This window comes from Corvus moneduloides, chromosome 1 (assembly GCF_009650955.1).
Source record: "Corvus moneduloides isolate bCorMon1 chromosome 1, bCorMon1.pri, whole genome shotgun sequence".
NCBI classification, from domain to species: Eukaryota; Metazoa; Chordata; class Aves; order Passeriformes; family Corvidae; genus Corvus; species Corvus moneduloides.
This window is the reverse complement of record NC_045476.1, coordinates 55458623-55602801: the sequence shown is the minus strand read 5'-3', so window position 1 is coordinate 55602801 and position 144179 is coordinate 55458623. Positions and strand designations below refer to the sequence as shown.

General features: G+C 37.7%; 1 protein-coding gene across 2 annotated transcripts; it reads left to right on the top strand.

The window, feature by feature from the left end:
* The first annotated feature begins 40312 nt into the window (after positions 1-40312).
* AHR (aryl hydrocarbon receptor) lies at positions 40313-102957 on the top strand. Of its 2 annotated transcripts, XM_032110433.1 has the most exons (11): positions 40313-40487; positions 48098-48285; positions 79060-79175; positions 82596-82685; positions 84477-84600; positions 88904-89034; positions 89902-90104; positions 91770-91879; positions 94495-94636; positions 95399-96689; positions 99853-102957. In XM_032110433.1, exons 1-11 carry the CDS (start codon positions 40432-40434, stop codon positions 100006-100008), a joined length of 2607 nt encoding a protein of 868 aa, XP_031966324.1. In that variant the 5' UTR covers positions 40313-40431; the 3' UTR covers positions 100009-102957. The 2 variants fall into 2 exon arrangements, with proteins under 2 accessions (XP_031966324.1, XP_031966335.1); XM_032110444.1 differs by lacking the exons at positions 40313-40487; positions 48098-48285 and adding an exon at positions 66427-66511.
* The last annotated feature ends 41222 nt before the right edge of the window (positions 102958-144179 follow it).

Genomic DNA, 144179 nt, shown 5'->3' with positions numbered 1-144179 from the left:
CTTCAAGTCGCTGAAAGAATAAGATTTAAGTCTTTGTTTAGAGTTAAGAATGTAAGTGCTTTTCTGGACCAAGGCCACCATGCTTAACACTAAATCAGGTTTGCCAAGACTTCCTTCTGCCAAAACACAGCATGGTAAAAACCAAAAACTTTTGGTTTGGCAAAGAGAAATTTAAAAAGTTATTGAGAAGAAGATGAATTTCTAGTAAAAGTATGCCACAGGGCATAGATTAGCCTGGGGAGTAGGTTTTACTCTGTTGCTCGAAAATGCAGGTTTTGATTAGTTTTCTCATAGGCTTGAAACAAATATTTTGTCTCAGGTCATTCTGAATTACAGAAATATGGGCTTTCAGTGTAGAATTTCTAAACTCTTAGTTTGAAATAAGTACCCTTCCTAGTAGGGTGTGGAGCTTTCTCCACTTCCATGCTTTTCTTGGATTCATTCTATGTTGATACCAAAAGAGATGAATTTTCTGTGTGAGACATGGAAATAATCTCAGTGCAGATCTATCCAGCAATTTGTAAAGCTTAGGCCTCAGTGAGAATAGGAATTCTGATAGACAAACTTCCAATGAAACCTTGCAATACTATCATAAGTTAAATACTATGATACTTAAAATTATTTTATTTTTAAATTTTTGTTGCTCATTTTATTATTTAATATCATTATTTTATTGTTTATTAAGAAACTGATTTTCTTCAGCCTTTTTTCTTTGTTTACAGTGATAGAAAGAGAGCTGTCTGAAGAAGGAAAAGGAGATCACTGAGTGATTTCACAGGTGGGTCTAAAGTATATGTGGGACTTTGTAAAGCATTTGGAAACAATTTCAGATAAACTGATTTAAAGTCAGAAAATATAGGACAAGTACAAATTATCTTTAGCATATCAGGACATAAAATCTTCTGCAAGTTGTTTTCTTTGGAGGTCTATTGCTCAAGCCTGAAAAATTTCAGTTAAAATGTATTGGATATCACTTCATTTCCCTATCCTCAGAGCAGGCATATCTGGTGACAAGAATGCCAGTCTCACTGGCAGTGAATAGGATAAGGGAAGTTTGCTGTTCATCAAAAATTTTGGAAAAGATCGATTTAATCTATTTTGAATTTAAAACACATTAAAAATACAAAGGAAAAAAAAACCAAACCAAAACCACAAAAAATCAAAAACCAAACCAACCAAACCAAACTAAGAACATTTTTTACAAACCAGAAAAACACTTTCAAGTATCTCCAATTTTAGCTTATTTCTTGCTGAGATGGTTTCAGAAGTCAAGAAAATATTTCAGTAAAAACCTATCAACCTCCTTACACAATTCAAGATTCAGAGTGTAGTAAGGTTCAAATGACTTAGCTGAACCAATTTAAAAGTTTCACAGAAGACAGACTGGAAGCTGCATATCTGCAGATCTTATCTTTCTCATCCAGTGTGATTTCTAGCTGGCCACTGATAGCTCTAAGCCATAGAACCTAATGAAGATATTAAGAAAACCTATTTACGCAGTTATTTTTTTTAGAAGAAGCTGGCATTTAGCAATCATAAGCAGCAACAAAACAATATTGTGGCTTGACACTCATGGTTGTAACGATGTGATAGGAAGTGAGTGTCAAGTTCCCTTGGTGAGAAATAGGGAATAAATAAGACACTCTGAATCACCAATGAATCACTAATAGAGTTCTGCTTCTGGATTTTTGGCTTTTACTTCCAGACTCTAAAATTATGACAGTTTTAAAATGATGGATGAAGGTGAACACTTCACAGCATTCACAACTGTGTGGTAAGAGTTAGATTGCCATTGAACTTCCTAACGCCATGAAAACAGGAAATTTTAACAACCAGCGTTCTTTGTTTCTTTTGGCTAATGTCAGAGTTAACAAGTGTCCAGGTTCTTTGTAGAACAAGACAGGATGAGGGTAGAAGGACGACCTCTTCATGGCCAGCAGCAAAACCACTAAGTTCAGCAGAGTTCAGGGAGTTCTGGATTCCTCTCACAAAGTTTACAAGAACTCACGCTCTTTAAGCACACACTCTACTACATATTGTGCTGGAAAATGAACTACAGTAGTTTTACTGTGAATAAATATACACATTTTGATAGCCAATAAAAATAAAGTGATAAGATACGCTAATCTGAGCAACTGGGAGCTCCCTCAAATTTAAGACATGATGCCACAATTGAAAGTAAGAAATATCAGGCTCTTAAAGGGAACAAGAAAATTGTCTAGTTAGTGTATGTGTATGTATACATACATGGGTTCATTATCATCAGTATTAGCACTGAAATTTTTTAAACAGAAGTTTCAAAAGCATTGTCAGAGTTCAGATTGTCAGTTTTGAATGGACAGAATTACATAGATTGAAATACTTACTGTAAAGGTACACATGAAGTTTATTCTGCATTCATTCTGAATTCCTGTAGGAGTTCAGTGAATAGGACTAGGTCCAGGCTCTGGTACCTTGTCACACCAGATGGAATCAGACAGAGACCAGATCACCACTGTCAGAAGCTTTACTCTCCACTTGCTTTGTTTATTCTGTTCTATATGACAAACTGCACTCATTGAGCAGGCAGGACCAGGGAGAGCCTGGGCAAGTTTTGGTAAAGCAAGTGAAGAAACTTATCCTGCAGGTTTGCCATCTGGGCGTTTCTAGATGCAAATATGTACAGCAATGTTTGTATATTTATTGACAATTGTATTGGCTGTAGGTTTGATTTCTGCTATTAAACAATTGCATTGAATTAGCAATGGTCTAGTGTTATAATCTAGACAGGTCTCTGTGACGATTGTTGCATGCATTTCAACACTCCTGGGCTTACAGTCCAGTGGAGGTACAATAAGCAAATGCCAAAGGAAAAAGCCATTAGGATTGTGTAGGACTATGGCAAAGTGACTTTAATTGCTATGATGAAAAACAAGGGTGGCTTTAGAGATTATTATATGAGATTAGAACATTTTATGTTCTGTATTGTTTGCATTTCTACTGAGAGAAATTTCCTCAGAAGAGAAGCACTGTGCTGTGTGTTGGACTGATCCTTTTTTTTTTTTTTATCATCTATGCACTAATAAATGCTTTGTGAAATGTTTGTCCCTTGTTAAAAGAAAATTAACAAATGCAAAACTGGTTCTGGCCATCACCAGGGTAGAATAAAGAGTGGGTTTAAGTTAATATGTAGACTATTATCTTGGGAACAACACCACCACTACTTTTTTTTTGATTTTTGTGTTTTCCAGTGCATGTTTTAAGTTATAGAAGCACATTCAACTGTGAAAGATCTTGTTGGGTCACTCCATACCCTTTTCTTTCTAAGTTGACTTAAATCATAAAACTTTGCTTCCAGCAAAAGCTTTCAAAGCAAGGACACAATGTTCTTAACTATTATTCTCTTCCTGTCTCATGCAATTCTACATACATCCTGCCAACTTGGAAATCAATGTTTTTAAGTAAATCGAAGTTTTTATGTCCTTAATGGAGCTTTAATGGAGCTTCTTCTGTACCTACTACATTGAATAGTGGTCTCTGCAGAGAGGAAAATTGAAACCCAAATCTTGCAAAACTTTTTTCCCACTTGTAAATATGTACTCGAATGTTGAGATTGTACGGTCAAAAGCACAATGTAATCGACATCATGCCAGTTCATGGTGTCATCAGTAACAATTAGGAAATTTTAACATAAGAATATGAGAAACTAGTGGCCCAGTTAGACCAAGACTGACTCTAACCTTGACTTGATACAAGGTTCTTGTTCACTTTGTAGTATCAGACTTTAGAATAAAACCTCCATAACCATTTGGAAAACTGAAGCCCATAATTATTGGTAAAGGGCCTGGCATCTCTGCTTGAAATTACTGATGTAAATGCAGTTGTGTTGACTCAAAGGTTGAGTAAGAAAGGCTATGGTCAACTGACTGTATTTTCCCTGGTTCCTAATATATACCACCAGCTATTCAGCATAGCTTTACATTTCTCATAGGTTCCAGCTGCTCTAGAGATTACATTAATGCAGCTTCACTGGATGCTTTTCATGGACTGATGAGTTTAGTTCTACCAAATGCAGGTAATTCTTCCATGTGCTACAGTCACCTACTAAATCTTCACAGAGCAGAAACCTGGTAAAAAAATTAACACCTGTTTATGCTGTAGCCTCTGTCTTTATTTCTATCAGTAGAAGTACCCCAGATGATCCAAAGTATCTCAGGTCTAAGAACTATCTCACATTTACTGAGTCATATTAGAAGGTAGATCTAGGCTTGTCAAAAGAAAGCTAGGTCAGTTGACCCATGAAAAGATTGATTTTTCTAACATTTTTTCAGTCCCCTATACTATCAGTAAGAGAGATAGATTTCTATCCAAAATTAACGGCAGACGATTTTATAAATTGCCTGCACATCCAAAGAGATGGAAACCATCGATGGTAAATGGACTGAATTCTCCTCTACTGGTCCCCAAATATTTCTCCCTCTGTCTAGTGACTGTAGAGGAAATTAAGGACCTGGGGTGGTTGAGTCCCCTCCACCACAGATAAATTTACCACAGGTAAGTAAAACTATAACAAGACAGCACTAAACTTAGGCTTTGAGTTAGAAGAGTGATTCCTCACAAAGATAATTGGTGAAACTGCACACAGTTAGTGGCAGTGATTGGCACCCTCTATCCCACCATGCTGGTAGTCCATTTACATACAGCTGGGGAGCCCATGGTTGCCCCATTCCACACTGAAATAAAGTTGCACTGACTCCAGATCAATGGTGAGAAAAATTCTGTAGTTTTGATAAACATATCCAAACATATGTATCCAGTGTCTACAGGTTTTCAAATACAGTAAGTGCTGATACTGAAATTTAAATTTCACAAGTACGAAGTTTCTGCTTTCACAGACTAATCTGACCCCTCTCTAAACCAGACATAGTCTCTCCTTTGTGATGTTGTGCAATTATTTTTCTCAATTTTTTGGCTTCCACTTCCTTAACTAAGGAGAAAAATAAAAAGTATACCTTGGGAGTTTAGGAAGTTATTAAGAAGAGAAACTTATTCAGGAAAGGAACTTCTTTTTTCTCATAGATGCCAGACTCAGACAAAAGATGTTTCTTTTTTTGTCTTCCCCCCTCCCCACACACACCTCCATCCTCCTCCCCAGATACAAAATACACTGTGGTTATTTGACTTGTTACGTTTCTCTACAGGAATCATAACGGAACATTGTTATTTTGTTTATCTTCAAAAAAAGTCCCGTGTCTCAATACACAACATTTTCCAGACATGTTTTTATTTTACAGTTTCAACCTCTACAGTTTCACCTGGCCAGGTCCACCCCAGAATTTCATCAGTGTTACAGGTGGAGATCACTTGCTATGACTTCATGGTTATTATTCTTTCTCTTTGCAAATTAGAGATAACAGATAAGCTATTATTTTCCCTGAGGGCAAACCATTTTCTCCTGTACTTGCAATGAGTCAGCAACATGTTATAATGCATGTGATCATCTCAGTGCATGAAATTTCACAAAACTCTATACAGGGTGTTAGCTTGTTTGCTGTGTATTATCTATGTCTTACTGAAGTAGTATATTCAGAAAGTCCTTCTGGCTTGAGAAAAACTGTGACAAGATGATAGAGAATCTCACCTGCAGAAGAGTTTCTTCCTTCTTATTCTTTTTACTTTCCTTCAAGATTGATGTGCAAACTTTTAAACTAAGAGTCTTCATCTGAAACCATGGAGTTACATACTTCACAGAACGACCCTTAAATACTCATTTTGATGCTGCATTAATTAGTACAGTTAATGACCAAATGAGAGAGAGACACACAGGGCATTTACACCAGCATTGATAAAGTACTGCAAGGCAGCAATGGCAATACCGAGATTTTCAGGAGAGCCTTTAAGACTGTGACATGCAAAAGGAAAGCAACCTGGTGGAATTCTGTCAGTGCTATATTGCACTTGTGACCATTTATTCTCATCTTTTAAATGCTTGATGGTAGTACATTTTGGGGGGCAAAGGCTGTTTCACATCACTTGTAATAGAGCAAAGAATAGGTCATCTGCCTTATCTTCATCTTTTTACTCTTAACTGAGGGAAGAATGGAGAAAATAAGTTTAGCCCATACTTTTTGAAGAATGCTTACATTTTGAAAAGTTGTGGTGTCTGACACTACCATATTTCATATACCTGCCATGGGATTTATAGCTAATAAACATCAGTACTGTGTGGTAAATGCGGCCCCTGGACTACACTTACCATAATACTGCACTGCGCCTTTGAAAAACTGTAGGGCATGCTGGCAGCAGTAGGAGGTTAGAGGGAAAGAATAGAGACTGGAGAAGGAGATTTGGCTGGAAGGAGAGCTGTGGTAAGTCATGGATGGGATCCCCAAGAAGTCACCTGTTGATTATACTGTGCAGATGTTATGTTGCCTGGAATGCAAAAATTAAAAAAAAATACGGAGGAAAAAAAGAGGAGGAATGACATTTCCTGCAATCATATGAAGCAGAATAAGCAGAGTTATTTAGTGCATGAATTAATCTGAGAAAAGGGTTTAGTGTGAAAAGAATTACCTGCACTGATTGTTTGTCACTGTAGTAAAAGAGCACAGAGGCAAAAAAATGGTGTCAGTAGCTGGTTCCAGCCAATGCCTGCTCTCAGCTGCCAGTGGAAGCATCCCAGGCATTGCCAGGAGCTTCACTGAGAGTCTGAGACTGGTTTGCATAGTGAAATGATAAACTTTAGTTTCTACTAGTTTTCTCTTTAACTACCTGTTGTGTTATACCTCAGCCTCCCTTCTGAGATACAAAAGAAAACAGAGGAACTGGAAAGAATTTTTCTTAAGTTTGAGGGTTTTGGGGATTTGTCATGGGGGTCATTAATGTCAACTCTTATGGAGAGATTGTCATTGATGAAAATTTAGAAACGTGTAAATAACTTAATCCTATTTTTCTTTTTTTTTTTTTTCATTCCCCCTCAAGACACTGTGTGCTTGTGTCTCTTAGATACATTTGTAAAGCTTGTTGTCTTTTGATATCAGTTCCCATTCTTTATATTTCCCCTTCAGGAAAGAAAACTTCTCTTCAAATGAAGAGTCAGGCTTAAAACAACAGGAAAAAAAGAAGCAGGTGGACTACTCACTTTAGATAAAAGGCATTATTCTTGAAAGTAATTTGGGTTGTCTGTGTCTGTTGGTCACGTCAGGACCTATTTACTTTACCTTGCAGGAGCAATCTGACTTCAGTTATTTTCACACTTTGGGCTGAAACTCTATCAAAAGACAAAAGCACAGATGTGTCTATTGCAACTTGCATCTCAAACTTTGTAAGAGGCTCAACAAAGCACTGTGTGGATGTGTTTAGCTTTCAGAATGCAAATTTTTATCCCTTTAAGAACAAATGTTTCAAATAGTAAGAAGAATATAATTACAAAATAGCTAATGAAAACAAAACACACTCATAAACTTCCTCTTAAAGATGATGATTGAGTACTACTACTCTGGAAGATTGTAAAGATGTGATATAATTTCTTGGTTCTTATTCCCAAGCAAAATAATTTTTTTTTTTTTTTTGCCTTCAGTAGAAAAAATCTTCTTTGATGTAAAATACAGACTGTTACTTTCTCATTGCAATAAAATGTATGTCCTGATCAATGACTTGTTCCAAATAATAGTTGTGTCACTGAGAAACACATTTCTGGGATGTTTTCTTTGGTCATGTTAGAACTTCCTCTGTGCACAGAGTCTCTTGCTTCTCATCAGTCTGGAGACCCTGCAGCCAAATTACCTGCCTTTCATCTTTCTGCTAGATGGTGGAAGAAAGATTAGTAGAGGAAAAAAAAGCTTAGTAAGAGTTTTTGGTAATAGAATTGGAATGTGAGACAGAAACAAATAACAATTTCAGGAAGAAAGACTTTTAAAAAAGCAGAATGGAAAAGGAAGATGAATAGATAAGCTATGCCTTCTTTTACATTTACCTTTAAAGTTTCTATTTTATAAAATTCTTTAGCTTTTATTAATAAAAAGTACTATTTATTAAAATTACTATTGTTACTATTAACATTCTGGTAGATGAACAAGTCTCAGGGAATAATTGTAATTTAGCTGAAGAAGAAGGAAGGGAATATATTAAACTGCTTTTCCTTTCTTTTGAAACAAATTAGAGAAGTGTGAAATTATGGCATAGGATCTGGTTCCTCTTCCTCAATAAAAGCAGGACTAGCCTTGTTATCATTTCATAATAAAGTAGAGCAGAATCTGTCTGAATGATGGTGAAAAGAAGATCTGATAACCTTAATTTTACTTCATCCATTTCAGGGACTGCCAGACTTTGAATATGACATTCTTAGATTAAAAATTTCAGAACTGTCAGATGTTCCCCCTTCTGACCAGCATTTCAGTATTTGAGAACAATAGCTCACAGTGCTTGTCCTGGAGAGCTGCTTTATCAAAGTCTTGCAGGAAAATCTGAGAAGTATGATATGAAGTTAAGTCTGATGGAGGTTGATACTGCCAGAGGAAGTGGGTAGTACTGGACTCTTCAAACTGGAGAGAATTGAACCTGGGGTCTCCAGTATCTGTCCTAACCACAGGTCTGAGTAGAAGCCTGAGTGGGATGCTGCTCTGGCAGTTGAAGCTGATGCATCCGTGCTGCTGAGAAAAGAGGTGTCATGGGGTGGAAAGGAAAACAGGCAAAAAAAACCTAGTCAGGGGGTTGGAGTACCCTGTTGTGTTGGGTTGACCTTGGTTGGATGCCAGCTGCCCACCAAGCTGCTCTATCACTCCCCTCCTCATTTGGACAGGGCAGGGAGAAAATAAGTTGGAAAAAACTCATGGGTCAAGATAAGCGGAATTTAATAAAGCAAAAGCAAAGGTCATGCATGCAGAAGCACAGGGAACAAAAATATTTTATTCTCTGCTTCCCATCAGAAGTTCATGTCTTGCCACTTCCCAGGAAGCAGGGCTTCAGTATAAATGGGAGTTGCTCCAGGAGAAAAATTGCGTAAATAACAAATCGCCCCTGGCCCCAATCTCCCACCCCTCTCCTCTTTCCTTTAGCTTCTATTGCTGAGAAGATACATGGTATGGAATTTTATGGAGTATCCCTTTGGTCAGTTTGGGTCATCTCTCCTGGCCATATTGTCTCCCAAGATCTTGCCCACCACCAACCTGCTGGTGAGGGAGGAATGTTGGAAAGACAGGGCTGATGCTGTGCGAGCTCTGCTCAGCAGTAGTGCAAACACTGGTGTGTAATCGACACCTTTCCAGCTGTCAGTGCAGACCACAGCACTGTGAGGGCTGCTATGGGAAAATTCACTCCACCCCAGCCAGAACCAATACAGCTGCTAATGGACACAGCTAAAATGCCATGTACACATTTGTATTAGATCATCATTGAAAACAATTAGAACCATTTCTGGAAGCAGGGACCACTACATCAACCTTTTGCTGAAGCTGCTTCTGAAATAAGCACATGAATTAAAATTAATTCTATTCACTGTTGATTTCTCAAAATCTGCTTTATTTTAAATCTTAAAGAAAGGTGTGTGTAAATGTGTGTAAATGTATGTAAATATGCATTGAAACATGCATGAATAGAAAAGTAGTAATTTTCTTACCAGAATCATCTCATAAACTGTTGTCTTCAATGGTAAAAAAGAGGAAACAATCTAATTGCTCTGTGCTTTATATCTTCTCTAACTGCTCCAAGTTTTCTTGAGAAAACAGTTGCCAGAAACCCATGGTTTCCTTATGTCTCAGAACTATATTGTTAGCTACTTGTATAATTTGGTGAGGTTTCATTTTGATTGTCAGATTTCAGCACTTAGTTCTGTGATTCATTTTTACTAAAAGAAATCACCAATTCCCTCCCCTTAAAATTACTTTTCTGGATGATTAAGAAATGCAGTTCCACACTATCACAGGACTTCCCAAATTATCTTTCTTCAAATACTATGTCCTGAAGTTCCTTTAATGTCGTTCCCAGAAAGTGACTCATGATTCTTTATTAATTATAGAATATGTTAATGAATGCTCTAGAAAAGTGTTTTTGTATTCTCACCATAGCTTGAAGGAAATATCATTGCCAAGGCATTATCTCTAACTGATCTCATAATAGTAGTATACATGTAACTTTTTTATGATTGATTCTTTAAAATTTAGCCAAATTTTTTAAAACATGTTAGTGTAGACCTGATTTCATTTCTATAGACTACATCTTTAATTGCATGAATAATTGTAGACATTTAAGGCTAAACATTAATTTCATGAAAAATGAGGACAGAAGCTCCTCTACTGTAGGTTGGCCAGTATTTTGCTCTGTTCATGCATAAGTTTATTGCTGATACGGCACATTGCCTCTTTATTATTATTGGCTTTTTGCACTGTAATAATCTGAATGAGACTATACTGGAAGTAACCCACTTTTGTGACTTGGATGGATAGGTTTATCATGTTGTCAGGAAATAAATGGGAATATTCCAGTGTTAGCTTCAGATACATTCTCTGGTATCACCAAGGGCATGTTTGGAGAAAAATCTTGTGTTTGTATAGAGATGGTAAGTGAAGCAGTTCATATTCTTAGTTATGTTGTGCCCTCTGGCAAGCCTGCCAGGAGAGTGCTGTGCTTGTTTTGTGAAGAGAAACCTCCTCCACATTCCAGCTTGAGCATATCTATTGTTTTCAGACATAAACAGATGTCTTCCTTACCTAAGGGAAGCTCTCAAAAATCTGGAAGTAAAACAGAAGAAACTGATGTGAAACCACAACAGTATTTGACCTGTCTGCATGCATTAATAATCTCAATTTTAGCTGAAGGCAGAGTTCTGTTGCATTCAGTTTTATTTATTTGCTTGGTTTCTGCCCCGCAATATGGAAGAACAATAAAGGATATTAGTATTAATTTAATTTTTAAAAATTCAGTTAGGATTTTGTTAAATACATACATGCTTATTATGTCATTCAGAGTCTTTAAAAGCAAGATAATTCAGAGTTGCTTAAGAAGAGCTGGGAGAAGGGGGGTAAACGTATTCTTCATTCTGCCAATATGCCCTGTATTTCACCCACCAAAATCTCAAAATTCATGATGAGATCAAACTACAGATCCAGAGCAGAGCTTTTTCTAATAATTCTGATAGGGTGAATGAATTTTATTTGCATGAATCTTTTCTGACTGCTAACAAAATGCATATGTTTGGGGGGTTTTTGTGTCTATATATTTACTTTCTGTGACAGGCTGATCTGTTTTTTCCAGCCTTATACAAATGTCTGTAGGACATTCAAACGTGTTAGAATTTAGCTGCCTGTGGGAGGTAAGATGATAACTTCAAGTAGGTCAGGTTTACAACTCCTTCATGAAGACAAGGCACACCACACTTACGCTAAGTTTGGGACTCATCTCCCTTAAGTGCCCTGTCTCTCTCCTCTCTCCTCACCCATCTGCACCACAGCTACAACACAGATTGTATGATGAAATTAAAACAATGCTAATATTGAGTAACTACTAGGGGTATTGAGAAAAAGCACTGTGTGTTCAAGGACAGCAGGATAAGTGTATCAGTGAAGGGGAAGAAAGAGAAGTTTTGAACACAGCGCAAGAACAAAGGAAGTGGAGAACTATTACAGTGAGGTACAGTGCCCCCAGCTGAGCCCTGTACTGGAGCCAGCTCTACACCTGCTGGGAAAGCCACATGTCAGAGCCCAGCAAAGGCTGATCCAGCATCTCTCCAGCAAACCACACTGCACTGATACTGGTGCTGCCTTTGCTGTTTGTGTCGTAGTGCAGAGTAGACACAGACCTGGGTCTGACATCTCCCTGCAAGGTTACATCCATTTGCAGAAGTAGCAGCTGGGATGCAACAAACCTCGTGTAAAAGCAAAGATGCCCAGAAACTTAGATATTTTAATTGTTTTTTTCATTCTCAGGTACCTGATGGTCCGAATAGAAGCAGGTCTTGACTTCTCAGTCCTCCTCAGAATGATGAAACTGTAGCTCTACAAGAAGGAAAGAATGAGAATCTAGAGCATGGCAAAAAAAAACATGATGGAAGGATTTAAGACATGAAAATCAATTCTACTTTTAATTCTGGTAAAATTTAAGTGCAAGTAGCCTCTCATGTCAGTGAGACATAATTTAAAATAAGAGACTAAACATACACTAAAAGTATACAGAGATGGAAGAATTTAATCTGTCTCTTTCATAAGTAAACTACAGAATTTAATTTGTTCATAAAGCAAACAAATTTCCAGTAGAAATTCTTAAGAATTGAAGCTATCACAAAAGACTGCTATCTTTGATTTTATTTGTTATTTCTGAATGTGCATCATCTTGGTTTCCATGCTACAGTAGTGTGATTCATATCTTGTGGTTAGGAAGGCTGACTCTTTTTTTCCAAAATTTCTGCTGTGAGAAAACATCTGCTGAAATGTAGATAGTTTGTGGTATGTGGATGAAATATGTATCCTTTGCAACCTCCCACAGTAAGAACAGGCTCTTCTCAAGACAAGTAACAACACTATTCTCACAGTTGTTTTCTTGGCACATTATCCCCAATAGTATGATCAAATATTTTTTCTATGTAGAAAGAAAGGTCTCATGGGATATTTACATGTATGTCATTTGCATCATTTCCAGGTTGTAAATACATACATTACTTTCATTGCAGGGAAGACTATTTCTGTAATTTAACATTTTATAGTCACAATTAATATTGCATAAAATATAATAATTTCTATTACATAGAGCAAAGCCTCCTTACAATACCAAGAAACACTTGTTCAACTGGAAATCCAGTTTTAAGCCCTAAGAGCAGAGAGGTTTTCTTATCCAGTTTCAGCTTATCGGGCTGCAGTGGGAACTGTCTATCATGTTACAATATGAGTACTCATTGACAGGAACTCCCTCCTGCTGGTGGTACCTCTCAAGATTCCAAATAGGCCTCATATATCTACATCAGAAATTCACACTTCTGTATCTCTGTGCTTCTCTGCTCCCTTTCTCAACTGGGGACAACTCCCAGAAGGAGCAGAAGACCTCCAGCCTTTTTGTTAAAAGTCCATGATGTCTGTCACGTAGCCACCTTACCATCCTCAATACTTGATGGCTTAGGCAATTCTCTTACACACAAAAAAATACATCTTTCTCACCAAATTGGAGATGTACCTCATATTTTCTGTCTCAAAGCAGCCCAGGTCTGCACCACTTGCAGATTGCCCAGAAGTGCACCCAAGTCACCTGGAGAGATAGAGAAGCAGCTCTTCCTTGCTCTGTGCATACAGAAAAGTCAACCATTCCTTTGCAAACAGTTACAATTGGTACTATGGTTCAATATTACCTTTCTGGAGAATGGCACTATGTTCACACTACAGAGTGGTGCATATGGATGGGCTTCCTGGGGTCCCTCTGTGGCCAAGACAATGTTGTCATTGTGTATTGGAATATGGAGGGAAACTGGAATTCTACAAAATTTTGCTGTGAGAATTTTCATTTAAACAGAGAATCATTTAGGTTGAAAAAGATCTTTAAGATCATTATGTCCAACTGTTAACCCAGCACCACCAAGTCCACCAGTAAGCTGTGTATCTAATAAAAGCTAATATTCTGTGATCGGCAGGAAACCCGAGGTTTTTGAAGTTCTGGTTGCCTTAATGGGATCATTGTGTATTTGTATATCTTCAGCAACTTCAAATGTTTGCATTTAGGGGAAACATATGTAATGAAATCATTAATACTCTGTTGTCAAGCATTTTTAGCAATTATGTGAGGAAGAATTTTAAAAAGACAATACTTACGGCTTTCTTTCTTGTGTTACAATATTTGATTTCATCAGCTGCTCAAAAATCTTTTGTTATTTTTTCAGTTAAGGGCTTTGCCAGAGTTTTGGATGAAACAGAAATAACTCCAGAATGTTTTTATTCTCTATTTCAGTACTAATTTTGAGTTGCCAGAAAAAAATTGTCTAAAAATTGCTATAAAGTAAGAAACAGGTTATATTTCACTTCTGTTTTCAGTGCGTAAACAGTACAGCACAACAGTGACAGACCCACAGAAAAAAAACCCTTTCTGTGTTTTTTTTTAGCTGGCAAATGTGGATGAACAGGAAAGAATGAGCTCTGCATTCATCCACAAGATGTGCAAACCCTGTATAGGAGTGTGCACCACTCTCCTCTGTAACACCGGTTTTATAGATAACGATGAGCCTCCAGCTCTCATCGCAGTCAAGAGGTACTGCTGGAGTACACTAACCCTGCTGGAAATCCTGACTGCAGTAGTGCTGCAGAGGGTTTTTACTGCAGCACAGTGGACACCAGAAAGCCATTACAGAATGCCAGTGTGACTATACCACTTCTAACCCACAGGTTTCTTATTGCTGAGAAAGGCTGGACTAGATGACCTGTGAGGTCACCTTCCAACCTGGTACTCTATGGTTCTACATACACATACAGTCCTTAGGGACATCCATTGCTTCCTCTAAATGATTGATACTTTATTTTAATGTCACAGATATAAATGGGTATCACGTGGGAGGGTAGAAAGCATAATAAGTTGCTTTCAGATTATAATTTGTTCCAATGAAACCTGAGTGTTTTGGCTTTGATGATATGTTAAACTGCAGTAGGGAAAGCACCAGATATAACCAGGCTGGTAATGAGGAGAGGAAGAGATTTGCTTCTCTGAAGTGGTTATAGTCTAAGAAAATCGGTCTAAATTTTCTGGAATTCTTTATTCACTGTAGATATTTAAAGTGTTAAAGAGCTGTTGAGCTATTTATTTTAACCAAATTTTATTTAATCAAAAGGCGTATAAAAATCTTGCATAGTGAAACTGAAAAGAAAGACAGGAAAAACTTAATTTTTTTTTAAGACCTTTATCTTCCTGCCAAAAAAACCACACCAGAAGATGCTTAACCATTTCCTAGCCATTTCTAAGGGTAAAATACTTCTCTGCGGCCCTGAATAGAGACAACAGCAATAGGCCTACAGCAGATTGTGATAGTCCCAGCCAGTAATAGTCAGTCGTGTATAAATCCACTCTTCTGCTGTGTCTGTACCTTTTCTAACCTTAAAAGGTACAAAAGCAGATCTCTATGAAATCCATCCTCATATTTAAGTGGCCCCCTTCAAGCTCTTTGTGTGACCAAGCCTGTGTGAATTCTCAAAAAAAAAAAAAGTAGTGTGCTTGTTCCTAGCATATTATAAACTTTTCTGTGTATAACTATTGATCAGCAAACCCTAAGGCCAGCATTTAATCTGCTTTGTTAGGTACCCCAAGCAACTCCACTGCAATTATCAAGACCAGAGGGATAATACTGCAATATTTGCCTCATACATCACACCAAATAAATAAGTACTCATCCACTCATGCTGTTTCTTCACCCTTACACACTTAACAGAAATTTCACAGATCTTCACAATCCCTCCCATCCCGAATGCCTCAGGTGTACATGATCTCCATGCTAAATATATCATAGAAAACACAACTGAAAATAAATTTTCCCCAATATCATGATGATGTTCTGCAACATGGGAAAAAGTTACACTTCTTTAACAAGAAGAGAGAGAAAAATAGAGTGTCTGAAAAGAGTCCTTTACTCATTTATAGAAGTTTTAAAAATCAATGTTACATATAGTATGCTCACTTGTCCATAGAAGAGCGCAAATTCACTTCTTAATTATTAAAATTAAACTGCATTCTAGATTGTAGAGAATATGGTATATTAAATATGTGCTTATTATACCTTGGCTGGTTCTTTAAAACACGTGAAAAGATATTCCCACAGCGAAGTAGTTAATGTAACAGATGTTTTATCTCCTTCTAGACTGATTTTTTCCTTTGGCTACTTCCTACTATGAAAAGCAGAAATATGCATTATGTTTGATAAGCAGCATGGTATTCAAAGACTGAAGTATTCAGCTGTGACTCTAAGAAATAGAATTTAATCATTGGTTATAACTTTCCTCAGTGGTGGTGTTCCATGATTTTCTCTAACTACTATTCTTTGGACTTCTTTCTCTTTTCACAGTTAGAAATGGAGCTCAACTTTGCACAGTTTATAGGCGTATCCTATATGTTTTCTTGATATTAGCCAGCACTAAAAGCTTGCTTTTGATTTGAGATGCTTGAAGAAAGCAGTCATGGAGTGAAAGTGGGTGTTACCCTGTTCTCTGACATTTTAATACACTGAGCTAAGCTTGACAATCATATATTCCACTTACCTCAATGGGATTGCTCTTGCATGGAAGTGATCAGATGCTCTTTAGAGGGAGGCTCCCTTGGATAGGGAACTGACAGTCTGATCAGCACAACGTACACTGTGTCTGTATGTAACTGTGACCTGATTCAAAGCCCTTTATGGAACTTTTGTCACTGGTGACATTTCAAGAAGTCATGTTTCCTTGTTTGTACAAACTAGTCCTGGTTTCAGCTGGGATAGAGTTAATTTTCTTCCAAGTAACTGGTACTACTGTGTTGTACTTTTTTCATTAGGGATGAGGATAAAACTGATAACACACTCATATTTAGTTGTTGCTAAGTAGTGCTTGCCCTTAGTCAAGGCCTTTCAGTGTCATGCTCTGTGTTAAGCAGGTGCACAAGAAGCTGGGAGGGACCATAGCCAGGACAGCTGGCTCGAACCAGTCAAAGGGATGTTCCATACTGTAGAACACCATTCCCAGTAAATAAACTGGGGGGAGTTGACTGAGAGGGGCTGATAGCTGCTCAGGGATGAGCTGGGCATTGGTCAGCAAGCGATGAGAAATTGTATTGTGCATCTCTTATCTACCTTGGGTTTTATTTCTCTCTAATTGTTGTCTCCCTTTCCATTACTATTATTACTATTACTATTATTGTATTCTTATTATATTTTATTTCAATTATTAAACTGTTCTTATCTCAAACCACTGGTATTACCTTTTTCTGATTCTCCTTCCCATCCCACGATGGGTGGGGGCTGCTGAGCAAACAGCTGCACGGTAGTCAGTTGCTGGCTGGGGTTAAACCATGGCAACATGAAGGCTAACACTCCAGTTATTCAATTTAAAAATATTTCCCCCCCCCCCCTTTTTTTTTATGGGGCTGGCTGTGAAGGAAAATGATTCATTAGTGTCTCTGTGTGGAGACAAAAAGCCTCTTAAAACAGAGGACTACAGAAAAATATAGTGGGAGGAGAAATTACACTGAAGATTTTGTCACCTTCAGAAGCAATTGATGTAGTTTCAGTTCTGTATTTCACTATTTGGTTATATCAGTGAATACCCGGTACTAGAATAAAAACGTGGCTCTTCAGTTGTGGTTGGATTTCCATTGTTTTATCTGATTAACAAATACAGAAAGGTCTTGTCTAACGAGTGGTTTAATATCTCTGTGGTATAAATGCTAAGAAATTTTCACTTCTGGGCTAAGTGCCTAAGTATTTAACTGTCAAAAATGGCAAGGAAACAACCCCTGTGTAAATTAGAGGGATGAGCAGAACACAATAGTAACACTTAAAGCATTACCAGGTTGCTTTGGTCTGAAATATATCCAGCCAAACACACACTGTGCAGTGGCAGGGGTGCATAAAAAGGAAAGGAGGGGTCGTGGTGTCAGCCACCCTTTTAGAGACATTTTAGAGCCTACCAAGAATGTAAAATTGAAATGTTAGCACCAAAACAAAAGTGTTTTGCTGCAATATAGCAGACCTCAGTGTCAATATGGTGTCACTGAATGCAAATCTGCCTTAAAAGACTAATTTTCTGCTCACTATACATCCACTCAAATATAAATTTTAAAGTAACAATAATAACCACACTTCCCCCCAAAATTGTTTTTGTAAACACTGTTTTAAAGAAGGAAATTTTAGAGATAAATGCTGCTCTTACTTACCAAGTCTGGAAAAACTGTGAGTAATTGGAGAGGTGAAGGAAGAATTCCCTCAACACTTAGGTAGGCTTCCAGAACATGAAGGGAGAGGTCTGACTTTCCCCCTCAGGAAGCCAATGGAGTTCCCAGCACAAGGAGCTTGCCTGGGAGCTAGGGCAAGTAAACGAGGTTTCTGGACTGTGAAGGATTCGAACTGCAGGAAATATCTCATAAACCTCAGTGAAGGGTATTTTCTTTTCTCTGTGAAGTCTAAACAGCTTCTTACCTTTCAGCAGGGACCACAGTGCCTTTTAGCACAAACTAAACCTGACAACTTGAAAGTAGCAAAAAGCTCTGCTCTCTGAATCTTTTGACCTGGCCCTTTATACTGCAATGTCCCAAGGCAAAATTCCTTATTTCTTCGCCACTAGAAAAAGTTTGCACTTCAGGGAGATCTTGGAGTTCCTTCAGCCTTTACAGAAGCTGTGGATTTGGGGAATGTCTGAATAAGACTACCTCCCACACCGTCGTTCTGTTTTGATTTTTTTTGGTTCTTGTCTATGTGAAACCACTGATTTGTAATCTGGCAAAAACACATTCTCTTTTTGGCAGATAGGTGGACTTCCAAGATGAATACTAGCACCTATCCAGGGCAATGTTGATGTGCTAATGCTCACAGCCCACTGATGAAAGAAGCAGAGATTTTCATGATGAGCTCAAGAAAATGGGTGACCATTTGGTTAAAAGACTAACATTAAAATCAGAGGCTGAGCTGAAGAAAGAGCTGGAATGAAGGAGGGTAGAGAACTTGCTCCTGCTAGAGGTCAAAGGAGCCTTGCAGACTCATTTAGCAGATGCTGCACCTCTTACCGTGTGGTGGCAGAAGCAACCCAAACCCAGTATGGCCACAGGACTTACAAAAGGGAATTATGGGCCTAGTCTCGTGGCTGAGGTCAAAGGTTCTCTAACAGAGATTTAAGAGCTCACAATTAAAAGTCAGGCTGGGCAAATTTTCAGTGCCTGCAGTTGGGAAGATATAAAGTCATGTTTCCAATTTATAATTTGCTCCTGGCATTGCTGATGACACTTCAGTGATGGTTCTTAGAATAATTTACTCATCATGCTCAGATTTGGCCCAAGACTTCTTTTGTATTTGTATACATTCAGAGTCGCCCATGTCTAGAGTTTGTTAATTATAGCTTTTGAATCTGTTTGCCTCAGAATTGCAGAGATCCTTTTATTTAAAATAACAGTAGGAACATAATAAACAAAGAGAGGAAAATAATCAAACATAACTGCCTTTAAGCTGATCCACATAATGTTATATTGGATATCCCATCAAAATAAAAAATGCTTAGAAAAGAGTGATTCTTTATGGCAGTGGAAACCAAATGCTTTCAGCTTCTTATTGGAAAGAATAATCAAATTGCATCATGTTGGTGCCTTAATCCCACTAGGGTTTAAAGAACATTAGTTTATTCACAGCCTTCTTTCATCTAACACTAGACTAAGCCCTGTATTAAATCATTATTCAGAGCTGCTTTAATATTGTAGATCCCAGTTCCATGTTTCTCACTCACACTGAAAATGGCCTATTTTAAGAACTGACAGATTAATATTAGTATTTCTAGAAAATTAAAAAGAAATTTTTTTTAATTCATCATATAATAAATTATATATTAATAATCTCAGTTGTTTTCATTTCTAAGAAAAATGCCTTTATCTTCTCTGTAAACTAAGGTTTTGGAAAATGATACTTAGGGTGTATATTCAGTCATATATACTTCAGTCGTATTACAAGTCATGCCTATTTTGTGGTTCACCCTTTTCCCAGGAGGTTCATATTTTATCTTTTCCATATTGTTATCAACACAAAATCTTTCCCAGTCCCCAGAGGCTTGTTTTAAGCTACTTGTTTCCAGTTTGTTTCAAATATTTTCCTACAATATCCTTCCATGCTGTACAGAGCAGCTATTCACCAGATGCCAGATGCATGAAGTACTCTTCAGCTGGCTCCTTTCCTCAAAATTATTGATTTCTATGCCAAACTAATTTCTAATTTTTGGACTTCATAGCTGCTGATTGTGCTGTTACCTCAGGGCAGTTGTTACTGGAAACACTCAAGGCACCAGTGACTACTGTCACAAAACTTTCAAAAAATTCTCAATCCCTTTCTCATGTATTTTTCCTGGAATTTCTAAGGCTGAACGACCAAACCTTACTAGCAGTAGGCAACTGTGGAACTGAGAATTTGCTGCAGAGCCACAGTGTTGCTTCCATAATCTATGAGACCTACATTTCAACAACTGCTTTTACACCCTAAACAAGGTTCCTTTATTGTTTTTTTTTTCCCAGATATTACTTAAACCCATATGATAGTGTAGGTGTAGTTCATGGAAATTACTTTCTTGGCCCTTCGACGTTTTATCTCAGGAGATGAAAAATGCATAAAGCTACAGCACCGTTTCAAATTCCAATTTCCATAGCCAAGGTGTCTTACAGCTGACATCTTGAGGGCTGTCCTACACATTATAAGTCATAGAACTGAAAAATATGAAGATAGGACTGCTTAGTGAAAAATACTATGCACTACTGAGTCTAGAGGACAAACTCTATAGTGCAGGAGAAGATATCAGTAGTGTTTTGCTGCATTTGTATATACCTATTACAATACTGCTCTCAATCACATGATCATGGGCAATCTTATTCCATAGCACTCTATGTTTATTCTGATCTCTCCAGAATTACAGAAGAAAGAGGGCTCAAGGTTTCTCAAACAACTGTAAATGCTAGAATTTTTACTATCTCCTTTGCAGTAAGCTACAATTGATTATATTTTTGTATGTAATAATGGTAGATATGACAGCAGTATATTTTGTAGTTTACAAAACTACAATCAAGTAGGATATTAATACTGCTTATCAATTTTCTGGGATTCATCTTCTCCCTCATTCTTCTTTAGGCCTTTCAAAAGCCTCTTTTTCTAACTACTTCATATCCTACAGCAGATGTTTTGCTGATCCTTTTCTCAGAAAAAGAAGAGAACACAAAAGCAACTACTCCCCAGGAGGACCATCTGATCCCTTTAAGGGCTTACTTTAAGCCTCCCATCTGAAGGATTTTGTGGGAAAGCACCTGAGGAGTGAATACTTCTGATTTGCAGGGAGCTGCTTTCTCTTGAGAAGTGATGATTACAGCAAGATGTTGGGGAGCTGGCCATCCCTCCCATTGTTCCAATCACAGGAACAACACAGAAGGATGGAATAAAGGCCTGAATATCATATTTGACAGTATTCATTTAGTGAAAAGCCCATACAGAAATCCCATATGTGATGTACATACACACCTGTGTTGGGTAAATCATTGAATAATCCCTAAAATAAGGATAAGGGTAGAGGTTGCCAAAACTACTATTGTTCATTTTCATCTGCATTTCAATTAATTTTACAGGAGACTCTTCCTGTTGTAAATGTATTTAGAGTTATTATAGATATCTTATTTTTTATCTGATGCAATGCATTAACAAAGAGTTGGATAATCTAATCTATAATCAGCCCTTTCTGTTTCTAAATAAAATGATCAAATAAAATTCCTTTAGTTTATATGCTGACTCTTCTGCTTTAGGGTCCAGCTTCCTCAGTGTTAATGGGATGGTTACAGCTGTCAAATCTTCTCCCTCCCAGCCCTGCAGGGCAACTACATCCATGTGTTTTAGACACAGATGAGAAGAGAGAATTTACCTGCTCTTCGTATTTCTACCGAAAATACAGAATGTTCCTGGGTAGTGGCTAAAGAAATAATATTTTCTGTTTTACATATTCCCAGGCATGATGGACAAGCTAAATGACACACTCACTGAGACATTTCATCTGCTGCAGAAACTCCTGAGAGTATTTTGAAATCCATCCCCATCTAAGAGTGTAAGTCCACGTGGGGGTGTTGGGTTTTTTTATTATGTTTCTTTTTTTTCTCAGAGGTAAGTGTGTATATGATCAGTATTCCTGAATGGAGGTACTGTTTACATTCACAACTTCAGAAAGATCTCCTGCAAAGAAAAGAGGTTAATAATTTAGATTCTCAAACCTATAATAAAGATTATTAAATACAGACAGGCCTTAGCAAAAAGGCCCACCAGGTTTTTTGGTATGAGTTTTTAGGTCAAAGGCAGTAGACATACAGATGTTTTCACGTCTGGATTTGAATGTGTGCAAATCCTGAGAGTGTTTGAATCTCAGGTTTGGATCTTAATTTTCCATCTTTGCCCATTTTTCTAAATAGCCTTTTCATCTTGCTGCACCAAAAAAATTAAAACAAACAAAAAAAGGCCTTCATGAACCACTTGTGAAGAAATAGTACAGGTCTTTTCAAAGTTAGTTTTAAGAAAAAACTACTACTATAATTTAAAAGTGCACTGTCAACTTTTTATTTTTTACACACCAAATACTGGTTCAATTTCTTGTGAAGATAGAAGACTGCAACATCTTTGCTGCTCTTGTTACCATTTTTATTATGTTAAAGGGAAAAGGGAAGTAAACCTGAACAGAGTTGACTTGTCAGCACTGTCAGTGTGTTTCTGCGCTATAGATTCTGTGTGAAAAAGACATAGAAATTCTGAGAATAAAGAAGTCTGATGAAGTCCAGGAAACACTTTACCTCACTATTCTTCCTCTTTTCATTTTTTTCACCAAATCTTTGTTTGGTTTCCCTTGTTTTGGTAAAAATGATAGAATGAGCATATGTACCAAGCTGAATACAGGAATTACTATTTATAGTCCCATTTTTAACAAAAAATTTTTCACTCTTCTTTCCAAGTAAAGCAGTTAAGAAAACTGAAGTCCTAGAATAACGAGAAGCACTTGCTTGACATAAAGAACCATGTACATGAAACACAGAAGTGTTATCATGACTACTAAAGTGGGACAGTGTCTCTCTGAAGAAGAGGCAATTTTTCATTATGGTACAAGCCTTTGCTTCTTTTGCCTTAATCCTCAAGAAAGCTGACACCCTTATGTGTGACATTATCCTTACACCCTTACAGCATTCCTAGGACTATATTTTGGATGATGCCTTCATTCAGTATCTCCCCAAGTGTATAAAAAGAGGGATCCATTTCTGTTTCTCTCCCTGGAAGCACCTTGAAGCTTAATATTTCCTGTGTATGTTAAATTTAGTGCCCAATTATTGTAAAAGCAACAGAGGAGACACAACTGGTGTCTTGCTTGGAGATGGCAAGTGGTTGAAGCTGGTCATACCACCTAGCCAAATCAAAAGGTTTCTTCTTTTGTGAGTTGTGGGAATCCAGAAGTTTTCCCCAAAACTGAAGACAATATGAGCCACATGTATTTTTCAAATGTCAGTTCAGCAAGTTGCATAACTATGAAAAACATACAAATGAGTTTCACATTTCTGCAGAATAATTCACACACACAAAATTATGTGAATACATCATGGTACCAAGTCTTGAAATGCTGAGGTCTGTTCAGAACTCTGGTATTTTCTCTTGCATAAAACAAAGAAAGAGAGCTTTTTTTGTTTGTTTGTTTTGGGGTTTTTTTGTTTGTTTTGGTTTGGTTTTGAAGGCATTTTTTAATTAAAAAACAAAATCCAACAGCAAATACCACAGAAGGTGAACTGGAATACATATTTTACCTTTGTTTCCAATAATCCAAATACTATGTCTACAGCCAGCATAAGAAGCAAGTTTTTTTTCAATTGATATTTTAAATAGTTCTGCCATAACTGATCTTTTAAAGTAGGAGACAAGAGGGGACTCTCAATTTGAGGAAATTTAGGAAAACCATTTAGGAAAACAAGTTTGGATATAAAAGATATTGTGAATGTATCTTAATAATAGTAGCTATACTCCAAAAGAAATAGCTAATTATATTATATCAATGCAAATATTGATGCTTATGGTTAAACAAGACTTTAAAAACATATTTTATATTAAATATTTTTCTATATTATAAATAGAAGGTTGGCTGCTTTTCCATAGGAGATTTGTCTATATACTCAGAAGTCACCTCAGGTTTTAAAAAAAAAGATAATCAGACCTACTGATACTTTGTCTTATTATATATCACATACCAACTACAGACATAGCTTTCAGCATTACAATAAAAAGAGTCTACGAGGTGTCTTCCTTCCCCTATCTCGCTCCCAGAAAACATTTTTACTCAGCAATTTTCACAGCTGGGAAGAGAGTAAGGAAATATTTGAGGACAATTATTTTCAAGTAATTGATAACTCATTTTAATTAAAATATTTCTGAAACTGTATCTGTGCATTTAGTGTGCGTAGAGTGCAGTGCATACTGTGCTACAATGTGGAGTCTTGCAAAATGAAAAAAAAAAATGCATCCATGCCTTGTAAATACATCTTTAGTGGCTGGAAAGTTCTCTTGCACAAATAGTTTTGTGTTGTGCCAGGTGCTGACACCTCTGAAATCTTGCTTGAAGTAGTTTATGGCTCTGTCTAAACTGGGGTAATTGAGCACAGTGGTTTATGCAATGATGAATTGCTCTTTGCATTTACAGGACTCTGTACAGTTGTTAGGTTTAGCACTGCTATGTAAAGCATTAAGCTTATTATGCCCAAAAGAATTAAATTATGCTGAGGCAATTTGATTACTTGTGTCCAAAGGAAGACAAAATTGCAATGAGGTAAAAGCTTGAAGTGAATGTTGTTAACAGTAATGCTTTGTAATTAAAGAAAAATATTTTCTTAGGAATTTTTATTAAATCTATTTTCCCTTTTATTCAGTCCATTTGCTGTCCTTGTAAAAATGTCTTTTGACTTCCAGATGATTCAAAGTATGAAAGCTGATTGCGCTTTTTAACCTTATTTCAGTGTTTATACACACTACACACAATATTGTGTTTACAATCTGTGTCAGAAATTCTGGGTTTGTTTGATTTCTTTCAAAATGTTAAATGATAGACATCTTAGCTCAATTTTTTCTTGAAACACCCAGGTCTCTGAATGAACTGTGATTCAAAAAATATAATAGCACTTACTCATTTCAGTCTGCCAAAATTAGACCCTTCATTAGTCATGAATGGAAGCTGGTTGATATTTCATTAGCATTATTTTTAGTTGAAGCAAATGTAAAACATAGGTTCCTTGTGGTGTTCTGCTAAATGCTGGAGAAGAGAGAAGACTGCTGAAGTAATGAAGCAACACTGGGCAAATCAATAGATTCCTGCAGAAACAGGTTATTCAAAATCAGCACCTTGCCTTCAGAAACAGGTAGTGATGCAGTGATGGCAAGTGCTGTCTCATGGGCAGCCTTCGCAGCACAGCTATTCTCAGCAATATATAATTTGATAAGCATTTTCATCTCAGCACAATTTAGCATATTTATTCCTTCATAAGTTTTAATTCCCCTTAAGAGGAATGATCCTATCAACATAAAGAGGTCATAAGGATTGCTGCATGACCAGATTAACCTCTCTTTGACTTCATTGCCTCCAAGCTTTAGATCAGTTCTTGATTTTGGAAACAGTTTGTGTGCTGTTTCCAAGCTACTCTTTCCAATTTATTGACATATACTATACTTATTTACACATTATATTTATTTATCTATTGTTTTATTTCTTTCTATTAGTATTTATAGGCCCATTCCCACCATATAGCCTGATTCCATGAGAATAACATTACCCAGACACTATATTTTAGGGTTTTTCTCTCTCTTCATTTTTGTAACTTTATATTTTGTAACTAGTTAGTTGTACTATACTTAAAACAAATTCACAAGGGTATTAATAGTGATCTCTAGCTTTCTTCACAAAATGAGGAGAACAAGCAGCTGTTAATAACAGCGCTGCTTGCAGAACCCGAGCCATTGGAACTTCCCCTAAGACTAAAGCGATACAGACTTGTGAATCTTAGCTTACTGTTAGAGAAGTTTTAAAATTATTCCTATGATGCTTGAAAAGATAGATGTGAACTTCCTGTTGTGGTTGCCCTCTGAAGTTGCTTACAACAATCCTAGACCCTCATGCTTTCTCATTGCCTCTGTTGAGCTTGGAATACCTGATTCCTGGAGGTCCTATCAGGAGAACTGAGAGGGAGCACTGATTTTGTTTCCATCCAGGATGAAAATATGGAACGAAAGAAAACAGGTGTGACTTGGGATTTTGCCTAACCAGGGTTTATGCAGCATGCTTATGCTTTGAGACCTGCTCAATAGTTTTTTTAATTAGTGCTGTTGTTATCTGTGTGCTCGCTTGCGACATAACCGCGTAAGAGCAATGATTCCTTAACAACGCTTTCCTGGGAGCTCTTATGTTTTGTGTTGTTTTTCCAGACAGTAACAAGAGTTCTTCAGAAGAAATATGATAATGGAGTATCAATATATTGCTACTGGGTTGTGATCTTGTTAATACCTGTATTGTTGCTAATTGTGTTTGTATTTGTAATATGGTACACTAAGGAATGTAAGGTATTCCATAACTGTTAGATTTTAGGCAAGATGTTCAATTTAATTCTGACTTTTCAAGGCCCAGATTCTTAGGATAATTCAAATCTGTATATTAATTATTATGCAGAATATAAAATGATGTCTATTTATTTAATCTGGATAGCTTCAATTGGAATAATTAACACAAGGGACATGTGCCTGAGATTCCATTCAAAATCTGAGCCTGAATTTTGTTGTAGTCATTGTGCATGGTACTACATAAACCCCGGGCAAAAAACAAATTTATATCCATTTTGAGTAGAACTGGATCCAAAACTTTTATTTATGTATGAGATTCACTTATTTCAGAAAATCCACAGAGCACTAATCCTGACTTTGTTTCAGTTGACATTGAAAAAAGAAAGAAAATATTGCAATGCTTTTTAAAGAGTTTACTCCAAAGACTAGAAACGTTAAGCCATGCTCAAATGAAGGGATTTTCTTCTGTAGAATAAACTTAAAGATGTGGAAATGTTAATTTTTTCTAGCAAGTCTGAATTATTACTGTTTCCGTTCAAACCAAATAAATAATTTTTCTTATTCTCTGCCACCTTTCTTTTTCACCTCTAGAAAAATAAGAGTCTATATTTAAGAACATGTCCCAACTTACACACTAAAACTGCAATTTTCCATTGTGTTTACAAGTCACAATGATTTATATCTACTAATTTCAACAGTGTGTTTGTCTACTAACACAGTAAGTGTCACAGTAGGTTAAACTGCATGTAAGCATTTTCATAAGAATTATTAAAACAAAAAGTACTTGTTTCCATTGCATCTCATATCACTTCCCAATTATTCAATTTAGACATCCTGGGCATTTTCTTGAAGAATATAATTTTATTTCAGTATGAAATCAATTAAAGACAATATTTCTACTTCTGGATTTTCTACTTGTTTTTCTCCTGTTGCTTGTTTTCCCCGTGCCTTCAAAATAACCAAAGTTGTGTGTGATTTCATGAATGTGTCTTTGTGTAATATACAGCTGCAGAAGAAACAAAACAGATTCTGATGAGGGGTGAGGGAGGTACTTTCAATGACTAATGTGTTTGGCTTTGTTTTGTTGCCTGTCTGCTCAACAGCAAGGCATTAGATAAAAGAAAGCAATAAAGGAAGACTTTAAAATGTGAGATAGAAAGGTACAATAATGATACCAGTACTGGTACAAATTACCTCTTCAAAGCTATATTGAATATTGGGTTGATTGGGATAAGGGTGCTGGGCAGGAACACAACATAGAAAAGTCAGTAATCCTCAGATCGGGGAAATCACAAACATCAAAAATCCTGCAACTAGCTGGAGGCTTGAAAAGAAAGAAGTTATCAAAAATGTGCCATTGATATCAGTTCAAAAGAACAGGATGATTTTTTGTTTGCTTTCTTTTCAATGGTGGGATTTGCTCACAAAGAGGATTTATTTACTTATTACTTTTCCTAAAGGCTTTTCACCTTGCAAAAGTAATATAAATTACTTTGTTTCTAAAGCCCTGTGTCAGCACAAACACGCTGTGACAAGTTCCCCCAAGGAAAGTCCTGTAGGGTCCAAATCCCAGCTGAAATTCCTGAGTGAGCCATGCTGAATGTTTGCTACCTGACTGCTGGTCGGAGTGACTGGATTGCAGAATACTGACTTGAAAGGTAGAAAAGCCTGAGGATCTGTACATCTGGCAGTACAGGTGGCTGCTCATCAAACCAAGGAGCACCATCGGAGATTTATTTTGAACCCTATCACTCCTTACAAAAGTATGGTGAAATTGCAGAAATAACATTGATTATCATTGATTATCTTCTATTGACTTTATATTCATTACTATCTCCTCCTGGACCTCATTTGGACTACCAGCCTCGAGCAGTTTGTAACTGATCCTGCAGGTCAGCTACCCTGATGCACAGCACACGCTGACTTTCCTGCCTACTGATGTTTCTTCTTCCAGTGTAAACTGGAGTATAGGAAATAAATATAGAAGAAGAGAGAAAATTATATTGAGTTGCAGCTCACCTTATTCCACAACAGAATGCAAGCCTCCATCTACACCCAGGCTCAGGGTCTAACAGCACCTGCAGTTTGGATGAACCATTAATTTCAGCAGAAGCAGCATGATGCTCTGTTAAGTAGGACAGCCGCTTCTTCTCTTGAACTGGAGTGATTTCTGGGAATGACATAGGTTGGATATTAGATAACCAACATGAAACCCATAGTTTTCTAAAAAAAAATACTCATTTTCTTCCCATATCACCATTGCAATAGTTTCAGTTACAAAGAAGAAGAGGCATAGTGTCACCAGCTTGCTGTCCTGATTATTTTCTTGAGCATCAAGCTTGAAAAAGATTGAGTTGTTTCCATCTGTGTGCCTCTGTACATCTGTTAAACTAAATAGATTGAAGGGACTGAGAAATACTATTAGATGAAACACTGATTTCTGTGCTTTTTAAACATGGAAATTACCTAGCTACTCAAAAATAATGTTTTTTTCCATAAAGAAAACACAGATGACTTAGAATAGGGAGTACTGTTCAAAGCTTATTCTTTAAGTTATGTCATCCTTATCAAGTATTTCAGAAAACATATATTATGTCTGCTGTTTGGATACAGGCAAATATATTATCAGTGTGAAAGAACCTCAAATAAATGAATGCAATATATCAAATACTACCAATAGTAGGTGTTCTTACACCATGTGAATACCGAGAAACTACATAAAAAGCCTAGTTTTAATAATAGTAACTCAACAGCAAAAAGGATATAATATTATTTCCTTTCCCTCCCCCATGACACACTGTGGCTTAAACCAGAAGCGCTTATTTATTTATGGAAAGTTCTGCTCTGGGTTTGCAAACAGCTTGGTGTAGGAAATTACTGTTTTATCTGACTGAATGTTCAGCAATATAAATCACTGTATGATAGTTTGATCCATATATATGTGTGTGTGTATATATATATATACACATATATTACACATATATATATATATATATATATATATATATATATATATATATATATATAAAATGCAGCGTTAGTAAGCTTGGAGAGGGTCACAGGAGGTTGTTTTAGCCACTACAAGTCTAAAGGACCTAGAGCATCATCTCCACATTTAATGCCACTCATCATCCTGTGTGGATTATGTCAGGATAGAGACTATTTGGCTGCTTATGGATAGAATGCATGTAGATATTAAAGGAACAAACTCAGCAAAGTCAGAGCATCAATAACTATAACAGGAGTAAAATGACACAAACGTATCTGAAATTCTTGTTATTTTCATTCTATAAAAGCAGTTCAGGTGACCTGCAGCCATGATTTTAAGGTAACCATACTTCCAACCATCAGGAACGGTACTATTTTAGGCTTAAAATCCTAAACTGGCAGTTTTCTTTATTCTGCTCTGTCTACAGTAGAAAAATTTGAGATGAAGGGCAAAAAAACCCACTGAACTGTGTTTCTTCCATCTGTATAGTTACAAAGGGAAGGAAAACACACAGGTATCTACAAGGTCCTGCCCTGATCAAGATAATTACCTCATTGTGTCCATTATAAATGTTGTCATGACTTTGGTTCAAATTTTGTCCTGAAACAATGGAGACCACAAAATATGTATTTGCTACTTATTGAGAATGTTATGGGAATAACATAAATATTTCATACCAGGGTAGCAATACGTCTTTAACAAATATTATCTAGCCATAACATTCTGGCACATGGATTGCTGAAAGAATTGTTATTGGGGAGAAGTTCTGACAGGAAGACTAATATCCCAAAGTAAATTTGTTTTCAAGTCTCCTTTTAGAAAGGCTTTCTTTTTTCAATTTATTGTAGAAGGATCGTGTGATGGGAGAGGTGGAGGTTTCCCTGTGGGTGCCTTTTACTGAGGGCTTCACTGAGGAATAATTATTGTAAATTCACAATATGCTCTGTGGAGCCAAAAGACACAAGAAGATTCTGTGGGGACAAGCTGAAGATTATTCCCATATCATTCCCTTTCTCTGTCCAGTTTTTGGACTGGCTAATTCTAGAACATGAGTGTGAAAGGCAGCATCTATCTAGGAAATTAAGTAGAGTTTAGATGTTAGCAATGACCCAGATACTGCAGCTCAGACATACATACACTCTTAAATTTGTAGAATCCCTTGAATGGCTCGCTGCCACTGTAATTACTGGCATGAAAAGCTTTAAGAAATTTCTTTATAATGTAACAACATATTGATCACTAGATCTTACAGTGACCTTTCTAAATGAACTATTACAAGATAATAGCTTCCATGCTTGTATGAGCTACTAGTGGAAATCAATAATTTTCTTTTTTGTCTCTTTTTTCAGATTTTTTTAATGTCTTCTTTTTGGTCCCAAATTTCTCCATATCCATAGCTAGTTTTCTCTTCCGTAACTATGTCTTTTAACTATTGGCTTATTGTTATTTCTGGATTTCCTTATTTGCTGTGCTTATTCTCCTTGCTTTTCAACAGTTTTATCTTCCTGTATTATTCTGATTGTATTTCTAGGAAAGTATTGCAGGAATCCCACTTTTAGAAAGTAAGACTTAAACATTTCTGTGACTCGGATAAACTGTCACAAGACTTTTTTGTTATTAAACATCTAAAGATTGTATAGAGATGCTTAATAACTTCTATCACTTAAGGAGTGAATAAATGCACTAAAAACAACACAGCATTGTCTTATTATTTAGCACATAAAACACTATGCCAGATATCCTGATCTGATGGAATTAGGGACCCAAACGCAACGTAGACTCAATTCACTTCATATTATTACAACTATTTGTATTTTTAGTAGGTATAGTAGGAATGTTTACCAGGAAAAGAACAAAAAGAAAAAGAAAATAGAAAATTTGACAGAGTTGTTGTATTTCATTCAATAAGATAACTTCAATAACTGAAGTAACCTTCAGCTGCAACTCCTGATTATTTTAGGCTCGAGGTAGAAACAAACACAGGAATTACTTTTTTCATCTTTGGAAACTCCCTTAAAACATATTACACTGGCCTTGGGACATTATGCAGACCACAGGCCACCTTAAGGCAAGCCTGAAGGCCAGCTGAAAGGTTCAGATAGACCAACGTGCAGCTGCTTGTCTTTCTTAACATAGATGAGATCTTCTCACCCAATTTCTGTGCTTACTGTTTGGTTTCTTTTCAAAGCCTACTCTACTTCAAAATACTGTCATATGTTCCTCGAAAGGACTATCAACTACTTTTGAAGGATCATCTATCATGCTGCACATTACTAGGGAAACCCCCACTCTTAACTCTGTAAACTGAAAGAGCCCAGATTCAAATTTACCAAGTGTGGACTCAGGGAATTCTTATAAAAGGAATCCTGGATGAAAAATCAATGTTGGCGGGAGTTTCGCTGCCTCTAGGCCATCCCTTTTGGTAAGTCTTCCTTATGAAAGAAGCCATGAACTGGCTCTGATATACACCCTCAGAAATAACAAGCAGTATTTTATACCTCTGAAATGAGCAACTTTTAATCTCTGGCAGATAGTTTAGATAACAGACCCATGGACTATTTAGGGAAAATGGTAAACTTCTAAAGCTTCGTGGTACCTTGATGATGCAATCTATTGAAGTGTCAGGATGATAAGAGTATTTGTGCAAAACACTGAAGAAACAGTTCTGACACTATTGTGCTGACATTACCAGAATTGCTAAGAACACTGACTTGAAAAACTGGCAATGTGCAGGTTTCAAAGCTGGTTTAATCTAGTGTTTCTAGAAGATTAAAATCATGCACTAAAAACAAGCACTTCTTTCTAAAAGAAAAAGTTCTTTTATTGCAAAGAATGCCCATGATAGCTCTTATCCACTCCAGTATTTTATTTGTCATTTATTTACAATGTTATATATATACAGTCCAAAATATAAATTATAAATGAGGCAGCATTCCTTAGAAGAAACAGAACAGCATTTTTCCCCACTGGACGGATAGTTTTCTAATTCAGTATCTTCATTATTCAGTATCTTTATTATTGTAAACAGAAAAGTATTTAAAGGAAATTCTGAACTGCAAAAGAACACACTAGACATTGGTCTGTGGTTCTTTTGTTCATGTATAACAGAAAAAAAATTTAAGAGACAGCTTCTGCATATCTGCGATTGTTAAAATCTTACTTTTCAGACAACACCCAAGGCTCTACACTGAAGCTGATGCTAGATAACTAGTTGTGAAGATTAACATGCAAGTCACTATAACTGAGGAGCTAAACATCTATCTTGCATGCAGGGCACACTGATCAGAAGGCTTTCAGAAGGCTCATTACAAGCAAGTGTTAAATACAAAAGTTAGTTTGTGAGCCAGACAGAATTCAGAGAACCAGAGATAATAAGACTATAAAGATGATATGTAGCTAGCAACAGTTGTGGCTTGCTTAGGGACACATGTAAACACAGTCTGGTTAGGACACTTAACAGGATAAATGTGGAAAAAAATAGAAAGGATAAAGCAAACAATACATCAGATGGTTTGTGGGCAGTTTTCAGTACATGCGTGTTCTCTGTTAATGTTAAGAAGAAATAACAAGCCATGACTACTATTTGCAGAATGAAAGCATTCAAGTTTTTCCCACTGAAAAGATACCTGCTCCTGTTACCCCTTCTCCAGTGTTACTGTTTGTTCTATGTAATGTGGCAGCTGTCTGGATGCATGCTGGCTTTAATTCTTCAAAGGCAGTTGTTTCCCTACTTTCCTGCCCTGACAGACACACTGTTTCCTCTCTTCACTTCCTCAGGTGTCTCAATTAGAGATGAAATTAAAAAAAATTATTGTTGGAATGACATAAAATTGTAGTCACTCTGAATGGGAAAATATGTTAAAGGTCTAAATTAAAAAGCCTATAAAAATACAATTGCTCAATGAGAAACAGTCTCTAGGAGTAAGCCCTGAGCAGGTTACCTGGGGAGGCTGCAGTCTCCTTGTGACAGAAGGCTGCAAATGATGGGTAGGGCAATTAGCTGTCAGGGATGACACAGATTCAGCTCACTATGCTTTAGAGAACTATGGGCTGAATGAATAGCTGCATTTTGTATCATGTCAATGAAAATAACTTGAATGAAACTAACACAGACCACAATTTTATTCTCAAGCAGGCTATTTCCTGAGCAGGTATTAAAATCACTGTATTGGGCTTTCTTGTTTGTTTGTTCTTGTCTATTATTAATTATATTTATATATATATATATATGTAACTATATATTAATTATATATATGTTTGTGGAAACCTCTCTGTGTAATTATGTAGATCTCATATGGGTTTTAGCCTTGGTCTTTGGCCTTTAGATATCTGTGCATCTATTTGCTATTTTTGTTATATTCTTCTCTTTGTATACCCACTAGATTTGGTAGGAAGTCCCACTAAAATGCGAAATAACACAATTGCCATTGATACAATACCTGTAGCCTGTCTTAGTCATGGTAAGGTTTTGTAAGGTTAAATTAAAATACATGACACCTAATTTTGTTTATCAAAATTAGCTCAGGTTTCTTTTCACAGAAATTAAACTCTGGCATGGAAACAGCATTGTCATGTCTAATTTATATCATTTTTTTTACTCATTAGTCTTACTTTGTGTATACCCTTTCCCCTTAATGAGAGCAGAAAGAAAATTTGCAGCCTACTGAGTCAGCCATCATAATTGTAAGCTTGTTTCAGGATCTCTCAAACCACAGGTTTTGTTAAAATTATAAGCCAATAGAGCAACAAAGCCCTGTTAATAAATAGAGTGCAGTAGTGTTTTTAAAGCAGAAGTAAAATGATCAGCTCTTTATGTATTTGTTATGTGTATAAGAGAACACCACAACAACGTTGTGTTTGTGGTGCCGCTGGATCATATGCTGCCCACATTTGCTGATTGTCGTGGTGATTTATTGTTGTGACCAAAACTTCCCTGCTTCTGCATACGAGTGATTGTACGCGATTTGGCACATGTATGGCCAAAAGCATCGCAAATGTTTTCTGAGGTTAAATCTGTATTAGTAAATTTAACAAGTGCTATGGTTGTTAAAATAACCATTGGTAGATTTAAATTGTTAGAATCATCCTTTAGACAGCTTCAGCATGTTCCCACATGATTCCCAGGGGCAGTTCAGGGTCTAGCCCAGGGCAGTGGCTGTTTGCAGTTTGCAGGCAATCACTTTAGTTTGGAAACTAAGAAAATATTGTAGTGTGGATCTGATTCCTCATGTGCCAGCGGGCCTCAGCGGCAGGGAAGGGTGCTGGGAACATAATGTATTTGTTGATCCTGGTGGTTTGACTGTAAGAAACATCATGCAGTACATGCAAAACCAGTAATTTTCTTTTAATAGGTTTGTAGTTGCAGACGTAACTCTTTGTGTATTCATGTGACAAACATAAGCTCACTCCATCAAGAAGGAAGGAGGGGAGGAAGAAGGAGTGGCTGTCAGTCATACAGGTGTCTAACTGCTGGGGTCTTGGTTAAGAGGTTCTCTTGGGTCATCCTGACTTGCCCTTGGGAAGAGATGACTTGTTATCACTGATTGATTTATGCCTTCCAGTACTTGACTGGGAGTGGATTATGCTGGATTAAAATAATGAGCGGTTCTTTACTTTTCAGGACAAAAACAAAGGTCCTTGGGCATAATAATGGAAGACTATTTTAGCTATATAATAAAATTTGCTTTGAATGCTTCTGGATAAAAGAGGATTGATGAATGTTTTAGGCAGGCAATTTTCATTCAAGTTGCTTGCTATAGCTGTATAGCTCTTCAGAACTTTTTGGTTTGAAAAAAGAGTTCTCTTGAACAAAGAGGCAGTTTCTGTATAAATTTGTGCTCTTCTACTTGTTTCTGCATATGAGAAAAAAACCTCAGAATACTAATCAATGTACTGACTTTTACACTTTATAATAATATTGTTCCTTTATCCCTGTACTTAGAGGTGCAATATGCTTTTTATTTTATATATCATAAGATTTGAGCAGAATCATGATCCTGCCTTACAGATGATTCTTACTAATTGCCCAAACTTTTTCCAAGTCGAAAAATCTTGAACACAGTCTTTAAATGTGGTTTTCATCTACTCAAGAATTTTTTTGGGGCTCTGTTGGAACAATTCAGACTATAGATTACATTGGATTAGTGCAAGTCAATGAATTTAAAATAATTAAAACACCATTATTAACCAAGACCTATCAGCAGGAACCACTATGTGAGGATTATATTCTACTTGCCCAAATACTAATTATATTTCATATTTTTCATCCTTTATATGGCTCTTCAACTTCTGGAAATGCTCCCTAAGTTAAATACTCAATAGAAGCTGGGCGTGATTTTAAACACTAACACATCAGCAGCACCTGCAAGGGGAGTGGGGAGGCAGGTGTCTGAATGGGAGAAAAGAAAAAGAATGTGGTGGTTCTGTCCTATGTTGACAAAAATATAAATAGAAGGGTGGGGGAGGGGGAAGTTTCTTGTCAATCCCATTTTCCCATTAAAACTGTAGACAGTTCAATTAGTACCTGCAAATGAGGCTTCTCTAATATTAGTCTCATTACTGATTTTCTTTTTTCTCTATATAATTACTTCTGTTTAAGTTTTAAAAAGTGGGGTAGAATCTCCTTCAACAATCCTTGTTTCTCACTGTGATATATTTGTATGACCTTCCCAGTCACCAAAGAATCTGTATACATGTAATTTGCTGACTCTCATTCAACTTCCACAGATGATTACTTCCCTGAAATGGGTAGGAAGAGACTCATCTGAGTTGCCATAGATATTCTTTCATAGCAGAACACAGAAAATAACAGCTAAATCAGCAGTAGTTCTGTATATCCATAAAACCTGAGATGCATAAATCATGGTTTAAAATCACAATCTTCTTTCCATGTCTCCAGGGAAGGAGGAAAGAAATCACAGATAAGCAGACTAGATTTCTTCTGTGTTATTTGCACTGCAAACAGCTAGAACAAGTCAGCACATAGAATTAAGCTGAGGGAAGGAAAATTTTGGCCATGGATAGAAAGAGTAGGATAAAAGCTAGAAATGAGTCAGAGATGACCCTAAGATAGCAAGCAATGTTTATAATTCTTATAAATTCCTCCCAAATGACAAGATTTTTGTTGGTCTCATGGTGACCCTGTGAAACTCCAGCCCACTCAGGAATTTCTGTGTGTTTAGTAAAAGTCCCCTCTTCCAAATAGCCCCTACCATAGGAAATGATTGAAGGGCCAGGAGACAGAAATTAGGAGGGAACTGTTCAGGGTAGGAGATGCAGAAATGGGGCAGAACGTGGAATTGTGTGGAAAAAAACTATACAGCTCATTTTGGAGCTAGGGCAGCAGGTGTGACTGCTGACAAGTGAGAGCTCTGGAAGTTTCAGAGGATAACAACTCCAAGGCATACTGGGTACTGGACCTCACACACGCTGGGGATGGGGAAAGGCACAGCTTATTAGATGCACAAACATATTTTTCTTAAAAATCTCATCGATTGGCACCACAATTCATATCTACAAGGGCAAAAAATGCTGGATTTGAGTATGAGGAGAAAAGTGATTGCTAGTGGTTTGAGAGAATTTATTACAGGAAGATGTGTTCTTTGGTTTAGACCTAGTAAAACACCTGGGTAGTAGCCTAAAGATAAAATGAGAAGAGATGAGAGCACTATATGCGTGAAAGTGATCTCCATAGGAATTAAACCTTTTTTAATTGTCCACATTATGACATTAACCACAGTCATCCTTTGCAAGACCAAACATGTAAAACATGACAAAATACTAGTTCAAAAAAGAAAAATAATAAAAAGTCCAACAAAAACATACACTGTAAAGGAGGTTTTAAGATTGCTGAATCATGGTTGTATAGTTTTTCTTGTTTTACACTCAATATGAGGCAAGATCTCTACTGTACCCAAATTATCAAGTAGAAAATACTGAGACAGTGCATTAGGCAAAGAGACAGTAAGAATGTCAGAGGAGAACAGATTTGCAAAAGTTGTGGGTAATTTTTAGAATTTTTTAGTTAACTGCCTAAAATGGACATTTTCCATGCATTCTGCAATTCTCTGTGTGCTGAACATCTGAAATGTCATACTTGCTGTTAAATAGGTGGCTGCCCCATTGGAGTGGATTTCTAACAACAGGCTGTGGATTGGATTGCAGATGTACAGAAGATGCCGCTTCTGCCTAGCAGCATGAATTTACCTTACTATTTCCAAATTAGGGAGCTAACAGTAACCACAGTACCTCGCTGGTGCCATGCAATTCCCATGGCCACAGAAGGGAATTGGAAGATGAAGTCCCTCATGGGAGGCTACTTCCTTGTTCATGTAACCCTCAGCAGATTTGGAGCCAGCAAATAAGAGTGTAAGTACGGGTGTCTCTCTGCTATCTAGGTAGCACAAGAGATCAAGAAACAATTGTGATCTTGAAGCCAGTGGAAAATAAGAAGTCTTTGTTCAATCTCACAGTGAATGAATAAAAGACTGGAAGCAATTAAATTAAAATTAGAAGAGGAGCCATGAACAATGATTGTAAGCTTTCAACACAAAGATAATGTAAATGAAGAGAAGAATGAAAGCAGATCAGCAATTTATGTTGTATGGATTGATCACAGCCCACTTGTGTTGACAGAGAAAGAAACCAATGAATACTAAGAGGTTGGGGATGATAAGAGCACTGAAAGGGACTGGGAAATTTAGGCTGGAAGAAACTGAGTGCTTCCATAGATGGATGTGTATGGAGTGAAGAAAGTGTGTGAATTTCCAGTTTCAGCCCTAAAATCAAAAGAAGAAAGGGGTTGGAAAAGAGAAGGAAGTAAGACATGTACAGTATTACCTGCTTGTTTTTTCTAGGATGCTGGTGTGATCTTGTGAAGAGAGATGAGAGTGAAGCGGAAAGGGACAGAGGAAAGAAGCTACCAAAAAGTTGGTGTCCTCTGCAAAAATGTTTGGTCAGAAAGTTGGCAGGACTGTGACTGCAAGACATTGACCTCATAAGGCATAAGGTCCTCTTACTATATTTTCCCAAATATGTTGTATTCTGAAGACCTATTTCTGCAAAACATCATTTGACAAATCCCTGGCATCTGACAAGCCCATTAGCATCGTTGAGGTTTAGTCAAACTAATGTTATCTGCCTGTTGTGGCTCCAGTGTACTTTGCCCCTGGCATAGGATGGCAGGGAACTAAACCCGAGCAATTCAGCTGATAACCGAGGGCGCCCTATGCTGCCTAGTGCCGGACCCAGCGGGGCACGGCCCGCCCAAAGGGACCCCGCGGCCGCCGCTCCGGGGAAGCCGCTGTGCCGCGGGACGGGCGCCGCGCTCAGCCCCAGCTTTTTGCCGTACGATAGCACCGGGGCCACCGCTATCTCTTCCGTCGGCAGAGCGGAGCCGAAACGCCCGTGTAACCGGGGCTCCAGCAGCAGCGAAGCAAGGGGCGAGCCTCCCGCCGCTGGTGCGATGCTGACAGCTCGGCCAGCCCCTGCGGACGGGCAGCCAGAGCAGCACCACGGACACTGCCTCGGCCTCCCGCCCGCTGGGCGCGGGTGGCTGCGGGGGGAACCGCACCGCGGGGCCGGGGTCGAGCCCGCAGCTGCGGTCGCGCTCCGGCGGCGGGGCAGGGCCGTCCCCACGGGGCGCGGGTGCGTCGGCAAGGGAGGAGAAAAGGGTGCTCTTCCCGACTCTCGTCTCAGCCGTGACCGCGAGCAACCTGTGTTTACACAGGGCGATTCCCGGGCTCTCAGGTTTAGCGCTGAGAGAAAATTTATTGCGGTTATTCCAGGGGAGAGAAGAGCTCTGATGCTTGCTGCAGTGGCGGCGAAAGGGATCGGAGGGAGAGAACGGGCGGGGGAGCGACGGCGGGTCAGAGCGGCACCGGGGCTTTCTCGGACGGTTTTACTAGTCAGCAATCTGGCAGTAACTTTCCCATGCAGCTCCTTTCCTTTGAAACAAGTGTTTAGCCTAAAATGTCAGTGTAATAACTCAGAGATTCATCACCTAATGAGCCGCGGCCTCGGTCACTGAGACCCGCCGTTTCTCCCAGTCGCTCGGCGAGCGACAACCTTGCCCTCAGTGATTCCCGTTCTGTCCCCAGGTGTCCTGCTGTCCTTGTCCTCGGTGGAGCCCGGTGCCTTTGCGCTTCTCCCCCACTAACCCCCTATTTTGGGCGGTCGCGTGTTATTTTGGGTTTCTCTGCTGGGGCGACTTGCGGCTGTGACGGGGTCAGCGCAGCGGAGACTGGAAGCGGGAGGGGGGGGGGGAAGGGGGCGGGTAGTGACAGACACGGGCCTCACTGTGACACTGAGCTGGTGTCATTTGTCTTTCAACCTGAACGCTGTGATTTTTTTCCCCCCACGACTATTTTCTGTTATTGGGGCTACATGAGCGCTCGGAGCTGACCTTCCTTCTCACTGGCCGCGGGAGCCCCCCTCGCATCGCTCCCCGGCCACCAGTGGCTCGGGGTTTTTCCATCTCCCCATCCCATCCCCACCCCACCCCCATCCCGGAGCGCTCCCGCCGCGCTCCCCCCGCCGCCGCGCGGGTCCTCCCTCTCCTCGCGTGACCTTCCCAACATGGCGGCGCCGCCGCCCCTGCCCCCTCCGCCCCGCCGCCGCCGCGAGGGGCCTCCCCGGCGAGGGGGCGGTGGCGGCTGTCAGCCGGGCGGGGCGGGACCCGGCCGGGAGCGGGCGCGGGGCCGGGCCGGGCGGTGCGGGGCGGTCCCGGCGCCGCGCACTCTGACAGGCGCTCGGCCAGCAGACGGCGGCCGCGCCGGGGTGCAGAGCCCGCCGCGCACCCTCCCACCGCCGCAGAGGAGCCGACAGGGAGACGGCGTCGCCTCGGCGGGGAGACGCGGCGCGAACGGCGCTGGAAAGCCCCGACCGCCCCCATACCTGTGCCCTCCAGGGGCGGTGAGTGGGTGTAGCCGCCGCCGATCACCTGGGATCCCGCCCCGCAGCGCCTCCGCCTCCCGTCCTCGCCCGCCCGGGGAAGGTGCCACCGCCACTGCGAGCGAGCGAGCTCCGGGCGGCCGCGGGCAGCAGGAGCGGGGCCCGCGGGCGGAGCAAAGCGAGGGCGGCGGCGCCGGTGGGGCTCTCCCGCTCCCAGCAGCCGGGGCGAGGCGGGCAGGAGGGGCGGCGGCCCCCGGCCGGCGGCGCCCCCGGCGCGGGGCGCTAGAGCCGCGGCAGGATGAACCCCAATGTCACCTACGCCAGCCGCAAGCGGCGGAAACCTGTGCAAAAAATGTAAGCGGCCCCGCGGACGGGCGGGAGGCCAGGCGAGGTGGGGAGAGCGAGCGACGGGCTTCCCGGAGACGCGCCGTCCTGCGGCGCACCGCGCCGCGGGGGCCCGGCGGGGGCGGCCGTGGGGCGGTGCGGTGCAGGGCGCCCGGGGGTGCTGGTGCCTCGGGGTGCCGGCAGGATTGTTACTGCTTTTAGAGTTTTTCTCCTCCACCCCGAAAAAAGAAGAAGGAGGGAGCGTCGGGGTGCGGAGGGTCGCGGCGGTGGAAGGGGGGAGCGGTGCCGGCAGCGCGGCGCAGCCGGCTGACCTAGATTGGGAGGCATCTGAGGTGACGGCTCCGCGCGGTGGCTGCGCTCGCCCCCCCGGGGCGGGTGCCGCGCTCCCCGCTGCGCATCCGCAGCGCTCCGCACCGCGCGGCCGCCGGCCCGCTCAGGTGTCTCTGCGGAGAGCGCGGGGTCGGAGCCGGGAAAGGCTTGGCCGGTTCCCACCGTTTAGGGCCTGCCTACGAGGACTGAAATGTGATGCGTTTATTTGTGTAGAGGCAAAGAAACCCATGTGCAGTAGACCAGTCGAAAGAGGGGGAAAATAAAAAAGCTTGGCTATATGGTGGCTTTTTGTTAATTAATGTATATTTTTGAAACTGTGGGAACAGCTTAGTGCCGGAGTAATTTTGTATGATGCACCTGCTTTAGGTTTGCATCCTAGGTTTTATATCCTTCACTAAAACGTTGCTCTCATGAGGGGAATTTTTAGGCTAGCGGAGATGCTTAACTTGCACTTTCAACTGAAAGTCAAGAATCTATAGGTCATAAAAAGTAGCAAAGGTAAACTACTGAGTTGCAAGAAAAACAAGCCAAGCTCAAAAAATCCCTGTGCATTTCTGTGGGTTACTTCTGTAGATGTAAAATAACTCCAAGGACTAGAAAAGCATTAAAGCAAAAAATGAAAAAATATTTGATGAAATTATATTGTGAATGATACGTTTTTAGATTCACAGCAGACAACTGTCTTGGGGCAAAGGGAATTAGCTTGAGTGCTTGCTTCTTTAAGGTTGGAGTTGTTAGAATGAATGCATGTATATAGTTTGGGGTTTTTTTACCCCACAAATTAGGAAAAAAGGTCTAAAAATGTATTTTTTTTTTTAATTCCCCTGCTAGAAAATGCATTAATTATGAAGAGACCAATGTCTGCTTTTTTGACCGTTCATTTCCAAATAAAAAGGTAAAGGTACCTAATTAAATTCACACTTCAGATTTGGATTTTTAAGAATGAAATCAGTGTTTGTTCATGAGGAAGTGAAATGTATTGGTGACATTTGTAGCCTACTAATAGCTAAAGGCAAATGGTTCTGATTGTGAAAGGGTGAGGTATTCTGCCTTGCTGGTGAGATCGCTTAATGTCTGGCTTGTTATTAAATTTTGGTTAGCCTTAGCTAGAGGATGTGAAACCTTCTTGTTTAACCTTACTGTAGTGTCTGTGTAAGTAATCCTTTCCCCTGTATCTTCTTGTTGTGTAAGTTGGCTGAACTGCTGTGATTAGTTGAAGTTGAAGCTTCATTACTAATGGGAACTATTTTTCTATCAAGGGACTTTGCCTTAGGATCAGAGGGAAAAGTCTCTTCTCAGAATAAAAGTATTCATATTGAAACAGTTTGTTCACCTGTAATTGAAGTGGAGGCTGATTATTAACCCACCTTGCTTGGATTACTGGAAATTATTTTTATGTAAGACATTTATCTTGCTTTTAACGCATTTATCCTGTTCATCCTTTTTCCTTCTCAAAATGTGTTATGCTCTTTGGTTGCTGCTTCTGTTGGGCCAGCCTTGGAGAAATTGCTAGGCTCTGATTTCTCACAAAGTTACTTACAGACCATACCTTTAGGCCAAAAAAAAGTGAGACAGGCAATAATCTTTTTTTAAATGATTGCGGGAGAGAGGAAAGATGTACTTGGTACTGGCTAATAAAGGTTTGATGCTGTCATTTTAATCTGTTTGAAGTTGATTTTTCCTTCTCTCAGCAGAATTCGGTTATTCAAAAACAAAAAAACAAAAAAAAAGAGGTGATACATTTTCGAGACTAGTATAGTTTATATTTTATAGAAGAGATTGTATCTGTTGATATTTCTAATGTTTTGTTTGCCATATATGTAACTCTCAGTAGAGCATAATAATTAGAAATCTGTGGAGACAGCTTATATAAATGAAAGGAGGTGTACGTATAGTGCTGTAATGCCATAGGAAAATAATGAAATAGGGGAAGTACTTCTTGTTTCAGGTACAAATAACTCATGAAAACCATGGTCATAACTCTGTAACAATTTAAGAAACTTCCTCCCTACAACTCCCAGTTTTTACTGTGTGCCCTGTAGAGAACAGAATTTGAGAGGGAATCACAGGCTGTTGTCTAACAGTGCCAAGTGTTGAAATGTGCTTTTTTGATTCAGTCGGGAATTACAGTATTGCAGCTGAAAAAGAAAAGCAATTGCGGGGGAACATAACAGTCAACTGTTCCTGCAATTCATCTTACTATCTTGTCATGTGAGGGAAGAGAAAAGAAGATGCAGAACATGTGCACTCCAATTGCTTGTAGTATGCTACAGAAATCACTTTCTCAATACCTTGGAGTCTTTCAATTTCCTCCCTCCTTAAGGTTTGAACCCTGTGAGTCCCCCTGGTGGCAACAAGGCTGGGGGGATTTTTCACTCCCCACTGAGGCTTGGGGAGCAGTGGCGTGGCCCCTGCTTTCGGTTTTTGTCTTTTTTTCCAAACCTTGAATTTCTTTGGCTAGTGATTATTAAGTGAACTAATATACTAGTATTGTAGTTGGAGGGGAAAAAAATGCAAGTTTTATGGAAGTGGGGTTTACTGCAGATAGATTCTAACGTGAGATGAAAGGTATTATATAAGTACAGCTCCAACTTGCAGTTTTTATGTCTCTCTGCCTGCTAGCTCTGATTTGGTTTGGTTGTTTTTTTTTTTTTTTTTCAGTGTTTGGATAGGAATTCTTTTGTATAACTGGATAAATATAATAGACAAGGAATGGGGTGGGGAGTTCTAAATGTTTCATACTATGCAGAGGCAAAAAGAATAACGATTTGTTTATTTAGTAGACTAAATTTAAAAATTACGATAGTGTTTTCTTCTGTGTTATCTTAAATAGATTTATGATATTAGTGGTCCAGAAGTTTGACTGGTTGATCCTTAATGATGAGTAGTCCTAGTAATGTTAGAAAGCAGAGCAGAGAAATTTTAATTTAAAAAATTGAAACTGTTTATGTGTTCTTGCAAGGCAAACAAACAAGAAGTGCCAGAATAAGCTTTCAAAAAGGAAGATCATCAGAAAAGAAAAATAATCTTTGAAATATTCCTTTGTGTAAAGCAGTATCTGCTACAAAGCAGTTTGCACCTCTTATTTGAAATGGAGGCAATTAAGACTCTTGTCATATGTAGAATAAACTTCTTATATATGTCAGTCTTGGGGTAGCTGTATGTTACATGTAGACTGCTACTTAAAAGTCACTTGTTTTAAGGTTTGTTGGGTTTTTTTGATTGGTTGGTTTTGGTTAATGTTTCTTGCAAAAGTATGCTTTTTATAAAGAGAATCTGCAGCAAATGGAGGTGTACATATATAGGTAACATGGTCAGTAGACAGGAACCTAATTTTTTGTTTCTTTTTTCCAAGAAATCCTGGCTTGTTATCTTAAAAAGTATTGAGGTATGTTAAAACTGAGTGTCAAACTTTCATTCTTGATTAGTGCTCTGGATGTTTTTATCACTCTGGTTGAATCCTTCATGCGCCAAACCAACCTGAACAAACTAAAACTGTTTACTACTGGAGGACAAACAATAGCCCAGAATCAGATGAGTAGCATGTCAGTGCTTGAGGTTTTTTTGGTTAAACAACTTTATCCCTTCAGCAGTTTGAATCTGGACTGGTTTCAGTCTCTGCTGAAAGAGCCACTGCAAAGAGTCTCTGCCCCTGCAAGATTGGTTGACAACAGCTTTAAATCTAAGAAGTCGATAGTCTGTGTCTTATCCGTTGTTTCCAAAGAAATCATCAGTGGAATTTTCAGTAACTGTAAATTCAGTGTGGGAAATAAGAGTAAATGCTTAGAAGTATTTTTCAGTTGCTAAAGTAAATAGAGAAATTTTTTAGGATTGTATTACTTGCTTAGTGATAACTGATTTCATATACCTGTCCTCCACTCTGAAATTCTATGCATAAGAAGAACATATGTTTTTGCATGTACTATTAAATGTGAGATGAAAAATATTCAAAGCTGAGAAGATTAAATCCATTAGTTGGGTGACTTGTTTGTTCTTTCTTATGTCCTTCTTTCCTAAGCAATAACACAGTTCTGATGAACTAATAATTAGGGGTTTTTAACAAATTATTTTTTTTTAAAACATGGCTCTGTATCTCAAGTGTTCTTCTTGCACATTCTTTTATTCTCTGATTTCATTTCACACTTCAGTCTTGTTACTAAGGAATCATGCTTTTCAGTGCTTGGTTGTTTGGTTTTCTACTTTTTTCCCCAGCGTTTTAAGTTGTCGTGAACAAAATAAACTTGTACTCTTTTGGCATTTTCTCAGAAACTGCTGCAATTTCACTTTAAAATAATACAAATGAGCATGTAAATATTGAAACTTAATTTGACCTTTTGATAATAATTAAGAATCAGGTAATTGTGCACTTTTTAATAATTTAGTGTTAATGTCTGTGCAGGTTTGCATGATGAGCATGTGTAGTGAAAACTTCTGATTAAATATTCTGAGCAGACCTGTGAAAACAGCAGTCAGCTGGTGGTGTGATGGCAAATCCTTTAAAATTGTGAAGTCAAAAATTAAGTGTTCTTGCTTGTCTTGCAGCTGTTGGGCAATAATTTGTAGATCAGTTAGAGGCACTGAGTGTACAGACATCTCTGGTCTTTGCTTAGGGAATTCAGATTTCCTATGAAAGGTAGAAGATTAAGAATGGAGAGATCAGCTTAAATACATTCCTTCTTTTAGTCTTTTTTTTTTTTTTTTCTTTTAAATAAAGCACATGCATGGATTTAATCTTGCCATTGCACATAATTTGCCTTGAAGATCATTTTCTGCGTTGAAGCTCGGCTGTCTTTAGCATCAAGGGTTTATGTAAGTGGATGGAAAATGGTTTAGCTTGCTGCTTATGCCCCCAGCGCTTCCGCCCTTATTCCCTTCATCACCGAAGGATCTGTTTTTATATAATGAATTTTAGTTGGGTGACAAGGGGAAAAATTAGGGATAATCAATGTTTGATTTGGGGGGAGAGAATATGGCAATATTTATGCTGCAAATACTGGTAACTTAGTATTTGGAAATGCTTTGAGCTAGTTAAAAGTAAGAGAAATCTTTAGAAAGTAAACTTAAAGTAGAAAAACAATCACATCTAACTGACTATCTGATGAGATGACTGCACAATTGCACATAGTTTCAACTACTTTGTCAATTTTCATGTTTAAAGCAAAGCAGGGGACAGTTGTTAAGATAAAAAAGCCTGTTACTTAGTGCTGATTTATTTCATAAAGTTTGCATGTGTTGAATGGTTTCTATGGGGTCCTCTGCTTTTCAGAAGCAGATCACTTTGATTTGATAGTACTTAGCTGTTCACTGGTTGTTATACAACTGTTACATGCTTAATGTTTGAAATCCATGATTTTATTTCTACATTTAGAAACTGTCTAATACATAAAAAAAAACATTTAAGAAATATCCTTTAATGTTGCTGCTAATGCTTGATGATTTTGAACTTGATTTTTTTAGGGCTATACTTAAGTTTTGTTAATCATATGGCTTGTACAAGTTAATATTCTGCCAGCAGTAGAGAATATGAAGAAAACCTTGCTAAATTATTTAAAGTTTAATGTTCACTTGGGAATATGGTAAACTGCTGGTGTCAAAGTTGTGATTTGTGACTGAAGCACACATCTAACCAAGTAGTTTAGTTTGTCATCCATTGCCACTGATGATGAGCCTATTTTTTTTTTCAAGAGAAAGAATTTTCACAATTCTTGATTCAACTGTTTTGCCCACTTTTCAAATGTTTTTCAGGATAAAGCACTACTAATTTACAATATTTACTCTGCAGCAAGTTTAACTTTATCCATCTGGGAAGTAATTTCTGCTGATATATTATATTTCTGTCTGTTAACAACATTTTGTATTATGGCATCTTCACATTTCCAGGCTCCGCATAAGGCTCCTTTAATGTGGAAAAGGGCAGTTGTAGTGCTGGGGAGCAGGCAGCCAGGCTTAAGTGCACGTTTTTGACAAGTGACAATTGAATAAGCAATGGCTGTAAAAAGAAGGGCTTGAATTTAAACTAACAAGAAGTGTAATTGAAACATAAAGTAAAAACAAGCTAAAAATAAGAATGTCTCTCTATCAGTACTCTATCAGTACTCTATCAGTACTCATTTGACTGAAAACACAAGATGAAATTACTTTTCTATATGGTTTAAGCAGTGGCAAAAATAACTACTGGCACTTCTGCAATTGCTTATCATAAAATTGATATAAGGATGACAGCAGACTAAATGAACTACTGAAGAAATTAGCTGCTCAATGTCTTAATGCTCAGTATTTTTGAGTGATGCATCTTGCAGAACCAACATTTCTGTAAGAGAAGCACAAATTGATAACTGCTGTAGATCTCATGTAGAACTGCAGTACTGGAAAAGCGAAAGTGAGTCACTCTTTAATTAGTAAACTATTTAATAAAGAAGATAAAATGTACTATGGCTTATGCATATAAATTACTTGGTTTCAGTATTGGCTTGTAATGACTAATTGCAATTCAAATGAGTAGGGGTTTAAACCTGTTCCCAGACTTCTGTGTATGTGGGAAGAAGTATCTGGAATTGGAGCTCAGGGTGGATATGAATGGATAATAGCAAGTTTACAAAACCTTCATTATGTAATTCATAAAACAAAGCTTTCACAATTGTTCTTTGTGAGGTACAAAGGCATGCTTTTGTCATGCTGTACTCAAATGAAATGGCTTCAGCTGAGAGGTGACTTAAAGGATGAGCTCCTACAAAGATTTTATATGCTGGCTGAGCTGTATCTCATGGTTTTCTGTATAGTTTTGGATGCCTAGCAACTTACTAAAATTTTGTTGTGTTCAATTAATAATAGCCTGTTACAGACTGATAAAAATTGAGGACATCTGTGAGAAATTGTTATTGAAGTGAAAAAGTGTACTGTCAAATTTATTTGCACACAAATATTACTAAAAGTTATTGATGTATTTGGAATACTATCATTAGGAAGAATTTAAGTGAAATTTGACTGAAAATATAGGAAGCTTTTTATAAAAAATGCTGAATCTCAGCAAAGGTTTCAAATGTTCATTGCAAGTTCAAATAGATGTTGTAGCTCAAACTGGTTCATTTAACCAGTGTGTGTGTGTGTTAGAAGGGAGATTAAGCCATTCTAGGTTAATTTTTTTCCAATGGGAAACAAAGTCACTTGGGAAAATATTTTAGTTGTTACAGTTTGAGAATGTTACAATTTGTAACTTTAGGCTTGGCAAATATTTGCCTTCATTTTGGAACAGACCTGGCATTCATATTGTGTTTGTTTTTTTGCCACAGTGTAAAGCCATCCCCAGCTGAAGGAGTCAAGTCCAATCCATCCAAGAGACACAGGGACCGCTTGAATGCGGAGCTGGACCGCTTGGCGAGCCTGCTGCCTTTCCCTCAAGATGTTATCGCCAAATTGGATAAGCTGTCTGTGCTTAGGCTTAGCGTCAGTTACCTGAGAGCTAAGAGTTTTTTTGACGGTAAGCACTGGGAATTTATTTGGGTTTGAACTGCTCGTAAAATTCATTTTATACTGTATGTTGATTTCAGCTGTTTAAGTACTTAAAACTGTTAAATTTATCTGTATTTTAATGGAAACTCCAGTTTCTTGAATATATACAATGTAACTTTGTAAAGTAAGCTTTCCACTTTCTTGAAACCAAATGTAACTACTTTCATTTCACTTAGGTCACCAGCCTTTCAATGCCCTGCATTTGGAAGTAATATTGCCCTTAATTAGTCCTCCAGTTCTCTTCATCAGACTGTCAAAGATACCCAAGAGATTTCTCTTTTCCCTCTCTGAAAATTGCCTTTGTACAACTGTTACAGTTTCAAAATGTCATATGAGTTCCCATCCAGTTGTATTTTGCTTAATGATGCATCAAAAATGATTTTGCTTTGATGTAAAGTAATTGATAGTGCCCCTTCCTACAGTTTATTGCAAAGGTGACTTGTAAAGAATAGAGACAAAATCTCTCCTGTGTCCAAGTCCTGATTGATGCAGGACATGAGGCATTAAAATGACAGCTAAGGTTCTCCAGTTCTGTGGGCAAGTGTGCAGTGACCCCAGTCCTGGCAAGGGTAATACAGCAACACTCAGAGTAGTCATGGGGTCAGAAGTGAGTGTCCTTGGTCACCTCAGAGCTGGCCAAGGAGTCCTGTCCCTCTCTCTCCTTCGCTACCTGAGCTGCTCTGTAGGGTGAGATGCGCTGGTTGGCTTCACGCCAGTGTCTTCAAAGGCAGACATAGTCTGATCCTTTTCATTGCAGGAATAAAGCAAGGAGCTTGTATTAATTGTCCTTTTCTTTTAGCAGTCACTGAGATTTTACAATTATTATATTGAAATTTTATTGATCAGCTGTAGCTGAAGAATCTTGATTGCAATGGAGTTGATATTAAACTTCAAGTTGTTTTTAAACTTTTTTGGACATTAAAATAACCTCTGTCCTCATCAGTTTGTCTCAGCCTCCAAAACATGGATGAAAGGTCTCAAGAAACCTGTCTAAGATAGTTCCACTTTTTCCTGCAGGACTAAAGAATGTTTATTTTCATTTATTGTGTCAACTGGCTTCAGTTTATCAATGCTTATAAATTTATATTCAGTTTTATTGCTTGAAGAATATATCCAAGTGTCCTGATTTCTGTGCTTGTTCAGGACAGTTCTTAGTATGAAGTCTAAGCTGTAAGGCTAGATATGGCCAAATATTTCTAGCAGGTTTTTTTTTTCAGATGAAAATGTTTTCTTACATCAAATGAGAGTTCTCTTGGCACCTCAGTTTCATGAAAATCTTTGTAAGATGTTATCTGAGGTAGACTGCTGTAACAGAAATTATTTTGCTTGCCTATGTTCTCTTGGTGAATTGAAGAAATTCCAGTCTCAATGAACTGAGCTTTGTTGTATTTGTTTTAATTATGTTTTCTGAAATAAATCCAAGACTGCAAGTGATAATAGCAAATCTTAATTCTCATCTCAGTTTCTTGTGCAATGGAACTGCTTGATTTTTATTCTTGCTGCCTCTTCCACCCAATTTGCACTTGAAGGTCCTGGAATAGAGTTTAAGGCTATGATTTCTCTACACGGAAAAAAAAAAAATTATACCATCAGGTAGAATAGCTCCAGTAGAAGTTGTCTTAATGGGTTTTATTACCAGAAAAAGTCTTTTTGCTACTTCTTTTCAGGCCTTTGTATTGTAGGACTACAAATCAGGTTAGTCATCAGTCTCCATCTGAAGGTATTTAAAGACTAACATTGATGACTTAAGTGAAGATAAACAAAAGTAACCAATTTATGACTGACAGACACAATAGTGAAAATTAGATCTTTCTACTGTTTTAGTTGTCTTAAATAACATGGAATCTATTTCAGTGAAATTCACCCTCCAAAAGAAAAATTAGTGCTTTGAAGAACAGAATTAGCAAAAAACTTCTGAAAACCCCTAGGTTTGATTTTCATGATCTGTCTATGCAGTGCTTCTCAGACGGGCTTTTTTGAAAGAGTGTGTTGTGTGGTTGAATATATACGGAAAACGCTGTAGAATAAATCTGGCAAATGCAAGAGTGAGCTCTGATTGTCACCTTGAGTGCCTAGACCGAGCCAAAGCTCCACTTTATTAACACAGCATGCTGAAGTAAAGGGAAACACTAAATGAATAACAGGATGCAAATGGGGGGTGTGTAAATTCCTGCGGAAAGTAAAATATAAACGCTTAATCATATGATCTTGCTTGAAAGGAAACCCAAGTTTTTGCTGTAACAATAGATTTTTTTTTCAAAGAAAACACTTGCATTTTTCCAAGTTTAAATAATCTAGAGTGAATGTCTGTTTTCTGAAGGCGGAAGTCTGGGGGGAGAAAAAGAACTCTTTTGTGAAAGACATCTCAGAAAATTACATCAATTTGGATAAATGTGCCTCACTTAAATGTCTACAAGGCTTTTTTAAAAGCTCTGTGTGTGTTTATATATGTGTGTGTATATATAAAAAATAAAAAAGCACCACCAAAGGACACCTTCCCTTGACTGTAGTCGTTACGATGGTACAGTGGTACAGAATGTTCTCTGGAACTAGAGGCAGGTGAGTTTTTCTGTAGAGTCTACTGAAATATTGTAGACCTCTGCATGCTTGCTGTATTTTAGGTTGTAGGAAAGAGGTATATGCATTTTTCTCTTCCACAACCTCAAAAGATCTTACTTTCTTGTGTTGGTGATTGTATTCTGTTAAGCAGTTGCTTTTGATTGTTTTTCTTTGTTGGTGAAATTATTGTCCTGCTAAGTGACCCTGTAGATACACTGGTTTAGTGTGGTCAGGTTAGTCTCAAGACCACATTATGTCAGAAGGCTTTCTGTATCCCCATGTCAGGCACTCTGGCATGCTTTTATATGCACAAATTTGACCTTGACTCAAGAAGGAAATTGCAGTAGTGGATTAAAATAGTGAGTCTCAAGTCTGTTTCTTTATAAAGTCTTGTGTGGCAAGTCAAAGCTAAAAAGTGTTTTAGGGTGGTGTTGCTTCTCAGCTGTGCAGTTCTACCTGCTGTACTGAAGTGGATTAGCAGTCCTCAAAGTCAAGCAGGTTAGCTTAAATCACCACTGGAGTGTTTATTTTGTGCATGTAAGATACTTTCTGAAAGTGGCTTAAGGCAAGCTTTTTATTTATAAGAGACTAGGATGAATCAGGCAGGTGTCTGCTGACAATCAGAAAAGACTTTGTGTGTTGTCCTGGTATTATTTCAGTTCACTTTGATGTTAAGTGCCCATGCATGTGTGCAGTCAGCAGTGAAAAATATAAAGTAGAACATGGGACAACAGTTCTTGGTGTGGACGCAGGTTAGTGTGAGCTCAGCAGCTGGAGCACCACTGGGCAATCATTTAGTATAGCCTGTGTTTCCCATGCATACTAAAGGAAAAAGCCCTTTTGCCTCCAGGTTTGGTCCTTATATGATGAATTGATAATCACTTAAATACTTTACTGCGGTGAGAGAAAACTTTCATAATTATTCTTCTTGGGATTTTGGTGAAACAGATTAAAAGGTTAAAAGTAGAGTTTGTATGACTGATCACTTTTTTAATGTTAGGGGGAGAATTTTTCATTTTAAAGGTGTGCTGAGAATAAAGGAGAGGCTTGCAGAATCTAAAATGAAGTAGCTGTGCTATGTGTGCCTATCGATACATTAGAAACAAAATTCAACATGTTGCTTATTAATTGTCCTTTCATCCATTTCACTAAGAATTCCTGTGGTTTAAAGTATGTGGGGTTTTTTTCCCCTCTTGCTTATTGGGCAGTAATCTGCATTTATAGAATAAAGTTTCTGCTCAAAATTAGTTTAGAATTGGTTTCTTATGTGGGATGCTAGTGATTCTGGCAAGCACAGCAATAACAAACTAATTAAGATTTTTTTTTTTCCAGTAAGTTTGCATTGCCGTTTTTTTTTTTGCTTTGTAATATAATTAACACACGTTCCTTGGCATAGTATAGCTTAAATTTGCAGTGCAGCCACTGTCATCATATAAAATATATTTTTTGATAATGTATTTTTCCTGTCATGCCCACTTTTCTATCATATGTGCTGGAGAGAACAGACTGCATGGGGTTCCTATTCTGGAGAGTACGGCTAAGATATACACATGGGAAAGACAGGCAGAGGGGAGACAATGTATTTATTCTGTCGCGCTGAGAAGGGCAGCAACATATTTCCAGTCTAGCAGATATACATAGCCTTTCTGCCAAGTGTCAGGTGGCGGCCTGGAACAGAAACCTGAAAGTACAAAAATTGTTTAAACACAACCCAGTAAGACCAGGATAATACAGTAGATCTGTCCTGACTTGCTTTTATTTTAGACAGTTACCATCTTTACCTGCCGTGTCTGTCTAATGCAGTTTTCCTCATGTATTTTTTGAAAGTGTTCCTTCCCTTTCATGTTACCTCCTTTCCCTGCTCCTGCTGCTGCATACATAGATGCTTGACCTCCACACTAGGAAAAGCTAAAGCCCTGTAGGGCAGTGGAGTTAGGCTACACTTACTGCTTTTGAGTGTTTATGTGGATGTTGCATAGGAATTTACTCTTGCCAGCAGCTTCTAGTGGGCTTGGCTACTATTATTTGTTTCAGGACTCTGTCTTAAGCTATTTTTTTACACCTAAGGTAGAAAATACACCATAGTTTGGTTGTTCTCTAACTAGGTTTTCTGTATCTGGTATTTTATACCATGCACACAAATTAATTTTCACAGTTTTGAATGAGCTTCTTTGAATCTCATCTGAGAGTTGGAGAGAAAAAAATAATCAGGAAAAAAAACCCCAACCCAAACAAACCAACTGTTTCCTTTTATACTCTCTTCCCCCCTGGCCCAAATCCAAAGTTATTACAAAATGTGAACCTTGGAATTGTATAGTTATTTCAGTATCAGACTATCATACCTTTCAAATTATTTCCTAATCCATGCTTGTTCTTTCACTGTCTCTTTTTTTCTTTTTTTTTCTCCAAACCTCCCCCCTTGCCCCCAATCCCCTGAGATTCACACTGAGCATTTGGGACTGTCTGCTACAGACTATTTTAGCCTGTATTTTACGTAACAGACGGTAAGTAGGGATTTAAGCTTTGAAGTCCTAAATTCCGATCTTCAAAAATGATGATCAGAGCCATGTAGCTGTGATGTCACCCTAAATCACAAAATGTGTATGTTTTCACAATCCTAGCTTTTGTTTTTGGGGGTGCTGTGTCACTAGGCGTCTGATGCAGCTGGGCAGCTCTATACCCCCATGGGCTGATGCAATTTAATATAACCCAAACTGAACACATAAAATTGAAAATTCTGTTTATATCACAAAGTAAGAGCTTAAAATGTCATTGTATTTGTAGGATAAGAGGAGAAACCAGTACAAATGCTAACAGGTTAACGTGTTCTTTGGATTTTCTTTTCCTGTTACATTCTGGTATTTCAGTGATTGATGTTAATGATTGTTAGAACTCTGTTTGCAAGGAAGAGAAATGAAAGGTTATCTCTTCTTCTCTGCCCTATGTGTATTATTTAATCAAAGGCATATGAAAAGTCATTGTAGGAGCCTCTTATGTTCCACAGAGATGTTGTAAAATTTCTTGAAAACCCTGTCCCAGTATGCAGAGCATTTATTTTTTCTCTGTAGCCCTTGTTAATAGAGAGATCAGTTCTAAGCATACTGTTCTGGGCTTTGCTCTGGATTCCTGGCTCTTGTTTACAAGATCAGAGCCTAAAATATAATTTATCCTGTTCTAACAACATCAGTGTTCTGGAGATTGACACTGTTGTATGACAGTCAAACCGAGAACAGGTAGCAAGATAAAAAGCCTAGCCTCAGGAAGTACCCCCACTTCTCTGGCCTTGTGTATTCCAAGTCTTGTAACCTTTGCTAATGTTATTGCTGTACTGTAGCGCCTAAAGATAATGCGATTTGGAGCTTTTTGGTTCTGTTATACAAATCACCACAACTGTTGCTCCCTCGTCCAATGAAAGTTTGAGTGGAGAATTAGAAGTAGCACTGGGCTCTCAACATTTGTCTTCCATGGGCTTCATGTTTCATCCATCCGAATTTGAAGAAGTATGGTTTGCTTGAGTATGGCCTTAGAAATATGTCCTAGTTATTTAAGGCTTCAGTATGAATACACATTAAAAATGTGTACAAATAATCTATTAATACTGGAATAGTTTTTACTGCTCTCTGTGCCTTTATGACTCAGCAGTTTTCCTCCTGTGTGTACTTGCCAGTGGAAGAAATGCCCTAGTTTTTCCTTATCAGAATACAGACAAAGTCAAACAGGAAATAAGATGTGCTTGTATGATTGAGCTCTGTACATGTTTACAGTTCTAGCCAGTTATAACACTGTTTATTTTTCCTGAGTAAACAAAAACTTCACCTTTGCTAAAACAGTTTCTGTTCTGTACATGCTTTGATAAACTGCTTAAAGAATGATTGCCCTGTGAATTGTCTTGGAAATCCAGCTAGATAAATAGAAGCTAATTCTGTTTACCAGAGCTTGGTCATTGTAATTGTTGAATTTATTAGTTACCTCTTTTTAAAGAGGTAAAAATAATGAATTTCAAAAGTGCTCTTCAAAGTTTCAGGTAATGTATTGATAAATATTTCCTGGTAAAAGTCTCTTGGGAGCTCCTACTCATCAGTGCAGTGTCCAATCTGGATGTTTTAACAAGGTACTATGTAAATGATAAAACTTACCATAGTTATTCTAGAGACTTAAATGAACTAAACTATAAGAACTAGAATGAATAGTTATCTGAAACTGCTTTAAGAAAATGTAGGTTTGCTGCCTGCCAGCTGTGAACATTAAAGGGGACCTGCAAATAGGAATTAGTCACCCTTAGTGATGCATGCTAAACTCTGTTCTTAATTGAACAAAGAGATGCTCGTTGTTTTCCTCTGAATAATTGCCTCTTGAAATTTAACACATGTGCATTTTGAATTGCACATTACTGCACACTTTATGCGTGGCATTGTATAACATCTAATAAGCTGAAAGATATACATACTTGGCCCCTCTAGACAAATTATAACTGATTGCAGAAAGTAGGAATTACTGGAATATGTCCACAGCCTGACTGGTCAAATATTCTGACTTCCCCATCAAATTCCATTGTCACATCTTGAACAGTACAATTCCTGTGGGCCACCAGAAGATAACTAGATTTGTGAGTGAATTCTCTTTTTCCTCTTGATGTCTCCATCTGAGCTACAAACTGAAGGATGATGTCTTTCCTTTATTGATGCTTTTCTTTATGCCACATTTTTTAATATGCCATATTTTACTTATTTGGAGGAAAAAAATAAGGATAGACCCCAGTTTCATCCTTGCTTATATCATTTATTTTTTGGTTTACTTTTACCAGACAACGATAAGAGATGTGCCTAGAACAGAACAAAGAGTCTTTCTGGCTTATCCTCACAGCTGCTCTGAATTTTGCTTTGATACTGTCATGCTCTGTATGGTGCCATGTGTAATATCTTACCAGAGACCAGGCTGTCGATTTGATCACATTAAAGGATGTTGAAATGCATCTGGTGTCATACAGCACATTGATACTGAGGGCTTTTTTTAATATGCTTTCTTGACCTAGTTAATGGGAAACTTTGTAGACAGGCGAAGCCTATTAGTAGGTCTGATGTTAAGTTACATAATTGTGTGGTTTGTAGCTGATCCTTCAGAAGGATAGCAATGCAAATATGAATTCCTGGTCAGTATGTTATCAGGTGGCATAAATGCTAATGTTATACCTAGTGATGTAGAGGGGGGAAAAAAAATTCCCCCTCTTCATGCACTCCATCATCACTTGAAGGTAAAGCTCAAGACTTAATGATCTTCTGCAGGAAGGGTTTGAGCCCCATAACCAAGAGCTTTTAGGAATGTATTAGCCTATGCATTTCTCAAGTGTCCCCCTTCCCTTTGTCTTGATTCATATTGGGTGACTGCAAGCCCTGTGTAATTAATTGCAATTAATTACTTTCAGCATTAGGAACATCAACTGCACTGAATCCATCAGTGCTTCTTGTAACATGGCAGCACTGCTGTGAAAAAGCTACTGCCTTAGTTAAGTGAAGAAGTTCTTCCTCAGCTTTATCCGGTGAGAATACTTGTCTCCTCTGGAGGCTAGGCGCAAATCATGCCTGACAAATAGACAAACAGCCCTTTTATGAAGGGTGTCTGGGTTTGTGGACAGCAGGAGAGTGGTTAATATTGTTAACGGGGTCTTCAATGTTGTTTTTGTATCACCAAGCTGGTGAGTTAGCGTCTCTCCAGAGAATCTCTCCAGTTCTGTCCTAAGCGATCCATTCCTCTTCCCCCTGTGTAGTACAACTGAGGTCTTGCTGTCAATATCAATGGCAGCCTGTCAAGTTCTGGGGGTGACTAGAGGTTTCTGCAAAGGACAAGGAAGGAATCATCTTTCAGTCCGAGGACATGCGTGTGGCTTTTAACAAGATAAGTCCATGGGCTCTGGCAGTGAAATAAGCTGAGAGTAACTCCCATATCCCAAGTAGAGAAAAGACAGTCTTGGTCTGGAAAGAAAGCAATCCTCCAAAAGCTCACTTGATTCCCTTGCTATAATTCAGTCATTGCAGAAAGCCTTCTGCCAAATTGCGGAAAAATTATCAATTGGTGCAAAAATGCAACTTCATCTCTTTTGGTGGAATGCATGTTTTCCTCATTCAATTCAAGTAAGAGATATTTCTGTTAGAAAGTGCTTATTCATTAATATTTTTATATAGCAAGGGTTGGAATTGAATGGTCTTGTAAAGAAACCTTCCAAACCCACTTCCATTCCCTTTTAATGCAGTAGTTGCAAAATTCAACATTGCCTTTTACTTGTAGAATTAACTGTCCTCTTTCATGTATGGAATATAATTGATAGTTTCTGTTTCTTCAGTTAAAATTGTAGAGAAATTCTCCAGGCAAAAAATCTATGAAGTTGCCGTTGAGCCATCAGTTCAGTGAACATAAATTTAAGGCATTGTTTCAGTAGGGAAAAAAAAAAAAAGGATTTGAGTTAATATTTGAGTACCAGGTCCAAGTTTGCGTGAGCCAAGTTCCCCAATGAAACTGATGGATAAGAAAATAACTGGAAACTGTAAAGGGAATTTAAAAACTGCTTTAGATTCCTAGGCTTTATAATAAAAATTAATACTGATGTATAAAAAGAACAGTTATTTCAATATGATTTTTTTCTTAAGTGAAGAGTTTAACCATTTCAGAATTAGTGATTTATTTTTAAAATAATCTATGGTATTGACTGTCCTTTTCTAGTTGGTATTAATCTTTTCTACAAATCAAAAGCCTAACAAATGGCTGTTTTTTAAACAATATATAATATCTGATTAGCTTTTGCTTTGTTCTAACATATTGAAAAATTGTAATAGGAAGAGAAAACTCTGGTTTTAGGAACCAAAGGCTCAGAAGTAGGATACTGTTAATCTAGGTTCAACTTCCCACATATCTCATTCCACAAGGAATTAAATTACTTCACTTTCTTTGATTTTTCATGCCTCACCTCAAAAATATTAGGAAGACTTTTTTCCTCCCCTTTTTGTGGCTAAAGCAGTCTCATATTAATAGGTCTGATGATAAGCTACAATTTACCAGCATGCACCTCTTGCTGACCTTTTTTTCTGAAGAAGCAAGGAAGATGTACCAAGACAAGCAACTGAATGGGAAATAGCTCAGAAGAAATGTGTGTGTGCCAGGATATGGTTTTGGTGATTCAGCAGGTGACTGTCACCTCTGTGATAGGGAACAAGAGTTCATTGCCTCTAAGTCTTGAAACCACAAGCAGTATACAGTTTGGTATGTGGTTGTTAAGCTTCAAAGCCCAAGTGAGAGATTACAAATTTGAACAACTGTATGTTTCCTGAGATTTACTTTTCTGTTTTTAAGTACAAGACAAAAGCAAAGTTTTTATTCCTTACGTGTGTTTCAAAAAAAGGATCCGAACTAAAATTTAATCAGGCGACTAGGTACAGTTGGCTAACTATAAAAGCACTGCACACTAATTGCCATTCTGCTGCGTCATATGTATGTCATATGCAAGCATTCTTGAGGCTTGTTTTTCGCAACTCTGCTTTGAGTTGAGGAGAACTACCACTGCTGCATTAGAAGCTCAGAAATTCCCACCCGCCTTTGACCCTCTCTGACCAAGGCATGATACTTTATTCCTGATCCTACTCTTACAAGGTTCTGTAACCTTCTGCCCACTTCTTGCTCTCAAAAAGGGCTAGCTGCCTTTCAGCTCGCGTGTAAATGTGATTTTGCCTTCCTTTTACATCCTCTGAATCTGGGAGCCTGATGGGGGTATTCTCAGCAACATGCGCACACATGCTTTTAGGCTTTAAGGGAATGAGCATTTATTGCATAGTGGTCACCACTGCTTATGATCCTTTTTTTATTTTTCTGTTCTTTTTTTTTTCATCTTCATTCTCACCCCCATATCAGGAGCAGTGGTTCCTAAAGCACAGCACAGTTTGGGGGCATCTGCTTTAGGAAGGGCAACTGTTTATGTGAGCAAAGACTTGAGTCTTTTTTGCAGTGACTTAACTCTCATTTTTGTAGGCTAGCTCATGTTGACTTAGCGTGGTGTTTCTGGACTGATTAATTATCACACTGTGAAATAAGTTCAGTATCACTCAGTCACTCAAGGAAAAAAAAATACACAACTTGGTTGTTGGTTTTACTTTCTACTTAAGAAAACATAGCATTGTGTTAAGTACCATTTGTGGCAACTGAGGATATGTCCCCCATTTAAGGGAGACTACTGCATAAACACTTAACATTCCACACTTAATAATGCTATTAACTCTTTCTTGAAAAAGCAACATTAAAAAGGCTAAAAACTTATAAAAACCTGAGTTCAACTGACTTGTGTAGCAGAGCTTGGGTTGGTTTTAATCAGTGTTGTGAGCAACTCAGTGCTGTGTAATGGTTTTTCAGATCTTTAACAGCAGATATTTTATTTATTTTAATCTTCTGATGATCTTGGGAGAAGCACCAATCTACTTCAACAAGCAGTTCAGGGCTTGCTGAGCTAAGTTTTGGGAATGGCTCATAAGAAAGTATACTGTGAAAGTTGAGGAAAATTGTCCAATAAACAACCTGGTTTAACTTCAAGTTCTTGGGTTAGGTGAATGTTTTAAAACAGAGTATGGTATATATGTTAGGCAAGTCTAGTAAAATCTGTTGTCTTCATTCTGTAAAATGTTTCTAAAACCAGTAAGTGTACTGCTTCAATGTTATTACTTCAGCCAAATTTAAGAATGTCATAGCTACTGTTAATGCTTTTAAAAGAAATATGTTCCACATGGGTGTGATATTTTAGGGAAGAGAGTTCAATTACTGTACAACTAATATTTTGCAAAGCATTTTGCTCTAAGCATGCAGCAGGCATTTTTGTATTCGTTACTTTTATTCATGATTTTTCTGTAGTTGCTAATGCAAATTTACTGTTTGGTAGTAGTAAATTTTATAGAAAATAGGGGCCGTGACTTGAGGAGTGAGATTTAGCCAACATTGTATATGTTTGTCTCTGTGGGAGGAAAAAAGAACATTAAGAACTCCGGTATTAAACTACTGATGTTCGTGCTAGCTTTCCATTTTAGTGGGTCTAGCACTAGAATGGGATTTTTTCAGACATGACATTTGTAGTACCTCAAAAGTCAAGAATTTTGAGAATAAACTGCTGATGTTACGAGACTTGTATGTTTGAGCTGAATTAGAAATAGTTTAGCAGAACACTGTCAATGAGCTTTACAGTTGCATTTAGTCTGATTTGTCTATTTTGAAAACATTTTAAAACCACCGCTTACATATTTAACTCACTTCAGAATTCAAGAGCAAAAAGACATTTGCTTCTCTGAAACTGTATCGGAAGAAAAGGTTGCTAGGCAGTTTCAGTTCAAGATAAGGTAGGGTGTTTCTGTTGCTGATTTGATATTTTTGCATTAATGATACAGAAAGAAATATGGATCGAGAAAATGTTTGAAAAAAGGTTAATTGCCTGGACTTCTGAGTATTATGTTGTGCTAGGTGGTTTCTTTCTCAGAAACTTCTGCTTACTTAGTTAAAAGTGCTTGTTGTAATGAGAATAGGCTTAAAAAAAAAATCTGTTTTTTCTGGGCAGGCCAAGTAATTAGGCTAACTTTTGAAAACAATAAAAAGGCTTGATTGTAAAAAAAACAGAACAAAAAAAAACCCAAACCAACCAAACAAAAAAACCAAAACAATTCTGAGTGGGCCTGTGTATGCAAGCAGATAACTCTCTGACAAATGGTTCTGAGCTGCCTACCCATCATAATGGGTGATTTAGGATATGTTAGAAATCAAAAGTTGGGGCAAACTTTGAAGTCATGAATGCATGATATGGATCAGTTGTTGTATTTTTGACCTCTTCCTAAATTGTTTTCCCAATGAAATATAGAGTGTAAAAAAAATGGAATTGCATGCAAGACTGGATGAAAGTAGAGAACACTTACAAGATCATTAGGATGCATATCAGAGAATTAAAGAAGACAGACACCTCATGAAAGAGAGAGAAAGCTACAAAATTGGTGTGCACAAATGAGGAATTTAAAAATGTAGTTAAAATAACAAAGAAGAACATTTTACATTAAGCAATAAGGAAGCCTGGAAAAAGATGGAATGGTGGAATATTGTAATAACTGTTACAAGCTATATATGAAAAATAATTCAAACAAAGGATTGGATTACTAACAACGTAGATAAATTAACAAGTCTTACAGTGCCTCTTCTTACTAAAGAGAAGAAAGCATTAGAGATACTAATGACAGAAGAGGAAGTGGCTGAGCAGGCAAACTGAAAACAACATGATATTAGGTACTACCTGTTGTGGGCAATAATGCTGGTTCAGTCTTAGAAGCTTGTTTCTTGAAGGATTTAAATCCATCTGAATTAGACCATAACAGAAGAATGCAACAAAAAACTTGCACAAAATCAAGAAACATGTCTGTGTTTGAGAGGAACCTTAGCAAGTGTTTTCATTCCATGCCTTGCAAATTCAAATAACTTTGCCATCATTTTATGCCACCTGTAACATCCATGCCAGTCTGTGTTTGTAATGCAAAGGAGATGTGTTTCTTGTGCAAATATTTAGTTACATTCCCATTCAGCAGATCAAGTAGCAGTGCTGAGGGGCAGCTGACGCTGTGAAATGCATTTCTCTCTGGAATCCTGTGGCTCAAGTGAGTCACTACATCTACGTACAAAGACACGTTTTTGGAAGGGCTCCCACTCTTGCACTTCAAATAGTGTCTCTCTCCATTAAGAGACAGAAAACTATCTGCTGTCTTTTTGTGCCTTCCTCTAACTGAGGATACCTGACTGTTAGTGAGTGACTAAGCTGGTCAGACTAACCTAAAGAGCTGAGCCTGTCCTTCACCCTATTTTCTCAGTTTAAGCTCCTAAGCATCCTAGAAAAGAGTATAGCCATGTTCATTTTTCCTCTTCTCTCCGAGGAAAACCATATGTAAATTACTTTATAATATCTTGGAGAGTATTTGTCTGATTAAGGAATAGAAATGAATGGGGAGGGAAGGCAGTATCAAGTGGAAGGGGGCAGATCCAAATGATACACATTAAATGGTTATAACTGTTCAGATGGTTATAACTTCTGCTCTAAACCCATCTGGGAGAAAATGACTTGTGCAGACTTTCAGTGCTGTTCAAAGCCATGTGCTGCTTGAAACTCTTATCTGGGTGAAATCATACAAGACAAGATCTGTCTCCCTTTGGGTTTGGTAATGGCCCCCAAGCCTACAGTTGCTTGTGTTCATAAAGTGGGTCATGTTTTCATTCAAGATGAAAATAAAACACAGGAATTTACACAGTATATAAATATTTTCATACTTGAGGTATCTTTCAAGTATTCTGAAGATTCTTTGCTTGCATTAGCTAGCCCCACTCTATAGCCATCTGAAAGTAAATGTTAAAGTAGAGATGTGTTAAATGGAAGAGACTTTTGGAGAAATTGTTTCAATTTCTCTAGGTTTTTTTTTTTTTTTTTTGTTTTTAAGAAGGTACAGCAGTGAGAATACACTTACATTTCAGATACTTTCAGATGTTCTAACTTGGGGTTTCATGATGGCACTGTCTGCACAGCTATCATTCTTACATGGAGCCTTCTAGAACTCCTTGATGGGAATTCCTGCCTTTACAGAGATGTTTACTGACTTTGTCATGACCAAATTCTCTCCTTTCTGTTTGCTTTCTCTGATGGAAGAACCAAGTAGGTGCTATTAAGAACCTTCTTCACATCAAAAATTTGAACTCCTCATTCAAGGAACTTTTAAAATGCGAAACATACTATTTAATGTGCGTAGGTATACTTCAGACTTGTAGGTATGTGGAAGGTTCTCTGGAAGATATGAAGTCAAGATTATCACCTTCCAAGATATAACACTGGATGATTTAATCTCCCCTAATTAGAAACTTAATGCTTAACAGGATGTAGCTCATGTGGCAGCATCTGTGAGATGTGTAGGGAATCAGTGCTGTATCTCAATAGCTTTATGTTTTGGCTTCTGATATTGATCATTGTAATCAGTAGGAGCCAAAGCACTAACAAGTTTCACAAAATGCCACTTTCTTTTGTCAAAAAAACAACCTAGGATTAAAAAAAAAAAATCCATATAATGGGATATCTACTTCATTTAGATTATATTAAGGTCACAAACTGAACTATCTTCCTCTTAAAACATTAATAGTAGCCTTAAGCAGTTTACACTTAAATGATAATTGTGTAATTTCTAGTAACTCAAAATTAATCTCAGCCTGGTAAATTGTTAGCTGATACAGGAAGTTCAAATATAACACTGCTGCAGCATCACCTTTTCTATGTACATCTCTGAAAATAAATGTCTACTTTCTGAATGTGATAATGGACTACATGTGATTCAAAGTGAATTGAAAGATTCTGTGTAAGAAAGTTACATGCATAAGACAAAAGGAAATATGAGATAAAAGTAATAAATTATTTTATAAAAGCTGATTTTTTATTTTATTTTTATGCCATGCAACAATGAAAGTTGAAATCAGTTCTGATTCTTTTGTTTATTTTATGAACATGATGAATTGCTTATAGCAGAAGCTTTTGCTGTTTTGCTTGCAGAGCAAGTTGATTCCAGGTTGGATGTAAAATATTTGTCACTTGAATTTATTCTGCAAGGCTGGCAGCTATATATTTATGCATGCATACTGCAATACTGCTAAATGTTTGGAATGAAATAGTCGGTTTTTTTGGCACTAGGATCTAAGGATGGAAATGCCATTTGGTATATAAAAGGAGAAAGCTGTAAGTTACTACAGTACTAATTAGACTAAACACACATAGTTCCTCTCATGAGGAATACATAATTGAATTCCCTATAGTTTATTTATAATTCACCCCTAAATTATGCCAGTTAAAATTGAGGAGACAAGTATCAATAGTTTTCACAGCCTGCATGAAGAGAAGGAAAATGAATCTGATACATTAGACACTACTTTTTTAATAACTTCTTTTGTTGCTGAAGCTAGAAGTAGACTAGGAAAGCTCATAGAAATATTAACTTTTTGTCTTCCCTGCAAAGCCAAGCTGTTCTGAAGAAGGAATTCCTGGCAATTTTGTGTCTGTCTTTTTGTGAGACTGAACAAGATCGGTTAAATCTCAGAAGTTGTGTATATCCTGTGTACAAAACAGACCATGTCTATCCCGTGTACCTTCCTCTGCTCGTACATTAGTGTAGTTATCACTAGTAATATGCCTTTTTAATTTCCTTTTGCACTTGAATTTTTCTGTTATGTTTCTATTAAACATACCTGAGAGACCAGTTATGTTTTTACCAGGGTGCATTTTATTTATTTTTATTTTATTTTTCTGAGTAGTTTATACATATGTACCACAAAGCTAAACAGTATAGACTCATTTCACCTTTCCTAAACTGGTAAAATAAATAAAACCATGAACTTTTCCAATAGCCTTGCACAGCCTTGTGCAAGTGTTTGAGGGCTGTCTCACCTTTCTAAATCAAAATCTGTTCTTCAAACCATTGAATTTCTTGCCATCTTACTACTTGTGTTTTGCTGCAAGAATGAGGATCATTCAACTTTATGTTCATTTGGAATGCAGGTAGCTGAAGCTAAACTGCAGAATTAATAAACTGTATCCAGATTGTGTTTGTATGTATGCAAGCTCTTCTCCAACACAGATAAAAACTGCTTTGAAATGGAAACATAATTCTATGTCTTTTTATAAATTTATGTGCTGTAGTAAATGTAATGGTAAAATTAAATCCTTAAATTACTATTTGCAGTAGTGTTACAAAAATGGTGATGTCCAAGGCAGTAAGGGAAACGTGTATAACTTTTGCCAAAAACTCTCATGTTGCTCTTTCTTCTTTTCTACTGTAAGGTAAGGGCAATTATTATGAAGTTGTGCCTGGAACCAATCTGGACTTATTTCTACAAAACTATTCATAGCAACAGTATATTTGAAAAAAAAAAAGTTATTGTCAGAATATGCCGTAATTTATAAACTCTAATTAAAACACTCTTGGTGAGTTCCGCACCCTCCTCCACAAAGGGCTGGGATGCAGGAAGGAAGTGGAGTTCCTCTCACTAACAGTAACCATCTGAACTCCGCAGAGAGCTCCGTGTCATCTTTTCATCTGTCCTATATGCATCTCCCTCACTAACATTTTAAAACTAATAATAGATTCTCATTCTGGTTTGCCAAAGCTAATCTTTAATTTGATTGATTAATTTTAGAACTAAAGCAAATGTCTTAAATATGGAAGCAAAACTTAGTTTCTATTAAAAGATTAAACAAATATGGTGAAGAGTTGCAACAGGTTATATTTAATATAAAAATGTATCTTGCAATTAATGACAGTTGTCAAAGGAACTTATATATAAATGTTGTTATTATTAATTCAAATGGCTTAGTAAAGCAGATGGTGTGAATTGAGTGAAATTGTCAACAGAGTATTTAAAAGTATTTTTGCACTATTTTAGCTTACATTTTAATTTATTAGGCTAAATGATTATATTTCTGTAACTGTGTGTTGTGTTTTTTTCTGATGAACATAGTGAAAGAAATAGTTAATGTAAATCTTGTTACGTAAGAATCAACTGCAGAAAGGTAACTTGATGTGTATTTTGGGGAGGAACTTCTCAACTACAAGCAGTGATTTTGCTTTTCTTGGCGAAATCCCAAATATTCTAAGCATATGGAAGAATTTAGCAGAAAATACGTAATTATCAAACAGATCTGTCTTTGCCACCTTGAAAATTATTTCTTGTGGCAGGGTAAATGAAACCTCATGTTTAGATTTTATTTCATTTGATCTTTTGCTGCTTTGGCAGCGAATACAAAAAAAATATGACAGACAGCACCATTAAAATAAGAGTTGATTTGTGCTTACTCTAATATGAATCTGAATATGCTTGATAAAGGCATGGCACAAACTTCTAACTGAAATTTTGAAGCAAAGTACATTTATCTTGGTAAGAACAAGAACAATCTGTGTAACTGTAAAAACAAATTTAATATCATGCAGGTGTTCAAAGCAAATATATGCACATTATTCCTTTTATTATAAAGAAAACTGCAATCAAATTTTGGCTCTAAGCTTGTTTCTGTTTCTCTTTTCTATGTGGAGCCCAATATCAGTGATTGCCAATTCTCTATTGCAGTGTCCACTTGGTGGGCAGATATCCTTACTGATGTTGTAGCCTTACCTATAAAAAATTCTTTTTACAACATAAGAAATGTGCTGTCAAGATTAATTCAGTATGCTCTGTTTTATGTGACTTCTGATTTTTCTTTATTGCCTTCCTACATCTACAGTCTTTTGAAAACTGAATTTTCTGGACTAGATTATGTGTTTCCCATGAAACACTCATCCCATAACAGAGTGGAATGGCCCTTTCAGTGGGGACTGGGTCAGGGTTCTTTTTTGGTCACTGTCCCAGATGGCACATCCTTTTGATTTGATCTTTCAGACTTGAGAAACTCTTTTTTTACTGTTTTCTGTATGGTAGGTAATTTTCAACAGGAAGAGTAGGTATTACCTGTACTCCCAGCTTTAAGACCTCTTCTGCAGTGGAAAAGAAAGGAGTGGGAACCACCCGCAGCAGCGGAGTGAATAAAACCTGAGTTTGTATCCTGATACTGCAAAGAAGAGGTATGTAATTTTCTTCAGATCTGTAAAAGAATCAGCCGCTAGCAGCTGTCAGAAGAACCTGGATTTATGCCACATGGGGGAAGAGTCAGTAGAAACCCAGTTTCTGCACCATGCTTAGGGTCAGGGTCAAGTGTGTGCCAAACCATTCTTACCCATCCAGCAGGAGGCAAGGCAGCTATGCATGGTGGGGCTTACAGTGAAACTTAGGGAACTGAAGTACGGATGGTATTTAGATTGGGAGTTTTCTAAATAGTATATTGTGTATAGAACCACAAATTGGATGTATCAGGTCCTTTATATGGCTCTGGCCTTTTGGCCAGTACAGCACTCTGGCCTATAGCCATATCCATCTCTATTGCAATTGTCCATGTTAAAACAGTGTTTCCTGTTACGTAACTGTTTTCAGGAGTCTGGGAGCCAGACAATAACTGGCTAAACTAAAATGTTAAGAATGTTTTTCACTTCAGTAGCTACAGTTAATAAATACTGATAGGTATTTTTGTAAACTTGTAGTTGTTCTCATTTCAGCTTTTCTGGTGGGACTAAAACAAGTGATGTGGAAGACTTTTTATTAAGCTGGGCTTAGCTGTCTTTTGTTTCTCCTTTCTGAAGATTTTCGTAGATTCTCTTGAAGCAGTCTTGGAGATAGTATTGAAGGGGACATTCCTGTAAAGCAGGGTTACTCCATTTATCAAACTGAGTTTAAAACAACTGAGATTCTCCAGAAGATCTGAGGGATGTCATTTAGTTTGTCAAATCAAGTTAGGGTCTTACAGATATTGTAGGAACAAGAACAAAGAAGCCCTAGAGAATAGTACATACTACAGGACATGACTGCATTTGTCATGTTTAGCATGGCAGAATGCAGGCTAGGGGTTATGATTGCTGTCTGTGCATATACCAGGGAGGGTAATATCAAAAAGGGAGAAGAGCTGTTGAAGTTAATAGGCAGCGTTATCACAGAAGGACGTGAGCTGGACATGATAAAATGGTTGCTGGAGATTTGAAGATTTCCAGTAAAATAAGCAAAATAAGTCAGTGAATGTCAGTGAGGGGAGAAAAAAAAGAAAAAAAAAAAAGAGGAAGAACTAAGTATTCTTGAGATTTAACTAAATATTTCCTGTGGTGGTGTGGTCCCTCTCAACTGCAGCATCAGTTATTTTCTGAAAATGTTGCTTTGTCCCCTTTAAGACATTGCATCTTCCAGCTTATCCTTTTAATGGCATTTCAGGTGCCTGGAAAGTTGGATGTGCTTCAAAAAGCATTTTGAGGGGAAATGGTAATTACTTATGTACAGCCTATTATATGTCCTACTTTCTTTAGAAGTAAGAATATATGGAATTCCCAAACAAGAAAGGAATGTGTGTGAAACGGGGCCGTTCCTTCTGTGCGTCTAGAAAAGTCTCATGTTTACAGTAAAACTGTGGGACCAAGATAAGTGGAAGCAGGTGGAAATCCCTTTTAAATTCTGCTGTAGTATTGTCAACTTCAGAGATACAAGATACTGCAACACGAGTACCTATGAGCTCTATGGCCAGATGGTGTCACAGCTCCAGAGAGGTCCCTTTTGCTGTCAGATTCTCAGAACAATCTTTGTATTTATAGACAATTTCAAAACAAACAAAATTTCCCCACAGCACAAACAAAAGCCCCCGAAGCGTTGACACCCCAACCCCTCCCCTTCCCAACCAAAAAAGTTCTGCCAGTCCACACAAGCCACATAGTTCTTTAAAGCATGAAACTGCAACAAGAAACTGAAATCTTGATACCATTACTCATCTTTCTTTTGTGTGTGTGGTTGCCCTCCAGGGCAATCTCATCAAGGCAGGAGCTTTCTGGGTTTATGTATATCTGTGGGTCAATGTAAGTGGTGATGTTTAATGAATAGCATTTAAGTATCTGTCTTGCTTTTTGAAGTGGTTTATTAAAAGTAGAATGGAAGCATTAAAAATATTGAGAAAATTTTGTGTACCTTTTGGTTTACTGAAAAGCTTATGCTATGAAAGGGGTGTATCATTTCTGTATTTAGAATTATTGGGAATAGAACCTTAACTGGAGTGATTTTTTTAAATAATAACTAAAATTTTATGTATTAATTTTAGAATCTTAAAAGCATAAAATATGTTAAAATATTTTATGGCATTGAAGAAAAGGTCCTCTCTATGAGAACTGGTAGACATACCTGGTAACATATTAATGAAAATATCGTTTTGCTTTAGTTTTACTCTTCATACACATCTGATTCAATTGAGCAGTTATTTCTGAAAGACGAGCAAATGAGTTGTTCTAGTAGTAAGCTTTTGCTAATACGTGTAGTCTCTAGGGTGTGTTTTAATATTTAAAGTTTTAAATATTTAAAATATTTATTAATATAAAATCCTCTAATGTTAGAATTACTGGAATAAGCTTTGCAAACTTACACCCATGATTTGTCTGTGGTTTTATCAGACCACTTCTATCAGCTTCACTTATGGATGGACTAGAACAGACCCTCTGGGAAATGAATCCCTGCGGGGGAGAGCAGATGACAGAGGCAGAGGTTCCTGTTACCACCAAGTCCTCTTCTTCCAGAGTTTTGTCTGTGTGCTCCGGTTCCCCTTCTTTGCAGCATTCCTTGCCTTTCTCTTTCCCTCCTCCTTGGGGTTGTAATGAATAAAATATAGTTTTCCTTTGCATCACCATCTAACCCTTAGCAACATAAGTTATATAATGCTCGCTGTTGCTATTTCTGTTTTCTGATGCTAGATCAGAAATACAGACCTCTGTCCTGTGCAGCCTCCTAAGCACAGTCTTCAATACAAGTACCTGAGATAAAATCCAGTGTGACCTTTTTTCCCTTTTTCTTCTTTCTATATAGAAAGCCATTGAAATTTTTCTTATGTGGAGACTATAACCATTCGTAGGTCTTTAATTCATAAACTTTACAGATCAGCATAGCAAACCAAAATTGTCCAGAAAGATGATATTGAAATACTGTGCAATTGTAAGCTTTAAGCTTTGTGTAATCTAATATGATTTTCACATGGGGCTCTGAAATGTCTCCCTGTTAGAGAATCTGAACTTCCAGATCTTTACTGCACTTATCCTTGCAGTGCTGGTGGAACTGAGTGCTCCTGTTCTGGTTTCATGGTTAAGGAAATGGAGTGTACAGCGCCTGTATGATTTCCACCACAACGCACAGGAAGATGATGTCAGAACCACAAAACCCTTCATCCTCTCAACTTTTGGGCATGTTTTTGATAACTTCCTCACTGTCTTCAGCCTCTCAGTCTTCTTCTTGCCTGCCTACCACCCAGTTTGCCCCATGTATATGCTGTAGTGTATCTTAAAATCCTACATTTACTTGAGAAGTATAATAATGTTTGTGACTGTGTGAAAAATATACCTAAGCCACAGATTCTGCGCTGTTTATGGCCTTCCTCATTTTTGGATGCAGAGCTCTGCTGTCTTAAAATGCTGCCATGACTGAAGCTGTGGGGAAAGACAGCTGCCACTTTTGCAGGCTGTTGCAGTTAAAGCATTGGTTTTTTAGGATATTTACCCATGAGGTTTTGGATATTTCTCCAAAATAACAGTGGAAACCCAGTGTCTTGTCCAAATTCTGTCTCAGGAAGTTGCTATACACTTAGCCCATCCTAAACTCATTAGGTAAGATCTGATTCCTGTCCTGGTTACCTGCTGTTACCTATTCAGCTTTCAATAGGAGACTGAGGTTAGGATTCATTTCTTCTAAGAAGCTTTTTGCTAGTATAGAAATAATGCCAGGAGGAGTTAGAGATGTTTCATACAGGCCTTCCCATGTTTCAGGTGCTAGAAAGAAAGAGTTTAAGGTTTTCTTCCTCCTATTTAGTATTTACAATGACTTTTCAGTACAACCAACTATTAAAATATATATCCTTGTTTTATTATAAATGCATTTTAGGATTTAAATTGTGGTTCAATAAACACACAACTTGCAAAACAGCAAATAAGTTACCCACTTGCTGGTTCACCTTTTGTACCTTCAAGATATTTTGAAAAGTAGCTGATACAGGTTTGTATTTTTTTCTATGTATGTAGTTTAATAATTATTTAAATGACAAAAATTGCAAATTTAAATGAAAATCTTGTCCTTTAGAAGATACATATTCAAATATGTTCAAGTATAAAATATCATATAGGAAGGGGAATTAAAATACTATGCTATAGTATTTCTAGGGTGGTTTATCAACAAAAGCTGTAGGACAGGGTTTAGAAACTTTTTGAAAGGGTTTTTTCTGCTTTTGTTTGTTGTTAGTGTTGGTAAATTTTACTAAGCAGCAAAATTAGATTGAGAAAAAACATTTCTTTTTTTCCCTCAGTAGAATAAATGAATGTACTCATTTACTATCTTATAAGTAATCTTGTGATTCAGAAATGTAATTTCTGGGAAATTTGTGGCTCCCTTTGAGTCTTGGCCAATGAAATTTGATTGAAGTTTAGGTAGAATAAAAGGTGATCCTCCTGCCAAGTTTTTGTCAGTTTTATGATTTATAACTGAGCATTGGAAACTTATCCTTGCCATAGACCTGGAAACTAAGTAGAACTGATCTGAACTCACAGACGTGTCAATTTTGAAAGGGCAAGCAACAGACTTCCTTATGCCAAAAATAGCTTTCATGCTAAGTTATTTAAGCCCCTTATTTGATCACAGATAAATGAAAAATAGTATTTTTCACTTTGGACTTTTTGTATAGTAGGGGAAACACAAGGTCATTTTAAAATTAGATGGGTTTTGTTAGGTGAATCTGAAATATCACGCCTTCAAAAACCATGGTACTTGGTATTGAGAAAAATGTTGTGTGCTGCTTTTATTCCTCATCTATATTCGTTATATATTGATTGCAGTGAAGAGGCTATTTTAGACTCCTGCAGCAGTTCAAGTAATGTGTACCACTTCTGCTCTTTTCTCTTGTTGGGTGTAAAATATGTATGAAAACATGTCTGAAGTGTAAGTACAGCGGGGCCCTTGGGAAGTTCTGGAGCCGTACCTTGAATAATTTCAGCCCAATGCTGACAGAATATTTACTGGTTTATAGGTTTGCTTTTATCCATGGTCTCTGAAATGTTCAAGTAGGATTCTTAATAGAACCTTAATATTGAAATTTCTTTATCTTGATTATGCCGAAAGTATAAATATTTCCCCACAGCCTAGCAAATACATACAGCTATATTGTAGTGGTTGCTTTAGTGGCAGCCACCAAAGGTTCCCAACAGTTCCTATTGAAACATTTTGGCACTTTGAACCTTTGGAATCACCTGCTTTGGAGAAGAAAATTTCCTTTTCCTGTTTTTAGCCTAAGCATTTTTGGGCAAGTCCTACATTTCTTCCTCCCTTAAAGAAAGTTTATTTTATACTTAAACATCCTCACAGATGGGTAGACTTGTGCTCTTTCTGCTGTGTCTGATCATAGAGCTGATGAGTATGCATTTTACTTGGTTTGAATTTGGGTTAAAAAGAAAGTACTGGGTGACTGGAAATGGAGGAGTGCACATGCACAGAACTTGTAGCGTGTCCAGTGCGGGTCTATGGCGCTGCTGGGCCGTGGTTTGAGTCACAAAAAATATCCACACCTGGAAATATTTGATTTCTAGAGATTTGTAACGTCAGTAAGCAATCTGTATCTGCACAGCAGTTGTTGACTCTCAAAAGCCCAGGAAATGCCCAGAACCTGGCCACTTACCCTTGTTCTGTTCTCCTTTTTTTAAGTAGGGGAAATAAGTTTTTGTGTTTGTTGTTTTTTTTTTTCCTCCTCCCTCTTGTTAAAACTTACTCTTGTAAAAGTTTTATTCCCCCTTAGTCTCTTTTTTTCTTCCCTCACCAACCATAACCTACTAATATTTCTTTGAAAGTATTCATGGTTGTATGATTTATCCTCTTGTGATACTTCATGGTATTTTCTCTCTCTTGAACCATGAATAATTTCTTTGAGGCCAAATCAAGAAATACCTTTCTTCTGTGACGTGTTGGTTCTTTCAGTAGCTTTTCCTAAATATGTAGACATATTTATATGTTTCCACATTAGCTGAAAATATGCTTATGAATCAATGTACCATGTGTTCTGAGGCCAAAGGATGGTTGTTACTAGTTTTTTAAACTATATTTGGCGTTTTAGTGGAAAGTAAAGGCAGCTCTGCATATGTTTTATTGGTAATTTTTCTGCTTTAAAATATATCATTTGAAAGCAGTTCCAGTACTGTCATAATTAGGTGCATTCATTGATGCTTAAGGGGGAAAAAGGTATCCTTTGTTAGTAGTTACTACCAAATGTACCATTTCATCCTCCTTTTCTTATATTTACAAAATTCAGTTATTCAACTACCATGACTACTTTCGTAAAGTGTTTTCTTCTGATATTGCTCTGGACTCTGTCAGAAAAGTAATGTGTTTTTTACATTTTTATTAATGCATTTATCTTTTGGAGTTTCAGTAGTAATGGAGAATACATGTTGTTATCCATCCATCCATCCATCCATCCATCCATCCATCTACAGTTTACTATAATTTAGAAGCTGTACTGTAATTTGTAATACAGTTTACCAGGAAGACTGCTCTTAAATTATTTCATCTTCAGACACGTAAGGAAGAAGACCCAATGTAAATCTATCTTGACAATTATTCAGAATCATAAATGAAAAGGTAGGAAATGGAAAATTTAAGTATGCAAAACACAGTGAAAAATTTTTTCCCCCTATATGTAATGTGTTTTGCTTGTAAATGCAACCTACATAGAAGTCAATCTTGCCTCGTGTAACATAACTAAGACTTTAGAACTAGTTATGATAATTCTGAATTTTATTTATTTTCTCTTGTATCTCTAAATACAGAGCAATTCTTCACAAGGTTTGTTACAAAAATGTACAGTTTTTGCTATCTAGAAATGTAGCTATTTACAAAATATGAAGCCAATGTATCTTTTATCTTCTTAGAAAAAGAATTAATTGCATTTTTTCTTTGTGTTACTTAACTTTCATAAACATTTTTGCCTTGACAGTGTCAGAGATTGCAGGTGCAAAATGTTTTATATAATCTTAAGTAATGGAAATAGATATGGTTGCATGTAGATACATGGGTGTGTATATATAATACTTTCTCCCTCTTAAAATAGATCTTTCACCAGTATAAACAGTTTATCTTATGTTAATGATCTAGGCAAGAGTTTAATATTAAACTACTGTTTTCTCAGTACTGCCCTCCTTTTCTTGTGTTAGCTGGTGACCTTCGTGTTGAAGCTTAGCTTTTGTTGCTGAAGCAAGACCACCCCCCTCAAGAGAACTGTTTTTGTACAGTAATCTAGAACAGACAAGTAGAATTTATAAATCTACTGAAAAGGTTATGAAACAGTCTCAATTGGCTTTGACTGCAAACTTTGACCTGTTTGGCTGAATCTTGGAAATTGTGCCAAGATTTGATTTAAAGCAGTTCTGGGAAGCTCTTTAAGATTAAATTCAGGACTGCATGACTGATGTGCTAGTGATAATACTTGTGATATTAGACAAGTGTTGCTTCAATACAGTTTTAGGCTTGAACAGATCATTCACCTAAAAATAAAAATTATCTCGAGTCTGACTCAAAGAAATTCGTTGCATCTCAATATGATTTTAAAAGGTCTGTTTAACATATGGCATCTTGATATTCTGTTCTCTAGAGCTCTGTGTAGTGAGCTACCCTGACTCCTCTAAAACAATTTGCTATGTTTTTTTCTTTGGGGAAGAACAGGTAGGAAAAAGAAAAGGTTCTAAAGGCATTGTACCTTGATATGGTTTCCATGAAGCTTACAGCCAGCAGTTGCTGAAATGGTTTGTATTCAGCACTCTAATAATATGTGGCTGGATTACAGGAATTTTGGGATGGAAAGTTTAAGGATACATTTTTTCACTCCTTTGATAATAAGAGACATTTGGTGTGGGAATGCTCGGGTTTCAATGGGGAAAAATCTCTGCAGACTTCACAGGTGAGCACCAGCAAGTGTGCATTTATGTCAAAAAAGCGTCTTTATTCACTCAACACAGAAAAAAATACTTTTATTTGGTTTTCTCTTGTTTGCTTTGTTCTGATTACTTGAGAAAATATGTTCTTTTTTTCCAAATTTAGTAGTTTCTGGATTTGAGGAAAACAGTATAATAATCTTTGTTTGGCTGAGTTGAGTATTGATGGTGTCCTGATAACCACTGGTAGATGCTACTCTCTTGTTCTATGGTCAGAAAACTGATTATTACATAAGATATTAGTCACATTCAGGTTAAAGGCATTTTTATTAGATTTCGTTGTTACTGATATTTCTTTTGAATATATATTTGTATAAGTGTTGTAGGTGTGTCACTTCTTTCATGAAAAGGGGAAGTGGAACCGTTTTTGAATGCCTTTGTCTTTAAGTAATTTAACTATTTATATTTTTTCTTAAAGTAATAGTAAATTTGACAATTCAAGTATTTATGTGTTAAATCAGGTTTCTGCATGAATGCTCATCAGAAACTTGGCTAGATAGTTGCTAACATATATACCTTATGCTGAATTCTCTGCCTCTCCAGTTATTTTATTAACTTTGCAACAATTAGTACAGGTAGGGCCCTCTCAAGTACATCAGTAGAGTGTCTTTGCACCTGCTCTGTGACAATTTTGTGATTGTCTGCTGTTGTAACTTCTGATAAAGAGAGTAAGGAATCATCATTTACAAGATTCCTGTTAAAGGTGCTCTGGTAGCTACAGATGTCTTCATCTTTGATTTTTGCAAGCTGAAGTGGACGAAACAGTGGAGCTGGGACTTCAGAGCAGCTGCCTGTCAAGTGAGGAAGTCATGGCAAAGGTTCTTATTGAGAACAGGAGTGACAGCCTGGAAGGAAGAGGACACTGGTTGTGGGTTAAAGCTTGAGGGGAGCATACTGATCAAGTATAAACCCTAGACATCAAGTGTTTGAAGGTGAAAAAGGCCTTTTTCATCTTGAAATAGAGTTTCACTTGGAGGACAGCACAGAGATTAAATGAGACTTATTTTTTCAATAATTTAATCAATAATTTTCCTCACGTTAGATTACCTTCTGAATATCTCAGCAGATAATTAATGAAATTAATCTATCATGAACTGTTAGTTGATTCAGCAAGCTGCTTATAACTCATGCAGTTTCTTATACTGACTGTTGGTCCCTGGAAAGAAGGAAGATCACCTAATACCTGTTGTCTTTAGGTATTGAAAATAATTTTTTAATGAACATTTACATGGTTTTAAAATGAAAGATGACTTTTGGCAGTAGTTAGAATTCAATTTCAGACCTGAAGAAGTAGTTGTATGTCAAACATTTTTTTTCCTCCACACCATAGAGTTAGTCTGATAAAGTACACTACCTCTCCATATAAGGCACATATCATCTGAATGTAATGGTTAAAACCAGAGATAAGAAGCTGGTAAACACTGATGTAACCATTGTTATTTAATTTATCTTTGAAGATATAATGTAAAAGCAGCTGTCTTTTACATTTGCTGGTTTGGGTGCTAAAGCATTTCACAATCATAGAACAAATGTATCAGAATATATAAATTTTTTTAATGTCTAGAAAAATCTATTAAATGTCACTATCTAGTTGTCTTTGGGATTCAGCCTCTACTTCAAATCAGGGAATTCTAGGCAATGGAAATGATGCTTATTGCTGGACATAGGATTAAACAAAGTCATTAACCTACTTGGAAAGCAGGTGCTTACAATCCAGCCCTGTTGCTAAAATTGTGTAACAGATCTTTTTGGTTTGGGGTTTCTTTGTTTGTTTGTGGGTTTGGTTTTTTCACTTTTTTACAAGTATAAACAAATTTGCTTTATTTTTTATGCTTTAAAATTATTAATGGGAAATTCTGAGAAGTAATTTGGTAGTGAATATATTCTAGAATATGTGTCCAGATTTTTCCTATTTACTCTGGGGGAGTTTCCGTGTTTTAATTTCCTGTGTAATAAAATTATGAGGGGATAGCCTGAAATGAATTCTATTTAATTCAGATATTCAAAGATTATCAAGTAATGAACTATTGAGATTATTTTGTCTGATACCATGAGTAAGATAGACTGTGAGGACTAGCTGAACACACATGGCTGATTTTAAGCTAGGTGGTGTTGACTGTAATATTACTTTTGGTTGAGTTATGCTTTTTAAGATTTACTTCTCCTTTCCATTACCTATTATTATATCTCTAGCTGGTATTTCTGAAGCCACATCATTGTGTGCTGTGACTAAGTCTGTTCATAATTGCCGCTTGGCAAGGTGGTCCTCCTATGCTGTAAAGTTTCTTGTTGCTGGTAGCCTTCAATTTGACTGTATAGAACCACACATTTCAAGTGTGCATCCTAGTATCTGAGGTTGTTCAGTGCCAGGGACTTGGGTGGCTTGTAGCAGGCACTAACAGACCTGTGATTTATCTGTCAGAACAAGGTAAATTTGGATTTGTTTCTTTTTTTTCAGGAGTTGTTAACCAATGATGGATATACAGCTCTAATTTCCACTGTTATCTTCCATTTTTACTAATCCAGATGGTTGGCAATTTTCCACGTGCCTTAGTTGTAAACAGCTTGATTCCCTCCACCTTCTGATTTCTGCAAAAGGTGTAGGTTCCAATTCAGGAAAATGTTTAACTTCACACATACCTCTTATGCACCTTGAAAGTCAGGAGGAATATAGCCACCAATGTATTGGCTACGTTTGAGCTCAGGAGCTCTGTTAATTGATAAATGTTATCTATCAGACAGTATTTTATTCTATCAGACATTACAAAAGAAAAATCCCACCTGTATATAATGACATATAGTATTTTGCAGAATGGCAAGCGTGATTAGGCATCTTTACTTGAAGCTTTCACAGCTGAATGTGGACTTTTTCAATAATCATACAATATAAATTTAAAAAAAGTTTTCCTCTACTGCCTGTTGGCTTCAGGGGTGTTTAGTGAATATTCTATATATCCTTTTGAAATAATGCTCAGAAAAAAGTTGGCTACATAACCTATTCACACAAATGTGCAGCTGCAACTCTGTGTGGCCTGTTGCAGGACTTTTTACTACCTTGTAGGAAGAACAGCATCAGGGTTTTAATTTCAAAGCAAACCCTTAGATACATTCTGATCTGATTAATCAGTTAATGTCTCCGTAGAACACATTTTTCCCTGTGGTGCCTTTGAGGTATATTTTAATGAAAACTGTCTGGCTTGAAAGTTCTTAGCTGCCATGATAGCTTAAAAAAACAGGAAAGGCATAATCTATCTTTCAGTTAATATATGTAGTGTAAAATATCATTTAATGTACTTTAAAAGTGAGTGAACAGAAATTCTCCAGGATTCTTAACTAAAGTTCTGATCAGTGGAAAAATGAAGGTTTTCAGCAGGTTGAAAAGTAATTTGAAATTTAGAGTGAATATCCCATTGTTATGAGAAGCTGTTGTATTTTACTGGAGTTGTTTTTGTAGTTTTATTCTATTATATCTTTCCCTTGCTTTTCAGCATAGAAATTTTGGGTTGGGAGGTGGTGGCCTTTAGTTTTATGGTAAAGGTTTAAGATACAATTGCTCAAGTAATTTTAAGCTGTTTAGACACTACAGACCTACTCAGACTAATTTCAGGTTTGAAGACTTCTTCCCCACCCCCGCTCCCCTGTTTTGGAATGGTGAAAAGTAGGTAAATTCTGACTTATGAATGATCTTTGAGTATGTAGTTTTATTTGACAGCATCTTGTTTATTAGAAGGATGCAGAGATGGGAATATCTTTCAGGAACTTCATAGCAATATGGTCTGATTTTTCCTCTCTTAGTCACTGAGTAATTTTCTCTTTCAATTGGATATCTTTGTGATCTGAATAATGATGATTCATTGTTATAGTATTTTATCTGAAGTTGGAAAAAGTGCCTAGTTGTTTAAAAGGTTAAAATTTAACTAAGAAAGAAAATAACCACACCTTTTTGTTTGAAATACCATTCTTTGTTTTGTTGGGTTTTTTTTAATATGTAGCATGAATTTAGGGCTCATATTTCTTTCCTTCCTTTCCCTGAAGGGAGCTTTAGGTCTAGAGCAGGCTTACCTGTCTGATGAACCAGAGTTTGATGTCTGAAATTAGGTGGGATAAGAGTAAGTGCAAGTGTTTGCATATCTTAACACAGAGTTGTTATCAGATTGTAGGAGATTGGCCTATGAAAACAAAAAGGCCCTTTGTTTGTCACAAGAGTGACAAACTAGAAGTGAGTCTTACAGTAAAGAGAAGGAGAAGAAGGAAAAAAAGGTATAAAATAATGAGATTTGCGTTGATTGCAATAATACTGATTTTGTTGTGAAAGTATTATAATATAGAAAAGAGAGCAATGACAAAATTGGGGGGTTCACTCTAAAGGTAAGGAAAAATTTTGTCATGAAACAAAATTTTTTCATTAGATTGAATTTATAATATATATATTTAAATACATTTTTTTCTTACACAGAATAGCACATCATTACCTAAATTTCTAGTAAGCCTTTCAAAGATTGATCAGGTTTGTTTTTTTTTTTTTCTTTTCTTTGTTCTAGTTGCATTAAAATCATCTAACTCTACCAGACCAGAAAGAAATGGCATTCAGGAAACCTCTAGAACAGGAAAATGTGGAGAAGGGATGCAGATCCTGGAAGGAGAACTCCTATTGCAGGTATGTTTTGCAATAGACATATTGTATGAAGATTTAAATTTAAAAAAAAAAAAAAAACAAACACCATTATTTAGCATACCAGATGCTCACTGATGAGATAGAAAAAGTAAGTTTTTTTATTGTCAAATTCTTTCCTCATTTTCTTAAGGGTAATGTTAAACAGCTCTTGCATTTTCTTTGGTAGTAGTGACTTTGGAGTGGATGTTAGAATATGGGCTCCTTTTCAATGTTTCTAAGTCATTTGTTGAGGGGGGAGGTCCCCCATTTCTTTGCATCTGTTGTTAATAAAGATGACAATATAAAGGAACAGTTTTTATAAGGGCCAGATAAGTTACTAATTTACTGTAAATTTGGTGATTAATTGTCTGAAAGAAACAATTTCTCCTCAAAAGACCTTGGGCTTGGTGAAATATCTTGCTTTTTCAGTGGTTTGAAAGAACTCAACATACATAGATCCAGGACAAATTTTAAAATACTTGGAATAACTTTTATATGAACCAATGGAAAATATTAATTGTAAAAGTGTGGATTTAAAAAAATTATATAGCCTGTTTTAATGTCCTAGAGTGTCAAAGCATATGGATAATTATATACTACCAAGTCCAGATTAAACTCAAGATATTACAAATATAGGTATTACGATGTTCTAACTAGTTTCACAAAATAGATTTTATGGAGACCTGCAGCTCCATTTGAAATATGTTGGTAGTCTGTCTTCTACACAGGTTTCACACTGATGTATCTATCAAAAGTGGCAAATTGTTCAGTCAGAGCCAATTGTTTGCTTAAAACAAAATTAATTTCAGTGTTCAAAGACTAGGAATGAAAACAGGTTCTAAGACTCCCACCAAACAATTATTTTAAATTGATGCTAATTGAAAATTGTTTTCTAACCAACTAAAAAAACTAGGACATGTATTTCATTTTCTAACCTTAATAAAGTATGACAATGAACTGTTACAGAGTCACTGCTGGAGAACAGCTTTAAACAAATGTGAAATATAGGGGGGTTTTTTATGACTTCTGAGTGGAAGTTATATGAGGGAACTCTTTTCCAGTATGAAAATTAAATGGGTGATATCGTTATTACTGTAAATTCTGCCCCTCTTGGGAAGTAAGTAAATTACCGACTTTCTTAAATGAATTTGTTTTGTAAATATTTTATGTATGTGAAAAAAATTATGAAAATGAATATGAAGATAGAGTTTTCTTAGGTTATGTAACAAGTCATAAGTGTGATGAAATTGGGAATTTTCTAGAAGGTAGTGGGAATCAGTAAGTTGTAAATATTGATCAAATCCTTCCCTTCCACTTATGCTCAGAAGTCTTTTGTGTTACACAGGTGTCAATAAATTATAACTGATGATGAACATTTCCCTTTTATTATGTCCCTACTTTTTTTGGTTTTGCCAGGGTGTTATGAATAAACACCCTATTGTTTGTATTTGCTTTTATTTGTTCATCAGATTCCTAACAAACAGAAAATTGTCTTTTATTTCCAACATAGAAACTCTCTTGCCAACCCAATAGATTGTGGAAGTAAAGATCAAATACATAAATGTGCCTTCCTTAAAAATCAAGCTAAATTTCCTGTAAAATATTTAACTTATTTTAAATTCTTATTTTAAATACAAAATATATTACAGCCTAAACAAATTTATGATAAAAAGTGCAAGACAAATGATGACCCCTAAGAAATTTTTAAAACTTAATTCTCACCAGGAATGAACAATTTTGTAATTACCTTTTTATTAGGAGCATTGAGAGTATTTTTAGAGGCAGAAATATCTTCAGTTCTCCAGAATAATAAACTCACTGAGAAACTTCATTATGGCTTTTAAGATAATTATTTTTGGATTGCATTTTGCAAAAACCTCCATCAGCACTCATCTCCCATTTATTGGTATATCCAGATATATGCATTTTACAGGATATTTTGCTTAAAGAATGTGTATGGCTATCTCAGTAACAATCCTGGTTCAAGATGAACTGCATACCAGGGCTACTGCAAAATTTGATTGAATTCCAGGTACAGAAAGTGTACATAGCTCTGTATGAAAGGGACCAGAAGAACCAATTTTAACATTTGAGACAAAGTTAGATGCTGTGCAGCTTGCAGATTTTTTATGTCAAACAGCTGAGGTGAAAGGCCCTGCAGAACAGGTCAGCAGAGGACACGAGCACCTGCCATTGCGGCATTCTGCTCCCGTGAAATTACTGCAAGCGTCTTCAAAACCAAGGATTTTGTGTAACCACTCAAGATTTCTTGGATTGGCTATGCTGTTTAATTTCAGATTCCTATTGATTTTTTTTCAGCTCATTCTTTATTCATGTAAAATTTACTAAATGTATAAGGAGTTTTTTAGAGCTAACAATGGTTTATGAGAGTAAATTAAATAATATCTACACATTAAATTGGGGTGGTTCACAGCATTTAAAGACCAGGCACTTAATCAAATATTTCATTTATATATTATTACTTTTTTGCAGTAAGATATAGGATATCCTTCCCTTACTTTGCATTTTCTATGTACAATAATTCTGCATAAATAAAGAGGTTTTTTTAAAAAAGTGTTTTGAGTATGCTGGCCGAATTTGCCTTTGAATGCGGCTGAGGAAATTAAGTGGCACAATATACTCAGTCTGGCCTCTAGAGACTGCCTTTTGTTAAATCTTGACTGAAATCCGTGGAAGTAAATCGGCACCTTTCAGATGAGCTGCCAAGTCACAAATGTACTGTTTGCTATCACAACAATTGCCATGGACTGTATTGATTGGGAGTTCAGATAAATGCCCTTTGCGTGACTTTGAGTGTGGAGCCGCCTGGTCTGCTGCTCCATGGAGGGGGAAATCTCTTGAAAAACATTGTTTACTTGCAACAGTCCGCTTGTGCCGAGGTTTTCTATTTTAAGTAAGCTATAAAATGTTTTCTTGGGCTATGTAGGGGATCGTGATAGCTTGATTTCCTCTCCACAGTGGCCTATCTGCACTATGAATAGAATGGATTTGGGGACTGGGTTTGTGACATGGCTCTTGTTTGTGCTGTGGACAGCTGGGGGTATCCAAGGCTTAAACCACACAAACATTGTGAACTGTGGTTGATATTAGATAAACTTATAGTTCATACTGCTGACCCTTGTCTCATACAATCAAGAGTATTTAAAAGTCTTCAACATGGTTTTGTTTTCTCCACTGAATTTAAAAAAAATTCGTTACTTTTTTGGTTGGATCCAGTTTTCTTCATTTTAACATGTATACTGTAGAGAGATGCAATGAGGGATCCTTCTGTTTATGCTGTTAGAAAATGATATGCTTTTGCATGCTTCACATTTTATTGGGGGTCTACAGTATAGGTAGAGCCACAATAATTATCTGGAATTTTGTTTCTGGAACTGACAGATTGGTGTGTTTCTTCCCCAGGCATTAAATGGATTTGTGCTAGTTGTTACAGCAGATGCTCTGGTTTTTTACGTCTCTTCTACTATCCAAGACTACTTGGGGTTCCAACAAGTAAGTTTATTTCTTCTTCTATTTTTTTCAGAGATTTTGCTTAATTTCAGAGAAGATCAGTGTTCATATTTAGGGTTTTAAAATATTTTTTATACTAAAAATTTCAGTTAGGTACTTTAGGTTGAATTACTTTGAAACCATATTACTTTTCTATCAGCTTTACATAGCCAGTATGTCAGGCCAAGCACAACAGGAATATAATTGCCAAAGTTGAGTTAGGCAAGATAGGAAATTTTCGCACTTAATTATTCTTTACTAGAACAACTGTTTGAAATTTATGCTGTGGTGTTACCCAGTTTATGATGCTGAGTGAGACATAATTCAGTGGGAAGGTAATTATTTTAATAGAAACCTTTCATGCAAAATTATTTCCATATGCCTTGAGATTTTAAATATCCAGTGGGTGATTTTGGTATTTTTAGAATTTGTTCTCTTGCTCATGTTTATTTATTTAATTATTAATTTCAAAACAAGCATTTCTTTTTGCTATTTATGGTGCAGGTCACATATGGCTAACTTCATTGGGCTTGCAAGCCAAGTGCCAAAGTTCTAAAGACCAAGGCATAGCAGGAAAATTCTGCCTGTGTTAGAAAACTCCTGGGATTACTTTATGTGAAGATGATAGTTATAGTTCTCAATGTATATCCGTGGATACTGCATGTAGACATTCAGCTGCTGTCTAAAAATAGGGAGAAACCTTGGTTGGTCTGCAATTTTAGATAACTGGTAAGAGATTGGGGAAAGTTTGTGTAAAAGAAAATATGTCAAAAAAACCCCATTGTTATTTTTGGGGTTACATATTCCTTCAGTGTTGGGGAATGAAAAAAGAAAAAAGCTTGGAAAAAAATTTGGGCATAACATTTTTGAAGTAATGCCAGCAAATTAAGTGCATAATATAGAAGTGAAGTCTTAAAGTTACAAAAATTAGCATTTCTGGCAATTATTCTGGAAAATACTGGTTGTTTTATTAAATTCATCATAGCAAAATTTGACTTAGGCTTCTGCTTTTGCCAGTTCATTTAAATTACTTTAGATCTATGTTTTATTTTAGTATTTTCTGTTTATATAATGGTTGGGTTTTTGAAACATGCCAAAAATGGGGATCCTAACTCTTCTCAGTCAACTGAGTCTTTTCTTGAATATTTTGGCTGGTTTTTTACCCTGTTAAGTTCCTTTAAGCACTGATCCTTGCTTTAGTGCCTTAGCCATTTAGATCACATTCCTAACCACACAATTGGTAGTGGTAAAAGATCTTAGTAATTACATGTTTTAACACATCCTTAAGAAGTGACAAAGCTTTCAGGCAAACAAATCCACTGTTTATAATCTGCTTGGCTTAGTTTTGGCAGTTGTTTGGATCAGAGTCTTTTGCTTCTTTTGTGTTCCTGTAGCATCTATAGTGGGTCAAGTCAAGTACTAGCTGGCATTTACTTTATTTACCACTGTGTAAAATTAAATAATTTAAACAGTACCTAAGCATAGCATTTCCAGGCCTTCTTAGGTAAAAACAGGTAAAGAAATAGTTGACATAATGTAACTTTCTTTTTCTAAGGCAATATTTTTATTACTGTTTCCCACGTTTACAGTCATGGGTGTAACTGAGCTGTTCTCTGTGCTGCTAAAAATTGTTTCATGAAGCTTTGCCACATGCATGTGATTGTATGTATTTACCGCTGAGCAAAATGGATTTTGCTGTATTCATAACAGCATTGTCAATCAGACAACTTGTATCATATGGTCATATAATTTTCTTTTTCTCATTCTTTCACACCTTTTTCCTTTTGTTCATAGTCGGATATCATACACCAGAGTGTATTTGAATTGATTCACACAGAGGACAGACCTGAGTTTCAACGACAGCTACATTGGGCATTAAATCCTGCCCAGTCAGGAGATTCTGGACCAAGTGTACAAGGTGAGAACAAAACCAATTAATGTGTTTTCCTGTCTGATTAGTTGTTTGTTTTTTGGGCTTTTTTAATTTGTCTATGTAAACAAGTTTAGATAATTTTATATGAAGAAAGGAAGAAATAGCATCTTTCAAATTTATTTGACTTTTATGGACATATTTAGCCAACAGTGAGAATTACTATTTTTGCACTTCAAATAAGCACTGTTATTCACAGTAGAGCACCATTAAAATACTAATTATACTTTGAATTGGAGGAGTTTAATTTGGAGTGTAAGTGACAAGGTTTCTTAGACTGATCAGTCTAAGAATGTGCTAATTACAGTCTTAATATAGGGAATAGTGCATTCATTGCCACATAGATGAGCACTTCTCTTAGAGATAAAAGGGGAAGAGAAATAAAAGATGAAATAGAGGAGCCTTTAAGATCAACTAATGTGCATGCTAGAGCATAGGATTGTCACGTTACTGGCTGATGCTTAAGTGAGCTGCTATATTGAGAAACAGCTAAGGAGAATCACACTGCCTGTGTATCAGAGCAATGATGTGTAGTTGCAGGTAGTTATGTGTAATACAGGAAGCATGTGCCTGCATCATAATGACAACAAAGCCATTGAGACAACTGCTCCATTTTAATGCTCCTTTTGCACAACAGTTGTTTAAATATGTAAGTAAAATCTTCTGTTACGGTGACTTGATTATAGGGGTTCTTTTAATCCATAAAAAAGTCCAATTTCTTTAATAAACCTGTCATTCTTAAAGTAACTCAATCTAAAAAAATTTAGAATATGGAAATGCCATGATTTGATAGAGAAAAGTTATTGTGCTTGTAACACACCTCATTATATTTCAGTTTTTCACTTAGTGGTCAACATTGTTATATCATCTCTGGATCAATCTCCACAGGCCTGCTGCACAGCTAGTTAATAGTAGAGTTCAGGACAGCAAACAGTAAGGTGCTCAGAAGCCAGATTTTCATGTGGTGACTTCCTGTTTGCTTTAGAGTGAAATGGTGTTCTATGGACCTTAAGTGCATATGAATTTACAAAAGGTTGTCTGAAAACTATGACACCAGGCTGAATTGGCCTCAGATTTGACTGAACGACAAGAAGTGCTGAGCAGAATTACAAACAATTCTTTATTTTGTATTTTGTGTTTCTAGCTTGCTAAAAGCTGCTAATTGTGCTCATTCCTGAAAGGCCAGGGTGCATGGGGCTTTGGGCAACCTGGTCCAGTGAAATGTGTCCCTGTCCATGGCCAGGGGCTTGGAATTAGGTGATCTCCAAGGTTGCTTCTACCCTAAACCATTCTATGATTCTATGATGACTTTTGAGTCTCAAGAAGCATAAAATGTTTGGATGTTGAGAATTTTTAAACTGAATTCAGATTTATAGCAAAGGATAATGCTATGACTATAAGGATCCCTTCCATTTTTCATAATTTAATCCATTTCTGTTTTAATACATTCAAGTAGCATTATGTAGATACTTATAGATATAATTGCACTCTGGCTTCAGCACAGATTCCATCCTGAGTCTGGGAACTAATTCTGCTTCAGTTAGCCTGGACTGGTTATTTCTCACTCAAGACTCTGGTATGCTGCTAGACCACTGGTTTCCTCAGCTGTTACTGTGCTTCCCAGACATTCCTACCAGTCCTGTCTTGTTCCCGGAGAAGTTTGCAAAATTCTGATTTTTCAGTCCCAAATATCCGCTTTGGGGCATTAAGTCTGGACTATCTTTTGAACTTCACATGTTGCGCAACCATATTGTCTTGAGTTTAAAGACAAGCACTAATAGACTGCAAGTTCTGCACATTGCTCCATGGTATTGATAAGATCCAGTGTGAGATTTGTGAGGGATATCGGTTCTAACCCCTGCATGTTAACTGATAGTTTTGCTCTCAGGATTGTAGATGCTCTGTAAGATTCTTTGCCTTCTTACAGTGAGTCACTTCTTCAAGATCTTGGCAATAAAACCTCCCTGTCTTCTGTCTGCCTGGAAAAGTGCAGCAGTAGTGCTTTCACAAGTGTGGGAGGCTCAGTTTTGAAGCCCATTGCCTGCTGTTTTGAATTGTGTTCCCCTCCTCTCAAGAGCCACTTCTTCCACCACAGCTTTGCTCACTCTTGGAAACTGTGCATTTTACTATGGAAGTTGACAAAATCCACAGGACCCAGCTGGACTTGCTGAACCTTCAAATTTCAGCTCTGTATTTTACCAAAAGAATAACATTGAGTTTCTTGTGTGGCAGTAATGCTGAAGGGCACACCTACCAGTGCCAAGGATGCCAGCAGAAACCCTGGCACTGCTTTTTGGGTACTAGATCTGCACCCGGTCAGATTTGGCAGTTTTGAAATATAAGTTTGGATTTGCAAGCTGTTTCTTTGATGCTCCTTCTTCATAATCATTGCTTCTTCAGAGAGCTTCTTGGAGAAGCACTGTCTCAGAAGTTTTGGAAATTCTCACCAGCAATTAGGCAATTAATAATAATAATAAAAAAAATCTGCAGCACTAGGAAGTAAGGAAGTTTTCTTTGTCTGTTGAGAACCATCCATATGACGAGTGTGGGAATTTGTTATTTTCCGATTTCAAAGTTAGCTGGTAACTATCTTGGACTACAAATACCTGAGTTTCTCTGCCTGTGGGATCTGCTCATAATGGTGACTGGCCAATACAGTTCTTCAGATGGCTGTAATTTCAGATGATCCCTTTTCATACACACTACCAGGTAGGGCGGAAAAAGGTTTATTTTTCTCCATACCAGTCCTGTCTTGTTCCCGGAGAAGTTTGCAAAATTCTGATTTTTTCAAGGACGATTAAAGTTTCTCCATGGACAAAACAAGAAAGGGAAGGATGGTGTTACTTTGTCTCCTCAGCTTGAAGTTTATTCAGCAAAATTTGACCTTGCATAGCAGTTCTTTTAAGAAAAAGAAAGGAGCTCCTGATTTTATGTGAAAAGCTGGATAACTCAGCATTCTTGTTGGATTTAGATGGCCTTAGGTTGCAAGGCCTATTGGTAAGACATCAGCAATCTCATTTGGCTCCAGTTCAGTCCCTTGAATTCATAGGAGATTAAACTGAAATGGCTTTTGGTAATGATTTGTTTAACTTTGGGTTTGTTTTGCCATTGTCCTAACCTCTGAGCCTATCTGTAAGTTTTTCCAGCTGTTCAAGAAACAAAATTGTATTCCAGAAGATATAATGTGGTGTGTTATTAAGTGACGTGCTTTCCCTGACCTCGTCTCCATGTCTGGAAGGTCAACATGGGTTCTTAAAATCTGTATTATTATTTTGTTCGTACTTGATAATTGGTTCTCTGAGAGTACATGCTCTTTTTTCTCAATTTCCTGGATGTATGAATTCCTAGGGAACAACTGGTGTTTTTCATATGTATTGCAAGTAAGGTCACTTTGCTAAATTTGCTGTGATAGTCATGCCCTGGTAGGTTCTCTGTATATGTAGCCTCATGTAGAACATATGTATTCTGTCAGAAGTTTATTGATTTACCTTCTGTTTTTACTTTATATTCCAAATGTTTAAGTCTGTTTTCTAAATACCACTTAGCAGCAAATGCTTGTTCTGACAAGGTAGAAGGATACCATGTTTTTATCCTAGTTAACAATCATGGCTTTGAGTATTTTTTAAAACAAACAACCCCTAAAACACAAGTACTCCAGATGTACCTGGAGAGGTAACTATGGTGTTTTGATCAGCAGAGCCCAAAAATATTTTCACTATTTAGTAGGGTGATTCTGCTTTCACTAGAGAAAAATATTGGGTTTTTGTGGCAATTTCCTAAAGTTGCTGATTTTTATTTGCTGCTACTGCTTTCACCTGGCTGTCTGGAAAGTTTCACATTTTGATACCATTACTGAGTTTTTGAATACTCAGTTCCCGTAGGTGCTGTGCCTTTTTATAGACCCTGTTGTTGTAGGAACATGGATGTGTTCTCTGCTGAGGACTCTGCTCTCTGCAACTGATCCAGAATCTAGGCTGTTGACAAACATAATGAATAAATTAAAAACCCAAACAAACAGAAACCCCAAAGAAAAAAACCACTTAAAAATAAATTACATTCAGTTTTCAAATACTGAATTCAATAGCCTGTAAAACATAATCCCATCAGAAGAACTGATGCTTAACCTCAGTGTTACAATCGTTACAGGTTCTGAGGATGTTTCCAGCTTACATTGTTCTTGCTCAGGTCGTGACCTAACGTTTTGTTTATGAGACGGAAGATCGTTTGTCATAGATAGCCTTCACTAGGTGTTCTTCTAAAAATAATCCCTATAAATAATCCTCTCCTGCAGGAGATAATGGGTTTTCACAGCCAGCAACCTATTATAACCCAGACCAACTTCCTCCAGAGAATTCTTCCTTTATGGAAAGGAATTTCATCTGCAGGTTACGATGCCTTCTGGATAATTCATCTGGATTCCTGGTGAGTATGGAGTTACATAAAAACTTCCACGTATGCTTAAAAGTTGGAAATCTGCATTAAAGTAACAAGAGGTGCAGCAATTTACTTTATTTGTTAAGTCTCCAAAGATATCTGAGCTGCTTGAACCACAATGTTTCAGTTAGTGACAGTGAATGTCTCCCCTTTAACATGTTGTCATAACCAGGTGCAAGTTCTCCATTTCTCGTGGCCCAGTTTCCTCAGTAAAATGCAAATAAGCAACTGCTTTTGTAAAGTGCTGTGTGATTTGCAGATCAAAAGGCATTGCAAGAGTATTTTCTTGTATCAAGTTGACTATCTTGAGATGTAATAAGCTATAATAATTAACAGGACCATAGTTCTTCCTTATTTGGGAAAGTTTGTCCTTGCTCTTTTTAATGTATTTTTTTGTTAGTTAATTATTTAGATTTTAAAGCAAGTATGGGTTTATCACCCTCTGTGATATCTCACAAATAGAATTGTTTACAACTGCAAAATTGAACATACACATTTGCAAGAGAAATAATGATATAGTTACATGTATGTATGTTCATTAGAATATTAGAAGGCCCAGTTGATATTTATTACTTACTACATGTTCAGGGGGTTTTTTTTTTGGATATTTTTACAGAATAATCTTCCCATTAATTAATTTTCCAGTAAGTTTATTAGTAGATCTTGAAGTGACACACTCAGGGGTATAACAGCAGTATTCTGTACTTGTTAGCTAACTTTTATGTATGCCATCCTATACAGCTTGAATCTGATGGGTCTTAAAAAAATGAAAAATACATGTTTTCCATCAAAACAGAAATATCTTGCTCTTAAGTATCTCCAGCATATAACAATTACTTTTTTCCTCATCCTAAGGCTATGAATTTTCAAGGACGATTAAAGTTTCTCCATGGACAAAACAAGAAAGGGAAGGATGGTGCTACTTTGTCTCCTCAGCTTGCTCTGTTTGCAGTAGCTACTCCCCTGCAGCCACCATCTATCCTTGAGATACGAACCAAAAACTTCATCTTCAGAACTAAACACAAACTGGATTTCACACCTACTGGCTGTGATGCAAAGTAGGTATAAATTATTCTGGTAACAGTCTAGTAATCTGCCAGTGAGATAGGTTTCAAGTATGTATTTGAAATATAAAGCAGGCTACTCTTTCAGTATATAAACTGTTTCAGTGATGGTTGTTTATAAACTATTAAGGTTTTTCTCTTCAGCCCTGCTAACAAGGAAAGAGAAATGGGTTTGCCATAGTCTATTTCCTGGAAATGGCATAGTGCTCTCTGACTCTCCACTGTTAGAAAAACAAAGCAAAAACCCACAAAACCAACCCAAAATAAAAAACCCAAAAGACAGCATACTATTTAATTAGGAAACAAAAGAGTTTCATGTTAAATCTGGTTTGAAATTTGGTTTTAGAACTGACAGAACAAGTGTTTCATTTCATTTTACATGCATATTTTCTCCTTCAGTTCAAATAGGTGTAAAATACAATGGAAATGTTTTTTTCTTCAAAATAAATTAATTAAGTACTTTTTTTATAGTATGACTTTTACCTATTTCCAAACCATTTTTTTCCCTATGTAAAATTTGGAAACACTACTGCATTACTAGATGAAAATAATATTACTATGCATCAACATGGCAAGAAGCCCATTAGGATGCTTTTTTATTAAAATAAAAGCCTCTGGCTTCCTTCCTTCTCCTCTCCCTCCTATTTTTGACTGACAATGCTTTCATTTGCAGTGGAGTCTCACATATGGGTTTCCATGCCTACTTATAGGATACAGTTAAATTGCTCGGTATTCTGTCTACTGAGACACCAAAATGTTTTATTTCTCTAAGCTGATACAAGTAAAAGTTAACAAAATGTTAACACAAGTGTTTCTTTCCTCTGATATTTTCATTCACTTGAAACTTCCAATTTTTGTCCCATTTTACACTTTTATGTATACTGTTCCCCATCCCTACTTTCCCCCTTTTTTTACCTTTCTGTCTTTGAATCTCCATTTCTTTGTTCCAAATCACCTTTAAGTCTCTTTTTGACTATGTCTTTTTATCATGTATTGCACAGAGATCACATGAATTCTGTTAAGTGTTTCATCTCCCCAGCCTCTAGTAAAGTACTCTAATTTTAGCTGCCAGGGTCAAACATGACTATCACTAGTAGTCCTCTGAGTCATATCTTGTTTAAATGCAAACACAGGGGTCCCAAACCACTCGATAGCAAACGGGATGTAATTCTGAAATGCACCTGGGTTTGAACTTTAAGCTACTAAAAATTCTAATTTAGGCAAGAAGTTTTGGATAACTAAAGTTAAACCCCTACTTAATTCTACACACAAGCACCTATAGGTAAATTATAAGAAACAGGGCTAAGAAAATAGTTTCTTTCTTTGGAACCAATGGGAGCTGCCTGCTAGGAGTGAATATATTCAATAGTATGGAATTCAGAGTCCAGCTGTAGGCATCCACTGGTTTTTTTTATGATCTAATGGTTTCGTGCACCCAGCCCTAGTCACTGAAGGCAACTTGGCAGACTAGTTAAAATTTTATTATTTGTGGACTGTATTTTTTATTGGAGCTGTTCTGCTTCCGCATACAATTGATATAGGAACAAAGTGTAGTTAGCACTTGCATCTGAAATGTTCTAGCCATAATTAATTTGCTTCACATTCATTCTGTGAGTTGGTTCATCAGCCGTGTTGCAATTTTTTGGTTTTACCTTCCAGAGGAAAGATTGTCCTGGGATACACCGAAGCAGAGCTGTGTATGAGAGGAACAGGATACCAGTTTATTCATGCAGCTGATATGCTTTATTGTGCTGAAAATCACATCCGAAGTAAGTTTCATTCCCTAAGAATAGCTGAAAAATCAAAGCATGGAGTATTTTTTCAGTATGAATGCAATATGAAGTACAGTATAAAAAAAAAGGTTGTTAACAAAAAGAACACTGTTCATTTCATGTGTTTTTTCTCTCCATCTAAAAACCTACCCTAGTTGAAGAAATGTTTTATATTCATATCTAGACCCTTTTAGGATATATATTCCAGTCTCTGTCACATCTTGCTCTTCTCACTTCCTTTTCTGCTCAACCCAACTTCTGCTATTTGAGCAACTTTCTTTGGGCAAGGGGACTACCAAAGATAGCTTTCCTGTTAGCAAGTTAAATAAAGCATTTTCTTTTGATATTGGTGTAAGATTTTTACCAGAAATTAATCTCTGATTTAACATGCTAGTGTCCAAACATTTCTGAATTTAATTCTTGACCTTTTGAGTTGGTTTAAGTAACAGTTATGGAGAGAAGTATAGTGTTAAGGAAATAAGCATCAGCTATCTGATATACAACTATTTAGGGGACTCAGCTTTTTACTTTTGTTGTTAGTTATAACAAAGTTATCTTCTGAATTTACAGAATCATTTTCAGAATATTATGGTACTTCTTATTTTCTACTGACTTCACTTGAAAAGTTCATTTTTTTTCTTTTATCCCCTCATAGACAATTAGATATTGCCCCTCAGCAGGTTGTTCTCAACCTATTTAGGCACGTTTTCTGTTTCAGGTATAGCTCAGTCACTGTTGCGCATCGGTGGTTTTGTTTCTTTCATAAAGAATAACAAAGAAATTGTTCCAGAGTAGAAGGGTATGAAACTTGAATGGTTTGAAATTTTGTCTTAAAGAACTGGTTTTGCTACATTTTTGATGCTAAGACTAAAATAAAGAAAAGTTTTCTAGCTAGGATTTTTGGTTAGATTCTTAGACTTTCCTTATACATTTTATTTAATTTTTCTGTCTAGAAATGCAGGGGTTTTGGGCAATTGTATTACTTCCACCCCTCACCTCTGTGAATCACATATTTAAGAATTATCTTTAAAATCCACATTCATCACACAACCTTTCCTTAGAACAACAAAACCAGCCAAAATAAGCTGAAGCTCCCCACACAAAAACCAAGATAAGTTCATCACAACACAGAACAAAACTCGACATTTTGCACAAAATCCACCTTTTGTCCCTTCACCACAATTACAACAAAACTTCCCCGTGATAATTCTACTCTCTGACATTGCTCGGTACTCGTTTTGCCTGTTGCCTCTCCCAATTACTCTCCTTATCGCAAAATCCTCATGATCCTGGGTTTCAGCAACAAAAAGACTGTAGTGGGTTGACCCTGGCTGCATGCCAGGCACCCACCAAAGCCTTTCTATCACTGCCCTCTGCAACTGGAGAAGGGAGAGAAAATATAATGAGGGGTTCATGGGTTGAGATAAGGACCAGGAGAGATCACTCACCAAATACTGTCACAGGCAAAACAGACTTCATCTGGGATATTAACTGAATTTATTACTAACAAAAACAGAGCAGGATAATGAGAAGTGAAATAAGACCTTAAAAACACCTTCCACCAGGAAATCTGCTCCAGCATGGGCTCCTCTCTCCATGGGTCTGCAAGTCTCTGCCAGGAGCCTGTTCCAGCACTGTGAACCCACAGGTTCACAGCCTCCCCTAAGGCATCCACCTGCTCCAGCGTGGGGCTCCTGCATGGGCTGTGGGTGGATCTCTGCATCCCCGTGATCCTCCATGGGCTGCAGGGGCACAGCTGCTTCACCATGGGCTGCACCATGGGCTGCAGGGCAATCTCAGCTCTGGCACCTGGAGTACCTCCTGCCCCTCCTTCTGCATTGACCTTGGTGTCTGCAGAGCTGTCCCTCCCACATACTCTCAACCCACTCTTCTCTGGCCACAATTATATCTGCACAATAACTTTTTTTTTTCTTAAATGTTATCACAGAGTCATTACTACAATTTCTAATTGGCTCCACCTTGCCCAGCAGCATGTCCACCTTGGAGCTGCCAGGAATCTGCTCTGCTGGAAATGGAGGAAGCTTCTAGCAGCTTCTCACAGAAGCTACCCCTATAGCCACCCCTGTTGCTACCAAAACCTGGCCACACAAACCCAATACAGAAATGTACCGTGAAAATGTACTATGTTTATCAAGCATCGTTAGTGGTAGTGGGAATGTAACGTAAGATTTTTAAGTACCTCTGCATTAACCACTCAGTATGTGAAAGAATTGGATTCAGAACTAAGTGTTTTCTAATTGTTTAAGTAATTGTCACTTTTTTGAAGGTAAGAGAGACTTACGCTTTTGTCATTTGCATGTTCTAGTATTTATTAATTTCTGTTATTGAAGAAATAGTGGACAAAGCCCCATATAGAATTCTGCCAATCTGTAGCAGAAATCTTGCAGTTTTGACTTTTATTTTACCAGTAAATTAGACATCTTGAAGTGATCAGTCATCCCGTTTCACTGGGAATGTGTTAGTGCCACACGGAATTGGGCGATTGAGGACATGAGATTTGTAGAATTGCTCTGCAGATGGATTTCCTTTCATGACATACAGGTTTTTGTGATTTTGTTTGCTGGACAGTAAACGGTATGCTTACTCTTTAGTGATGAAGACAGGTGAGAGTGGAATGACTGTATTTAGGCTTTTAACCAAAGAAAATCGATGGGCCTGGGTACAGGCAAATGCACGTCTTGTCTACAAAAATGGAAGACCAGATTACATCATTGCCACGCAAAGACCTCTTACGTAAGTCATCATTGCATAAAGTAGTAGGCTTCAAAAACTGAAAACTGGAGGTTGTTTATTTCACAAAGGAATTTTTGTTTTTAAATTAATACCCTTTATATTCCAAATTCCCAAAATTCTTTGAGTTTGCTAACAAACATTTCAGAACTTGTGGCATAGTCCTTTTGCATAAAACTTTAGACAGATTGATTTCTTATAAAGAGCAAGATCAGCAGCAGAAGCATGAAGTTATTCCATCCACCATATTCAATCCCAGTGAACAAAAACTGGGAAATCCAACTGCAGTTGTGTAGAAGGAACATCAAATAACAAAGAAATTCAGTCCTGAATTTCAGTGCAGAACTATGTTCTGCATAATATGGAATTCAGCCTTGTTAAATAGATTAAATAATTTTTGCAAAGGAGTCTGTAAAATGGAGGAAAACAGATACTTCAAGTATTGATTTACTTGCTACACCAAGAAAAGCTTAATGCATGGCACAAAGCCTACTTATTTTCATTTCAGCCCCTAATGCACAGAAAATGGTGTATGCTATCTAAATTTAATTATAAATGTAATATGTAAATGTGGTATTACAGTCATAAGCTCCTTATTTCATAATCTGCCTCTTGGTTTAACTCAGCCAAGTTGAGTTGAGGTAGGAATTCAAAAAATGCCTACAAATAGAATAGTTCATTTTTTATGTTAATTCCAGGGGACAAAAACATTAGAGTAACTATTTAGTACTACAGTACCATGCTATATATCTGATTTATTTTCAGAGATGAAGAAGGGGCAGAACATCTACGGAAGCGTAACATGAAGTTGCCCTTCATGTTTGCCACTGGTGAGGCTGTGTTATATGAGGTCTCTTTCCCTATGTCAAGCCTTATGGACCCCTCTCAACCGAAGAGTAAAAGCACAGTGGGAAAAGGAGCCAAAGCAATGCTGCAGAATGATTCTGTGGATCCAAACTCCCTCCTAGGTGTCATGTTAAGGCAAGATGAGTCTGTTTATCTCTGCCCTCCAGCATCACATAAACTTTCTTTTGAGCGGAACTTCTTTGCAGACAGTAGGGATGAACTGGGTGGTGTTGTTAGCAGTGGCTGGACAGACAATCTCTTACCTGCTGGAAACCACAACATTCTCAAACGGGAGCTGATGGAGTGTTCCCAGGACAGTACTGTTCCACTTCCTGAAGACAGTGCAGCACTCTTTCAGGATAACAAAACCAGTGATTTGTACAGCATCATGAAAAGTCTGGGTATTGACTTTGAAGATCTAAAGTGTATTCAGCAGGATGAGGAGTTTTTTAAAACTGAATTATCTGATGTGGATGATATTGGGGACATCAACATAACTGACGAAATCCTGACTTATGTTCAGGATTCCTTAAATAAATCTGACTTCTTATATGCAGACTGTAACCAGCAGCAGCCCTTGGTCCAGAATGAAGGTTGCATGGTACAGCAAGACTTAGATCCACATCAACTTCATCAGCACCAGAAACAGCTTGTGGAACAGCAACAACAGCAGCAGCAACAACAGCAGCAGCAACAGCAGCTCTGTCAAAAGATGAAACATATGCAAGTCAATGGGATGTTCACAAACTGGAGCTCTGGCATCAGCATGCCTCTTAGCTGCCCACAGCAGCAGCCCCAGCAATACGTGTTCCCTGGCATGCATGCCACTACATCTGAGTTCTCTTACAAATCAGAAGTAAACACTTCCCCTTATGAGTGTAGGCAAGACTTTGTTCCCTACAAGCAACCCACAGCGATGATGCCACAGCTTTCTAATTTTGCTCAAATGGATTTTCCTGCAGCAGGTTTTGATGGAACAACCTATTCTGCTTCTTCCAACTTTGAGGATTTTCTCAGTTGTTTGCCGCAAGTCCCTGAAAACCTTGAGTGTGGGATAAATTCTGAGTCAGTTATGCTCACTCCTGAAACATGCTATGCAGGCGCTGTTTCTATGTACCCATGCACGCAGGAGGCACAGCCCAGCTGCGTGGATCAAATGCAGTATGATCCTGTGATGACAAATCAACAACAACAAACCTTGGGGAACAAGGTATGGTAAACAGTATTGCTGCATTGCTTGCATTTTGAATTGAGTTTATATTATAGTTTTGGCTGGCTGCTGGGGGACAGAGTTTGTTGTGACTGTATTGCTGAGTTTGAAATGGATGGGTTAGTAGTGTGTGGATGTCTTTGCTTTATTTGTTCATTAGAGTGAAGAGAGTTGCATTTGGTCAAGTTTATATATACATGTCCCTGCAGTCTGATAGCTCTCTTTGGCAGTATTAGTCAAGAGTGAATGAACTAGTCTGTGGACCTACCAGTAATTTTCCTGATAGGAGCAAAAGAAGAATTTTTAAAGTCTTGGAATTTGCTAATAGACCTTTTTGAAAGGAGTTGAGTTTCCTTGGCACACTAATATTCATTAAATATGTTGTAAGGATCAAAAAAAAAGTGTTAGTATTGTCTAGCTACTCAGATCCTTCAATGATTTTAGGATTAGTGAAAGTATTAGATTATAATATCATAAAAATGGCCTTAAATATGAACTATTTCATTTCTATACACAATTTTACTCCAAAAATTTTTTTATATATTGCTATAAGTGAAAGTCAGCTTCTTCCTCATGCTGCTGTCTAAATTATCTGCTGAAGAAAACAGAGTTTGAAAAAGTTATATTCACAGTGAGATAAGCTGGTTCTTTTTCACCAAGGAGAAGGCACAATAAAAGTCATGGAAGAGAGGATCCTGGCTGTAGCACAGGCACAATTGTAAACATGGTTCTTCATTGGTAAAATTAACTTAGAAATAAAATTCAATTACTAATTCCTGCTTCTGAATAACCTTTGTTGAAGTGCTTTCTCTTGTACCATTTATTTCTGTTAATGCTGCTAAAGTACAGAGCCATAATTCTTTTTTTTTGTTTGTTTTACCTCAATGAGTTAATGTTCTGAAGTACTGATCCTGCAAATGCTTATGCACATGCATAAGCATTTGCAGAATTAAAGTATTAATTGGTATTTAACCTATGCAAGACAAAGGTGAGGAATGCAATTTAGAACATATCCATTTTTTTACATGCTTAATACAAGTACAAAACATTCCCTTTTTTAAAACTGCTTCACTGCTGAAAAGAATGCAACTGCAGAATTGCAGAAATTTACCTAAAATATAGGACAGCTCAGCAATATGAATGGCTTCTCCCTGAGTTTCCAGGGTTGAAATTGCATGAAGTGACTTTGAGAAACTGCAGTGCACAAGCTTGAGCACTGCTTCGCTGTGCGTTGCCTGGCTGTGCTCGGTGTTCAGTCTTTTTTAATGCTTCTTAATAGTGTTGCAGGGAAGTTCCAGGGCCATCCAAGTTTGTTTTTATAATAACAAAGAGTTACTCTTTTCACAAAAGCTGTACTAGTGTGATGTATCAGTTTTGAACAGCCATTGCATTTTTAATTCCATTTCTTTATTTTTAATGGTTGGTTTCAATTGCATTTATGTTGCAGATTATTTTGTTGTTACACTGCCTTAATCATTTTTGTTATGACCCCTATTTTTTTATTTTCTTCCTTGCATTTTCTTCACATCTGTCTATAAAACGTTTAATGACTGAGACAGCAGCTCTGAAAAAATTATGTCTATTGCTTCATATTTAATAGAATGCTGTGCTGCAATAATAATAGGACATTCAGTTTGTTGTTGTAAAAAAATGAACAAGAGCCACTTTGTGAAAAATTGTCCTTACTTAATTTGTTCAGAGGTAAATTCAGCCCCTCTTGTTAGGGTATTCCCATGCTGTAGGGCTGGGTAGCACTGCATAAGCAGAAGCCTCTTGTGAATAAGCAAATAGGATACTGCTGTCTGAGCCCACATTCACACAGCCAAACCAAAGTAGGGCAGTCTTGGTGGCTGGGTTTAGCACGCTGACATCCCTGTCAGTGGTTAGAGTTCAGAGAGAGAACAGATGTTGCTATCCAAGCCATGATTGGTATCTTTTCAGACTTCTAACTCCCATCGATTTCTACATGAAAAGACTATGGGATTAGAAATCCAGAAGGGTTTATTGTGCCTTGACCTTCTGCCTATCTTTTAATTGTGGTGGGAACATAGCCAATGTAGTCTAAAATCACTTTCAGAGATGGAGAAGGACAGAAATGCCTGTGATAGTTTGGCTGCTTGTTTAGGATCAGTATTCCTTTATTAAGTAGGAGAAACCTTCCTAAGTACTTGATTCTGTGCTGAGAGCATTCTTAAAAAATTTAATGAGCATGGCCATCTTATTAATGAAGAATATTAAAATAACCTGTTTCTGTCAGAAATAATCCTAGTGTATGCTCTTAAAAGTGTGTCAGCTTTGATTAAAAACATAATTGTTTTTAAAAGGTTAGAAGAATTGGGCACAGTTAGTCAAATTTCAATGTTTGCATAGAAGGAAAAAAAAGAACTAATACCCAGCATAATTTGATAGATGGATGAATGAATGTATGAGACATGTTCTTAAAGACAAATCTTGAATGAATGAGTACTTATGATATAAGCTGCTCCTAAAGAGATGATGGAAATGTTTAAAATACTTTGTTGTATTTTCTTTGCGTGACCGAATTGAGTATTTTGTAGATAAAGTCCATGGCATGACAGGAAGCATTACATTAGGTGATTAAAATAATCCTAGGAACCATTTTTTTAAGACTGATGAAAGCCATTCATTGCTCTTACTTGGCGTTGTCAGTATGAAGACTGTCAAAAAGCCCACCCTGCAACATTTCAGCCTGTGGATTGCACACAGTATGCTTCAGGTTATGGATAGGACTGCATGTGCATTCCTGGAAGAGCTGTAATGTCTGGATCCCACTGCAGGCATGGAAAGATGTAAATAGGTTGCTTTTAAAATGTAACAGCTGGATGTGACAATTAGGAGTTCTCAGTCAGACTGTACTTTCTAAAAATAGAAACTATATTGCACTTTAGATAAGGGAATTGTTTCTTTACTTAGCCAGAAATATGGCTCCCATTGACTTCAACATGGGTAAGATTCACTGATGATTCAGTCCCTACTTTAATGCAAATTAACTTCTCATTATTCATCATTAAAAAAGCAATTAAACCTAATCAATGTATTTTAAGATGATCTCATCCAATGTGTCTTTAGGAGGATTATTAAATACTTATAAATAAATTGGTTTCCTATGCTAACCATTTATATTCTCTTTTTTTCCTGCCAGTTCCAAAATGGTTTCAGTGGAGGAAATGTAAGCGAATCATATCCCTCTCAGTTAGATGTGATCAGTAATGCACAGACTGCCACACATCTTCAGCCTCTTCATCATCCAAAAGAACCCAGATCCTTCTCAGATTTGGCATCTAGTGGATTTATCTGATTCAGATCTAGAGCTCCATCTGTGATTTTGTCTGGGCGTCAGGTTGCTCTGATAAGTCTCTCTTTGAGCATCAGACTTTAACAGCTAAATTGCATTTTGAGAATATGAGGTTGATTGCACTATATACGGGTGGATATGTAATTTAAGACCTGGCTTTTGAGAATGACAGGTGAAATTGAATCTTCCGATTAAAAGTATGCATGTGCTGTTTTGCATCAGGTTGACTGTGTCCGTGAAGTATGGATTACATACATACTACAGACTATGTCATGCTATACAACATAAGATAAGGCAAATGGTTTTGTTCTTTAGAAAATAATTGGGCACTTTACAAATAGCATTGATGGCACAAGGAAGGTGATTTCACACATGAATTATTTCCAGACTTTATTTTTCAAAAACTATTAAAAAGCTCTAAATTAATGAGAATCAAAAGCACTTAATTTTAATGCATACTAAGCTCTTTAATCACTTATTTTATATTTAAATCCTTTTGTTTTAAGTCTCCATTTCTAGCACTTTAATAGAAGGCTTAATACAAGGATATGATATGCAACTTCAGGTTTTCTATGAAACAGACCCCTTGCATTCCTCCTTTTCATGTCAACCTTAAGTGCCTCACAATTTAGCTACCTTGTTTCTGATGGGAGCTTATTTTAGCAAAACTCACTATAAATGTCATCTCTAGATTGTGAACTTTTAGCTAACATCTACAGTGCTACTGGCCGTGTCTTTTTTCCTTTCCTTATTTGTTTAGAGTGTGACTTAATTCATCTGTGGATTTGTTACACTATTATCAGGAGTTGCTAATGTTCTGAATTTAGTTCAGCTAAAGAATTTGAGTTTATTCTATACTGCTTTTCTGCTTTCTTCAGGCAATACAGGGTATATTAAAAAGCAGATTTTGCTGAGGGGGAGGAGCAGATCCTCAGGATTAGTTTTAGATTATTAATGCTGAAAAACATGTGCCTTATCTTGTGTTAAAATGCTCATAATGTTCTTTAGAAATAATACAAGGCTGTTCTATGCAAATATTTTCATTAAAATGGATATTGAAAAGGACTGCATTTTCAATAAAAGGGGTAAAGAAGTCTCAATAGTGATTGGTATTGACATTATTTTGACTGCAATTTTCAATGTTAATAGTGGGATAAGGGTCAGTTTGGTTTCAGTTTTATCCCTGGCAAATTGCACTGCAAAGAACAGAGAGGTTATTCTTCTTGTGTATGTTGATCCATTTGTAAAGCTTTGTGCAAAATATGAAATTGGGGAAAGAAAAAAGTAATTGGAGAAATTCTCCTTGTAATAGGTTTTATTTTCAGGAAAAAAGCCAAACTAAACATATCCACTAAACATTCTGGGGTTTTGTTTTGCTTTTTCTGAGGACTGTTCAAATTTCAGACACCAATGTTTGGTGCAAAATAATAATCTCCTTGAAAAATACAGAAATGTGTATATGTTCAAAATATTTCATACTCTTGTGTGTTGTATAGTTCATATATATAATAAAATGTCTTTGTAAAATATTTTAAACAGTTAATTTTAAAGTGTTACATCGTTATATGTTAAGAACAATTTTATTACATTTGTTATATATAATGTAAAATGGCAATTTAGCTAGTTTGTTTGAAACAGGCAAAAGTAAATTGGCTCCCTCCAGATAGTTGTTAATATTGTTTAATAAAGGACAATCACTTGAAATTGGAATCCTTTCATAGCTGAAACATGCTTTCTCTGAAGAAGAACTTATTTTCTTCCATTTTGTGTGATGTGATACATTAGGCCAAACTTCTAACTGTTAGTTACAACTTTTCAGATTAATAAATTCAGCAGTTCTTTTAAGTGAAATTAGCATATATGAAAGGGACATTAAGGAAGCAGTAACTATTCAGGAAAAGCCCATAAAGACGTTGTGGGTTTTATTATAAGGCTCTTTTTTTTTTTTATAATGTTTCAGATTTTGTTTTCAGCACAAGATAATTGTAACAAATTCACATAATATCATTTGACTTAATCCTTCATTCTGTCTATTTTTTTTATTGAAGGTCTTGTTTTAAGCCAATATCTGAAGCGTCTTCCATATCTAGCTAGTGTATCATGTCTGCATTTGAACTTGAAAATTAGAAAAATGCTGTAAAACCGGAAGGTTGAAAGGGATAATGTATGTGTTCCATCTTACAAACCATTATATATCCTGTTTATGAATTTAGTTAAACCAAATACCTGTTGTCCTATCACTAAGTGCCAAGGATGCAGTACTACAACTGTGCTGCCCTACTTAATGTAAACAAGTTAGTTGTTTATATGCATATCAGCACATTTTGTGCATTATCTTACGTGTACAACGTTGACTGTGTTAGCGCACTCTTGATCTGCACCAAACTGTACCTACAGTGCACAGGTGGTTTTGAATTGGATCTCTATTAGCCCTTCAGGTCTGTTATAAGTAAGATTATAACCCAGTGTTAGTCAGTATTACTCTCCGCTTTTGTACAAGTTTTCTTACCTTATTTTACTTCCCAGTTCTTCTCTCTCCTTTGCTATGCCTGCACATACCATGCAATACACCTCTTGCGTTAAGGTATGGTCCTGTAGCGCTCTTGCTCATCTCCACTAAAGTTTGTAAGACATAATACATTGTAATAAAATATTCACTTGAATGTAGCTGAAATGTATGTTCTTTTACTACAAAAATGTTTGATTTCAGCAGTATACAAAAAATACATTATCATATGGTTACTAATATCTTTTGAGAGCTCGTCATCTAAAATAGTTTACAAAACTTGTTATTTACGTCACTGTGGACTTTGCACTTCTCTGAATATTAGATGCAAATACAATGTATATAATTTAGAGTGGTGAACAAATGTGTATTTGTCCATGGAATTAGTATTTTATACTTGCATGAAAATGAGTTTATAAATAAAGTTTGTAAATAGCAAGCCACAATTAGTAGTTGGAAGGCTCCTATATTCATTGCTTACTCACAGTAAATTCACAGTTGAACAGTACTGAGGCAGGAACAGATTTCTGCATTGATGCTGCTGAAAAGAAGTATATTCTCTTTTGTGATCTGTAGCTGGCCATTGGTACTTAAATTACATTGGTATTTACTGTTTATTGCTAGTTTATAAGTAGTGACATTAGGTTAAGAAAATAATTTGTTTATTTCTAATAATATTTGCTAATATTACTGTTTCCTGTGTGGTATGTTGGCTTTGCATTATAATCTTTTAAATCATTTGTAATGCTAAATCAAATGTTTCACTGTAATTCCCTATGCAGTTTACCAAATTTACAGTGGTTCTTCAGTTTAGTGACATGATGGACAAGAATTTAATTGGCTTGAACTACACCACTGTCTTGTAAAATTCATTAAGACAAATGTCTTATTCAGAATCAATACTAGGCTGTGAACTCTGTATGTCAGTCCTATTGTTTACTCTTCTTTCACTGCACAAAAAGACATGCTAAGGTACAAGAATAATTCAACAAGACTGCAAATCTATAAGGTAACATCTGGAAATAATCAAGCAGTAATATAAGCAACACTGGTCATCCTTTTCTTTGTAGTCTGTTGCATTTGTTAAATGTGCACCTTCAAGCCACATATCAGCCTGTTCCCAGAAGTACACAACCTTACCGTCCAGTTTTGTTTGAAGGAAGGAGATACTTTCTTCTGGGGAAAGCCATTTTCTTTATGATTTATGAAGTTTTTTTCTTCTTTGCTCTAATTCAGCATGAAAGTTAAAAACCATGGTGACACCAAACCAGCCGTAGGGCACTGCATCAAAAGCTCAGGCAATTTTTTGATAGTACACAAGGCTCTGTCAGAGGGAAGCTTTTCCAAATAGCTCTGTTGGAGATCTTCCAAGTGAGGAACCATGTCTTCCACTCACACACTTAAATTGAGAGCTGTTTTATTCGCGGATGATTTTGTTCATCTGAGAACTGGCTTTTTAATTAGAGTTACTTCTACTGTTTAGAGTAGGAGCCTGATTCTACTTCTAATATTTTTATTCTGTCATTGATTAATTTGGCAAATTATCTTCCTGCCTTCTTCCCTCTCTGCCTAGGCATCCTTCCCTACTAGCTGACAGTTGTAGTTCTAAATAAGTAATACAAGAGCAAAACAGCTTTAGACATCTAAAATACAAGTTGACACTTAAAACTAATATTGAAATTCCCCCCCACTGTATACTTTGTGCTGTCTAAACACGTCATGATTTCCAGCATGGGGCACTGTTCACTTTCCCCCATTTCATTTCCGTTCCCTCCAGGAAGCAATTCTCACTTTGATTACTTATCAATGAATCTGAGCCAGCTCTAGAGAGAGACATCCATTCTTTCACTCTAGCAAGTTCTGGTGCATTGATTCTTCTGGTGAACCCACATTCTATAATTCCTCTTATCTCTTGAAGTTTGTCTTCCTGACAAGTAAAGAAGAACTATATTAAGGCATCAGTATCTAAGTAAAAAAATTTCAAAGATTCAACCAAATATGTGAAATCAAAGATGTTATCAGTCTTATGAGATGATGAGTTTTCTTCTTAATAACCTGACTTTTCTATTCAATGTCCAACATACAATGTTATAGTATTAGTATTAAATAAAGCTATATACACTTAGTTTCCAAAGAAGGTAGTCTTTGAGAAAAGGAGAGGTTCCTCAACCTTAAACATTTTTATGATTTATGCTGAAGCCAACAGGCTCTTATCTTCTCTTTAATCTTCCCTGGATGCAAGTAAAAGTATAAGCAACACTGCTTATAACTTTTATTAATTACTAACTTACTTAATTTCAAAATTAATGACTTCAACAGCTTTTTTAACGTTTTGAAGACTCTATATGATCATAATCATCACCTATACAACTAAGTTTGAGAAGTTTCATTATTGAAAAAATAAATTATAAAAACAGTAGAGGAAGCCTGAGGCATGTTGGGACTAATTGGAATCCTTCATGCTGCATAATAATAATAATAATGGTAATAACAATAATAATAAATATTAAAGTCCCTCCTATACTTACAGAATGAAAATTTTTGATCAAATTTTCTCCTTTTTGCTGGTTTTGGACAGGCAGACTTCCCACAACACAGAGTAGTGGGCATCTGTTGGTACATGATATAAACTAGAGGAACTCAACTCCTTGTTAATAAAAGTAAGAGCTAAATTAGAAGAAACTATGAAATTTATTTGTGACACTTGTCAGTAAAATTTTGAGGAGGAGGTGCAGGAAGAGAAAGGATGGTTTCACACTCACTGGACTTCAAAGGTGTTTGAAGGTATTTGTATTATTTTCTAGTTTCTAAGCCATAATCCTTCATTTTTTAAAGACCAAAATTTAAATCTTCAGAGTCCTTACTTGGCTGCCTTGATTATGCCATAGCCACTCAGATCCTGGCAACACCGAGCTACTTGGCTACCAAGCCCTCAAAGTTGCATATCAGGTGTTTCCTGCATCTCTGCGGGGCCCAAACCAGTAAGGGGTTTCAAAACATAACGAGAGAATTTATCCAACAGAAAGCAGACAGAAAGTCTGTCAAAAAGAACTAATTGGCAAGCAAAAGAAGTTAGCTCCATCCTCTGCCTTGTTTGGCTTTGGGATGTGAATGAAATGGTCTCCATAGTGGTTCATAGGATATGCTGAAATGAAAAAGTCTCTCCTTTTAAGTTGTTCCACTTGGAACGAGTAGTTCATGAATAACAGAGAGCGTGAGAGAGCAAGGGATATATCCTTTGGTGTAGGATCTAGGACATGAACTTAAGACAATTGGATTCTTCAGGAGGAGGTGCTGGGTTCCCAGGATAGTCTGTGGCCCAGCAATTAGGACATTCATTCACCTCTTCATCAGCATCTTTTTCATTCTCTTGAGGGGAGAAATGTTATCAGTTTGGATGGAGGTTTAAATGTAAAAGCCCTCAAACAAAATAAAAACCCTTCATACTTGGTTTCACATCTGCAGTAGATGAAGGATCTCTGCAGCTGAAATATGCTACAAATGGCCTCATTGGAGAGTTTATTCTCTTTCATTTTAGCTGTCCATACTCACATGTATGTTTTTTGAGGCATGTATATTGCAAGTTCTCATCAATATTGTAAACATAACTGTCTCTCAGATCTTTTTCTACAGAAGATGCAAGTTGCTCTTCCAAGTTATAAATGGAACTGTAAAGTAAGTGCAGAATGACTTTTTCCCAGTGGAGCTTCAAATACAATGCCAAGAGCTGGTCAGGACTTCACAGTACTGCCAATCATGATAAAAAATAGAGTAGTCCTTTGTTTGCAGAAGTACCTAAAATTACTAAACAAAATGGTGTAGCTTTTGTGTGTCCTGGTGGGTGGTGATAGCAGTGCTGTGTAACGTGCACATGCACGTAGGCAGAGCAGCCTGTCATCATGAAGGCACATGATTGTGTGCCAAAGAATGTTTTAATTATACTGGCATTTAATCAAACCTTGAAAGGCTAATAAGAGCCTGTGACACCTCATTCAGTATAAGGAAGGATCTGCATTAAACTTCAGACCTAGACTTATAATCAGTACATAAACTTTTATGTATTTAGCTTTATGGCTCAAATCTACTTTCAGTCCCTCAATAGTTCTTAATAAAATAAATAAAAGGAAGTTCTCAGGCAAAGAAAAGTTTTGCTAACTTTATGTTTCAATTTTAATATTGCAAAGTGAAATAACAATCATAAGAGCTTCAGACCAAGAATATTATTATTAAGCAGCAAAAATGTGGAAATGATCAGTTTAAAGAATGTAGATAAACCTCATCAAAATCTTCTAAGCTATTACTTTTTCCCTCAAATATAACTGTGTGAAGTCACATTTATCAAGTTTGTTACATTCCTTCCTTTTTTTGCAGACACCTAAAACCATAATTTAAAATGCTTCTTGCTACAGATGAGAAAGATACAGATTTTCTGACTCAGCTGTGACTTCAAAACTTGTGGAAGCTCAAAGTGCTTTGAATTCAGCATGCCCATTGCTCTCTAAGCTATAATCTGGACAAAAGTGAAATATGTGGCAGAAGATCCAGATCTAAGTAGGTGTAGCACTGAATATTTTTCATTGCTTTTATTTATTTTTAGATCTAGAGTATTTGTATATTAGTGGACACCCCTACCCACTCTCAGGGGTCATATAAATCTTACAGAACCTACTCCAATAGATACCAGTAGAATGAGACCAATTTGGGCTTACTGTTTAGATATTACCAATGAAGTTTTTAGCTTCTGCTGCTTCTGGATGAAGACAACTGTGCAGCTTCTGCAGAAAGGGCCAAAGTATACTGTGAGAGTGTCTTGAAATCCCTTTGACAGACAGCAAAGGTAGATGAAGAGTTTAGCCTATCAGAGTCTGTAGAGCAAGAACAGTTGCTTCATGGCTGGAGCAGTTGCCTGTTTCATCAGGGCAAGGTAGGCAGACTCCTGCAGCAGCACTGCGCAGTAGCTGAAGTCGCTAATAGGATATACAAAGGACAAATATGGCTCAGCATTGCTGCCAAGGATTCATTGCAGGTACTGCAGGGAGTACCTGTACTCATTACAGGTACTGCAGGGAGATCCACAGTGCTAAGTGCTGCTCACACCACAGGGCCCAGAGCCAACTGTAAGCTCCTAGACCAGACTTGTCTGACTGGTGACTCCGTCTTATGCAACAGCCTTGTGGTTCTAGGACGAGCCTTCTGCCCGGGCTCAACCGGCAGCAGGAAGGACTGCATTCAAATGTGGATCCTCACGACAAATACACCAGCTGAACTTCCACCCAGGAACTTGGAATAACTGATCTGAATTATTCAATGTTCCAAATGAGCTGACTCCCATGCTTGCAGACACAGATCACCTAGCAGTTGTTATTTGGGCGGGAAGGGGAAGGGGGAGTGAGCAGGAAAATTCCAACAAGTTGGTTAAACAGGATGATTTATAACACCTAATGCCTAAAGCAAATACCAAATATTTTAGAATCTGTTTTCCTCTGATGTGGCAACTGTTAGGTACACTCTTGTCCACTTTGAGATATCACTTCAGCAGCAGCCCTCAATCGAAAAAATCTGTTGGGTAACACAACCCAATTTGAACAGTAAGGTAAGCTGCTTATCTGCTTGTAGCTTTTCCAAACTTCTTTGCTACCATTCTTTGCAACTTCTCACTGCTCTCTGTTCCTTGCTCTGGCAGCTGCTCTCTTTACCCATAGCATATTGGTGAGTGGTTCCTGCTACAGCAGCTCAGAGCGCTGAAAATAACACAGATAACTAACATACATGTTTATGTGTGTTAGCTTAAATAGCCTTTCTTGCTTTGCAGCATAGAGGGAATTGTTGCATATCAGTCCTTTATTCAACTTTAGAGGAGAGGATTTTTTTTTTTTTTTAGGCCTTGACTATCAGTCTTACAGCACACTTGGCAAGTCCCTTGTCATCAATCTTCCTTCTCTGCCCCCTGCATCCTGAGAACATGGCAATAGCTCTGCTCTCTCTTTTCCAGTTGCTTCTGAGTCATGTGTTCCCTCAAAGCAATCTTTCTCAACATTTTGGGCTGTCAATCTTCATGCAACCCTGAGTCAGTTCTCCTGCCCAGCAGAAATGAAGCCACTGCCAGCAGTGAGAGGTAGGTAGCAATTCTCTGGCTAAGATAAACATACCCAGTGATGTACTACAGCCCACTCATGTTCCCTTGTCACTCCTCACATTAGAGGAATAGAACTTCTACATACTTCTTCCACCCATTATGTCTTTGGAGCCTTTTATAACCTCCTAGTTGTAACCTAAAACTTGAGAAACACTTCTTTAAAAACTACATGCAATAAATGATGGAGGACCCTTCTTCCATCCCTCAAGAAATAGTATTTGACCTTTCATTTACCATACTGTATTTTTAGTGGTATAATTTCAGACACAATTATCTACACTCAGCTTCTTAAATCATGCATGAAATGCTTTCTCAGAGCCACATTAACAACTAGCTGCTCAGCTTGCTGGAATTAGAAACCAGATATGTTGTTCTATTTACAATATAAAATCAGACTGTGGCTTTGGTGTAGATTGCTATAATAAAGAGGAAAGGCCCCTTTGGTGTTCTTTAATTTATGACACACTGTAAAATGTCCAGGCACATTTTGCCTAGTAGCAGAAGGAGAAAAAATAGTAACTTTTGGCTGAAGATTAAAAAAGTCTCACACACCATTAATGTATTTTGAGATCCTGCACATTTGGGAGCAAATCAGCTACTTATCTGCTTCTGGGATCATACTCATTTGTAACCACAGTGCAGGCTCTGTGGCTTTCAAGATCTTTTTTGTTAGTCTGCCTAAATAAAATCATTCGCATCAGATAAATGTCAGTACAGTGCCATTAAGATCACATTAAAGAGATCTTTAGGCTAACATTTTTGGCCTTGCAGGATAAATTGCATCCTGTTCTGATTTTTCAGATTCTTAATGTCTCAAAGCCTGCTTTTTAAGCACTAGAAACTAAAAATAGTCAAGTGCCGTGAATTACAGCTATATTGTGCTCTTTACCCTGCTTGTGAAAAGTCTTGTCATCATTCTGCTGGGTGTTTCCTGGGGAGCTGCATAAACAACTATGACCTATAGTTTTCTATAGCTTGTGGTCAAATTGTTTAATCTCTACTTATCAGTCAGGAACCTTCAAAATGGCTACTTCACTGCAGAGCCTGTAGTAGAAGTACATCATCTGATTAACTTCAATCAACTGCAACAGCAAACAGAAACATTACAATCACAGAATGATGCAAAGATCTCTTCCATCATCTCTCTCCTCTCACTGATGGAACAGGATTCCTCATGGTTGTATAAAAGCTTCATCTGTCTGACTAGGGCAACTGTGGTACCTCCAAGTCATGCAAGAGCCCAGTAGGTCTCTCCCTCTGAGAAAGATTTCCCTTCATTTATCCTATATTTTTCTCCTCTTCGTTTCTTCCTTCTAGTCTCTATGTAGCTATCTCAAGAAACTGCCTTCCAGCCAGGCACACAACAAAATAGTTCTTGACGATCACCCTTAGTCAATTTGAACAGTATGTATTCAGGGATTGGTATTTCCATACACCATGCTATAAAATAATTGGTATGAACAGACAAGTAAAAAGTAATAGAATGATCCAGCAGAAGTGGCAGGTGAGGAGCTATTATTTTTTTCTTGATACAATAATTCTTCAATAAAAACCTCCCCTTGTAATACAAGCCCATTGTTTTTATTGTGTTTTGAAAATACTTTTCTTTCAGCATGCTGGGTTTTTAAGGGGTTTGGGGTTGTTTTGGTTTTTTTTTCTCAAAGTGAATGTAGTCCATTATGTCAGTGCTGGACAAAGAGACATTAGTTGAATTGGTTGTTCATCATATTAGAGACATATATATATGGGAAAATCTCTTGCCTCCTTCTTTATATGAGGAAATTCCTTATGCATGCCAGATTTGTATTGGTTTGGTTTTGCAGAACATTGTGTTGAAAACTCATGTCAAATGCCTATCCAGCATCTCTTTCTTCATCAGTAAGAATTTCTTGTTTTCTTCATCCTTTGAAAGGGTTGACAGTCTGCATTTCCCAAACAATTGAGACAAAAAGGTAAGGGAGATCTGACTGATGAGCATACAGCAGGGAGCTGTTAGATAAAACTGTGCAAGAAAGACCAAAATATTAAGGAAGCCTGAGGAATAATAGAACATCCAGCAGTGGTCCCTTGGGGGTTAGTTAGAGGTGCCGTTGTGTAGGACACTCAGACCTAGACCGAGCTAGCTTGTACTCTGAAAACAATTTATATGGCTTAATGGATTTCTCCTATCTTTTATTCATTACTCTGCTTGGTCCATGACTGGGGCCTTTCATTCTATGAGAAAAACATGTGTGCACAGCCCAAGAGTGGATGCTTGCCTGTGTGCTTTTAAAGGGCTCATAACTGCCTGCCAAATCGCTTTTTCTTTTTGGTTTCATGTGTTTTTTGAAATTCATACAAAACCTTTGGAAATGACTCACACAAACATTTCAAAATCCATCCAGAGGAATTGAAAAAGGAAGGTGTTTACTCCCTAGCTCACAGCCTTTGTGTGTCATATCTCAGCCTTCAGCAGGTGTTCTCAGCTATCATCAAGATGTTCTCATAGCAGCTGAACATACATATTTCTTTGCGCATGATATTCTTTTACCTTATGGAACTTGTCAAACTGCAGCATAAGTTATCTCAGCTTCTTTGCCAAAATTGCAAGGAAATCCTATATTTGCCACTTCTAAATATTTCTGTCAATGTTTTGTGGAATCCTTTTGGCCTATAGGCGAAACAAACAAAAAGATAAGTATAGATTTACCCACTCACTTTCTGTCTTCCCCTCTATCCCTGTCAGTGTCTATACCCTGACTGTTATTCCTCACCTGCAGGCCCAGTCACAGTGGATTTAGTTCAGTCTGCAAGGTAAGAAAATTACCTTGTTTAAAGCTGACAGGTGAGTTTAGAAGTGGCCTACCTTACTTAGGAACTCTGTGCCTCAGGATAGAGATCACTTTTGCCTGTTCATGTAGAAAAATACAGAACATATTTGCAAAAATAACTGTGCTGTCCACATACACCTAAAACAATTCTGGCAGTCTCTGGCTCTGAATGTCACCTCTGGGTCTCCTAATTTTGCTCCCATCCCAGCAGGAATGGTTACTGCCTCTGAAGCTGGAGATGATTGTCATACATGCAAAACAGAGAAAAGCCCTTATGCCTACTTTAGAAATGAATATATAGCCTCGAAAACACTGACTGTGGGATTTTTTAACCTTAGTTTTCTGATGTCTGCTACAGCCATTCTGGCATCAAAGAAGGGAAGATAGAAAATAATGACAGTAGAACAAAACCACAGATCTTTCCACATTTCAGTCCTGCCACTAACTGGCAGATGTTTTTCATAAATGACGATATACTATTTGAAGAGGTTGAGGCAATAGAACAAAAAAAGTGCTTTATTTTCTAAACACCTTTGGAAGATTATCTTTTCTGCAGGTGGAGAAATCAACTTTTATGTTTTTCCTCCTTTCTATTTTATTTTTTCCTCAACCATTCAGCCTCTCCTCAGCATCTGCGTAGTTTCAAAGAATATAATCCCTGCTCTTCACTGAGAAATTGAAACCTTTGCAATCTACTGACACAGCAATTAGCAATCTACTGACACAGTCTTACTGGTATGCATCTTTTCCTCCTTGCTCAGCGATAATGTCATCATCCATTCTGCTCTTTAGTCAGAGTAATGAAAAGTGACTATTTGAAATACTTCACTGTTGGAAATGGAACAGATCTGTTACCAGATGTAATACTAGATGTAGCTTTATTCTGTATTTTACAGAATATCAAAAGCATGACTAAGGTATAAGATCAAGATCAGCCATTTAATTACTCAGGGTATACATAGCTAGTGGTTACACAAATAAATCTTGAAATTCTGGACTCTTAAATTCAATCTCCTACGCACGTTGATGAATGACACACTGGAAGATATTCAAGGACCTAAACACAGACATATAGTGCCATTTTAGCTATAGGCTATCCAAAATATCTACATAAGCAATTTCACAACTTTTACAGAAGCAGCTGGGAGGCCAGGAGAGACTGCTGCCTATTCCAGATATAGGAATCACCGTCACACTGGGGCATCTGCATGTTGTTGAGAAGCACTTAGGAAGAAAAAATTAATAAATAATTACATTCCTTTTACATTCTGACATGATCAGCATGTGGATTTGTTTAACATGTTAATAGGCAATCAGTTTGATTTGCATACCCTCTCACAGACATGGAAATCAAGAGGGGAAAACTGAATTTAGTAATTTCTTATCTTTCTAATCCACCCCCTGGTCACAGTCCTTTTGTGCCCATAATCGGTCAATGTTGTTGCAATAAAACTTTTTAAAACTGGAAAGACTTCATTGTATCACCACAGCATCTGGAATGCAGAATCAATTTATATTTTTATGTACAAGAAACTGCCAATCTCCTCTCACTAAAGAAAACACAGAACTTATGTCCAAATGTGATCCCATGACAGCGCACCTGTTCTGGCCTCTGGTGCTCAGCCTTCAATATAAACTCATTTGATCAATTATCCAACACATTCAGCTAGGTTGTATCCTGCTTCTAAGTATTCTGTCAGCAGAAGTCCTTGGGAATCATCCATTTGTTGCTGCCTGTGGCATCTTGCCTGTTGCCCTCTCTGTGACAGGGGATATGAAAGTCGACCAGAAAGCTTTTACAGTGGCAGGGATGCCAGCTGTCTGCCAGTACCAGTGGGTGTTACAGCAGTCAGTGCAGGCTGCCTTAGGCAGGCACGAAAGCCAGATACAGAGATCCCAGCACTCGACCTCTGCTAGAACTGCTGGCACTCAGCTTAGTTTTCTAGGCTTGCTCTTTTTGCTTCAGATCTCTGGCCTGGTGAGGAGGAAGAACATTTTTTAAGAGGTATTTTTCAAGCAAAGTGTTTTAAAGTTGATTGTGATCCCTTAAGAGTTTGCCTTGTGTGTTTCTGGGTAGCATCAGCTAGCCGGGACAGTGCTGGATATCTTTCATAGATGATGAATCCACTTCTCCAATAGAAGCTCTGCCATAACTGTTCCCCTCTTATCTCCTATTTCTCATTCTGAAGAGACTTTCTGTTTGCAGATGAGGTAATTGGCTAAAGACAAGCTTGCTGACCAGGCCAAAAATTCTGTGGACAATTCTTCGCAGCTTTACAAACTGACTGATCTATGGCTCAAAAAAATTCCAAGAACTGTGTGAAAGACTCACCTGGGACATGTGCAGAATGTAAACTCTTATATTAGCTGTTGCAAGTGATTAAATAATTCAGGATATCTATCCAAGAGAAGACTTTCAATAAAGCTAAAATATGGGTAGAGAGGTTTCAAAGAGTGTACTGAGAATCTGCATCTCCCCTATGAAGTGAATAAGGCTGAGAACTATCTCTTACCAAGGTCTGGGTCACAGGGGAATCAGGTAGTTTTAGATAGATAGATAGATAGATAGATAGATAGATAAATATGTAGGAACCAAATTCCCACTGAAATACTCTTTTTAGAATGGATGCAGTAAAAATCACCAAAAACCAAAAAATTGTATTTTACAGAGTTCCAATCTTTAGAAAATCCTCCTATCATTTCTTCCAGTAAATCTACTCCTTTTATAGATTTCCTCCTGGCCAAATGTCTGTATTGTCAATAAAAGAGGTATTTTATTTTTAAAACACATGCAATTTACTTGATGTTTTAAATTGCCTTTGAAAAAGTTTGGCTTCAAAGAAGCGCATAACAATTATCCCACACCCATGAAGTGAATAATAACTTCACTTTCTCTGAAAAGCAGTGCTGCAGCATTTTGCTTTGGCTTTTTGCCAAATTCAGAGGCATTCATTAAGGTTTTACTGCATTTTTTTTATAAACACTGTCTGATTTACCTGAAATACCAACACGATCTTTGCCAGAAAAGTCATTTACTTCAGGGTTGTTTTTTGTACAACATACTTTGCTTCAGGATGACTGTCATTTAAAGTCATAGAGCCACTGACCACTTGTGCCAGACTCTAAACTTTGTAGAACATTGTAGATATGTTCTGACATCTGGGTCCCAACAGATGCCAGGTATGGTCAGGTCTTCAGACTCCTTCTTTGTGCTTAGTGTAATTATAGCATAATATTTTGCTTTATTCCCTTGACCCATTTAGCAGTCTTTCCTCATTGCTTTGATTAGTTTTGTGAAAGCCCCCTTTCCTACTTGCATCTATGTTTATCATGATTTATTACATTAATTGGATTCTGCTGTATGCTGAGAGCCACTGAATTACATTGCGGAAGAAAAGAATATACAAAATGTCACATCAGACAAAGTGCTAGCATGATTTCATTCAGTTTCATAGTCTTCTTTTAGGTACCAAAAAGGGAACTAGAATGTGTGGTCACTTCCTCTGCTTACTGCAGTGGAAGAAGCATGCTTTGTTCACAAACAGGAAAAATGAAGGCTTAGGGTATAACATGATCCTTATGGGCCCCTTCCAACTTGAGATACTCTGTGATTCTATGATCTTCTGCATCCAAATAATTTTCAGTCCCAGGCTAAAAATAAAATGTAAAGTAATAAATGGAAATGTAAACTAGTTTGGGGTCCCTTTACCTATATTTCACTTTTTGATATACATTTCCTGGTTTTTCTGTCTTCACAAATATGCCAAAATAGATTCTAAGAAGTGCAACTTCTTCGATGTACTCACAGAAGAGCTCCAGTTCTTTCTCTCCTGACACAGTCAGGCGCAGTCATAGAACCTGCTAGAGATGGACTCTTCTGATCTGAGCATGCAGAATGAGTGACCTCCCATGGAAAAGGTTACTTATTTTCTTATATTGCCTTTGCAGTGGCAGATTTTGTTCCAAAGTGATCCATTCACCTCCTCCCATAATTATGACTAGATCTTGATGGAAATGCAGAACCTGCACTCCTGGTTGCTCACTTGTGAAGCCCTGAGTCAGGTAATGGGGTTGACCCAAAGCAGGGGAGATCACCCCATTGATAAAATTTAACTCCTCTCTAGATTCCCTGCTTAAATATGCATCCCTTTCATTTAATTAAAGTTGAGTTAAAAAAACGTTTTCATATTCTATGCATGCAGACCTCAGCATATGAGACTATTTTATTGAGCATTTGAAACTTCTTTTGATTTACAGATTCATGGATGAATCAGAATGATCTGTGCCAGCTAGTCTGCATGACCATTATTTAGTTCTGTCTTGACTCATACAATTGAAAAAGTGCAACAGAAACAACAGCAGAGTGAAAGGTGTGGAGTCAGCACCAGCCTAATTTTAGAATCTACATGTGAGCCTGATGTCTGTACTTCAATTATTATTATCAGCAAAGATCTCAACCTACAGTCAAGTGAAGTCTGGAGAGTGATACACTGGAGTCTGGTCTAGTGGAAACAGCAAGGCTGTCCAATATCAGTTGAGAAGGACTTCCAGGACACCAGCACTAGACCTTTGGTGGTAAAGGAATATGGTCATATCATCTCACACACAGAGTTATCAAGCACCACTGAATTTTTCTGATAGTCAGGAAAAATTTTCCGATTTACTGGCCTAACTCTGGCTGGTCAATGATCATTTATCCTTCAAAGCAGGGGAATCTAGATCATGCAGTGATGGAACAACAGGACCTAAGGGCCTTCTCCTCACATCACGTAGTCCCATAATCCCAGATCTGTTCTGATTTGGCTGCTACTGATGTTTCAGGCTCTGACCTGACATTTGTTCTGGATGAGTTCCTGCTGTAGTACTATTGCCTTGCACTGCATGGAGCAAGCATACACTCTCCATCAAAGCAGTGGAAAACTGCACTGTTGACTGTATTTACCTTCACCTCATTGCTTCAGCCTTTGAACTTTCTTTGTGCTGGCTTGTGACCATAATAACCATGCATGTCACTTTACGCTGTAGATAATGTTTGCACAATGGTATAGTTTGTGTAACATTATGATCATCATCATCACATCTATGCTGCTTTTCTGACAGTTCCAGACAGATTTACTTCTGTGTGAAAACAGGTTACTGACTTCTTTTGGAAAACACTTGTGAGCACCACACTTTTTTGTTTGTTTAGGATTTTTAAATTTTGTTATGGAAGTCCCATTCCAGAAGAAACCTGACAATTTTTTCTAAAACCCAGCTATTTGTAAAGCCTAGAAGAGTTTTCTGTCTTAATCTATTCTTGAAAATCCGAAGTTCTGTAAATTTTTTCCTTAGTGTTTTAACTAATAACTTTCTTATGAGAAAAAAAAGCACAAAACATGTCCAGCACTTTTCATGTTTCAGAAGATAAATATCTCTTCTAAATATAATACCTCATTTAGTATTTTAGTATCTCTAAAGCAGGAACAAAGTGAAAGTTTTGAATCAATTTCTTCAGTGACAGCTGAAGATGGCCAACAGTCAAGATGGACAACAAAATAAATGGAACATGACCAAGACGATTCTGACACATTCTTTCAAAGTGCATTTTTGCAGTTATTCTGTTTCATTCTCTGTGTCTTTTCATACCTTGAAATATTATACCAGTTGCTATATCCTTAAAGAAGTTATTTGAAGAATGGTTCACAGTCCATTTATTGTTATTCTGTACAGAGATGTGATGAAATCTATGTACTCTGCACCACAGGCATAATGTAAAGCAGATGGGTTTTCCTCAAGCAATGAGTACATTAAAATCAAAACTATAATACAATGTATATAGTGCTTCTAGATTAAAGCTCTTGCATGCCAGATTTGTAGCTTTGATTCTTTCTGATTTTAGCGCTTAGTAGGACTTATCCCAGTGATTCTGCCCTTGGGCCAAAGTGAATCAGCTTTTATCTAGGACGATCGTATATTGGCTAAGCCTTGTAGATTTTCTTTTAATAAACATGTAACTTTAACCTACAATTACATGTACATAAAACATTACAATTCAAGCTTGCGCACAACACTATGGACAAACCAAGATCCATTAGGGTTCAAAATGTGGTTCATTTGCAGCAAGAACAGTTCTAATTTGTCCTTTGAATTTTTCTGATTGGCTTCTAGTCAGCTTTCTTATAATCAAATTCATGCTTGCCCAAGGCTAAGTTTATTGTGGGCACAATAAAAAAGCATCTTCAGACTCCTGTCTTCAGAGTGAAAAGTCTCCATCAAGTTGTAGTTTTTGGCTAGAAAGTGACATTGTCCTGTGTGCAAAGTGACTCTTTGATTGTCTTATCTTTCTTGATAGCACAAGAAGCAACTTTAAAAAAATGTTTCTGTATCACTTTGGCATATTTTCTTACACCTCTTTGTTTCTCAAGACTTTCGGGGCTTTGCTCATATTCCAAAATATTAAATCTGGAGTTATTATTGTTTTTTCCCGACTCTCCAAAAGCACATTTTGAATGTTGAAAGTAGTCAAGTAGATCCTCTTATCCAAAATATTCCTTTACCATTGTTCAAGGGCAAAAGAGAAAATCTGTCTCTAAGGCTTCTACCTTAGAGACAGATGTGATACTTGTAAGATATATATTGTTTACAGAGTTAACTTCCAAGGCTCCTCTCCTTCTGGTCATCAGGGCACATGCTGTGACAGACAAAAGCAAGAGGGCAAGTTGCAGTCTGCTCTAGAACATTCTGATTTTCTCAGCACATGGGAAAATCCTGCAGGGTCATAGTCAGACTGAAGTTGGAGGGCAGAGAGTCATAAACAGTCCTTTCCTCAATTGATGTTTTCAGTAATTCTTTGAAAGCATCCTGAGATCTGTGGGAACACAGGCTTATTTTGTTTGGGAAGATATTTACAGAAGCTGAAGCTAGAAGAGAATAAATGTGTGTCAGACATGCGGTCTGACACATTTAAGTAGTTCCAGAACAATTAGAAAATAATTCCCTCTCACTCCAAGTTGATTTTATATATCTCTTTGTCTAGACTACTCAAAGAGGCAGGATGAGTCTGACCTGTACACTGTCTGTGGCATTAACTATATGCTTCAGTTTCACAGATTTAGCTCATTAACTCAGCTATTGCCTGAGCCGTCCCACAGAGAAGCTCTCAGTAGGAGGAATAGCATCTACATAGGCCTGGATGATTCAAGACCAGGTTAAAAATTTGTTTTAGTCAGTCCACCATGTTGAAGACTATATTTTACTGAGGCAGGAGTCCTGTGCCTGTTTGCACATGGATGTGCACTGCTCCTGCCCTCCATCAGCCATGCCTCTCTTTGCCACCAGCTTTGTAGATCTGCTTAGATTTATGACAGGGTGTCATTTCCAAAACTGAAACATCAACTCCTCAATGAAACTACCTCAAGCACAGTGCAGAAGAGATATACTATCATTCATACAAACAAATTAGAGGGGTTTTCCCTCCTGCCTTTTTCTCCTGCATGTAAAGCAGAGGCCTATTTATCATTTCCTGTAAGTCTGGCAGGTCTGAGATTGGTATTGACTCAGAGCAAAATAATTTACGCTAATAAAGAAAGCAAGCAAGACTTTCTCTCTAAATACAGTGCAGACTTTTTCCTGACTGGTTCGAATTCAGACACAAGCAGTATAAGGTTGTCACTGAGTGTTAATATAACTCATACAAAAGACCAACCAACAAAAAGAGTGCAGAAGGTGCAGAGAAAGCAGAATCTTCCTACGCTTTGCAGTTTGATGTTAAGATCATGCAGCATGTGACTTAGAGTAAACACATTTCCTGCGGCCTTTAAAGATGCTCGGCAGGTCTGTAGCAGGTCTGTAGCGGGTGTCAACATGTCGAATAAAAAAGTACAAGTTTTTGAAACAATTAGTATATTTCACATGTTAATTTAGCCTGGATGACCTAAATACTATCTGTCCTTCAGACATTCCCACAGCAAGCTCTCCCAACCTATCCTTCAGGTATATTCCTAGGGGTGAGATGTAAATGCACAGTCCGGATTCCAAATTCCTGCTAGTGTGCTGAGACAGCCCACAAAGCCCCTGATGACAGTGGAAGCTGTACTGGTACATGGAACTGAAAATACTGCTTCATTTCACCAAGAAAACAGACCAGTAGATCTTTGTTCAGGACAATAAAACCTTTTGGTTACTACTTATCTGGGCTGCCTCCAGCCAGTAACAAAACAATGAAGGATGCTGTCTTGCAGTATTTATCTACTGAAACCTTCCAGCTCTGGATTGACAATTACATTAACAATATGGTTTTAATCACCATATTGTTAGAACTTGTTCACCCTGCCACAATGAATGCAATGAGAATGCATCTGCACAGTGAATTGTTTGATTATTATTTCATTTTAAATGGGAGATATACAATTATTGCATTGCAGATATTCCCTTTTTTTTTAGTGAAGATTTCAGTGTTATGAGATTAATTATGATCCTCCCATATTTTGTCGACATTTTCTTCTCCAGTTGGAAAGTGGTGTTTTCTGTGACTGCTAAGAATTCTATTCATCTACATTGAGCATTTAGCTACAAAGGAGTAATAACAACTAGGGTAAGTTACTGATATCTGCCTGCACTAATAAACCCATAGCTAATATTATTTTAGCCAGAAAAGTATTCTCTTTCTGATATATGGAGTTCACTTCACAGAAAGATTTTGCCTTTTTTCTTAATTTTAAAATCTAAAGTAAAATGTGGGGTTATCTCTTTTGATCTTGTTTGGAGAGGTTTTTTTGTGCCATGTGCAGTTTTTTCCCAAAAATTTCAGAAATATGACTTTTGGGCATAATTATCTGTTTAGTTCAAAGCTATACTACATAATATTTTTTCTACTTTTGAAAATTTCTACAGCTGTTTAAATTAGCTTGGTCATCCATCCCACATAAGAAAAATTTTTGAAAGAAAAATATCAAAACAGAGGTGAAAACAAAGTAAAGTTCTCAATATATGAAGTAAAAAATTAATGGAAAACATGCTTGTTACAGTGGTTACATTTGAGACTATGATGGTCCGATTGTTTGCAAGTGGTAGGCATGCCTTTTCTCACTTGGATTGATATAAATCAAGGGTAATCATTGTGTAAACAAGGATATTCTAGAGAGGAATAAAGTTCAAGTGATACTAGCAAATTTTATGTTATACATATATATCTATCTATACATCTATACATGTTGCAGCGGGGATTACTGCAACAAGCATATTTCAAACCAGGAGTCCCACGGAAAGGAAGTATATATGGACAGATTCGTGGTAGATGTTTCAGAGATGTTTATTTCTCCAGCCGCATGGCCGGGGCTCAGCTCAGGAACTCCGCAGTCACGGGACCCGAGGGTCCTTGGCCACCCCGGGGAACACAAACCAACCAATGGGCAACAAAGGTGACCAGGGGCAGGGAAACCCCGTGTCTCCTCCCCAGGGCCCATCTCCCAGGGCTCCACGGCAGGGGGAGGGACCCCAACATATACATATATTTATATCATCTCAGCTATCACTTTGCCGAAAAAAGTTCATGGAGATTATTTTCATTTTATCCCACCACAGAGACAATGTAATGATTCTGTGGGGTTTCATTTGGAAATATGCTGTGGTTTAGTGACAAGTTCACTTACTTTTTGTTTAAAATTCCTTTTCATTTTTTCACTGTGTAGTTATATATGTATTTGAATTACAGAACAGTTTCGTTATGGTGCCTTCTATATTCAGGGAAAACAAGGATAAATAAAGCTCTAAATAAAATAAAACCATATGCCAAGTATGAATGCTTTGAACCTTTGCAACAACAGAGGAAGTGAAATCTGAATTCTTTCCTGTGAAAACATTTGGGGAAAGTATGAAATCTGGGAACTGGCTGGATTCTGCACCCTGTTTGTTTACCAGAGCAAACAAATAATTGCAGCAGGTTATGCAATGCACTGTCATGTGTTACCTCTGGGCCCCTTCACAGAGAAGACTTTCAGGAAGGAAGTAACAAAGAAAAAAAATTAAAAAAAATCAGCAGTTCACACATAAAATCTTCCTTTACTTCTGGCATCTAATACTTGCTCCACAGTTTTGGTGAAGAGCAGCTGTTGTCACTGGGACTGGAAGATCACGGAAGGATTCTGACTGTAGCCTTAAAGAAAACTGGGAGATGTTTGGGGAATATTCTGAGGCTGACGAGCCACAGGTGTGGTGCCTGGCCAGAGCCGGGAAAGACCTTGGAGAGGGAGACTGAGAGAAAAGATTGGGTTTGGACAAGGTGCTCGCAGGAAGGACTGCGATGTGTCAGGATGGGACCAGGCCTGCAAGTCAGAAGAAGAGGTCCAGTTTAGGGGCCAGATGAAGGGATGAACTCAACAAGAGGTGAAATAAAGAAAGATAAACAGATAGAGAAGCAAAGAGCCATTTTAGAAAGAGTAGGGATTACTCTCTGTGCCTGTTAATGCACTCCAAGTGGGGTGGATCCAGACCCTGGATTCGCACTGGGGGTCTCAAGCACAATTTGGGTGGTGAATGCAGCACTGAGGCACCAAATATGAGCTCACAGCTGCTGCAGAAGCCTGCAGGCACATAAACACCAGAGATGTTTTCCCCTTTCACCACAGTTCCCTGGGGCCAGGGTTCACATCTCAGCACATCACCAGAACGGGCCGATTTCTGACATGGCTGAGCAGCTGGGAGCTGGGGATACAGGCATTCCTCTTCCTAAATCCCCGACGGGCCATGGTCGGAGAGGCATTTGCAAAGCACGCTGAACACGCTCACGACTGACACGTTCCTTTAAACATTGCCACAGCCGAGGGGCCCCTTGGCAGCACTCTCTTGCTCACTGATGGGACTAAAGCACTTATCCCAGCTGCAGAAAAGCACCTCTGTTTCCCCAGCAGTTGTCTTCAGGATCTCAGAACCCAGCCTAGACCTACACTTTTCTTTCCTAGTCAGACCAGCAGGAAAACTATGTTTCCTGGAAGAGGAGTTGGAAATAAGTTTGCATCCAGTGTGTAGGAGTATGTGGGCCCCATTGTTTGCAGCAGTAAGTGGACCTCACCTGGACCAGTATGTGGTACAGATCTGGAGGACTCTGGACATCTACACCACGGTGGAGACACGGAGGAGGATGCTCTTGTGAAATAGAGGGTGAACCAGCATAGCAGCATGGCCTGCAAGCACTGCTGCGAGGTCATCTCTGCAGTCTGCCAGGGTTCTGCTGGCCCCCAAGCACAGTCAGGGCCCCCCACCGGAGTGCAGATAGATTAACATAAAAAAGGAGACCTTTAGTAAGTCAGAGCATAGTCGTGTTGGCAGGGGCAGACCTTGGCAGCAAAGGTAAAGGTGTGGCTGTGTGCCCTACCTGCTATTCTGTTCCATGCAAGCCAATTCCTACTGCCGTGTATTTTTGCAGTAAAAGCACCCAATAAATCTGACTGGCACTTTGCACAGTATTGATTTATAGCTTCAGCCTTTAAGACTAATTTGCTTTTTTATCTCTTCTATATTGATTTTACTCTCTTCAGTGGCATGCCATAAATGAGAGCATCCTAATATTTATTACACCCACATATCTTTGTTACACGTCAATGCATGGCTACAAGTAAGAGAAGGCAATAACAAAGGAATAATGTGAGAACCACTGTGTGTACAATCACTGTGATAGCTGCTGGATTATATTATAAAGTACGTGCTTTACTTCACCACATATAAATGTAGTCTGTATTTCATCATCTGTTGTGGTCTTTAAAAACCTGTGTCCTCAGGTTGATTCCTCCAGCTCTGAATTTCTGCACGTGTCTCCACTTCACTTGGATCAGACTTTTCTTCATGGCCAGACTCCTCTCCATGTGCCTGCAGATGCGGCCCCTGGCATAGCTGGAGCCCATAATCTGGGGTGCCTGTCACAGCATGTTTGGTGTTGAACAGTGCCAGGCATAGCCAGGCAAGCTGCTTGGGAGACATGGCTGTGGTGGGAGGAGGCTGGCACCTGGGCACCACTCAGCTTCTTCTCACTGTCATGACTATCCTGGAGATTGTATTTTTCCACTAGAAAAATATTTCCCTACTTCCTCTCAACTCACATACTGGACTGTGCAAAATGGAACCTCTTCTCTTTGACAAGCACTTTAATAAGTTAGTCATTTATTTCCTTGTACGTCTACCAGCCTTTCTGTCCTGAGATAAAAGTGAACAAAGAAAGGAATTTTTACCCCTTTTTAGAAGCTGTTAATTATGCTCAAGCTACTCTTCCCCTGATAGTGATATACGAGTGGGAAGTAAAAAGGGTGAAAAAGAGACTGAAATGGACTTAAACAGCAGTTCACAATTTTATTCATAAAAAGGAGGAAACACAGAAATCTCTGTGAAACTTTCCTCAAAATAAATTATCTATCCCAAGTGAGGAATTACCTCCGGGACCATGCTGGGAAATTAAGAGATCTGGCCCATGGACACCTGACAGAGTTTGCATCTGTGCTGTAACTTTTGGACAGAAACATTTTATTTTTACCCTAATAATCCTTGAAATCTCACCACACTTTGTTTAATTTTCAGCAAAACAGACAAGGAGTCTCCCCATCACCACCCAGCACAGTGGTGCAGGAACCATCCTGATTTGAAGTTGAGAGGTAATTACGACACAACTGTAAGAGCTGAAAGTACTGGTGAGAACACTGTAAACAATCCATCAACAGTCCAGGTAGTCTCAGGCCACCTTTCAAGTCTCCAGGTGAAGCAGGGCTCTGGTACAACTCTGATGGCCCCAGTGTCCTTATGTGAAAAGCTCCTAGTCTGCTCAACAGACTTCTCAATTCCAATTAAATGTTAAGCACCACCTCTATCCTGATACTACGCCTCATATCTCTCTATCTATTCAGTGTCCTCAAAAAATAACCTAAGCCATGAATAGTGTAATCTTTCTCATTATAAAACCTAGTTCAGTTGTTACTGTTGCAATCCCACAGAATCAGCACCCATCACACACCCCGACATGATTTGCCCTCTAATTCCTTTTCTTTATTCACCTATATCTCCATTTACTCCTTCTGTGCGTATCTTGGCATCAGACAGTACACACAATAGAAAAAAAAACCACTGTGAATTCCATTCTCTTCTATTTATTCTATAATTTTCAGAAAGGGAAATATTTTTATGGGTAGGAAACCTTCTTTAAGGAAAGCTAAAATGAATAAAGATTTAGTTAGCAAGTAAGAAATCAAACCCTGTTACAATAATCCATAAAAACCAATAAGTTCTGGGGTGGTGTAATACATTTTTATTATATTTACTACGGTAAAACACATAACTCTTCTGATACCATTGGAGTGACTCAAATTAAACTGTGCAGAGAGTCCACCTACACTTTTTAAGGGTCTTTAAAAAGGTACATAAAAGCCTAACTGTATTAGACGTCTGTAATCCATTGACAAAACAAAAATACAGTGAAAGTGTGTGCCTGTGAGAAACACTGTATACACTCTGCAAGCAGCTTCCAAACCACAATATCTTAGCAGTTTTCATTTTCCAAAACAAAAAGCAATAAACTATATAATGCACTGTTACACTGCCAAAATAGTTTTAACCATGGTTTACGGTTAGATAAGCACAAATACAGCCAAAAAGAATAAGGTTTGAGACTTTTCCTCTGTGTGTATATACTTTAGAACAACCATATATGTTTTTGTCTTATCCAAGAATAATTATTGGTGCACTGCAGTGCACCACAAGTAGGGTTTACAGCCAAAAACTTAGTCCATTGTATTGCAACTAAACTAGTTCTGGTTTTGCTATTAGGTTTTGTTTTGTGGGGTTTTTTCATCTCAAGAAAAATAATAGGGCTAGCCAGTTTCTCATTTGAGGCGTGTCAAAGATTTATTACTTGTTTTGAAAGTAAAGGGAAAGAGAGAGGTGTCAGTTCAATTTGAAACATAATCTGAAGTGAGAGTGTGTATGTTAACCATTCTGGGAGTTGCCAAGCATGATCTAAATATGTGTCTAAAACACTGGTTGTGCCTTTTCATGCTTTCAATCAGTAACACAGACCAGACCAGATCATAAGGTGCTACTGCTAGCAGATTCTTTTCATCTGGACCAGAGCTCCAAGTTAATGCTCTATAATTATTAGTTACCGCTAAAAAACTCCCTTTTTATGGGAGCGTGTGGGCTGAATAACACCATAAGTTTACATATGACATCCTAGTGAACATAACCACTGAATTTAATGCAGCAAGCAATGCATTGCACAGATCGTCCATCTCAAAAATTTTTATACTAAATGGCAGTGGGAAGACTCATCTCACACTCCTGCCTCCAACCACCAAATTTACTCTCCCATGGAAGTAATTTCCCCCCTCTCCTTCAGATCCCCAAATTTAACTGAAATGTTTCCTGACCTTGAAATTTCCGAAGCAGTGGCTCTTCTTGGCTACCCAGGATTCAGAGGAACAATTGGAAGGGCTAGTTTGTCCTTTTAGTCTTGTTCATCCATGTGCATTGCTAGCAATCATGAAGTTCCAGACCTTGCATCTCCCACTGCCCTGGCCAGCATAGTTTAGGAGAGCAGTGTTTTAGTGCTTTGAATCGTACCACAAACTGGTGTGTAGAAGGCTGTTGCAGTAACATTCCAGATAGAAATGCCACAGATTGATTTTCTAAAACTGGCTAAAATTGATATTAAGAAACACTTTCTTTTTTTTAAATACCCAAGATACAAGATTGCACAGTGCCATGTTTTCAGCTGACAGCAACACTTCAAGGGGAAGCTTGAGGATTCACAAGGGCATGTAAAATGAAAAAGGAAAATTAAAGGCCTTTCTATTATGCTCTCCCTCAGGGTTAAACTACTATGTTTCTCCTTTCCATCTCATCCCGAGGTTTTGCTGAGGCAGTTCTTGGTGAATGGGAGAAATATCAGTAACGTATTCTAAGAACCAACACTGTTACACCACTACTGAGGTGGCAGAAGCTGACATATTCACCCACTGACCATTACCTTGAGGTTTCGTCTTCTTTGCTGTCCTAGTTCTGCTCATATCCATGATTTATTAAGACAGCATGATGTGAAACTAGATTTTCCCTGACACAGGATATTTCTTCACACTGCCATGCCTGGAATTTTTTGTTAATGGATGGTGGCTGGAAATTCAGAAAGGCAGTGCTACATGCAGGTCATGCACTTCTCATGTTCTTGCCTACAACAGAGGTCTCAGGTCAAAACTTAACTAATAGTTAGCACTGCAATGTCTAAGGAGGTAACTCTGTAACAAAACATCTTTTAGTCATAATATAAATAAGCTTTAGGAGCTTTAGGTGTCTACATTCCACTGCAAGCTGGGTCTTTAATTCCCCTAAATTCTTAAAAAATCCTAGGCTTGCTTCATGCAATAATCAACATCATCACTGTCCTTCAAAAATTTGCAACTAACTAAGCCACTTAATTCTGGAATTAGCTCTCAATAATGCAAATGAAGACACTGGAGAACCTGATTAAATTTAAATCTGGGCCATGTGATAAATTCACAAGAGATCTTTAATTGTTAATCAGAAGACTGTTCCTGGATTTCTTAGAAATGGTATCCAGTTATTAGCAGTAAGCATTAATTCCCTGCAAAAATTATCTGAGTTTAAAAGCCAAAATGTTGGTTTTTAAGAGCAAGCAAAACATGGTTCCAATAAAATTTATATTTTTTAAAATTGCTTGATCTCAGACTTGGTATTGCAAGTCCTAGAAATAACCACACATTTGAAGTTCTTTCTTCAACTATTAAAGCATGGGAAAATTCAAACACATTTATACATTCGTATTTATTTAATCCTTCTGTTTTCTTAAAAACAATATATGGTTTTTATGGGCCCAAAGAGATCAGTACACATTGGGTTCCTACATTAAAGTTCTCTAAATTAAGATGCTATGAATTCTTAATGCAGACAAAAAAGTGTAAATATTGACATTTGCCAGCTGGACAAGCTGAGACCTAGCCTTCCTTTATTTTACAGTCGAACCTGTGAGAATACACTCACAATGTGGAGCCCAATGCATGATTTCAGAAAGTATTAATTGACGCAGTCTGGCAATCCAGTTCATTTCTTCCAGGCAAACCCATAAGTTCCTTTGGAAGACACACTGCAAATTGCCCAAAACTAGTTACCAATTGCATTTGGAATGGAGTTGTGAATGCGGTGGCATGGAAATATTTGTTGTCTTTTGCTCAGTCACAGGGTTTTGGTGTGACACCTTTTGCATTGTCTACCTACCACATGTCAAGTGCTTGATCGATGTGAAAAAGCAAAATTTCTCATATCTTTGACAGACAAGGCAGATTTTCTCATTCTGGAACTGCTTATGTAAGAGAAACAGTATAAACATAAAGGATGGAGAATAGCTGACAGAAAGAAATGGGGGAATTAAGAAAAAAAAACCTACTCTTTGTACAGACTTCCATATGATGACACTTCAAAGAAAAAGGACAAACCAGTTAGTGATCATGACGAGTTTAATATTGCTTTTCATGGCCTAGAAGAGGGTGGCGCTGATCTGCTGAAGGGGTTTGACTCCTTGAACATGAAAGAGAGTTCCAAATTTCTGAATGGTTTTCCACAGACAGCTATGACTCCACAGAGGCTCCACTCTCTCTATTTGGTAGTGAACACCATACTGAGGGGTATACTTACAGCTTTTTACCGGCTAGGCTCGTAGTTTAATGCCTTAGAAAGCCTCGAGCAGCCTAGAGAGATAGCACGGGCAATCTGGCATTTCAGTAGCTCTAAAGGCGGCAAAATGATAGCTGCAAATCTAATGCCACCAGCAGAAGCAAAGAGGGAGAAATATAGCTCTTAGCTTGCTTAATTTTAATAATTAGAAGCTTTCAAAAGAAACAGAAGCACACAGATATTCGCAGAAAGAGCTGCAAAGCCAAAGAGGGCGGGCCTCCCCTTGGTCCTCTCTTTTATTTGGAGAAGGGGAAAGGGGCGGACTGGGGGCGGACCCAGGGTGACTGGCCAGTCAGACATTGCTAAAGAGTTTGAGTTACATTTGGTTTTGCCCACGCTTAGAACAAAGGGGTTCAGCTTGGGGAGGGGGAGGGGAAGCTCGGAGCAGGCAGCAACACCATACTGTATACAAATAAAAAACAAATAAAGATCTTGAAAATTATGCAAACAAATATAGACAGAATATTCTTATTCCTAAGTTTATCCTAAGGCTCCAGATGACAAAAACATAGAAACATTTGTTTCAAAAGGATTAAAATGATCATGAATTCTACTCAAGCATCAACCTGCACCATGTTTCCATTGGAAGCAGAGCAAAGTCAGGGAGAGGTCACAGGCACTGCTTGTTTATCTACTCATATATTTTTGGAGGTAAGGAGGAGGATGGGAAAGGGATTGTAAAAAAAATAAAGGCAAAGAATGATACACACAAAAGGAGCAAAGGGTAGCTAACTTGCCATTGATAGGATGAGTTTAGAGAAAGACTGTAAAGGCACCATGGCCAAGAAGAATTCTGAGGTTCCTGAAATTTGTGGGATTTCTTGTTTGAGTTCTGCGTCCTTCCACGGATTGCTAGCAGTTTTCTGCAATTCGCGGCAATTTGTTCCTCCTCACATTTGATACAGTTTCTAACCCCTGACTCAAAAGTGTCAACATTTTAGCCTTTCTCATAGATCCGGGATGAATTTCTGCTGCATCCCACCTAAATAAGACTTCAGAAAGCCCAGAGGCTCTCATGGGGAGAGGAGATGAACAGATGGGCAGCAGACAACAAGGAAGAGTTTGTTGCATAGATCAAAGTACTCAGAGTGGCAGCACTAACTCCAAATTATTATGACCCTTTGGTATGAAGGAGGGAGGTTTCAACAAGTGTTTGAGGCACCATTTTGCAAAGAGTTTCAGTGTGTGTTTAACTTACAATGCTGAAGTCACACTTGAATCAGTAAGATTTGAGTGTATCTCTTTGCATATGCATTATGTGTGGGGAATATTTTGAAAACATTGATGTTCCTGTGCCTATAAAAAGGCTAGCATAGGAAAAAGTATATCCCAATTATACCAAGTAGGGTTATCCAAAAGAAGTTTCTTTTTTGAGATTTGCTTTCATGGGAAGAGACACCAAATATGTAATCAAACACAGCTATGAGAACACATGATAAAACTTTGTGCAAATGGAAACGAAACATGATTTCTCATAAATATCTGTGCTTTTGAAAAAAAGTCTCGATATTGCGTGAAAAGCGCCACATGCCAGTTTTATATTCCTACAAACCTTCATTTCCTTGAGGCAGTCATTGACTGAAGATCTATAGAGAAGAGGTTTTTTCCATGTTTTCAGAGACGTGAAATATTTTCCCTGTGAAAACTTTTGGGCACCATAATGTCTTCAGAAAAGTCTTAAAAATTAGTTTCCACTTGGTGGCAAATATATCATGATGGCTCTGTGACCAGCTAACAGTGATCCTGCTGCTGCTGAAGAGGAACAGGTGGACAACACACAGATGGTTTGATGAGTTTAAATAAGCATGTTGCAGACAGGCATTCCTCTGCAAAAGAAGCATAGGCCCGCAATACCAGATAGGCTCGAGGTGATGTGGGCATGTTTCAAGCCAAATTTAAGAAGCTCCTACTTCACATCTGCACTACTGATGCATCTCCCACCTCCCCAGTTTCTGCCCACTCCCTATCCCAAGTCCCCCTTCCTCAGACCATTTCAGTCATACACCATCTCTATACTGGTTGCTGTTTTTACACCTGTGACATAGTCTTAATTATTTCTGTGCAATCACAATCTTCAAGCACCTCTTGAGATACAAAACACTGCAAATACAGGCACAAAAGCTGTTTCCTTGGGCAGGCTATGACAGAAGAACTTACTAGGAGGAGGACTGAATGAGACAAACTAAATAATCCTGGAGCACTCAAACACATGAGACCTATGCAGCCATTTAAACTGCTTGAGCTTTAGCCCTTCTTTGTGTCAGCATTTCAGTTTTGTCACAGAACAGATGCTTGTTTTATGTTGTATCTTCCATATTCTCTCGGTTTTGAGCATCTCACAATTAAGTCCATCCATGAAAAATAAACCCTGACAAAATTCAGTGCATGGGAGGCAGATGTAAATGAGCAGCACTGCTTTGACCAGCTGTATCTGGCTGAACCTCAGCAGCAAGCTGCCTGTCAAGCTCTGCCATTAAAAGACAAAACCCTCACATCTTGTGAGCCGGTGTGCGTGTTTGTGTGTGTGTGCTGCAGAGGCCTGAGCTGGAATAAAGATCATGCTAAATGGGGAAGCAGAGAGCCTGTGATGGAGCAGCTGCTGCAACTCAGCACAGCTTCATTTAGATTTTCCCCCCTCCCACAGCAAATGCTAAATCTACCCTGCTAAAGAGGAGTTCAAACCATGAAGATATTCCACACAGAAGAGGATTATAAAGCCCTGTGATGAGCCTGGAATGCAATTAAATATAGCCTGTGAAATGAATGTACTTTTCTTACTCTGCTCTGGGAGGTTTCATGAAGGAGATTTTGCCTCTCAAAGCAGTAAGTGTAATCTCTCATGTATAGATCCCAAAATGTCCACTAAATGTGACAAATTTAGATGGCTGTTAAAAGGGAATGCGCTCGCCTTGTCTGGGGTCTTTTTTTGTGTATTTGGGGCAAGGGGAGTGTGTGTGCATGTGAGTATGTGTGTAGGAAAAGGAGGGCTCAGCCAGTCGATCAGATTTCATTAGGTTTCTAACTGCCAGCTTTAGGCTAGTGGTTTTGGAATATTACTTGGGATCATTTCAAGTATTTTCAGCTTTGAAAAGCAAGTTGTTGTAGATTCTAATTAAAAGAGAGGGGAAAAAGGCCCCTTTGTCAGTTAATAAATAATGGTCATTGACACTTCAGTTCAAAAAAACAGGAAACTCTGGAGCTTTCCTTTCTCCCACCTCAGCTAAGGGCTCTTGGCAAGAGACAGTGTCCCCAGCAGAGGACCACCTGCAGCTCGGGAGCAGCCAAGTTCTCAAGCTGAGATAGAGGAATTTTTTACATGACCATGATGTCCACTTCCACTCCAGGCCATCTTGAGACCAGATGCATCCAGATACAGAAGTGGATGGTGCCAGATTTACAGTATAAAACACCTTCTTTTAGCATTACTCAGTCTATGGGATCCCTGGCTGCTTATTTTATCCCTCATAATATTAGAAAAGAATATGGATCCTGCCAAGTTTAGTAGTTTCATGTAAAGCAATGACAAATAACCTTAAATGGTAAATTCTCTAGGAGCTCTCTTATGTCTGCAAAGTACCATGAACATTCCTGCTGAAATATACATATATTTATATATGTATATAACATCATCTCAAGGATAGGGAAAAGGTATACTTAGCATTTCTTCTTGCCTCATTCATGTCACTTATTTCACCTTGTTGTGACAATTTTTATCCTTGCCTAATAACATCAAAATTATTTCATGGAGCTATTGTAGTGTCTTCAGAAACTTTGGAAAACAATTTGGTATCTTCTCCAGATACATGGAGTTTGAGGTCATACACACTTAGTGCTCAACTGAAACTACAGATAAAACTCATCCTGGAATAGGGAATAGGAAGCTGATAGGACTTAGGTATCTGGTATGCTAGTGCTACACTTTGTCCTAGAACTCACTATATGTGGGTGACTGGAAGTTTTATTTGTAGAGATCTGCAGACACTATAGGTGAAATTAAAACCTAGGTCTAAAATTAATCATGGCTAGAAAACACCACACTCATTGGTATTTCTGTGGTTGGTGTGAGTGTAAGGATGGCCAAGAACAGCTAAGCTGAACCTTGCACCTCAGTATGAGAAAGGTGGGTTGGTAAGAATTCCTCTGGCCTCTCAGAAACTTTTGTTCTTGATTCTGTTTCTGTGATAATGATCCAAAAAATTTTGGAAAGGTCCCTTCACAGAAGTTTTACATGACATCAGCTTTCCCTGTGACTAGCTCAAAAAACAACTATAAGAGGTATATATGGAAACAATAAAGACCTACTGTTTTTATGGAAGTGTAATGCCATCCAAATAAAATCCACCATCTATGGAAACTTTCATTAAACACATAACTCTGAAAGACTCACTACTAGTAATTCAACAAAAAGTACCCTTGTTTTCTAATGCAAGTTAGAGTCCTGTAATGTCAGGTTTATCAGAGAAAAAAAAAAAGAGCTATTCACAAACACATCAGAGAGAATCCTGCATGTGGAGATAATGAAGGACAGATGTTATCTCATCTGAGATGAAGATGAGATGCTGAGCTTCAGATTTTTTGCAAAGGAGGCTCAAGAATAGATGTTTTATGCATCATATACCATTGAAAAGATAACTATTTTTTTCATTATATTCAGTATTATGCCTGCACTTTACAGGGGACACAGAACTCCATGGGCAAAGGCAAGCTTTCCACTAGCTGCTGACAGTGTGAAAACTGTCCCCACTTTTTTTCTCTGTCTGAACACCTTTCAGTTCCCTGTGCCCAATCCTCTGCCAGTCCCAGAGCACGTACATCTGTGTGGAGAAATCCTGATGTAACTTAGTTCCAGCTCTAAAGAGTTACAAGTGTTGTAGAAGAGGCTCTGGCAACTCCTAGGACTACTGAAAAGTAATTTTACAAGTCTCTGATCCCTCATGCATGCCCCATGTCTGTCCACTGTGGTTACACTACTCTTTTGTGTCTTAAACACATGGAAAATTAAGCTAAATTTATCAGAATTATCTCAGTATATGTACAAAAATATGATTGCTGAATGATTTCTTTTTCCCCAGTGGCTGAGAAAAATCGTGGAATAGCCTATAAATAATCAAATACCCTTTGAGAAATATTTTTAAGGTAATGAGTTCATACTAATTCAACAAAGGGGCAACAGCATAAATGGTAAAGTTCTATCATGAGTAAGGATTTAGCTATAAAGCAAGAATAAATAGTCAACACAGAAAGTGATTATTAAAGCCTAGTTTTAATAAGCTGAAAAAAACCACTAGAGTGTATAAAAAAGAATTGTCCCAGTATAATTTAGATAAGAATTAAATGCACTCCTGGAACTGTCCAACTGAGAATCAAATATGGCTTACATTTATTTTAGATTACCAACTTGCTTGTTTTTTCTGATGTTTCTAATTATTTCAATGAAGCAAACCTTTTTGTTTTGGTTAGATTGAATAAATAGGATGTCCACTGTCCTTTTAATTGAAGAGTTATTTTAGGTCTCATTGCCCATTATCTTTCATTCTTTTCAGTGCTAAAAACATGGCTGTGACGTATCATCTGCTGACATTATTTTTTACTTTTTTTATACTGATGGGGAACTCTATGAAAGGGTCTTTAAAACATTTAACAGGGTTTTATATAACTGAGTTACAGGGCATGGCTACCATGTAAGCCTTCTGTGCTTACATGATATGTAAAGGGTGTTTGTACTAAGGGTAATAATTTGTACCTACTGTAATTGCTTGTTCTTGCAGATTGCAGAGTAATCCAGAAAGAATTCTGTAGTCACTCTACACTAACATAGAACAGGAGAGGTTGCAATGTGTACATTCCTGCTCTGATAACGCAGGCATAACAAAAAAATTAAGTAGGTGTGCCACAGACCTCTTTATTTCCCACAACGTTGTTTCAAAGCAAAGGCATCAGAGATACTAGTGTGTAAAGCAGCCCTGGAGTAGCAAGTATAGCAAGTTCAGACAGGTACAGATAATAGCAAAATATTTTGTCTGCATTTCAGGTGCAACAGCTGAAAGCTGAATGTTGACACTACCCAGATAAATTCTTTTCAGGTCTGTTACAGAATAGGGCTGAAATATATTTTTGCCTGAACAAAGTATCTCAATTTTAATAGTTTGGGGAAGCGGGGGTGGGGTGTGTGATTTATCTGCATTTTCTTTAACATATGTTCATTTATGAGTTCATTTGTTTAATTTGTGTGTGGTACTTTATCAAAAACTAATCTTTTTTTCATAAATAATTTCTCTTAGTTCTTACTATATAAACAAAGTTCTTACATTTTCCTATGGAAGAGAAACAGGATTTATTTAAGGAGAATGAATCATTGTTAGCTTTGCTCATTGATGTTGTACATTTACCAACTTTAAAATTTCCAAGTTGGATTGTCAGAAAGATTAGGTGTAACCTGCTATTGATTTTTAATTTATTAATTAGAAAATGTTAGTTTGATGTATCCCTTGGCAACAGTCTTCCTTGTGACATATTTACAAATCACAAAGCTAACATAAAGCAGGAAGCAAAATAATGAAAGCCTGTGCAGCATAAGCACGGATGAAATCCCACCAGCAACTCAGCTTCAAAAAATAATTCAGTTAATTGCATGCTTACAATTTACTCCATCCTAAAACATTTTTATGTTTTGAAGGATGACTAATAATTGTATTTAAAGAAAGACACTACCTCACCCGTATCTGCAATATGAACACAAAACAAAATGTTCGTGGACACGCGCAATGGCTGTGCTTGCAGATATGCCATGAACAGCACACTACCTTTGCCAGTTCTTATTTTGCCAGGGTTCACCATAAAAGATGCAGGACACACTGCTATAAACGATGGGTCAGCAAATTGTTTTGAGAAGACCTTAACTGCACTGGTGGCAGGTATACTACTGTCTTTCTGCTGTACTGTGGTGGGGAGCTCCCCTGGAGCGAGACACATGAGACACATTCCTATCACTCTTCAAATAAAGGCAATGAGAAATAGCAAATGAAACAGGGATACAGTATCCTGACGGAGTTTACCTGGGTTGAGTTGAAGGTTTCGTTTGGAAAATGATTTAGGAGACCACAGTTTGTTGTGGGAATGTGAAGGGACAAGAAAAGGAGAGGAAACTGTGAATAACAGTTCTGAGGAACCCAAATTATTTTCAACAGATTTTTCAAGTGCAAGAAAATCTGGAAGTCTCACTCAATTTCTTAAAATCCACCACTCTAAAATGAGAGTGTTGCAAGTGTACCAACCTGATATTGGTTAACCATAACATTGCTAACAATTACCTCATACCTCAAACCTTTGCCAAGGGTTTCTATTTGCACAGAAAAAGGCTGGCAGTACCCTTTGCTTCAGGCAAATCCTCTCAGGTTGTTCTCCATATTTTTCATCTTTCTAAATTCAGTCTTTTTATAAGGTTCCCTGGTTTCATTCTTTCCATATGTTTTCTCCTTGGCTTTTGCATAATAGCCTGAAGTTTCAGGTCTGGGTTCTGCCCCAGGTGGTGTCACAGAGAGGGGTGGGCACAGCCCACGCCCTGGCCTGGGGCCCACTGGAACTTTCCCAGTGCCTCCAGGCTCTCCACCAAGGAGGCAGTCACCCTTGCTGTCCCCACAACCCTCGAAGAGCCCCTAGAGCCATCACACTGCCTCCTGTTTGTCCTGAGCTCTTATGGAAATGGATCTTAGTTGCACAAATGGGTAATTCTCAACAGCCAAATTAGTGCCACGCAACTGATAGAGGGTATTTAAATATCCAAAGCCAGGAGGCTCAGAAAAAACAGCCAGGTGCATGTGAGGTAACTTAAGTTGGCCAACAGGGAATTCTCAGGCAAGAGTGGGGTTTAGCTCTTTTTTAAAAAGACTTCTGAATAGAGGGGCAGACGATTCTGTTAACATACACTTCACAGCTACAAATCAATTCCAGAAGTAGGGTAGATGCAAAAGTGATGGTAAAAAAAGCCAAAAGAGGAAGATTGTTATCCTAGCTGAACTCAAAGAAGTGAATCCTGAAATGCAAGTCCCCATAAATTTGATTTAGAGCAAAGCTTTGAAATAAAATTGCTTTGCTCCCAAGAGAGCTTCCTTACACTTAGAATAAGCTGCGCAAAGTCTGTGTTTGTTGAAGGTGATCCACTTGACACAAACATTAGTAGATATATGAGCAGAGATTGTGATCTAAATATACCAATTTTCACACTCTGTCTAAGCTCGATGAATATTTAAGTATTTTTGCACAGTAGGACAAGAGAGACTGAGAGGATGTCAGAACTGAACACCTCTAGTTTTGCTTTGCAGTGTTTAGATGACCTAGGTTTAAATCCTATACACAGATCAGACAGAGGAAGGAGCTCTAGTTGGATATCCCACCCTGCCTAAGCCCTCCCAACATTGATTTCTCAGTGGTGAGTGACAGGGGAGGACATGGACTTGAATCAGTGTGCTTTGTTTGAAGAGGACCACCCACGGTTCTAAAAGCAGTTTGAGAGGGAAGGTGAACCAAGATATTTCTGTAACATGCTAGAGTTTAGCCATGAGCTACACACTCATTTTATGATGTTAAGGTTTAGGCAGAAATATCCAAGAACTTTGGCCTTGGAAACTAGGCATCAAAGGCAAGTCAGGGAGGACTATGAGGTGAATGAACAGGAAGGTAAGTTTAATCAATCTCTCCAAACTTTCCTATCGTGAATATGTAGCAGAAAAAGACATCTTGATTTAGAGTCATGTTTTCTAGAGAGAAATTGACTGTGAAACAAAAAACACTATGGCAAGGACTCCTGTGCATTTCAAAGAAGAGAAAAATTCTCAACAGGTTTATAGAAAGGCTGGATCTGCTCATTTGAATTCTTTGGCTGCTTTACAGTAAAACTATAAACACACAGCCTATCTTGAAAAACCACAATATTAAAAGCTAGATAATTCAGAAGTTTAGGAAACAGATTTAGGGGCTATCTTTGTGACAACAATCCAGCTTTTTTGTGCATATGCATTAAGACAGGACCCCAGATCACCCTTGCCCTGTCCTATGCTCAGCATGGATGGTAAGCAGGTTTATAAAAATTAGTTTCTTCTGTGTGTTGAATGTGTGGTCCCCAGCATTTTTACTCTAAACTGTTTAAATACTTGTCAAGACATAGTTGATTTTTTCCCCTTGTTTTCTTCTGTACTCCTCAAGACTACAGTGCCTATGTGGGATACTTCTGTATATTTCCCAGCTCAGTAGAAGCAGGAGCACACAGGTGGCTCTGTGCCTCTAAGTGTCAACTGGCAGGATATTGGATGATCTGGACTTCAGCAGAGCTGTTTCATTGCCATCCTGTACACTTGACAAGTCAGCAGGTCTTGGAAGCAATTAAGCTAGTTAGTTAAAATCCCTATTGCCATATATATGTGGTGGGGACGTGTGTGTTTTAAATTATTCTTTTGCATGATTCATTTGGCGTCCTTAATAACTTCATCACAGCACAGTAATTTTCTAGCTTCCTTGCTTTTCAGGACAAAACTTTGAGACAGAATAACCCCATGCAGCCCAACAGGAAAGTGTCTCAGTGGAGAAGGACCTGGGGATGCTGGCAGAGAGCAGCTGAACAGGAGCCAGCATGTACCCAGGTGGCCAAGAAGGCCAATCTCATTCTGACTTGTGTCAGGAATAGTGTGGCCAGCAGGACTGGGAAAGCCATTCTTCCCCTGTACTCAGCACTGGTGAGGCCACACCTCAAGTGCTGTGTCCAGTTCTGGGCCTCTCAACTCAGGAAGGACATTGAGGCGTTGGAGCATGTCCAGACAAGGACAATGAAGCAGGGGAGGGGTCTGGAGCACAAGTCTGATGATGAGCAGCTGAGGGAATTGGGGTTGTTTAGCTGGGAGAAAAGGAGGCTCAGGAGTTACCTTACCACTCTCTACAACTGCCTGAAAAGAGGGTGTAGCCAGCTGAGGGTTGACCTATTCTCTCAGGTAACCAGCAACAGGATGAGAGGACGTAGCCTTAAGTTGCACCAGAGGAAGTTGTGGTTGGATATTAGAAAGAATTTCTTCACAGAAAGAGTGATTGGACACTGGAATCGGCTGCCAAGGGAGGTGGTAGAGTCACCATCCGTAGAGGTGTTTAAGCAAAGACTGGATGTGGCACTTAGGGCCATGGTCTAGTGGACATGGGGATGTTCAGTCATAGGTTGGGCTCAATGATCTTAGAGGTCTTTTCCAACCTAATTTATTCCTTGATTCTTTGATTATGCGATATAGCAGATTCAGGATGACACCTTCTTTTAGTTATTTGACGGTCATTTTCAGACAATTTTCAACACCAAGGTCCCTCAAAGGGAGGGGTCTCCACATATTCCCTTGGATAAAAATGCTGTTACAATTGGCTCTTCCATGGTGCTGACAACAGCAATGGGGACAGATTCTCTGTATCACAGAATCATAGAATTGTTTGATTTGGAAGGGAACCTTGAAAATCATCTAGTTCGACCCCTCCGCTGTGAGCAGACACTTTCAACCAGAGCAGGTTGGTCAAAACCCATCCAACCTAGCCTTGAACACTTCCAGGGATAAGGCATCCATAACTTCTCTGGGCAACCTGTTCACATGCCTCACCACAGTCACAGTGAAGAATTTTTTCCTAATAACTAATCTAAACTTACTCTCTGTACATGGTATCATCTCATAACTGCCACTCATGCCACCTTCTCTCAGCTTCAGCAAAGAAATTGTCATCATCATGAGAAATACTTATCAGGCAGCAGTTTAAGGTCCAAGAACAGATGAATTTTCTTGTCCTTTCAGGCTGCTTCACATCAGCCACGCCTATTCCAGCTATTTGATTCTTGTAAAATATTTTTGGTGATTCTTGAGCGCATGATAAAAGTAAACTGTAAGGTTTCTTTTTTTTTTCTTTTCTGATGTATATTTTCATGTTTGCCCAAAGTACCAGATACAGTCTATAAATTTTCCTTAGTCCTTTCCTTGACAAATGATGAGTGGACTTCAAAAGGCAAAAAGATTTTACATCTTTAAGCACCAACTCAAAGTAGAGAGGCTCTGAAAAGCCTAGAATTTTTTCAGAAATCTCTTAAGGAAGATATTTGGGTTTACAAAGCTTAAAAAAAAGATTAGCTGAGTTGTATGGTACATCTCATTTAAAAACAGAAGTTTGTTCATTCTACTTTAGAGTTCTCTCAAAAAAAGCATGAAACGACTTTTTTCCTCAGAGTAGTAGAACTCAAGAGTACAGCTGGAGTGATATTGGGGGTTTTTATATCTCCTCTGATCCTGTTTTTAATACATGATCAAACTTAAGACAAAAGCATAGTGAATGCTCCTTTGCAAATTACTTTAGCTTGTGGAGTCACAGTGTAGTCTGAAGAAGGGATGACAGTGGGGCCTACCCAGAGATGATTCCTCGTTATATTTCTGTCTGTCTTCTGGCCTGAACTCAGGAACCACAGAATTGTGTAGGAGTTTATTAGGATGGGTTTGGAAGATTTCAGTGTTATTTTCTTCAGGTTAAGGGGTTTGCTTATTAACTCAACTTTTCCTGGGGAAAATCTTGTGCCAGGGATTTACAGAACAGACAGTAAATGAAGGGAAAGATTAGAAGAAATATGTTAACTGTTCATTATGTACCTGTCCTATCCTTTTTTACTATAATTAATGCTCTTGTAATGGAAACAATGGCCAGACTCACATAGGACAAGACCAGTTCCCTGTTTTCATGTGAGGAGGAAGTCAGGAACACTTAGAAGTTTTAAGGTCTGTTGCCTGCCTCAAATCTCAGCTCTGCACTGGTAGATTTGTTGGCGCACAATTTGGTTTCCATTTATTAAGAATTCTGCCTTCTGTGTCCTACAGTGTATCAGATGGATCAGCCTAGAGCACTGACAATTGCAACCAGTCGGTTTCTGCATCTGACTGATGTCACTCTGAGGGCTGAGTTCTTTCATCCCTTCCTTCACCAAAGCCCTGAACACTTGGAGGAGGTTTACCACCCTTACAGACATTTTCCTGAGCGCTGCCATGAAAGGAAAGAACATCTTCTGCGGGTCTGGGCCTACAAACCTTGTTGACTATCTGTGCTCAGTATAAATCACTTGTAAATGCTGCAAATTACTGACCATTAAAGCTGGAGTCCCATGTATTCTTACTTCTTGCTATTTATACCTAATGAAAAATCTAGCCATGTTTCCTTGCAAATGGACAGAGAATGCAAAACTGAGCCAGAGTGTGATACTGCAACAATTGTGTGTTACAACAGTCTTGGGAAGCTGGTCTTAATCTGTGATTTTCCCCACAGTAATTCAAATTATTTTTCTAAGTGATTTCAGTGACCTTTTTGTGGCAACACTCTTGTCGCTATGGCAAGGCTTATATTAGTATTAAAAGGTGCTCTCAGACCACATGCCTCCACTGAGACATACAAATGCTTGAAGGTGGGAAATCTGCCAAGATATTCTTTCTACACAGTTAGGAAAAGGAATGTATGGTTAATCATTGTTTTACTTAGAAGCAAGCAAGAAGAAATACATTTGTACCTTATGTACGCACCAGTCCTCAACATCAGAAGAAAGTGATGCCCAAAACTTCACAGAGTTGTTTGCAAATATTACAAAAACATTTGAAAATACAAACAGTTTGACAGGAATTTTTCATAATCATGGTTGTCTATGTTTTCTCTCAAAAGAGAAATCATGACAAAGTTCAATAAGATATATTTTCAATCTCAGTTATAACTGAGAAACTTCATTGACTTCACTGGGTTTGCAGAACTTTTGGAAGTGTGTCAAAAAGCCTATGAAGGCAGAATATTTTAAAAAAGCTCATGCCATTTCGATAATAGGTTATAGAAGGATCTTTGCAATATTTCAGGATCAAATTCTGCTTTTTTAACTCTTTTTCTCTTCCCACATGTAGGAAGAAACATTTTTCAACGCTACAGCTCCTAATCTGAACATTTTCTACACTCTAATTTCCTTAGGTTTACATGAATATGAGTCAGTACATGTGATTTGGTCATCTATGGACATACTTCATATAAGATCCATAAGCAATAAAGCTTTAAACAAATATCTGTTTCAGTTAATTGTTTTTGAGAACCACGAAACCGGATTTTGAGTCTGGCCTGTAGGCATATCTCTGGGTACTGCCCAGACCAGTGGTGTGATGGATGACAAACACTTCTGTATTTACAGTGGCACGGTGCCCAGCCTTTATACTGTCTGCTTCCTCCTCTTTGCAGCCTGTGAGGTCTTCAGTTATTTTTCAAAATTGCAGTCCTCAAATGATACCGGAATTCCAGACCATAGCTAAGACATACATGTCTCCAGCATACCCTCTTATTTTATGAGAAATGTCAGTCTCTACCTAATGAGCCCAAATAAGCTATAATTAGCAGAAAGCCTCTTTATACCCCTAGTAACAGAATGGTCAATTGTAAATCAGTGGATGAGGTCATTATTTTCAATCAGACTCTTCCGTCAAGCACCAAAATTTCATAGCTAAGAAAGCAGAGACCTCTTATAAACCACTAATCCTCATTCACTTCATAAGTAGCTTAGCAGAGTTCACATGAACATATGAATCACTCTGTTTATCTTTTTTTCATTAATTTTATAACTGTTCCAAAGAAAACTCTTTTATAACAGCGATTTATAGCGTAATAAACTTCCCAGTATATATTCATACTGTTATTGTGGCAAAATTAAGATTTCTTTTTTTTTCTTTTCTTCTTATTCATTTTGAGGAAGTGGATATTTGGATTGTGAATACTTCAGTCCCGTTAGCAATAAAGTTCAGAATCACTGTGGCTAACTCAGTGAACAATCCAGCAACTTTACAAACCAGAAGTTTCTGCAGACATACTTTTGGGTGGAGACTGAGATGCAGATAAAGGGAAAAAACCTATTTGGCGTTCAGGTAACAAAGTTCAGCCACTTCTAACATGGAGAGAGGATTTTTTCTTAACTCTTACGCTATTGGGTGGGAATGAGTTTCCTCAAGAGTTCACTCAAAATGTCTGTCATCTAGAGCACCCTGAGGATTGAAAATCTTTTTAAAAGCCAGAGCAGAAGCAACAGAGCCACTGGTTAGTGTGATTCAGCTGGGGCTTGTGGAGAGAAAAATAGGTCTGCCATAATACTGCTGTTCCCACACTTACCCCATCTTTGAGATTTCAAATAGAAAGGCCTACTGGCATCATCTGCTGCATTTCTGTTATACCTGGATAGGAATTGGAGTGAAATCACAAAAACAGAGGTTTAAAAGTTAGTGAGAGACAATATCAATGAAAGAGAATGGACAGTGAAACCTACTGGAAGTTTTATGCCTAGGGAGTTCACATCTGCACACAAAATACCCCTGTAACAGCATTAACATCAAAGTTTAAGCCACTTCTGAAATTTGTAAATAAACAATAACTTTTGATTAGCTACAGATTGTGAGGAGTAAAAATGCTTTTTATAACTTACAAGGAGATTGGGTATGAGATAATGCCTTCTAATACGTGTGTGGGGTGCAGCTCTGCAGCAGGATTTTGCATTGATGGTTAATAATAGCGCTATTCAAAAAAATTCATTAAAATTACTTTTGCTGTCTGGTAAACTCTATCATACTTAAATGAATTTCATTTTACTTTCCTATTGCTGTAATGGTGGAGGAAGCTAACTTACAAGTTATTTGTTTTAAATAAGAACAACAATAAAAGTAATATGCAGCAGCTCTTTAAACTTTCACTTAAGAACTATTTTTAAATTATATACAAAACATCTGTTACAGATATTAAAGTATCTGGGACTGTCTTCCAGATGTGAAATAATGTTTATCAAAGGATGGAATAAAAAGCAGTTACCACTGAAGTAGGTCAAGAGGGAGGTCTCTGGATTACACAGTTCTACCAGCACTTCACAATAGGCAAGGGGTTATGAAACAAACATGTGATCGTGGTCAATATAACTTTATTTGTCTTATGTATAGGGTACTTAACAGGACACATCACTACCTGAGAGAAGGTGGGATTCAGAGAAATACACCGTAAATAACAAGCAGCCTTATCCATATAGTTTGTGCTGTGAGTATGTTTAAGAGTATCTGTCATGTTAAGACAGAGACTATTGTTGTGCTTAGGCACAGATACATCTTGAGTTACACCTTCCCTGAAGGGGTTTGGAGACATTAAAATGCTTCCCAGGACTCCTGAACTTGTGGTGTGAACTTGGAGTGTGCACCAGCTGCAGCCTGTTCTTTGTCCCTCTTAGGGGGCTGGTCCCTTCTCAGTGACACTATCAACACCTTCTGTGAGCAGAAACCAGTAGACCCTAAGACTGAACACAGCTCCTACTTAATAGCCATGCTAACTAATGTCACCCTTTCTACAAAGGCTTTCTCTTAGAATTTGGGCTTCCAGCCATGTCTTTAAACTGCCTGTGTATCCTGTCCTCTGGAACTGACTGTTGCCCTTTTTTTCTGATCTATTGATGCATCTGCTTCGTCTGTGCTGCTTTTATGAACTTTCAAGTCATATAGTATATGTCGTTTTCTCATATTGTGTGTGCAGACATTTATTTTACTACCATTATTACAGTGTTTATTTCTCCCAATAAATGGATGTCAGGATTTTAAGAGGGCCACTGCATCAGAGACATTTTGGTATCCTGAGATCATCCTGATTCAATCTTTTCCTGTTCAGACACTAGTGCAACTTGGTCAGTTAACAGACTGACCCGTTAAAGCTCACAAACCTTTCATAATGCATTGGTGGTCCCAAAAGTCATGTGAAGCTGTAAAAATGTCATGGTTTAAATGCAACCTTTGCTGATCTTGAAATCAAATGTGAAAGCTAAATGAAAATATCAGGAGTGATGAGGTGAAGGGTCCCTTTGCCAAAGTTAAAGAAAGAGCTTGTGGCACCATGAAAGGGAATCTTCTGACTATGCACTGCTTAGCAGTGTGCCACAATAATGAGGAATGGTAGGATGTTGCATTCCAATCAAAACCACTTTGCTCTT

Bases quoted from the DNA above. Each gene is read 5' to 3' on its own strand.
- AHR (XM_032110433.1), top strand. From the start codon at position 40,432: ATGAACCCCAATGTCACCTACGCCAGCCGCAAGCGGCGGAAACCTGTG. The intron at 94,637-95,398 runs GTAAGTCATCAT...ATTTATTTTCAG, and splicing joins GCCACGCAAAGACCTCTTAC to AGATGAAGAAGGGGCAGAAC. The intron at 96,690-99,852 runs GTATGGTAAACA...TTTTCCTGCCAG, and splicing joins AACAAACCTTGGGGAACAAG to TTCCAAAATGGTTTCAGTGG.